The sequence below is a fragment of the Bombina bombina genome, chromosome 1 (genome assembly GCF_027579735.1).
Source record: "Bombina bombina isolate aBomBom1 chromosome 1, aBomBom1.pri, whole genome shotgun sequence".
NCBI classification, from domain to species: Eukaryota; Metazoa; Chordata; class Amphibia; order Anura; family Bombinatoridae; genus Bombina; species Bombina bombina.
Window position 1 is genome coordinate 698,737,182 of NC_069499.1, and position 121,897 is coordinate 698,859,078.

General features: G+C 38.0%; 1 long non-coding RNA gene across 1 annotated transcript; it reads right to left on the reverse strand.

Annotated features, from left to right (window-relative positions):
• Positions 1 to 68,035: 68,035 nt before the first annotated feature.
• On the reverse strand, positions 68,036 to 109,038 carry LOC128645887 (uncharacterized). The gene is made up of 3 exons (XR_008400151.1): positions 108,822 to 109,038; positions 85,275 to 85,392; positions 68,036 to 74,916 (listed from the first exon to the last, which is right to left on the reverse strand). It is a non-coding gene; the product is annotated as an uncharacterized LOC128645887 (long non-coding RNA).
• Positions 109,039 to 121,897: the final 12,859 nt, after the last annotated feature.

The window sequence follows — 121,897 nt, forward strand, 5'->3', positions numbered from 1 at the left end:
AGCTAGAGTAGAAACTCTTCTCTCCACCTTAGGAACTGTCTGCCAGAAGTCCCGTGTGGTGGTAACTATTAGAAAACATTCTTCTAAAAAATAGGAGGGGAAGAGAACGGCACACATGGTCTATCCCATTCCTTATTAAAAAAATTTTAGTAAACCTCTTTAGGTATTGGAAAAACATCAGTACACACCGGCACTGCATATTATTTATCCAGTCTACACAATTTCTCTGGCCCTGCGATTGTACACATTCATTCAGAGCAGCCAAAGCCTCCCTGAGCAACAAGTGGAGGTTCTCAAGTATAGATTTTAAATGTAGAAATATCAGAATCAGGTTAAATCATCTTCCCTGAGTCAAAAAAATAAATAAAAAAATCGCCCACAGACTAAGCATATTGTGAGGTAGTATCATACATGGTTCTTAAAGCGTCTGTATGCTCTGTATCTACCCCCAGAGCTAACTGCTTTCCTTTAATTTCAGGTAGTCTGACTAATACTGCTGCCAGAATATTATTCACCACCTTTGCCATGTCTTGTAAAATAAACGCTATGGGCGCCCTTGATGTACTTGGCGCCATTTGAGCGTGAGTCCCTGAAGCGGGAGTCGAAGGGTCTGACACGTGGGGAGAGTTAGTCGGCATAACTTTCCCCTCGACAGAATCCCCTGGTAAAAGAAACGCTATGGGTGCCCTTGATGTACTTGGCGCCATTTGAGCGTGAGTCCCTAAAGCGGGAGTCAAAAGGTCTGACACGTGGGGAGAGTTAGTCGGCATAACTACCCCCACGACAGAATCCTCTGGTGATAATGTTTTTAAAGACAAAAAATGATCTTTATTGTTTAACATGAAATCAGTACATCTGGTACACATTCTAATTTGGGGTTCCACCATGGCTTTAAAACATAATGAACACAGAGCTTCCTCTATGTTAGACATGTTAGAACAGACTAATAATGAGACTAGTAAGCTTGGAAAACACTTTAAATCAAGTTAACAAGCAAATATATAAAACGTTACTGTGCCTTTAAGAGAAACAAATTTTGTCAAAATTTGAAAAACAGTGAAAAAAAGGCAGTAAAACAAACGAAATTTTTACAGTACATGTAATAAGGTAACAGAGCATTGCACCCACTTGCAAATGGATGATTAACCCCTTAATGCAAAAAACAGATCAAAAAAACGACAAAGACGTTTTTAAAAACAGACACAACAAACTGCCACAGCCAACAGTGGGAAGCTTCAGTTAACTGTTTCTATGCAAAATTTAAGCCAGCCATGTGGAAAAAACTTAGGCCCCAATAAGTTTTATCACCAAACATATGTTAAAAAACGATTAAACATGCCAGCAAACGTTTTAAAACACATTTTTACAAGAGTATGTATCTCTATTAATAAGCCTGATACCAGTCGCTTTTACTGCATTTAAGGCTATACCAACATTACAGTGTTATCACCAATGTACGTTAAAAAACGATTAAACATGCCAGCAAACGTTTTAAAACACATTTTTATAAGAGTATGTATCTCTATTAATAAGCCTGATACCAGTCGCTATCGCTGCATTTAAGGCTTTACTTACATTACTTCGGTATCAGCAGTATTTTCTTAGTCAATTCCATTCCTAGAAAAATATTTTACTGCACATACCTTATCTGCAGGAAAACCTTTACGCCATTCCCCCTCTGAAGTACCTCACTCCTCAGAATGTGTGAGAACAGCAAATGGATCTTAGTTACGTCTGCTAAGATCATAGAAAAACGCAGGCAGATTCTTCTTCCAAATACTGCCTGAGATAAACAGCACACTCCGGTGCCATTTAAAAATAACAAACTTTTGATTGAAGAATAAACTAAGTAGAAAGCACCACAGACTCTCACGACCTCCTATCTATGTTGAGGCTTGCAAGAGAATGACTGAATATGGCAGTTAGGGGAGGAGCTATATAGCAGCTTTGCTGTGGGTGGATTCTTGCAGCTTCCTGTTGGGAAGGAGAATATATTCCATAAGTAATGGATGATCCGTGGACTGGATACACTTAACAAGAGAAAATTCATTTCCAGTTGGGCCCCTATAATTAAGTCATATCCTATCTTATTACAGAAACAGATTTTGGCCCCTTTTGTCTCCTCTAGTAGTTTTGCAGAGTTAGTGCTCCTAGAAGTATTCCCTCACACTTGGATCAGGAATTATAGAGAAACTGATTAGGTTTATAATTGGAGTATTTTTTTGCAGGGGTGTAGTTCTTGTCACCAGCAGACCGCGTATATGTGCTCCTCTTTTCTTTTTTTTCTCCCTCTTTCTTCGTTAGTTTATCTTGTTTTCTTTTCATTTTGTTCAATTTAAGGTCATATTCCAGAACCAGGATGGCTATAAAAAATATAAATAGCCCTACTTTTTGAGATTTATATAGTCACTTAATTTACTTGATGGACTGAGGATGTAAATATGTATGCTTTTTTGTGTTGATGGATATGATATACCTAATGTCATTAAGGTACATTTAATCTTTTTTCTTGTAAAGTTTAAAGCTGACTTGGTTTATGTATATTTACATCAGGTTTGGAGTGACGAAAAAAAAAAAATATTTCCGAGTCGGTCTGCTAGAATTTTTGTCAGGAGCTTAAAGTCACTGTTAAGTAGGGAAATAGGTTGATATGAGTTGGGTAGTTCGAGGTCTTTTTAAGGTTTTGGTATCACACAAATAGTTGCCTCTGTAAATATGTCCGCAGGCTTGGCAGTCAGGTGATAGGAAGAATATGTCAGCTAATGTCAGGGTTATGTCATTTTGTAATAATTTATAATACTCTATGGGCAGACCGCCTGGGCCTGCTGCTTTCCCTGGGCTCATGTGTTTTAGGGATATTAGTATTAACAATTGTTGATATAGAGATTTCTTAAGTTTTTATAAAGTGTGGGATTTGTTTGTTAGCCATAGTGTCAGGATTGATTTTCTAGCCAGCAATAGGATTGTGTTAATTAATTTAGTGAATTTGTGTGTCTGTTTGTTGCTTGTCAAAGTCACTGTCAAGAACCATGTTAAAGTTTATTCAGTCTTGCACATCCTGTTAAGCCAATACTCCAGCATTTTCCAAAATGTGTTTATTTTTGGGCAGCTCCACAATAAATGATTTAAAGAGGGGTTTTCAAATGAGCATCTCTTGCATTTATCTGCTATGGAGGGGTCCCACTTATCTGCTATGTGTGGGGAAATATACCCTCGGTGTATGAGTTTTTATTGGGATTCCCTAGGCGTTAATGACAATGTGGCATTTCTAACATTCTCAAAGCTGTTTGTAATATCTTCTTTGGTGAGAGTGCAACCTCTGTCCCCTTCCCATTGTCTCATAATGGTAGTTAGCACTGTATCAGCCTGTGCTCCTAATAGCAGTTCATAGATAAGTGAGATTGAACTTTTACCCTGTATAAATAGTGTAGTTAACCCTTCCCAGTGTGATTTCTCCCAGATGTGTGGAGTCTGTTTTACAACATCAGCAATATAGTGCTTAGCATGTAAATAAGCATGGTGATGTTGATTGGGGAGCTCATATTGTACCTGTAATTGTCTGTAGGGGAGAATTTGCTTTTGTTGTCTGTCCTATAGATCTCAGACCCTTAGCTGCGAATGTCTTAAATGCACTTGTGCTTAGGGCTGGTATAAATTCCAAATTACCACAGAGTGGTATATGTCTAACTCCTTCTCCCTTCTGCCCCCAACTTTGAGTTATTTTTTTCAAAGCTATTATTGGGTTCCTAAATAATAAATTGTCCCTTATGAAAAATTGTGTTTTTTTAAGATCTGTAAATGGTAGAAAACCTAGTGCTATTGGAGAAATCATTTCTTTCTCATTGTCTGGTGTTGTAAAGTGTCCTATCCCTGAAACCCAGTCAACTGATACTTTTGCTAATGCAACCCAATTGTACCATTTGGTATCCGGAAACCTCCCATTCTGCGGGGTTGGAACATTTTCCACATTCCAATCCTGCGTTTTTTGCCACACCAGACAAAGGTAGAGTATATTGTATGTTATTTCTGTATATCTGCTTTGGTAAGTAGTACTGGTATTGATTGTAGGACATACAATAGTTTCAGGAAGAGTATCATTTTAAGTAGACCACCCTGTCTGAGATGGAAACTGGGAGGTGCATCCAAGCTTTCAATGTATGTTCTGATGATTTGATAATATGGGATATGTTTAAGTCACATAATTTTGTGATGTTTCTTGGTATGTGTATTCCTAAGTAAGTAAATTATTCCTTCACTACTTTGAATTACCATCCCTCTTTAGTGGAATCTGCTTTTTTATCTAACTACATTATTTCAGATGTATATATGTTTATTTTAAGGCCTAAGAAACTGTCAAACTGTTGAACCAATGATATAACTTTAGGGATGTTTCTCCAGGGATCTTTTATAAACAATAGCATATCATACGCGTAAAGCGAGATTTTTGTGACACTATTCCCAATTTGTATTCCCTCTAGTCTTGCCTTATCAAGCATGCTACAGTCTCTATAGCCAGATCAAACAACAAGGGATAGAGCAGGGAATCCCTGTCGGTTCCTCTTTCTAAGATAACATTTTTGGCTAGAAGTCTATTTACCATCACCGACGCTCTGGGGTTGGTGTAGAGTTTGGTTATTAATGACAGAAATTAATTTTAGAATCCAAACAGTTGCATGGTTTGGGATAGATGTTGCCATTCTACCCTGTCAAATCCCTTTTTGGCATCAAGCGAGAACAGGCAAGTATCTGTTATATCTTTTCTCCAACATTGGTGTGTCCGGTCCACGGCGTCATCCTTACTTGTGGGAATATCTCTTCCCCAACAGGAAATGGCAAAGAGTCCCAGCAAAGCTGTCCATATAGTCCCTCCTAGGCTCCGCCCACCCCAGTCATTCTCTTTGCCGTTGCACAGGCAACATCTCCACGGAGATGGTTAAGAGTATGTGGTGTTTAGTTGTAGTTTTTAATTCTACTATCAAGAGTTTGTTATTTTAAAATAGTGCTGGTATGTACTATTTACTCTGAAACAGAAAAAGATGAAGAGTTCTGTTTGTGAGAGGAAGATGATTTTAGCAGACAGTAACTAAAATTGTTTGCTGTTTCCACATAGGACTGTTGAGATGAAGTAACTTCAGTTGGGGGAAACAGTTAGCAGACTTTCCTGCTTAAGGTATGACTAGCCATATTTCTAACAACACGGTGTAATGCTGGAAGGCTGTCATTTCCCCTCATGGGGATCGGTAAGCCATTTTCTTAGTCTCAAACAGAATAAAGGGCTTAATATGGGCTATAAAACTGGTAGACACTTTTATGGGCAAAATCGATTGCTTTATTTGGGCATTTTATACATGTTTATGCTTGTAATTCACACTTATAAGCTTGGGGAATGTTTTTTTTTAACGTCAGGCACTGTGTTAGACACCTTTCCAGTCAGGAAGGGCCTTCCCAGTTGTAGGCCGAGCCTCATTTTCGCGCCATTAATGCGCAGTTACTTTTGAGAGCAAGACATGCAGATGCATGTGTGAGGATCTGAAAGTAGTTGGAAAAGTTCCTAGAAGGCTTCATCTGGTATCGTATTCCCCCCTGGGTTTGGTAAAGTCACAGCAAAGGCTGTAGCTGGGACTGTAGAGGGGTTAAAACTGTAACTGGCTCCGGTTTCTTTATTTTAAGGGTTAAAGCTCTGAAAATTGGTGTGCAATACTTTGAATGCTTTAAGACACTGTGGTGAAAATTTGGTAAATTTCGAACAATTCCTTCATACATTTTCACATACATGTCTCACTTATACTCAAACCAAATAAAGAGACAGGCATTCTTACATTGTGTAGAAGACCTGTTAAAGATGGGAGTGATACACCCAGTTCCAACGGCGGAACAAGGAATGGGTTTTTACTCAAATCTGTTTGTAGTTCCCAAAAAAGAGGGAACTTTCAGACCAATTCTGGATTTAAAGATCCTAAACAAATTTCTCAGGGTACCATCGTTCAAAATGGAAACCATTTGAACGATTCTACCCACAATCCAGGAAGGTCAATTTATGACTACCGTGGATCTAAAGGATGCGTATCTACATATTCCTATCCACAAAGAACATCATCAGTTCCTAAGGTTCGCCTTTCTGGATAAACATTACCAGTTTGTGGCCCTCCCATTCGGGTTAGCCACTGCTCCAAGGATTTTCACAAAGGTACTCGGATCCCTTCTAGCGGTTCTAAGACCAAGGGGCATTGCAGTAGTACCGTACTTGGACGACATTCTAATACAAGCGTCGTCTCTTTCAAAGGCAAAGGCTCACACAGACATCGTTCTGGCCTTTCTCAGATCTCACGGATGGAAGGTGAACATAGAAAAAAGTTCCCTTTCTCCGTCGACAAGAGTTCCCTTCTTGGGAACAATAATAGATTCCTTAGAAATGAGGATTTTCCTGACAGAAGTCAGAAAGTCAAAACTTCTAAACGCTTGTCAAGTTCTTCATTCTATTCCTCGTCCTTCCGTAGCTCAGTGCATGGAAGTAGTAGGATTGATGGTTGCAGCAATGGACATAGTTCCTTTTGCGCAAATTCATCTAAGACCATTACAACTGTGCATGCTGAAACAGTGGAATGGGGACTATACAGACTTGTCTCCAGTGATTCAAGTAGATCAGAAGACCAGAGACTCACTCCGTTGGTGGCTAACCCTGGACCACCTGTCCCAGGGAATGAGCTTCCGCAGACCAGAGTGGGTCATCGTCATGACCGACGCCAGTCTAGTGGGCTGGGGCGCGGTCTGGAAATCCCTGAAAGCTCAGGGACTATGGTCTCGGGAAGAGTCTCTTCTCCTGATAAACATTCTGGAACTGAGAGCGATATTCAATGCTCTCAGGGCTTGGCCTCAACTAGCAATGGCCAGATTCATAAGATTGCAATCAGACAACATGACGACTGTTGCCTATATCAATCATCAGGGGGGAACAAGGAGTTCCCTGGCGATGAAAGAAGTGACCAAAATAATAAAATGGGCAGAGGATCACTCCTGCCACCTATCTGCGATCCACATCCCAGGTGTGGAAAACTGGGAGGCGGACTATGGGAACTCCACCCGGAGATCTTTGCCCAGTTGACTCAATTATGGGGCATTCCAGATATGGATCTGATGGCGTCTCATCAGAACTTCAAGGTTCCTTGCTACGGGTCCAGATCCAGGGATCCCAAGGCGACTCTAGTGGATGCACTAGTAGCGCCTTGGACCTTCAACCTAGCCTATGTGTTTCCACCGTTTCCTCTCATTCCCAGGCTGGTAGCCAGGATCAAGCAGGAGAGGGCCTCGGTGATCTTGATAGCTCCTGCGTGGCCACGCAGGACTTGGTATGCCGACCTGGTGAATATGTCATCGGTGCCACCATGGAAGCTACCTTTGAGACAGGATCTTCTTGTTCAGGGTCCATTCGAACATCCAAATCTGGTCTCTCTCCAGCTGACGGCTTGGAAATTGAACGCTTGATTCTATCAAAGCGTGGGTTTTCAGATTCTGTGATAGATACTCTAGTTCAAGCCAGAAAACCGGTAACTAGAAAAATTTACCATAAAATATGGAAAAGATATATCTGCTGGTGTGAATCCAAGGGATTCTTATGGAATAAGATCAAAATCCCTAAGATCCTTTCCTTTCTACAAGAGGGTTTGGATAAAGGATTATCAGCGAGTTCTCTAAAGGGACAGATTTCTGCTTTATCTGTCTTATTACACAAACGACTGGCAGCTGTGCCAGATGTTCAAGCATTTGTTCAGGCTCTGGTTAGGATCAAGCCTGTTTACAGACCTTTGACTCCTCCCTGGAGTTTAAATCTAGTTCTTTCAGTTCTTCAAGGGGTTCCGTTTGAACCTCTACATTCCATAGATATTAAGTTGTTATCTTGGAAAGTTTTGTTTTTGGTTGCTATTTCTTCTGCTAGAAGAGTTTCTGAGTTATCTGCTCTGCAGTGTTCTCCGCCCTATCTGGTGTTCCGTGCAGATAAGGTTGTTTTGCGTACTAAGCCTGGTTTTCTTCCAAAGGTTGTTTCTAACAAAAATATTAACCAGGAGATAGTTGTTCCTTCTTTGTGTCTGAATCCAGTTTCAAAGAAGGAACGTTTGTTACACAATTTAGACGTAGTCAGTGCTCTAAAATTCTATTTAGAAGCTACAAAAGAGTTCAGACAAACTTCTTCTCTGTTTGTCGTCTGTTCTGGTAAAAGGAGAGGTCAAAAAGCGACTTCTACCTCTCTTTATTTTTGGCTTAAAAGCATCATCCGATTGGCTTACGAGACTGCCGGACGGCGACCTCCAGAAAGAATCACAGCTCACTCCACTAGGGCTGTGGCTTCCACATGGGCCTTCAAGAACGAGGCTTCTGTTGATCAGATATGTAAGGCAGCGACTTGGTCTTCACTGCACACTTTTGACAAATTTTACAAATTTGTTACTTTTGCTTCTTCAGAGGCTATTTTTGGGAGAAAGGTTTTGCAAGCCGTGGTGCCTTCTGTTTAGGTAACCTGATTTGCTCCCTCCCTTCATCCGTGTCCTAAAGCTTTGGTATTGGTTCCCACAAGTAAGGATGACGCCGTGGACCGGACACACCAATGTTGGAGAAAACAGAATTTATGCTTGCCTGATAAATTACTTTCTCCAACGGTGTGTCCGGTCCACGGCCCGCCCTGGTTTTTTAATCAGGTTTGATTAATTATTTTCTCTAACTACAGTCACCACGGCACCCTATAGTTTCTCCTGTTTTTTTCCTCCTGTCCGTCGGTCGAATGACTGGGGTGGGCGGAGCCTAGGAGGGACTATATGGACAGTTTTGCTGGGACTCTTTGCCATTTCCTGTTGGGGAAGAGATATTCCCACAAGTAAGGATGACGCCGTGGACCGGACACACCGTTGGAGAAAGTAATTTATCAGGTAAGCATAAATTCTGTTTTTCCTCTTCCCTCTGGTTTTTATCATTACAGTGAGCAAGCACTACCATGGTTTTCATGATATTTACTACTGATGATTTGTTTTTTATGAATCCTGTCTGATCTTTATGTATGATGTGTGGCATATTTGGGAGTTGGTCTGCTAGAATTTTTGTCAGGAGCTTTAAGTCACTGTTAAGTAGGGAAATAGGTTGATATAAGTTGGGTAGTTCAGTGTCTTTGCTCAGAAAATAAAACGAAATGTCAGTTGCTGTCATTTAAATAAAGTTCAGTGTCTTTCTAAGGTTTAGGTATCACACAAATATCTGCCTCTGTAAATATGTCCACAGGCTAGGCAGTTGTTAGGAGATAGGAAGAATATAAGTCAGCTAATGTCAGGGTTATGTCATTTTGTAATAATTTATAATACTCTATAAGCAGACCATGTGGGCCTGCTGCTTCCCCTGGGCTCATTTGTTTTATGGATATTAGTACTTCCATCTGTGTTATTGGGGTATTTAGGCTGTTTGCTTGGTCTGTGGTCATCTTGGGTAGGTTTACTTTTCCCCAAAAACTCTGCTGTTGTGATTAATTTGGGGGTTGACTCTTGGATAGGGCATTATATTATTTCCTAAAACACCATCCACTTTTATTGTAGCTACATGTGATTTGGGCCTGTATGTTTAAGTGAGATTCGCTAGTAGTCTACCTTTTTTATTGCCATATCTATAGAACTTCCCCTGTGTGCTAGCTCTATATGCATTATCTACTGTGGCAAGGAATGTGTCCCTTTTTTTCTTCTTTGAGTAATATGCTTCCCTATGTTCTTTAGAGGGGTTGCCAAGTATTTACTGTATGTAGTTATGACTTGATCTGCTAGAGCCACTGAGTTTTGTTTCTTACGTCTGCAAAAATTAGCTATGAAAGAGGTGATTTCTCCCCTCATCACTGCCTTGGAAGCATGCCAATACAAGTCCGGGTTAGTTCTACTGGGCATGTTCAGGGCAGCATAGTCATTCCACTTTGCTTGGAGACATTTTTTAAATTCTGAATTGTGTGTTAAGAATAAGGGAAATCTCCAATTAGAAGGTTTAATCTTTTCAGTTTATAATTCTAAATTAAGCCAAATGAGCGCATGATCTTAAATCACTATCTGGGGATACCTGTGTCTGCTATCTGTGTTTGAAAACAAGGTGTTATTAGAAAGTCAATTCTGGATAACGTATTATGGGTCTTAGAGACACATGTGTACTCTCTATTGTCTGGGTTTCTATTTCTCCATATATCTGTTAAATTAAAAGTATTTTTAAAGGTATGGATTAAGTTAGAGTCTGGGTTAGATATTTTGTTTTTATGTTTGTATTTTATCATAGTAGTTGGATCCTGAAATCTGTATAGGGGAATGCTTTGAGATAGGTTGAAATCACCACCAATGATAAAAGGGTTCTCAGTCATCGTGAGTAGAGTGGATTGTAGTTTTTGTTTGTGTTTGGCCCATATGCATTGCAAATATTATAGAGTATTTTACAGATTGAGACCTGTGCTATTATGTACCTGCCGTTTTTGTCAATAATTGTTTTCTGGTTGGTTACTGGTAAGTTTTTCTTAAATAAAATTGCTACTCCCCTTTTCCACCCTGTATCTGGGCTATATATTATTTTTTAATTTAAGATGTTTTATCTCCGAGAGATGTGTATCTCCTGAAGAAGGGCTATATCTGCCTGCATACTGTTTAATCTAGAGAGGATGATATACCTCTTTGAAGGAGATGTGATACCTCCCAGTTTCCATGAAATTAATTTAATGCTGGTGTTCAGTGACATTTTAGATAAGACATGACATATAAACTATCTGGCATTATATTAACCAACATTGTACAGTGATGATACCTTTTGTGAAACTCAATAATTTTAAACATAAAAATAGTGCACTCACATACCCATATGTCACTGTTCATCAGTCTATTTGGTAATCCTTCGGATCTATATCACAGAAGACTTTTGGCAAAGATTGGATAAAGCTTCATATGGGTTTTGTCCATTATTTTGACTGTAAGAGAAGTCTGCAAACAAATTTAACATTAAATAACCATATAACAACAAACACATAAACAACTAATCTGCATAAATAGCCCTGTGGCTGTAACATTCTCATAGCTGCCATCACAGCCATTAAATCTTCCTGTTTTAGAATGCAACTTCGCCTATAATGATATAGGTTTATTATCAGTCTTATTGCCTTTCTCTAAGTTGCTCTTTGATAAGGAAGTGCTGAAGTTCTTTGGGGGAATCAAAATACTTAGGTCCTGCAGTGGTTTGTAATCTGAGTTTTGCTGGGTACATCAGATTGACTCTTCTTCCTTCCCCATTGAGTCTGGAGCAGTATGGAGCAAATTATTTCCTTCTGCAAGTCACCTCTACAGAAAATCCTGAAAGATAAGCAATTTTGTTGTCTTGGTACTTCAGCTCAGGGGTTTGGTGGTAGGTCTGTAGTATGGCCACCTTCGCTTGATAATATAAAAGTTTGAATATTACTTGCCGAGGGCCTCTGCGATCTGTTATTCCACTGTCAGGCCCTATGGACTCTTTCCACTACTATTTATTGCATTCTTGGTGGAATGTTAAGTAACTTTGGTAGCTTATAAAGAACTGATTCAGGAAGGCCCACAATTCTAAGGTTATTGTGGCGTGAACAATTTTTGAGATCTTACATCTTCTCTTTTAATGATTTTAATTGCCTCTCCATACTTGAGAAAGTAGTTTGCAATTAATTTTGTCTATCTTCCAGATCTGAGATTCTCTGTTCTGCTTGACCTTCGGCTGGAAAATTGTTTGACCTCTGATGCTAGAGAGTCCATCCCCGATTAAAGCTGGTCCATTTTAGGCAGAAATAATGCTGTTAACTGTTGTACTATAGGGTGTGTGGAGTCCGGTTGTATATCATTTATAGGTGAGGTTGAGTTTGGAGCAGCATGTACTTCTATTGTATACTTCGCTCTTCTCTCTGCTTGTTTTGACTTTGCTGCCATTGCGGTTCTGCAGCTCTTTGGTGAGCTTGTGAAGCAGATGTCCACTTTCATAAACCCTAGTGTAATGGCTGCAATGCTGTGGTCTTAAATGTGTGCAGTTTAGAATCAAGAGCTTTTGTTTTTAAGCTGTCTAATGTAGTTATTAAAGTTCATTTTGTGAATTATTCAGAGGAGTGTATGGGAGAAGCTGTTAATGCTCTGTCAGTTATGTTGGATTTCCTGTGCTTGTATAGGTATTGCAATGTTTTTACCGTGGGATTAGAAATGCTGAGAAGATTTCTTCTAACTTAAATTGCAAAGCCTAAATCCCCAAAGCTATTGTAGCAGACGTGAAAGATAAAAAAAGAAGGCGCCACCATGGTGCACAATCAGATGATTCAAACACGCCAAATGTACAAGTAAGACCGTACTTACAAGCTGTATGACACTTGAGAAGTGTCACAAATGCCTTCTGGACTGTTGGGAGTCGTCCAGCTAACTCACATTGATGGATGTCAGAGCAGGTCTGAAGCGTGGGAGAGGCGACAGGCTCACAGCATGCAGTGACTAGCCACAAGCTCAGCGCCAAGCCGGATCGTACACTGGTATTAATGGATACACCAGTAAAAGTAGATACCCTCTTGGATACAATGTATCAAAATGAATCCAAATGTTGAATAAAATTGTGGATAGTATGGTTGAAAAAGATGATGGTTCGTGGCAAAAGTCTAGTGAAAACAAACAGACTTTATTTAAAGTATAGCAGCACAACGTTTCTCGGTCTTTCCTGACCGTTTCCTCAGGTGCAATATACAAAATGATTAAAACCACGAACTTTTATTGCCGAGTTTTCGGCGTCTTCTAAAGTGAACAGCGCATGCGTGGAGGTGTGACCACTACAAGAGCTACCATTGGTTGTCATTGTCCAATGTTAGAGGGAATGCTTTACAAGCCTCTATGCGAAGTGCACAGCATAAGTAAAAAACTGCCACTCGTGTCATATATGCAAAATCGTGCAGGATAAATTTGCACAGGCACTTTTATAAGGGGTATATAAAATACGCATAGAAGAAATAAGTCTATGTCAATATAAGTAGTATAAATACAAGAATGTAAATAATATATGTATATGTTTTTATCAATGGGAGACTCTAAGTGGTGACACCAATCGCGCACACTAAAAATAAACATAAAGCAGGTAAAACTAAAATATCTATCAATCCGGATAACAAATAATATAATATTTGCAGGATAATACATCACAATACAGTAAATATTAGCCTCATATGAGAGACCTAAAGTTAAAGATTTCTATAGCATAGAACGTAAATAAATACGAAGGTGTACACAACAATAAATTATGAAACTAAATAAATAAAAGGTGCAGATAAAATCTACTAGTAAAACATATTTATAAATGGTATGTAAATAAATTATCTAGCTATACATGCATATAAGTACCTATGCGCGTCTCGTATCTAATGAGTATGGCTGAAACCACAACCCATAAGGCACCCCACATGAACTACGATATATCTATCCCTATCTATATAGATATAACAATAATATTTTTTTCAATTATTATTGTATCACATTACAACTTTTACACACTATAATCATATAACTGGGTTACCAGATTATTGTGCAACATATTTGCTCTAGATATTTTTATTTTTTAACACATTCACTATGCAAAACAGAGACCAAAGACTTAAACATAGGGAAACCCTGAGTAACCATGAGAACATACAAGATATGTCAGATGAAATCATAGATGATCTCTCCATGGTACAATTATTCCACAAATTAGAAGATGCCTTAAAAAATGAACACAGACATTGGTGGGATATAGATACACTTAAAAAGTATAAAGAGAGAGGTCAGATCCCTAGAGGTCTCAGAATTTTAAAATTATGTTCCTTCAAACAAGATGTAGAGTTGACTGAAAAATGGCAGGCTACTCTGACAGACTGTTCACTAAAACTCATAGATTTACTAATTGAGTTTAGAACAACTCTTTTGAACAAAACAGAGTCTGATATTGAGGAGATTCAGAATATTTTAATCAAACATGAATCTAATTCTGATTACACTAAATACATAAAAGAAGTACAAGAAAAATCAGATACATTCCAAAAGAAAATTATACACACCAAAATCAAAAAACTAGCTAGAGATGAGAAAGATTATCTGGAAGGCAAAGTATATGATTTTCAAAAGGGAACTCTAGAAAGTGAACACAATAGTGGTTCACTGGAAAATGATACACCCCAGGAGAAACCATGGGTAAAAGTTAATTACAAGAAACCCAGAGATAAAAAGAAAAATTTGAGTTTTAGGAACCCAAATAATACCTCATTTAATTCTAACCATAGAGAATATGGTCAACCCTCAACCTCTAACTGGGAAAGAGAGGATTTTAACAACAGTCCACATACATATAGATATAACCAGTATCAAAATAATAATCAACAACACTATAGGGAGGAAGAGATAGAATACAATAACCGTGGTTTTCATAACAGGTACCATGGGAATAATTCTAGAGTCCAACCAAATGAAACTAATTACAACAATAGCTATCAAAGAGATGAGAACAGACAGATTAATAAATCTCAGGTTTTTCAGTACGAACAAAAACAGATGTACACCCCGCCACACCTCAGACATGCACCAATCAGATTAAAACAATTAGAAAGGGCCCAAGAGGGAGAAAAAATGGCTACCACTACACCGAGAAAAAGATCTTACGCCAACGTGGCAGCAGAGGGAGAGGCAAGACTTCCAAAAAAGAGAAACTTAAACGCATGAGTAAAAATATATATAATTTATCCAATCATGTTCTTTCCAACGAAGAAATTTGTGTTTTAAATAGGGGCTTATCGTTCTGTCCATCAAACCAACACAATTTATTTGACTTGTTTGTTGATTTGAACAAGTTTGTTCGCAAACTTTCTTTGCAGCGTTATTTCTGTGAAAAGAAACTAAAAGATTCAGGCCATAGACCAATTTTAACTAATGACATGAGTGAACGTCCTTCCACGGACATTATATATTTTGATCCAGATACTCTTTATGCTGATCTTTTTGAAGATTGCATACATTCAAATCTAACGCCTAAATCTAATTTTAACCCACCTAATACAGGTTTAAATATTGAACTATTTCAAAAACTAGTATTGGAAGATTTTGGAAAACTACCAAGAGCTAGAACCAAAGATTCCAATTTGAATATTTATGAAGGCAAGGCCCTATCCAGACTAGCTTCTAATAATAACATAATAATCAGAGAAGCGGATAAGGGTGGAGGAATTATCATACAGAATCGTGTAGACTACATAAGAGAAGCCGATAGGATTCTGTATGATAAACAGTATTACAAAATCCTTACTTTCAATCCCACTAATAAATTTCTGGCCAGTCTGGTCAAAATGGTTGACCGTGGCTGGTTAGAAGGTATTTTAACTAAAAAAGAAAGGGATTTTTTAATCCCTACGAACCCGAGTCTGGCTTATTATTATCATCTCCCGAAAATCCACAAAAATTTGGTGGATCCTCCCGGGAGGCCTATCATTTCGGGTATTGGCAATCTCACATGTAGTCTATCCGAATATGTGGACCAATTCCTAAAAAAATCAGTAGTCACTCTAACTTCATATATTCAAGACACTCCGGATCTCATTTATAAGATATCTAAAATTAAGAAGGAAAATAGGAAACTTTTATGGCTTACTTGTGATGTCTCGGCTTTGTATTCAAATATAGCCCATGATTTAGGCATAAATGCCATTGAATACTACTTAAAACAAGACATGTATATGCCAGAGAAACAAAGGAAATTTCTTTTGGAATGTATCCTATTTGTCCTCAAGAATAATTATTTTGTCTATCAAGAAAAATTCTTTTTGCAGATCAAGGGAACGGCCATGGGGACCAGATTCGCCCCGAGTTTTGCCAACTTATTCATGGGCATGTTTGAGGACAGATACATCTATTCCTCAGACTCGGTGGCGAGTCTGGTCTTCTATGGCCGTTTCATTGATGACCTCCTTTTCATTTGGGAAGGCAGCACTATAGAAGCCCAAAATTTTGTTGACAAATTAAATGATAACGATATGGGGCTGCAGTTTTCATCCAAAATGGATGAAACAAGTATAGACTTTTTGGATTTGATATTAGAATGGGACAATCTGGGCAACATTACTACCAAAACTTTTTTCAAACCAGTGGATGCTAACAGCTATCTTAATTTTAAAAGCAACCACCACCTACCGTGGAAAAAGAATATACCATACAATCAGTTCTGTAGGTTGCGCAGAAACTGCACTGATTTGAAAACTTTTGACATACAGGCTAACCTTTTAAAAGAAAGGTTTTTGGAAAAGAATTTTCCGAGTAGTCTAATTGAGACCAGTTTCCTTGAGGCCAGAGGGAAATGTAGGGAAGATTTTTTCTTTAAATACACAAGGGACAACCATGTGACTGACAAAGAGGATAAGTCTAAAAATACTGGGGTTAGATTTGTAACACAATTTAACAACAACCACAAAAAGATCAAAGGCATTTTAGAAAAATATTGGTATATCCTAGAGAATGATCCTTTTCTTACCAACACTTTGAGTAAGCAACCAATATGTACTTATAGAAGAGCTCCCACCTTAAAAAATAAGCTGGCACCCAGCAAGGTAGTCATGAAAGTACATCAGCCTATTAACAAAACAAATGGCTATACCCTTAAAAACAGGGACTCTACACTACTAGTAAAACCAGGTTTCTATAAATGTAATCGTGCACACTGTGGCCTATGTGCTTTCACAAATCCAAATAGAATTGAATTTAGTTCATTTATCACAAAAGAAAAATTTAAAATTAATTCACATTTTACGTGTGATTCTCCCTTTGTTGTCTACCTCTTAGAATGTGTATGTGGGCTCCAATACGTGGGGAGGACCTCCAGGCCCCTAAAAAAGAGGTGGGGGGAACACAAAAGAAACATAGAAAACAATATAAAAAACCATAGTATTCCCAAACATGCCAGTCTCTGCCACTCTTCACCTACTGATTGTTTTTCTATATTTCCATTAGAACAGATCCTACCTAAGTGGGGTAGGAACAGGTTTTTACATTTGAGACAAAGGGAGACCTTTTGGATTTGGAAACTCAAAAGTCTGTCCCCTGGTGGTCTCAATGCCAATATCGATATGGCAGCTTTTAACTAGTTTTTTAATATACATTTTTTTTAACATATATTTTGCTGATGGTATTTTTATGATGACTTCTACCACATTGCCTTATGTGAAAATTAATATAGACACAACACTATTGGCGATGGATTGATATAACGTATTCCATGTTTGATACCTTATGGGTTGTGGTTTCAGCCATACTCATGAGATATGAGACGTTATGGGTGCATATATGTATGCATAGCTAGATATTATATTTGCATATTACATATGCAAATATAATATAGATATAACATGATTGTTATATCTATATAGATAGGGATAGATATATCGTAGTTCATGTGGGGTGCCTTATGGGTTGTGGTTTCAGCCATACTCATTAGATACGAGACGCGCATAGGTACTTATATGCATGTATAGCTAGATAATTTATTTACATACCATTTATAAATATGTTTTACTAGTAGATTTTATCTGCACCTTTTATTTATTTAGTTTCATAATTTATTGTTGTGTACACCTTCGTATTTATTTACGTTCTATGCTATAGAAATCTTTAACTTTAGGTCTCTCATATGAGGCTAATATTTACTGTATTGTGATGTATTATCCTGCAAATATTATATTATTTGTTATCCGGATTGATAGATATTTTAGTTTTACCTGCTTTATGTTTATTTTTAGTGTGCGCGATTGGTGTCACCACTTAGAGTCTCCCATTGATAAAAACATATACATATATTATTTACATTCTTGTATTTATACTACTTATATTGACATAGACTTATTTCTTCTATGCGTATTTTATATACCCCTTATAAAAGTGCCTGTGCAAATTTATCCTGCACGATTTTGCATATATGACACGAGTGGCAGTTTTTTACTTATGCTGTGCACTTCGCATAGAGGCTTGTAAAGCATTCCCTCTAACATTGGACAATGACAACCAATGGTAGCTCTTGTAGTGGTCACACCTCCACGCATGCGCTGTTCACTTTAGAAGACGCCGAAAACTCGGCAATAAAAGTTCGTGGTTTTAATCATTTTGTATATTGCACCTGAGGAAACGGTCAGGAAAGACCGAGAAACGTTGTGCTGCTATACTTTAAATAAAGTCTGTTTGTTTTCACTAGACTTTTGCCACGAACCATCATCTTTTTCAACCATACTATCCACAATTTTATTCAACATTTGGATTCATTTTGATACATTGTATCCAAGAGGGTATCTACTTTTACTGGTGTATCCATTAATACCAGTGTACGATCCGGCTTGGCGCTGAGCTTGTGGCTAGTCACTGCATGCTGTGAGCCTGTCGCCTCTCCCACGCTTCAGACCTGCTCTGACATCCATCAATGTGAGTTAGCTGGACGACTCCCAACAGTCCAGAAGGCATTTGTGACACTTCTCAAGTGTCATACAGCTTGTAAGTACGGTCTTACTTGTACATTTGGCGTGTTTGAATCATCTGATTGTGCACCATGGTGGCGCCTTCTTTTTTTATCTTTCACATCTACAGATCATAACATCTTGGGACACCAACAAGAATTTCGAAGAAGCAGCCTGCCATCTGTTCCAGACATTTGAATCTGGATTATGGACTAGACGAACTGTCCAATATCACATTTCCACCATCTACTAGATTGGTTTGATTGGGACTTTTTTTCACTCTGTATATATATTTTGTAATATTTACCCCTGTATACACGTATAGGGGTATTTCACTATAACATTGCACTATATGTTGATATTTTTACTTTTTATACACAGATATTTGGCGCACTGGTTTTTTTTCACATTTAATAATCTTATTGTAGCAGACAGTTACTCACAATTGGTGTCAGTGTTGCCATTTTTTAGCAGGGATCCATACTGATATGATGCTGCGTCACTGCCTGTATGTAGGCCTTTAGGCGATCATTGGACATGCTGGTTTATGAGGTCTTCAGTTACGGTCGTGTAATTCACTCCTTGATTGGTTAGCACCTCTGTTAGCTCAAGTGTGTTTTCTTCGGATGAGTCTTCAATCTTTACAGGGGCTGTTGTGATGTGTGCCTGCTACCCGTTTGAGTTAAAGGGACAGTCTACACCAACATTTTTATTGTTTTAAAAGATAGATAATCCCTTCATTACCCATTCCCCAGTTTTGCATAACCAACACAGTTATAATAATATACTTTTAACCTCTGTGATTATCTTGTATCTAAGCCTCTGCAAACTGCCCCTTCTTTCAGTTTTTTTGACAGACTTGCAGTCTAGCCAATCAGTGTCTGCTCCCAGATAACTTCTCGTGCATGAGCACAGTGTTATCTATATGAAATACGTGAACTAACACCCTCTAGTGGTGAAAAACTGTTAAAATGCAATCTGAAAGAGGTGGGCTTCAAGGTCTAAGAAATTAGCATATGAACCTCCTAGGTTAAGCTTTCAACTAAGAATACCAAGAGAACAAAGCAAAATTGGTGATAAAAGTAAATTGGAAAATTGTTTAAAATTACATGCCCTATCTGAATCATGAAAGTTTATTTTGGCCTAGACTGTCCCTTTAAGATGGCAGGCGCTCCTTCTCCGTGCCTCCGTTGCGCTGTACAATTTGTGATTTTGTGACGGTGAGGGATTCGTCCCTCAAACAGCTTGCTGCCAAGTTAGGCAGTTCCATACCAATGATTTGTGGTCAAGGAAAAACGCTGCAGGCTCATGCGACTGGTTTATGTCTCAATGCTCACGGAGCTTCTCTCTCTTGCGACCGGCCGCTACACCCGTCCACTGGAAGTCCATTTTAACAATTTTTAATTAATTTATTTACCCAATTTAAATTAGGGGAATAAAAGTTATATTTTATGAATCATTCATAAATCTGCCTTTCTAGTCTGGGCATAGAGTGCTAGAGTTGCATTCTTTCATTGAATATATTTTCTTTCATCCACAATCTTGTTGTAATTATTGTTAATGCAAAGCACCACCCTACACCAAATATAACCTAGACACACAATTTTGCAGTAATTTTGCTTATCGCATATTGCATCAAATAGATAAGTATTAGTGGGGATTGCCTTTAATAGTGCCATTGTTAGTAGTTTGTTCAAATGGTTTAAAACAATACTTGTAAAGTTGCAAAGTGGACATAAAGTGATAGAAAAACAGTGCACATTCTGCCCATCCAAACAACCTAAAAGATGCATTTAGATGGGTTAGCAGTAGTGTAGATGGAAAAAGATTGCAATAGTTAACTATCACCTAGATTACAAGTTTTGCGTTCATGTTTTAATGCTGAAAAAAAAACATCAATTTCAGCATTAAAACAGCACTGCAGCCATTACAAGTCTTGTCGGTATAGCTGTACCACAAGCCTTTTAGCCTGTACCACAATGTCAGTCCCACACACGTAAAAATGACGTTTTTTTCATGGGACTTCCATAGTGCTGCCATTACGAGTTTTGCAGTCAGGCTAAAAAGCTTGCATTCCAGTCTATACTGACAAGATTCATTTTGCAATCTAAAAGCAGTAGTTATGAGTTTTACGCTACAAAACTGTTACATAAAACTCATAACTAAACTGCAACAAAGTGCACTAAACACCCATAAACAACCTATTAACCCCTAAACCGAGGCCCTCCCGCATCACAAAGACTACATTAAACTTATTAACCCCTAATCTGCTGCTCCCGATATTGCTACCACTATACGAAAGTTATTAACCCCTAAACCACCACCCTCCCGCATCACAAACACTATTTAAATATTATTAACCCCTAATCTGCTGTCCGCCAATTTCATCCTCAGTTATAAACCTATTAACCCCTAAACCGCAAGCCCCCCACAAAGAAATATACTAAAGTAAACTATTAACCCCTAAACCAAAAGTCCCCCAGGTCAAAATAACCTAAATAAACTAGTAACCCCTAAACCTAACCCCAACGTAACCCAAACCTTAACCATAACTCTAAACCTAACCCTAACAACCCCTAACTTTAACATAATTAAAATAGAGCTAAACTAAAGTTACAATTATTAACTAAATAATACCAATTTAAAACTAAATGCATACTTACCTGTGAAATAAAACCCAAGCTAGCTACAATATAACTAATAGTTATATTGTAGCTAGCTTAGGTTTTATTTTACAGGTAAATTTGTATTTATTTTAACTAGGTAGACTATTTAGTAAATAATTATTTACTATTTACTAACTACCTAGTTAAAATAAATACAAACTTAACTGTGAAAAAAATAAACAAAATGATAGAAAACAATAAAAATTATACCTATTCTAATTCCTTTAAAAAAAAAAAAAAAAACACCCCAAAATAAAAAAAACCCTAATCTATAATAAATTACCAAGGGGGGCTTTTGTAGGGCAGTGCCCTAAAGTTAACATCTCTTTTGCTACAAAACACACATCCCCCTAACAGTATACAAACCCCTACCTCCCAAACCCACAAAAAAATAAATAAAGTAAAACCTAATCTACCCATTGTCCTGAAAAGGGCATTTGTATAGGCATTGCTGCCCAAGCCCTAATCTAAAAATAAAAACCCACCCCAAAATGAAAATAAAAAATAAAAAATACATTACACAAAATAACAAACAAATACAAATTATCAAAAATAGGGCCTTTTGTTTCTTAGTAATGTTTTTGTCAGGAAGTTTTAGAATTCATCTATGTTAAGTACCCCGTAGCTGCTGGCTACCACGACTATCTACTTAAAAACTTAAGTAACCCTATCCAACGGGTTCTCGCCCCCCCCCCCCCCCAGAATTGTAGTTTACATTGTAAACACGTGAACACAGATTCTAAATTTCTCCCTTATTTCCCTACATTTTTTGCTAGAATCCAGACCTGATTTCATACTTGATTAGTATTCCATTGGCTGGTCCCTAACTCCTTGCAGGGGTCTAGCTCTTGGATAACACATCTTCCTCTGTATTTCTGTTTCTTATCTCTTTGCCCCTTATTCTTCCTTCTTACCCTTTTCTCTTCCCACCCACCCCCCCCTTTTTTTTTTCTCTTTCTCTCTCCCCTTCTCCCCCTTCCCTTCCTGAACGGTGCAAAACAGAAACGAGCCTACTATGGCGCTAACCTTCCTCACTTTGAATGTGAAGGGTCTGAACTCCCCTAACAAACGTAGTCTGTTGAGGAACTTTATTAAATCTCGTAACCCGGATGTAGTTTATTTGCAAGAGACCCATTGGTCGACTGCCCATATGCCTACACTCAAGTTCTCAGATTACTCTGAAATATTCCATTCTACCTATAAAGATAAAACGAGAGGTGTTTCTATCCTGATTAACAAAAGGATTGCATTCCATTTGGTTCATGTGGAAAGAGACATAGAGGGGCGTTTCCTTATCTTGATAGGGAAACTTAATGAACAATTGGTCACTCTAGCCAATGTATACAGCCCTAACCAAAGACAGGTTTCCTTCTTGAAAAGGACTCTTCTCTTAGTTGATAAATTGAAGCAAGGCACCCTGGTCCTAGGGGGAGATTTCAACTTGGTTTGGGATCCTCTCCTCGACAAGAGGGTCCCTTCCAACAAACGGATTGACCCCTATACCATATCGGTGGCCCCAAAGTTTCAACATTTGATTGCACAACATTCTCTCTTTGATGTATGGAGGGCACACCATCCTGAAGTGAAATATTCCACTTACTTCTCAGCCTCCCATAGATCCTACTCCAGGCTTGATTATTTTTTTGTTGATTCATGGACGCTGAACTCTATCAATGAGGCGCGTATGCACTACTGTACCTGGTCGGATCATGACGCCGTCACATTCCAGGTGTTTGGCCCGAGAATGTCTATAGATAGACCTTACTGGAGGTTCCCTCGGTTCTTGTGGAAGGATACTTCCTTCCTACTGGGTCTCGAGGAGGAAATAGCTAAGTTCCTGCAAGACAATCGAGAGGGGCAAACGTCCCATCAGATTAGATTTGCGGCCTTGAAAGCCTACCTACGAGGTTTTTGTATTACTAAGGTGGCAGAATTACGTCGTACGAAGGGAGCTCCCTTGGGTAAGCTCCATTGTGATCTCCGGGTGGCCGAAACACTTAATAGACAAAACCCCACCCAGGCACTCTCTACTAAGGTACAGGGTCTGAGAAGTCAGATTAAGGAACTGGAATTACAGAGAATTCAAAAGGCTCTCTCAGTTTTCAAACAACTTCTATATCACAAAAGTAATAGGGCGGATACGCTTTTGGCTGGTAAATTGAGAAAGCAAACAGCTACAGCAAGAATACCTTACATCACACATGATGGAAAGAGAGTCTATGCCCCAGCGGACATTGGATCAGCTTTTGCTTTGTTCTATGACAAACTACATAACATTTCCAAAAGCGAGCTCCCTCGATCGGCCACGACTACGGAAATTGGCGACATCCTTAAAGAGCTCGGTCTCCCGACTCTCTCGGAGGAGGATGGTGAATCTCTCCTAACACCGTTCACTGACAGAGAAATTTCTTTACTCCTTAAGAACTTGAAAAACAACAAAGCCCCGGGGCCAGATGGTTTCCCTGGAGCCTTCTATAAGAAATTTTCGAGATTATTGACCCCGGTGCTAGGTCAACTCTTTAACGAGATTAAGTCTGAGGGCCAAATATTAAGAGAAAACCTTGAAGCGTCAATAGTCGCTATTCCTAAACCGAATAAAGATGTGACGCTATGCAGTAGTTATCGTCCGATCTCGTTAATAAACGTTGACACGAAACTCTATTCGAAACTCCTGGCAGACAGGCTAGTTAACCTATTACCTTCCCTAATACAGTCGGATCAGGTCGGCTTTACTAAAGGCCGCCAGGGGCCGGACAATACGAGGCGCCTAATTACAATCTTTTCAGATGCCCGAAGGAAAGGTACCCCACTGGTGGCCCTGTCCTTAGACGCCGAAAAGGCCTTGGATAGGGTATGGTGGGAGTACCTATGGGAAGTCTTCAAAGTGTTTAACTTTCCTCCCCAAATCGTTGTAGCCATCAAGGCCCTCTACACATCACCCCATGCTCGTATCAGGGGCCCAGGTTTCTGCTCACCGGTAATAAACATCTCTAATGGCACCAGACAGGGGTGTCCCCTGTCCCCTTTAATTTTCTCCTTAGTGATGGAGCCTTTTGCTCAAGCACTACGTCTATCAGAAGGTATTACTGGTGTTACATACCTGTCACGTGAAAAAAAGATTGCCCTCTTTGCGGATGACGTGACTCTTCTTTTGACTAACCCAGAGTCTTCGATCTCCAGGGTCTTTGACCTAATTGATAAATTTGGCCGATATAGCTATTACAAGTCTAATGTAGCTAAGACTGAGGCATACGCCATGAATATTCCCACAGAACGACTAAATGCACTGCGGGACAAATTTGACTTCCAGTGGTCTACAAATTACCTAACTCACTTAGGTGTAATGCTCAGTGACAACACAGACACCATGATCAAACTCAACTTTGATAAGTTGACGGCCTAAATTAAATCCTTGGCGATATCATGGGACCATCGTGAGATTTCATGGCTAGGCCGTGTCGCCACGCTTAAGATGTCACTCCTCTCGAAGGCCTTATACATATTTCGCTGCCTCCCCTTTAATGTGCCTCATCGGATTCTTCAACAGATCCATAGAGTCTTCCTCAGATATGTGTGGGGACGCGGGATTCCTCGAATAGCATATAAAATCCTCCAGAGACCCTTTTCCAAGGGAGGTGTTGCGTTTCCAAACATATATCTCTATTATGAAGCAACAAGACTTACACATATTACCGCATGGGGAGTAGAGACGGATAGACCAGGCTGGTATTACTTGGAACAACTAGCTCTGCCGGTAGATCTAGACCTTCGGGATGCCATCTGGGTTCCCAAGCACATGAACCTCTTGGCTAAGATCCATAATCCTATTGTCAGTCAATCTTTACGTATCTGGTACGAACTTCGCCACAGACAGGGTGTTTCACCCTACCCTTCTCCTATTCAGAGCTTGAGGGGTTTACTCTGGAACTCACCGGAGATTCATTTTGATTTCTGGAAAAGTAAAGACATCACGAAGGTTTCTGATCTGTATCACTCGGGTACCCTTACGACGGCTTCACAACTAGCGGAGCCCGGGGGGGACAACCCCCTATGGTTCCGCTTCGAGAGCTTCAGAGTGCTCGGTGTGGTCAAGGCTAGGGGATTCCCCACGACTGCTCTCAGAGGAAAGACAGGATGGGAGTCTAGGTGGTGTACGGGAGCGCTGAGATCCCGTCCCATCTCGTTTCACTATACCACACTTCTAAACGACTGTACACCAGGGGTGCCATGGCAGATACGCGCTTGGTGTCGTGAGCTCAACATCTCTATTCCTGAAGAAGACCTTGCCTATGCAATTACTCTCACTAAAAAGACGCTTCACTGCGTCACGGTCTTTGAGACATATATGAAAGGAGTGTTGAAGTGGTATAGAGTCCCAACTCGACTGGCGGCGATGTTCCCGTCCTCTACCAGAGAGTGCTGGAGACAGTGCAATGGCGAGGGCTCTGATATCCATGTCTGGTGGAGCTGTCCGAAGATCACCTCCCTATGGAATGAGGTTGAATTATTGCTCAGCTCCATGAATCTCGATATACACCTGACGCCTGGGATGGCCTTGCTCCATATTCTTCCGAGGTCTTTCTCCTTGAATACCAAGAACTTCCTAATTTACGTCCTGGCTGCGACTAAACTGTGCATAGCTCGGGCTTGGAAACAAACAGAGCCTCCAAATCTAAATGAGATCTGTGATGTGATAAATCATTTCGCTACGATGGAGAGATATGTCACCGGCGAAAATGGTACCTTGGACTCTTACTGGGAGACGTGGTCTGACTGGTTCGAACTCCGATGAGTGAGTCCCTTCAGCAGCGCGATCTACCCCTGAAATAGGAGGAGAGAGTTTATACTCTCCCCTCCTCTGCTCCATTCCCTTTCCTTCTTCCCCTCCTCCCCCCCCCTTTTTTTTTTTTTTCTCTCTATCTCTCTTTCTCTTCCTCTGCCTCCCTCTTTCTTCTTTGTATCTCTTCCTTTATTCCCTATCTGAGGGAGATGTGTATAATCCCTATTTATTCAGTTGTCTGACAAATTTGTACGTGGGCTAGGTTGGCTCACTTTCTATTCACCCCTCTTCTAGGGCCAAATAATGCCCGATACCTATCTTTTTTTTCTCTCTTTGTTTCAATATTGACTACTGTGAGACTGAACACTTATGACACAACTACTTTACTATTTCTGATTATTCCAATATATGCAATGTATACTTTTATAAACCAAACATACTGTTATACTGTGTTATCTGTTATGTTCTGATGTAATGCTACTCTAATATTACTGTACAGTGCATTTCTATTCAATAAAGAAAAAAAAATATATATAGGGCCTTTTGTATGGCATTGCCCTAAGTTAAACAGCTCTTTTACCTGATTTTTTTTTACAAAGACCAAAAAACTATCTAAAAACTTAATCTGAAAATGGCATGTGTTTGGGCATTGCCCTTAAAAGGGCATTTAGCTCTTTTGCTGCCCAAACCCTAATCTAACTTACATTATTTGAAGTCCCGCTTGAACGATCTTCATCCAGGCAGCGAAAAGTCTTCATCCAGATGGCCTATTCTATCTTCATCCAGGTGGCATCTTCTATTTTGATCCTGGTGGCGTGGAGCGGGTCCATCCTGAAGACATCCAGCACGGAGCATCCTCTTCATATGGTCACCACCGTACCCTGAATATTTAATGCAAGGGAGCCGTTTCAAAATGGTGTCCCTTGCATTCAAATTGGCTGAAAATTTTTAATCAGTCAATAGGAATTAGAGCTGCTAAAAGCCTATTGGCTGTTCAAATCCGCAAATAGGATTTAAGCAGCTCATTCTAGTAGATGAAGAATAGAAGAGGCCATCTGGATGAAGACTTCTCGCCATCTGGATGAAGATCGTTCAAGCGGGACTTCAAAAAATGTAATTGCATCATCGGGGGTTAGTGTTAGGTTTTTTTAAGGTTTTATTTGGGTGCCCTATAAAAGGCTTTTTTAAGTTTAAATTGTTACAGGTCAAGTAATAGGGGGATATTTATCAAATATTTAATATTTAGTGACTTGCATATTAGCCAATCAGTGCTGTGTCTGCCACAAGCAACGTGCATGAGAACATTGTTATATATAAGGCTCAAATGAGGTAATAGGGGGATATTTATCAAAGTGTCAACTTTGTTGCATTTGCTGGCGTCAATACGCTCGCCAGACATCGACAGACATTGCTGCCACAAACCTACATACTACACCCTTAGTTATGAAAAAAACTATCAAAAACACACACGTCCAGTTAGACATGATTAGCATCAGACTGAGCATCAGACTTTTGATAAATAAGAGTCATTGATGTTGCGAATATCCTTTTATATCTAATTCTTTACTCTGAATGTCTATCAAATGAAGAAATGTTAGTTTTCTTATTGCAACTTCATACCATTGTACATATATCTTATAATATACTCATTGATATACTGATATACAGACTGATATACTTCAGGAAAGTTTTCTTCTGTGAAAAGCACACTGGTCTAAAAGAGGCTGCTTCCGGGTGGTAAATCGCCATAGAACAAGCCACTGAGCTGTTGTTCGTTCCTGGTAGAGCGCTTCTCTCTTTGTATGCAAATTATTATGACCCTGGGGAAGTCTCCCTATGGGTGATGGGGGAAACCAGACGTGGACTCCTTGCCCAGTGTGCTTAGAGGAATGTGGCTGCACCTCACTGACGAGGCCCATAGGAGGCCGAAACGATCGTCTGGGGTTGTCATGTTCCTTGTTCAGAGGAGAATTGCCTGGTATTTCGGGGCTGGACTGACCTTACTTGGCGGGATCAGACTGATATACTTCAGGAAAGTTTTCTTCTGTGAAAAGCACACTGGTCTAAAAGAGGCTGCTTCCGGGTGGTAAATCGCCATAGAACAAGCCACTGAGCTGTTGTTCGTTCCTGGTAGAGCGCTTCTCTCTTTGTATGCAAATTATTATGACCCTGGGGAAGTCTCCCTATGGGTGATGGGGGAAACCAGACGTGGACTCCTTGCCCAGTGTGCTTAGAGGAATGTGGCTGCACCTCACTGACGAGGCCCATAGGAGGCCGAAACGATCGTCTGGGGTTGTCATGTTCCTTGTTCAGAGGAGATTTGCCTGGTATTTCGGGGCTGGACTGACCTTACTTGGCGGGATCAGACTGATATACTTCAGGAAAGTTTTCTTCTGTGAAAAGCACACTGGTCTAAAAGAGGCTGCTTCCGGGTGGTAAATCACCATAGAACAAGCCACTGAGCTGTTGTTCGTTCCTGGTAGAGCGCTTCTCTCTTTGTATGCAAATTATTATGACCCTGGGGAAGTCTCCCTATGGGTGATGGGGGAAACCAGACGTGGACTCCTTGCCCAGTGTGCTTAGAGGAATGTGGCTGCACCTCACTGACGAGGCCCATAGGAGGCCGAAACGATCGTCTGGGGTTGTCATGTTCCTTGTTCAGAGGAGATTTGCCTGGTATTTCGGGGCTGGACTGACCTTACTTGGCGGGATCAGACTGATATACTTCAGGAAAGTTTTCTTCTGTGAAAAGCACACTGGTCTAAAAGAGGCTGCTTCCGGGTGGTAAATCGCCATAGAACAAGCCACTGAGCTGTTGTTCGTTCCTGGTAGAGCGCTTCTCTCTTTGTATGCAAATTATTATGACCCTGGGGAAGTCTCCCTATGGGTGATGGGGGAAACCAGACGTGGACTCCTTGCCCAGTGTGCTTAGAGGAATGTGGCTGCACCTCACTGACGAGGCCCATAGGAGGCCGAAACGATCGTCTGGGGTTGTCATGTTACTTGTTCAGAGGAGATTTGCCTGGTATTTCGGGGCTGGACTGACCTTACTTGGCGGGATCAGACTGATATACTTCAGGAAAGTTTTCTTCTGTGAAAAGCACACTGGTCTAAAAGAGGCTGCTTCCGGGTGGTAAATCGCCATAGAACAAGCCACTGAGCTGTTGTTCGTTCCTGGTAGAGCGCTTCTCTCTTTGTATGCAAATTATTATGACCCTGGGGAAGTCTCCCTATGGGTGATGGGGGAAACCAGACGTGGACTCCTTGCCCAGTGTGCTTAGAGGAATGTGGCTGCACCTCACTGACGAGGCCCATAGGAGACCGAAACGATCGTCTGGGGTTGTCATGTTCCTTGTTCAGAGGAGATTTGCCTGGTATTTCGGGGCTGGACTGACCTTACTTGGCGGGATCAGACTGATATACTTCAGGAAAGTTTTCTTCTGTGAAAAGCACACTGGTCTAAAAGAGGCTGCTTCCGGGTGGTAAATCGCCATAGAACAAGCCACTGAGCTGTTGTTCGTTCCTGGTAGAGCGCTTCTCTCTTTGTATGCAAATTATTATGACCCTGGGGAAGTCTCCCTATGGGTGATGGGGGAAACCAGACGTGGACTCCTTGCCCAGTGTGCTTAGAGGAATGTGGCTGCACCTCACTGACGAGGCCCATAGGAGGCCGAAACGATCGTCTGGGGTTGTCATGTTCCTTGTTCAGAGGAGATTTGCCTGGTATTTCGGGGCTGGACTGACCTTACTTGGCGGGATCAGACTGATATACTTCAGGAAAGTTTTCTTCTGTGAAAAGCACACTGGTCTAAAAGAGGCTGCTTCCGGGTGGTAAATCGCCATAGAACAAGCCACTGAGCTGTTGTTCGTTCCTGGTAGAGCGCTTCTCTCTTTGTATGCAAAATATATATATATATATATATATATATATATATATTGTCACTGGCTCACACATGTATTCATTCAGAAACCTGTAGTGCATTGCTGCTCCTTCAACAAATGATACCAACAGAATTAATCAAATTTATGAGTGAAATGTAAAATTGTTTAATTATTTATGTTCTACTTAAATCCTTAAATAACATATTTTTGTTTCATGTTCTATTATAATAAATTTAAAACCCTTTTTATTACATTGTATCTAAGCAACTCGTGACAGCCCTCTGATTCCATGATATTTAATTTAATATTTATTGACTTGCATATTAGCCAATCAGTGCTGTGTCTGCCACAAGCAACGTGCGTGAGAACATTGTTATATATAAGGCTCACATGAAAAAGTACTCCCCTGTTGCTAAAAGCTAAATATTGAATGTGATAAGAGGTAACCTTGAAGTACTTAGATATTATCAGATGAGCCTACCTAGTTTGATCTTTCAAATAAGATTAAAAACAGAAGAATATATAATAATTTTAAATAGGAATGTTGCTTCAAATTACATGCCCTATCTGATTTATGAAGGTTTAACTGTGACTATGCTGTCACTTTAACATTACCAAACAAGAGAGATTAAAACCTTTTTTAAAAAAAAAAAAAAAAACATTTTTAATGTAAAAAACAAACATTTATTCCCAAAATATATTGACAATCATAGAAAGACTTTAAAATAAAAAACAGAGTCAAGTGTACACAAATCTTTTTTTTTTATTTGAAGATATTTATTTAAAGATTGGCTATGACAAACCTTTACATTAAACAATTGCAAGATATCCAAAATGAACCACCTTTGGTCAATAGCAAGACAGTTAAATAAAATATAATTTAGTCAATATTTAAATGACAATAATTGCAAAATATCCAAAATATATCATCTTTTGTAATAAAAACAATAGTGTAAAATAATATTGCAGAAATAAAAATACTGTATGTTACACTGTTATTCCTGACAACATTATTGGCCAAAAACTGCCTGAATATAGTCTGCTTGATCTTGCACTCCCCTTGCATCATTTTCCTCTAACAGAGCTAAAAGGTCGCCATACTCTAAGACATCCAAGCTTTTCCTCTAACAGAGCTAAAAGGTTGCCATACTCTAAGACATCCAAGCTCTCCGGATCTATATCAGGGATTTTAATAGCAATGTTGTGCAAAATACAGCATATAGAAAAATAAAAGAGACTTTGGAGGGGGCGTACTGAAGAACCCCGCCGGAGATGTCCAAGCATCGGAAACGGCTCTTCAATACGCCAAAGGTACGCTCAATCACTGTAAGAAATACAAGTGAGAGATTTATCAATCCTAAGGTGTCTCAATGTAACTACTCCTAAAAGTAATATAGAACCTTCTCAAGTCTATATGAAAAGGTAAAAGTACAAAGCAGTATAGGAGAGCGCTTATGATTACCTGAAGGGTATCTAGCTATTGAGATGTATGGAACAAATAAAATAGCATGTTTGTGTAGAAAAAAAGTATATTTACTAAATCAAGTTAAATCGTAATTACAAAGGTAAGTAACATTTAATAAGAACAAGCAAATGTAAAAGAAAAACCTTATACAAGTTTTAATAAATCTAAAATAAAAGTACTAATAAATAAGTACAAATAAAAATAAAAACAATAACCGTTTATTGAATAAGATACTCCAGTTGAGTGTTTACTCTAATATACAACTGGAAAAAGTAACTAAGTACTTGCAAGATAAAGCCTAAATGTAGGCGATTAGAGTCTTAACTGTCATGAGCATCTCTGAGGTGCAGATAAAGGCCATAACGGCTGAAATGCGTAGATCACTCCAGATTTGTGTCTTGCTGCTGCACACTGAACAAACTGACTCCTTGCATACATTGTTCTATTGGGGCACATTATTATATCACTATTAGCTCAATTTGAGCCAACTCCGACCTGCTGATCCCTCACTCCATAAAGGAAGAAGAACATCCTATTTGAACACCCAGACATTGGGTTAAGGAGCCATCCGTGTAAGCTACACTACGGACACCCACACTGTGGGTAATCTCCAAGACCGCCATTCATACCGGAGCTGTACCTTACAAAACCACTTTTTTTTTGTTTTGGGTTCGCCAGAGTGGAATCGCACATACGTCAACGCCCATTGGCACTTGCTGCTTTGGACGTCATTGGGTGAGTGGATTTCCACAACAATCAACTGTACTCTTTTTTTATTTGTACTTCTTTATTAGTACTTTTATACTAGCATGTAATTTTCAATTTATTAAAACTTGTATCAGGTTTTTCTTTTACATTTACTTGTTCTTATTAAATGTTACTTACCTTTGTAATTATGATTTAACTTGCTCTAGTAAATATACATTTTTCTACACAAACATGCTATTTTATTTTTTCTATACATCTCAATAGCTAGATACCCTTTCAGGTAATCATAAGCACTCTCCTATACTGCTTTGTACTTTTGCGCTCAATCACAGATCATGTGGTGATGTGGGCCTTGTTGTAGCGCACCTCTTCTACTCTGTTGGAGTTGTGGATGGGTGTGAACAGCAACAGAAGACAAGCATATGCAGAATCACCTGCATAAAATAAATAGAGCATTGATAATAGCAATCAGAATAAATAAAATTTATAATAAACATATGCGTAAATATATAAGAGATATTTACCTATGAGTAACAGATCGTATATGTAAGAATTCCGGAGGACGAAGGATTCATGGTTGGAACCCGGCAATCCCGAGTGGATGCTTATTATCCTCAACCGAGCGTCACATATTACCTGGATATTCAATGAGTGGTTATGCTTCCTGTCCCATGATGGTTCCTCTCTACCCCTGGGAGGCTGCACCAATATATGAGTGCAATCTATGGACCCCATTACTCTTGGCAACCCAGCAAGATTATAAAACTGGAGCTTGACAGCATGCCACTCCTCAGGTGTATTGGGGAAGTGGACATGATGGACTAGGTGTTGGTGCAAGGCATTAAGGACAACCTTCAGGGAGAAGGTTGCCTGGCTCATACCTATGCCTAGACCTGTCACAGCCTGGAATGATCCAGTTGCCAAAAAATAGAGGACCGATAGTAACTTTACCATCCCAGGGATTGCCCTAGTCCTTGCAGTCAGTGGTTCGAGAGAGTCCTTGATTTCGACATAGAGCCTCTCAATAGAAGCCCTATTTAGTTGAAATCGATCGCTCACCTCTCAATCACTGAGGGCATGGAGACCAACCCTATGCAGGAAGACCCTTGGCACCTGCTGGTATCTTCATTGATGCTCCGCAGCTATCATCACCCATCTTGCTCTGCCTCTCCGTAATAGCAGGACAAACTGTATCACATTAACAATCTCCATTGCCAAAGAATAATGAAATGAAGCGTGTTTATTGAAGCCCCATTTTATAATGCCAAGTTCTCTAGCTGTACATGATTGCAGTAATTAATTGAATAACTTATGCACCACACATTACATAACAGACAAATTAATTACAGCTTTTCTGTATTTTCGCGCTGATACACGAGCAAAAAAAAAATGTATGCGTCATTGTACGAGCACAAAGTTTTTCTTTAGAAGGTAATATGTATGGAATCACCATCCAGGTGAGTTCACCAGCTGTAAATACAGGTGTATGCTAGAGATTGTGCAATTAAATAAATTACTTATGCACAACACATGAGTATTTAGCTATAGATAAAATCATTACTATGGTTTTCTGTTTTTGGATGGCAGCGTTGTGGAGGCTTAAAAGGTCAGTGATTATGGTGTTTTCAGACTCCCATATGAAAGTACAAGGTGGTGTATTAACATTGTCAAACATGACTTAGAAAGGGAATGCAATTTTGAACATATTTAAATGTAATTTGTGTGCAACAGTTTTCAGTCTCTTGCTATCCTTTGTGGGAAGTAGAATATCAGCCAATAGGATCGACCTTGCATTCTATTGGCTGATTGAAACAGCCAATAGAATGCAAGCTCAATCCTATTGGTTGATTGGATCAGCCAATTGGATTGAACTTCAATTCTATTGGCTGATTGCATCAGCCAATAGGATTTTTCCTACCTTAATTCCGATTGGCTGATAGTATTCTTTCAGCCAATTGGAATTTAAGGGACGCCATCTTGGATGACGTCATTTAAAGGACCAGTCATTCAGTCGTCGGCCGTCGGATGAAGCGGATGCTCCGCGTCGGATGTCTTGAAGATGGACCCGCTACGGAAGGATTTAGATAGAAGATGCCGCCTGGATGAAGCCTTCTGCCGGTCTGGATGTCCTCTTCTGGTCGGCTAGGATGAAGATTTCGGACCCTCTGGAGGACTACTTGTGCCCGGTTGGGTGAAGACCGCTCAAGGTAGGGTGATCTTCAAGGGGGTAGTGTTAGGTTTTTTTAAGGGGGGATTGGGTGAGTTTTAGAGTAGGGTTGGGTGTGTGGGTGGTGGGTTTTAATGTTGGGGGGGTATTGTATTTTTTTTTACTGGTGAAAGAGCTGATTACTTTGGGGCAATGCCCGCAAAAGGTCCTTTTAAGGGCTATTTGTAATTTAGTATAGGGTAGGGAATTTTATTATTTTTTTTTTTTTATTTTATTAGGGGGATTAGATTAAGTGCAATTAGTTTAAAATTCTTGTAATTCTTTTTTTTTCTGTAATTTAGTGTTTTTTTTTCATAATTTAGTTTATTTAATTTAATTGTAATTAATTGTAGGTAGTTTAGGTAATTAGTTTAATTATAGTGTAGTGTTAGGTGTAATTGTAACTTAGGTTAGGGTTTATTTTACGGCATCCACAGCCTCGGAGGTGGCGGTTTAACCGATAGGTACGCTGTATCAGAGTAGACGCAGGCATAACTGTTGAATTTTTTATAACTTTGTAAGCGGTTCAAATCGTGTCAATTAGGAGGGCGAATTATAAGAATTCTGCTTGAATACCACAGTTTTCCACTCAAATAACACAAGCAGCGATCGACGTCAAATTGAGATTGCAGGAGCGTATATTACATCACAAATTTCAACATTTGACGACCTGAATGCTTTGTTAACTATGGCAGCTCAATCTTGCGTCAAATACTATGCGGGATTCAAGCGTATTGTCAGTTGACGCTTTGATAAATATACCCCATAGTATCAATATAGCGGATACAAAACTAATTTAAACAACTATGTGTCAAGTATAGGTTTGATGACAGTTGGTAAAAAATATATATAATTGTTAAGAAAAATCGTAAAATGATAATTTAGATTGCGGTATACATAATAAAGATAAAGAACATTATATCAGAAATGGGAATATTTTTTAGTCGAGTATCAAAATGGCTATCTTTTCTAAGCAGGATGGAACCATGGACATATGAAAAAAACAAATGATATATATGAGAAAAAAGTATTTTTGAAAAAAAAAAACTAATTACAAATAGAATAGAAAATGGGCATAATAATATTAGTGCAATAGGGTACATGGAACACAACGAGTGAATAAAAAAGAAAAAAGTTATGTTAGAAAGACATGTGTCTTAGTGGAGTGGGTGTGTGTAGGGTCATTTGATATTTTACATGAAAAAATGTATGTATATAGTGTTGCGTGAATGTGCTGCGGAAATTAATATACGGTGGGAGATAGCACTCTAAAGTAATAGCAAATGATTAGCTAAAAAAAGAATAATAACAATAGTAAAGGTTAGTATAGAATAACGTGGTATGTGATGGTGAATTAAAGAAAAATGTGTTTGTGTTAAAAAAGAGTAAGAGGTGTAAATTGAACTAGAAACAGTACAAAGTGAGAATGTGAGGTATTGAATAGAACAAAATAAAAGAGTTGTAAAAAAGACAAAGGAAAAAAAATAATAAAGCTATCATAAGACAATATAGTCTAAACTTAGATTGTTATGCAGATGGCATGCAAATCTGTCTTCTTAAAGCCAAACTTAAACATTTGTATAGAAACAGTAAATACATGTCTTACTGATCTTTAAAATGGATGGATGCCAGTTGGTGGTAACTTAACCCCAAAAGTACTTGTTATTGAAAGAGGTCACATAATGGAAGCTAAGCTGCAACAAGATCAACAAATATATCTAAAAGAAATAAAAAACAGAGGGGCGCCTCATGTGTGGTATAGTCTAATTGAAGACATAAGAAAAAGCAACAGAATAGCCAAATGAGTACTCACATACTCCACGAGCACACTCATGTGCTGGTAGGGGCAGGCTGTAGATTTAGATGGGTGTGACAGCTCACCCGTTCAAGGATACTTCCAATACTCTAGTTCTGCAACAGGTGTAAAACAAACAGAGAGCACTATATGTGCAGACCATTAAGGATGATACATAAAAATGTGCTTTATAGTATAAAGTGGGTACTCACATACTCCCAAAGCACGCCAATGTGCTGGTAGATACAGGCTGCAGATTCAGGCAGGTGTGGCAGCTCACCCAAACAAACGATCTTTTGGTATTGATGCAGTGAAAACAAAGGCAGGTTTAATGCTTCTCAGTAGCTGTGCACTTAGTAGTGATTGCAGGCAGATGGTAGGAAATAAGATCCACTCCAAAAGTAAAAATTTGCAAATATTTATTAAAAACAAAAATTTAAAAACAACACCAGGGTTGTAATACAAAGTGGATTACAGGGTCACCCAGTTGGCCCCAATGATTGCAACGCGTTTCTCGGTTGGCAAACCGTTTCATCAGGCATATCGTAATCATTCCTACCTCTGCCTTTTATACCCTACAAACAAACAATTGTGTCCATTCTAAGGGGTGTGTTCCTAATTGATTCTCACCTGTGTGAGCTATCAGGTGTCTCTGAGGCTAATTGGTTGCTCACTAGAAAAAATATACTTTGCAACTAAAAAATTGACTTTGCAAAATAAAAAATTGAAATTTTTTAATTTTTTATTTTGCAAAGTCAATTTTTTAGTTGCAAAGTATATTTTTTCTAGTGAACAACCAATTAGCCTCAGAGACACCTGATAGCTCACACAGGTGAGAATCAATTAGGAACACACCCCTTAGAATGGACACAATTGTTTGTTTGTAGGGTATAAAAGGCAGAGGTAGGAATGATTATGATATGCCTGATGAAACGGTTTGCCAACCGAGAAACGCGTTGCGATCATTGGGGCCAAATGGGTGACCCTGTAATCCACTTTGTATAACAACCCTGGTGTTGTTTTTAATTTTTTGTTTTTAATAAATATTTGCAAATTTTTACTTTTGGAGTGGATCTCATTTCCTACCGTCTGCCTGCAATCACTACTAAGTCCACAGCTACTGAGAAGCATTAAACCTGCCTTTGTTTTCACTGCATCAATACCAAAAGATTGTTTGTTTGGGTGAGCTGCCACACCTGCCTGAATCTGCAGCCTGTATCTACCAGCACATTGGTGTGCTTTGGGAGTATGTGAGTACCCACTTTATACTATAAAGCACATTTTTATGTATCATCCTTAATGGTCTGCACATATAGTGCTCTCTGTTTGTTTTACACCTGTTGCAGAACTAGAGTATTGGAAGTATCCTTGAACGGGTGAGCTGTCACACCCATCTAAATCTACAGCCTGCCCCTACCAGCACATGAGTGTGCTCGTGGAGTATGTGAGTACTCATTTGGCTATTCTGTTGCTTTTTCTTATGTCTTCAATCAGACTATACCACACATGAGGCGCCCCTCTGTTTTTTATTTCTCCTAGTTCTTGCCTGGATCATCCGGTTGAGAGGAGGTAGCCGCCGCTCAGCTATCAACTTATTTGTAAAAAGAGACATTTTCTTTCCTGTATACTCCAAAAGGGATTTATATAACCTTATATTGATATATTGTTCACCTCATAAGATAACATTAGTTTGTTTAAGTTTTAAATTGTCTTTAAGGGTTATCAATAACTACCATCTGAATTGTATACCATTCTGCGCCCCCTCCACTGTGATTTTATCACGTATTAAATATATCTAGAATATGGGGTTTCACAACTACAAACTTCAGAACTAAAAATCTTAGTTTTAGGCATTACAGTGAACTTTTCTTGAAACATCACATATTGGCTAAACTTCATTCTTTCATTTAAAGAATATAGCCTGGATCAAGCACCTGATTCTTGTTGATGATCTTCTCACAATCATTCATGCTTTGGTGACATTGGCATCTACTTATCAAGCCATCAACTTTCTTGCATTAAACGGCACCAATACGCTCTCCAAAGTTACCAAAAAAGCTGTCAAAAAGCCATGCACCAAGTACGGTGCGATGAGCAGCAGACTGTTGTTAACTAACAGTCATCGATCTCGCTGCTCTTCGGCTTTTTATGAGCTTTCTTGGTACCCTGTCACTAAACACCCACACTACAGGGAGTGCAGAATTATTAGGCAAGTTGTATTTTTGAGGATTCATTTTATTATTGAACAACAACCATGTTCTCAATGAACCCAAAAAACTTATTAATATCAAAGCTGAATAGTTTTGGAAGTAGTTTTTAGTTTGTTTTTAGTTATAGCTATTTTAGGGGGATATCTGTGTGTGCAGGTGACTATTACTGTGCATAATTATTAGGCAACTTAACAAAAAACAAATATATACCCATTTCAATTATTTATTTTTACCAGTGAAACCAATATAACATCTCAACATTCACAAATATACATTTCTGACATTCAAAAACAAAACAAAAACAAATCAGTGACCAATATAGCCACCATTCTTTGCAAGGACACTCAAAAGCCTGCCATCCATGGATTCTGTCAGTGTTTTGATCTGTTCACCATCAGCATTGCGTGCAGCAGCAACCACAGCCTCCCAGACACTGTTCAGAGAGGTGTACTGTTTTCCCTCCTTGTAAATCTCACATTTGATGATGGACCACAGGTTCTCAATGGGGTTCAGATCAGGTGAACAAGGAGGCCATGTCATTAGATTTTCTTCTTTTATACCCTTTCTTGCCAGCCACGCTGTGGAGTACTTGGACGCGTGTAATGGAGCATTGTCCTGCATGAAAATCATGTTTTTCTTGAAGGATGCAGACTTTTTCCTGTACCACTGCTTGAAGAAGGTGTCTTCCAGAAACTGGCAGTAGGACTGGGAGTTGAGCTTGACTCCATCCTCAACCCGAAAAGGCCCCACAAGCTCATCTTTGATGATACCAGCCCAAACCAGTACTCCACCTCCACCTTGCTGGCGTCTGAGTCGGACTGGAGCTCTCTGCCCTTTACCAATCCAGCCACGGGCCCATCCATCTGGCCCATCAAGACTCACTCTCATTTCATCAGTCCATAAAACCTTAGAAAAATCAGTCTTGAGATATTTCTTGGCCCAGTCTTGACGTTTCAGCTTGTGTGTCTTGTTCAGTGGTGGTCGTCTTTCAGCCTTTCTTACCTTGGCCATGTCTGTGATGTTGCAGCTCTGAAATATGGCCAAACTGGTGGCAAGTGGCATCTTGGCAGCTGCACGCTTGACTTTTCTCAGTTCATGGGCAGTTATTTTGCGCCTTGGTTTTTCCACACGCTTCTTGCGACCCTGTTGACTATTTTGAATGAAACGCTTGATTGTTCGATGATCACGCTTCAGAAGCTTTGCAATTTTAAGAGTGCTGTTTCCCTCTGCAAGATATCTCACTATTTTTTACTTTTCTGAGCCTATCAAGTCCTTCTTTTGACCCATTTTGCCAAAGGGAAAGGAAGTTGCCTAATAATTATGCACACCTTATATAGGGTGTTGATGTCATTAGACCACACCCCTTCTCATTACAGAGATGCACATCACCTAATATGCTTAATTGGTAGTAGGCTTTCGAGCCTTGGAGTAAGACAACATGCATAAAGAGGATGATGTGGTCAAAATACTCATTTGCCTAATAATTCTGCACTCCCTGTATACTGTACTGTTTTACCCCCTATACCGCCACTCCAAGACCCTGCCGCACCTAAATAAAGTTATTAACCACTAGACCGCCGATCCCAGAGCCCACCGTAACTCTAATAAATGTATTAACCCCTAAACCGTTGCTCTCGGAGCCCACCGCCACCTACATTATACATATTAACCCCTAATCTTCCGCCCCCCTATACCGCCGCCACCTACATAAAGTTATTAACCCCTATCCTGCTGCTCCCGGACCCCGCCACAACTATATAAAGTGTTTAACCCCTAAACCACCGCTCCCGAACCCAGCCACAACTAAATAAAGTGTTTAACCCCTAAACCGCCGCTCCCAGAGCCCACCGCCACCTTCATTATATTTATTAACCCCTAATCTGCCCCCTACACTGCCACCACCTACATTATATTTATTAACCCCTAATCTGCCCCCCCTACACCGCCGCAACTATAATAAATGTATTAACCCCTAAACCTAAGTCTAACACTAACCCTAACGCCTCCTAACTTAAATATAATTTAAATAAATCTAAATAAATTATTCATATTTAAAACTAAATACTTACCTATAAAATAAACCCCAAGATAGCTACAATATAATTAATAGTTACATTGTAGCTGTCTTAGGATTTATTTTTATTTTACAGGCAACTTTGTATTTATTTAAACTAGCTACAATAGTTATTAAATAGTTATTAACTATTTAATAACTACCTAGTTAAAATAAATACAAAAGTACCTGTAAAATAAAACCTAACCTAAGTTACAATTACACCTAACACTACACTATAATTAAATTAATTACCTACATTAAGTACAATTAACTACAATTAAATAAAATTAAATAAATATATCTAAAGTACAAAAAAACACTAAATTACAGAAAATAATAAAATAATTACAAGATTTTTAAACTAATTACACCTAATCTAATCCCCCTAACAAAATAAAAAAGCCCCCCAAAATAATAAAAAGCCCTACCCTACACTAAATTACAAATAGCCCTTAAAAGGGCTTTTTTCGGGGCATTGCCCCAAAGTAATCAGCTCTTTTCCTGAAAAAAAAGTACAATACCCCCCAACATTAAAACCCACCACCCACACACCCAACCCTACTATAAAACTCACCCAATCCCCCCTTAAAAAAACCCTAACACTAACGCTTTAAAGATCACCCTACCTTGAGACGTCTTCACCCAACTGGGCTGAAGTCTTCAATGAAGCCGGGCGAAGTGGTCCTCCAGATGGGCAGAAGTCTTCATCCAAGCCTGGCAGAAGAGGTCCTCCAGATGGGCAGAAGTTTTCATCCAGGTGGCATCTTCTATCTTCATCCATCTGGCGCGGAGCAGGTCCATCTTCAAGACATCCGACGAGGAGCATCCTCTTCTACCGACATCCGACAACTGAATGACAGTTCCTTTAAATGATGTCATCCAAGATGGCGTCCCTTGAATTCTGATTGGCTTATAGAATTCTATCAGCCAATCGGAAATAAGGTAGGAAAAATCCTATTGGCTGATGCAATCAGCCAATAAGATTGAGGTTCAATCCTATTGGCTGATCCAATCCGCCAATAGGATTGAGCTTGCATTCTATTGGCTGATTGGAACAGCGAATAGAATGCAAACCCAATTGTATTGGCTGATTGGATCAGCCAATAGGAATGAACTTCAATCATATTGGCTGATTGCATCAGCCAATAGGATTTTTCCTACCTTAATTCAGATTGGCTGATAGAATTCCAATCGGAATTCAAGGGACGCCATCTTGGATGACGTCATTTAAAGGAACCGTCATTCAGTCGTCGGATGTCATTAGAAGATGATGCTCTGGGTTCCGATGTCTTGATGATGGACCCGCTCCACATCAGATGGATGAAGCTAGAAGATGCCACCTGGATGAAAACCTCTGCCCGTCTGGAGGATAACTTCTGCCTGTCTGGAGGACCACTTCTGCCCATCTGGAGGACCACTTCTGCTGGCTTCATAGAGGACTTCGGCTCGATTGGGTGAAGACTCAAGGTAGGGTGATCTTCAAGGGGTTAGTGTTAGGTTTTATTAAGGGGGTACTGGGTGGGTTTTAGAGTAGGGTTGGGTGTATGGGTGGTGGGTTTTAATGTTAGGGGGGGATTGTACTTTTTTTACAGGTAAAAGAGCTGATTACTTTGGGGAAATGCCCTGCAAAAGGCCCTTTTAAGGGCTATTCATAATTTAGTATAGGGTAGGGCTTTTTATTATTTTGGGGGGCTTTTTTATTTTATTAGGGGGATTAGATTAGGTGTAATTAGTTAAAAATTATTTATTAATTATTATTAATTTTATTATTTTCTGTAATTTAGTGTTTGTTTGTTTTTTTGTACTTTAGATAATTGTTTTTAATAGTATTTAGTTTACTTTTTTATTTTACAGGTACTTTTGTATTTATTTTAAATAGGTAGTTATTAAATAGTTAATAACTATTTAATAACTATTGTAGCTAGTTAAAATAAATACAAAGTTGCCTGTAAAATAAAATAGTTACATTGTAGCTATCTTAGGATTTATTTTTATTTTACAGGCAACTTTGTATTTATTTTAACTAGCTATAATAGTTATTAAATAAAATGATCTAAAGTACAAAAAAAACAAACACTAAATTACAGAAAATAATAAAATAATTACAAGATTTTTAAACTAATTACACCTAATCTAGTCCCCCTAACAAAATAAAAAAGCCCCCCAAAATAATAAAAAGGCCTACCCTACACTAAATTAAAAATAGCCGTTAAAAGAGCTTTTTGCGGGGCATTGCCCCAAAGTAATCATCTCTTTTACCTGAAAAAAGTACAATACCCCCCCAACATTAAAACCCACCACCCACACACCCAACCCTACTCTAAAACCCATCCATTCCCCCCTTAAAAAAACCTAACACTAACCGCTTGAAGATCACCATACCTTGAAACATCTTCACCCAACCGGGCTGAAGTCCTCAACGAAGCCGGGGGAAGTGGTCCTCAAGACATTTCATGACCAGATACTAATTCATTTAAAAGAATTACTGGTGCCCTATGTCCCAGCTCACACTCTTTTATTAGAATGTGCCCTGAAGCCAAATTTACCAAGAATTTGCCAAAATGTAGTATTCTAGCTTTTAGCTAAGCTGCTTCATTTCTATGGAACACTCTTCTCAGTACAGTGAAAGAAACCACTTCCCTTTGATATTTTTTAAAGACTCAAGACTTACTTATTCATACAAGCCTTTCACAACTAAATTCTGTCTTATTTAAATGTACCAAGTGTAAAGTCCAACAGGAGAAAAGTACTATACAAGTTATTGTTGTTATTTTTATAATGACATTTAAAATGACATTTATAAGCATATTATTTTATAATGTGTTTTAAATTTTATCTTTGTAATTATCTGTTCTAAGCTCACTGTATGGAGACTGACAATGTCACATCATCCTGGGCAATTACACTACCAATGAGGATCATTAGTACCCACTCCCAATGACATCACCAAGTGTGTGTTATAATGTCAAAGCCAATGTTGGGATTCTATTGTTAGTGAGTCTGCAGGTTAGGGAGGGCTTTAAAAGCCCAAAACTCAGCTCCACACTACTTACAGGTATATGATACTTTAGGAAAAGGTGGTTAGTGTTTACAATTAAAGTATAAAATAGAATTGGTCATTATAAACATGGTAATGTTGCCCCCTCTACAATACATAGATAAGCCATTATATGAAAGCAATAATCTTCATCATGACAAAAGTCTTACAGAATTGGTTCTATTTTGAGAGTTCTAGCATTTTAGGTCCTTATTAGCCCCTCATTATAGAAATATATCATGAAAGCCTTCAAATAAAAACATTTGGCCCCACCATTAAAATAATTAATTTTATGTCAGCATGAGTGTCAAGTAATTACCACAATAATAAGATCCTCTGGCAACAATTGTCAGCCTCATATTCGTGTGTTGTTGATTTTAGAACTCATATATCCATGATTCAGTATTTTCAATGGGTTATTTAAAAAAAAAAAAATTAGCATGCTATTTGTATGATAAAAAAATAGAGGGCCATGTATAGGTTTGTGTATAAATTAAACTGTTACATATTTTAGCATACCCTCTCTAAGAAGCAACAATTAAAAGACCTGTCTTTAAAATCAATTAACTATACAAATTAAATTGATTATATGTTATTTCAAAAGTTAGTGGCATATGCAAGGATAGGAATTCCAGTTTAAATAACATTCAGGTAGATTACGAGTTTTGCGTTACATCTTTTAATGCTGAAAAATGGCAATTCCAGTGTAATGGCCATGAAAGCATATTATGAGTCGTGTTGGTATTGCTATACCACAAGCATTTTAGCCTATAACGCAACGTCCATTCCACGCTCACAAAAATGACGTTTTTGCATGGGATTTTCATAGCGCCGTATTACAGGTTGTGCGGTGAGGCTAAAATGCTTGCGTTACAGCCTATACTGACACAATCCATACCACCATCTGATAGCAGTAGTTATGGATTTTGCAAAACAAAAATGTTTCACAAAACTCAAAACTAAAATGTTACAAAGTACACTAACACCCATAAACTACATATTAAGCCCTAAACCGCCACCCTTCTGCATCACAAACACTATATTAAACTTATTAACCCCTAATCCGCCGCACCTCATCCACATCACCACTATTAAATAAATGTATTAACCCCTAATCTGCCAACCTCCGACATCACTGACACTATAATAAAGCTATTAACCACTAATCCGCCGCTCCCCTACATAGCTGCCACTAAATAAACCTATTAACCCCTAAACCGCCGGCCCCCCACATCGCAAAACACTCAATTTAACTATTAAACCCTAAACCCCCCCTAACTTTAAATTAAAATAGCAATATAACTATCTTTAAATAAATAAAACTTACCTGTGAAATAAAAATAAACGTATCATTTAACTATAAATTAACCTAACCTTACTATTCTAATAAAATAAAAAAAATACTACCAATTAAAAAAAATCTAAATTACCAATTTAAAGAACCTAACACTACGAGAAAAATAAAAAAGTATAAAATTACAAAAAATAATAAACACTAAATTACAAAAAATTAAAAACTCTAAGCTTACAAAAAATAATAAACAAAATTATCAAAAATAACATCATTTATGTAAGAACTTACCTGATAAATTAATTTCTTTCATATTGGCAAGAGTCCATGAGCTAGTGACGTATGGGATATACAATCCTACCAGGAGGGGAAAAGTTTCCCAAACCTCAAAATTCCTATAAATACAACCCTCACCACACCCTCAATTCAGTTTAACTAATAGCCAAGTAGTGGGGTGATAAAGGAGTAAAAAGCATCAACAAAGGAATTTGGAAATAATTGTGCTTTATACAAAAAATCATAACCACCATAAAAAAGGGTGGGTCTTATGGACTCTTGCCAATATAAAATAAATGAATTTATCAAGTACGTTCTTACATAAATTATGTTTTCATTCATGTAATTGTCAATGAGCTATTGACATATGGGATAGTAATTGCCAAGATATGGATCTCCACAGAAGAGTCACTAGAGAGTGAGGGATAAAATAATAACAGCCATGTTTCGCTGAAAAAATAATAATCCACAACCCAAAATAAAAGTTTATTCTCATAATGAAAAGAAAAAAATTAAACATAAGCAGAGGAATCAAACTGAAACAGCTGCCTGAAAAACTTTTCTACCAAAAACTGCTTCCGAAGAAGCAAGTACATAAAAATGGTAGAATTTAGTAAATGTATGCAAAGAAGACCAAGTGCTGCTTTGCAAATCTGATCAAATGAAGCTTCATTCTTAAAAGCCCATGAAGTGGGAACTGATCTAGTAGAATGAGCTGTAATTATTTGAGGCGGGGCCTAACCCGACTCCAAATAAGCCTGATGAATCAAAAGCTTTAACCAAGATGCCAAGGAAATGGCAGAAGCCTTCGGACCTTTCCTAGAATCAGAAAAGATAACAAGTAGACTAGAAGTCTTCCTGAAATCTTTAGTAGCTTCAACATATTTCAAAGCTCTTACCACATCTAAAGAATGTAAGGATCTCTCCAAAGAATTCTTAGGATTAGGACACAAAGAAGGGACAACAATTTCTCGATTAATGTTGTTAGAATTCTCAACCTTAGGTATAAATTTAAATGAAGTCCACAAAACTGCCTTATCCTGGTGGAAAGGAACAGTTAAAAAATCCAGCACTTCAATCCTTGATAGGGTGCATACTGCAATAGGATTACTGCAGAAATCCTCAAAGTAAAAAAGAACAGAGGTAGCAGACGTACCACAAAATCCTTATTCAGAGGTTATCTTTATTGCCACATACTGGGAGCCAGGAAAACAGAACAACTTTTCGGGCTATAAACCCTTAGTCATGTTCATGTTCATTAACATGACTTAGGGTTTATAGCCCAAAATATTGTTCTGTTTTCCTGGCTCCCAGTATGTGGCAATAAAGATAACCTCTGAATAAGGATTTTGTGGTGCGTCTGCTACTTCTGTTCTATTATCCTGGTGGAAAATCAGAAAAGGAGATTAAAAAGAAACAGAAAATAATTCAGAAACTCTTCTAGCAGAAGAGATGGCCAAGAAAGTAGTTTAATGTCCAAAGAATGCATAGGCTCAAACAGAGGAGCCTGTAAAGCCTTCAAAACCAAATTAAGACTTCAAGGAGGAGAGATTGATTTAACGACAGGCTTGATAAGGACCAAAGCCTGTACAAAACAGCGAATATCAGGAAGCTTAACAATCTTTTTGGTTAAATAAAACAGAAAGAGCAGAGATTTGTCCCTTCAAGGAACTTGTAGACAAAGCCTTATCCAAACCATACTGAAGAAATTGTAAAATTCTAGGAGTTCTAAAAGAATGCCAGGAGAATTTATGAGAACACCATGAAATATAAGTCTTCCAAACTCGATAATAAATCTTCCTAGAAAAGATTTTTGAGCCTGTAACATAGTATTAATCACTGGCATTCAATTTCCATACCTTCAAATTTAATGATTTGAGATCCTGATGGAAAAACGGACCTTGAGACAGACGGTCTGGCCTTAATGGAAGTGGCCAAGGTTGGCAACTGGACATCCAAACAAGATCCACATACCATAATCTCTGAGGCCATTCTGGAGCTACCAGCAACACAAACGATTGTTCCACAATGATTTTGGAGATCACTCTTGGAAGAAGAACTAGAGGCAGGAAAATATAAGCTGGTTGGTAACTTCAAGGAACTGTTAACGCATCCACTGCTTCCGCCTGAGGATCCCTGAACCTGGACAGGTACCTGGGTAGTTTCTTGTTTAGATGGGAAGCCATCAGATCTATTTCTAGAAGACCCCACATCTGAGCAATCTGAGAAAACAAACACATCTGGATGGTGCGACCACTCCCCCGGATATAAAGTCTGACGGCTGAGATAATCCGCTTCCTAATTGTCTATACCTGGGATACGAACCACAGAAATTAGACAGGAGCTGGATTCCACCGATACTTCTTTCGTAGCTTGGGGACTGTGAGTCCCACCCTGATGATTGACATATGCGACAGTTGTGATATTGTCTGTCTGAAAACAAATGAACGGTTCTCTCTTCAACAGAGGCCAAACCTGAAGGGGCATGAAATTAGCATGGAATTCTAAAATATTGATTGGTAACCTTGCCTCTTGAGATTTCAAAACCCCTTGTGCTGTCAGAGATCCACAGACTGTTGTGATCACAATCCAGGTTGGATGAACAAAAGAGGCCTCTTGAACTATACGATGGTGATCTAGCCACCAAGTCAGAGAGAGTTGAACATAAAGATTTAAGGATATTAATTGTGATATCTTTGTATAATCCCTGCACCATTGGTTCATCATACAAAGCTGGAGAGGTCTCAATTGAAAACGAGCAAAGAGGATTGCGTCCAATGCTGCAGTCATGAGACCTACAACTTCAGTACACATAGCTACTGAAGGGAATGATTGAGACTGAAGGTTCCAACAAACTAAAACCAATTTGCATTGTCTGTTGTCTGTTAGAGACAGAGGCCTAGATTTAGAGTTTTGTCAGTAACGACTCGCGTAGCTAACGCTGGCTTTTTTCTGGCCACACCTTTTAAATACCTCTGGTATTGAGAGTTCACAGAATGGCTGCGTTAGGCTCCAAAAAGGGAGCGTACAGGCATATTTAATGCCACTGCAACTCTCGATACCAGAGTTGCTTACGGATACGGCCAGCTCGTGCACGATTCCCCCGTAGAAAAAAATGGGGCTGTTTGAGCTGAAAAAAACCTAACACCTGCAAAAAAGCCGCGTTCAGCTCCTAAGGCAGCCCCATTGTTTCCTATGGGGAAACACTTCCTACGTCTGCACCTAACACTCTAACATGTACCCCGAGTCTAAACACCCCTAACCTTACACTTATGAACCCCTATTCTGCCGCCCCCGCTATCGCTGACCCCTGCATATTATTATTAACCCCTAATCTGCCGCTCCGTAAACCGCCGCTACTTACATTATCCCTATGTACCCCTAATCTGCTGCCCCTAACACCGCCGACCCCTATATTATATTTATTAACCCCTAATCTGCCCCCCACAACGTCGCCTCCACCTGCCTACACTTATTAACCCCTAATCTGCCGAGCGGACCGCACCGCTATTATAATAAAGTTATTAACCCCTAATCCGCCTCACTAAACCTATAATAAATAGTATTAACCCCTAATCTGCCCTCCCTAACATCGCCGACACCTAACTTCAAACATTAACCCCTAATCTGCCGACTGGAGCTCACCGCTATTCTAATAAATGTATTAACCCCTAAAGCTAAGTCTAACCCTAACACCCCCCTAAATTAAATATAATTTAAATCTAACGAAATTAATTAACTCTTATTGAATAAATTATTCCTATTTAAAGCTAAATACTTACCTGTAAAATAAATCCTAATATAGCTACAATATAAATTATATTTATATTATAGCTATTTTAGGATTTATATATTTTTTACAGGTAATTTTGAATTTATTTTAACCAGGTACAATAGCTATTAAATAGTTAAGAACTATTTAATAGCTAAAATAGTTAAAATAATTACAAAATTACCTGTAAAATAAATCCTAACCTAAGTTACAATTAAACCTAACACTACACTATCAATAAATTAATTAAATAAAATACCTACAATTACCTACAATTAAACCTAACACTACACTATCAATAAATGAATTAAATACAATATCTACAAATAAATACAATTAAATAAACTAACTAAAGTACAAAAAATAAAAAAGACCTAAGTTACAAAAAATAAAAAATATTTACAAACATTAGAAAAATATTACAACAATTTTAAACTAATTACACCTACTCTAAGCCCCCTAATAAAATAAAAAAGCCCCCCAAAATAAAAAAATGCCCTAACCTATTCTAAATTACAAAAGTTCAAAGCTCTTTTACCTTACCAGCCCTGAACAGGGCCCTTTGAGGGGCATGCCCCAAGAAATTCAGCTCTTTTGCCTGTAAAAAAAACACATATAATACCCCCCCCCCCAGAATCAAGTTCAATCCGATTGGCTGATCCGATCAGCCAATCAGATTGAGCTCGCATTCTATTGGCTGTTCCGATCAGCCAATACAATGTGAGCTCAATCTGATTGGCTGATCGGATCAGCCAATCGGATTGAACTTGATTCTGATTGGCTGATTCCATCAGCCAATCAGAAATTTCCTACCTTAATTCCGATTGGCTTATAGAATCCTATCAGCCAATCGGAATTCGAGGGACGCCATCTTGGATGACGTCCCTTAAAGGAACGTCATTCTTCAGTTGGACGTCGTCGGAAGAAGATGGGTCAGCGGTGGAGGTCTTCACGATGGAGCCGGTCCTCATCGGATGAAGATAGAAGATGCCGCCTGGAAGAAGATTGTTGCCGGTCCGGATCTACTCTTCTTCCCGGATAGGATGAAGACTTTGGACCCTCTTCTGGACTTTTTCAGCCATCGGATGATGGATGTCTAGCCCCCGCTTGGGCCTGGATGAAGATTTTGGAGCCCGGACGGATCGGTGATACCCGGTGAGGTGAAGATAAGGTAGGAAGATCTTCAGGGGCTTAGTGTTAGATTTATTTAAAGGGGGTTTGAGTTAGATTAGGGGTATGTGGGTGGTGGGTTGTAATGTTGGGGGGGTATTGTATGTGTTTTTTTACAGGCAAAAGAGCTGAATTTCTTGGGGCATGCCCCGCAAAGGGCCCCTTTTCAGGGCTGGTAAGGTAAAAGAGCTTTGAACTTTTGTAATTTAGAATAGGGTAGGGCATTTTTTTATTTTGGGGGGCTTTGTTATTTTATTAGGGGGCTTAGAGTAGGTGTAATTAGTTTAAAATTGTTGTAATATTTTTCTAATGTTTGTAAATATTTTTTTATTTTTTGTAACTTAGTTCTTTTTTATTTTTTGTACTTTAGTTGGTTTATTTAATTGTATTTATTTGTAGATATTGTATTTAATTAATTTATTGATAGTGTAGTGTTAGGTTTCATTGTAGGTAATTGTAGGTATTTTATTTAATTAATTTATTGATAGTGTAGTGTTAGGTTTAATTGTAACTTAGTTTAGGATTTATTTTACAGGTAATTTTGTAATTATTTTAACTATTTTATTAACTATTATTGCAGCAGCACAACATTTTTTAGAATCTAGAGGTAATCAATTTGATAAGCACACTGAATTTTATTACAAGACCAGAGACTCATATTTTGCATTCTCTTTCTTTACTATTAAAATGCAGTTATTCAAAGATAGATAAAATACAACAAACTGTCAAATTTAAAAAGTAGACAGTAAACAAATAAAGAAATCAGTGACCAATAAGGATAGAGAACTGATTAAACTAAAATCACATAACCAATCAGATTGAATATGAGTCCTATAAACTGTCCAAAATACAGCAATACATCCTCTTTCTTTTACTGCAACTGAAAGGATAAGTATTGCTTATAATATTTTTCGTATTATAAATGTTATTAACGTTTTTTCGTTATTTAATCTTATTAAAATTGTTTATTGTTGCCTTTGTCATTGTGTTTTCATATTTGGTTTTGTTTTCATTTGATTTTTTTTGTTTATTTATTTTCGTTGGTTTTTTCTTTTAAATTTAGCTTACTTTGTTTATGTCCCTTTCCGGTTTTGTTGTGCTTTGGTTTCGGCGATTTTTCTAACACCCTTCTATTGATTATATTCAGTTTTTTCCCCGCTGCGTTGTGCAGCACTGTTCCGACGTCCATCTTGACTGTGTCGGTCTCAGTGCGCATGCGCAGCTTTGCTCTCGGTATTGCGCAGTTGTTTTTTCCTTGCTTCCGCCCTCATTCCGACAATCAGCTGTTCTATGTCGGATGGCGGTTACATTGTTGCATATTAATTACGCTACTCAGAGTTTCTTCTAGCCGGTTCTTGTATCACTTTATTCTTATTGTTGGACTGTGTCTCCATCTTCTGGCCATTATTATTATTTATCATTATAATTATTTATATTATATTTTTCTGTAAAATTATTTCCTTCACTTATATTGTATATTCACATTCTTGGGGTCATTATATTTATATAAAAAAATTTAATTTTATTCTTAAATTATTTATGCCTGTTTATTTTAAATTTACTTTAAGTTAGATAATTTTATATATTTTAATTATGTCTCAATCTTCAGATTTGAACCCTCTTAGTTCAGAGGGTGTTCAAAAGATGATTGATACATCAATGAATTCAATGCTTGAAAAGATTTCTTTATTAATTAATAAATCAAATAAAAAGACTTTAAAAAGGAAAAGGCCTGTTTCAAGTGGCATTAAAACTAGTAAAAAATTACTACAGAAATCTCGCCAGATTGTCTCTGGTTCGGTTGTTCCTGGCAGGAAAGGAAGGAAAACACCTGCAATTCCCTCTACTCCCAAGAGGTTACTTATGGGAGAGGCTTTGGCCAATGATGAAGAATCTGAGATTTCTGATACCGAAGTTAACTCTGATTCCTCTATGAATTCTAATAAATCAGAAAATTATTTGTCTAACTCTTCAGATAATTCTTCGGCATCTCCGAAGATTAAAAAATTTAAAAAAGCTCTTAAAAAATCTAAACATTTAGATTCTTCTAAAGTAAAATTTTTTGATTGCTTAGGAAATCCTAGGTTTAATGCAGACGATCTGCACCACCCTAGATCTGCGGAGTGGTGCCCTTCGTCTGATATTGCAGAATTCATTGATTACCAGTTACGTCAACCTTTAAAAAGGGCAGAATGCCCCAGACCTATTCTGCCTAACAACGCTGGTATTACACCTGAAGTAGATCCAAAAATTTTAAAATTCATAGGGTCCCCAGGTTTTAAGTTAAAGAAAGGCATGGACCGTGCTTGGAAAATTTGTCAAGACAAAATGCTTGATACTATTGGTCCTTTAGCTAAGCTATTTGATTTATCGGAACAAGCTGTATATGATAACTCATTGCTTGATCCGGTTATTGTCAGAGAATGGCTTCAGAGGATGCTCAGTTTTCTGGGCAACGCCAACTCTGCCATGTATTCTGAACGTAGACGAAACATTCTTAGACGTATCGACCCCAAGGTGTGTGATTTTGCAATAAATGAAATCCATACAGATACTAATGGCCTTTTATTTGGAGACACATTTATTAAGGAACTTAATAGTTATGTAAATACCTTCTCTAATCTGAATAAAGTTCGTACATCTATGAAAAAGATTTTTCACCAAGAACGTTTTTCTGAACAGGCTGGGAAAGGTAGAGGCCGCTTTCCCGGCCGTGCCTCATATCCAAACAGGTCTCAATTTACCAACCAGCAATTTAATTTACAAAGACCATTTCAAAATCCAATTTCCTCAAATTTCTTCCCATCCAGAGGAAGATTTTGGAATCCTAGACTCCAACGTTCGAGGCAAAGATCTCGCCCATCTCAAGGTAAATTTTTATTTTCCTCCTTCTCAGAATTCTTTCCAAAACTTAGTAGGAGGCAGATTATCTCTTTTTGATCAAAATTGGAAGTTAATAACTTCAGATCAATGGGTCCTTCAGACGGTTTCAGGTCTTTTTATAGATTTTATTTCTCCCCCAGTTCAAAAATCTCTTCCAGTTCCAATAAAATTTTCTGTTTCAGACAACATTTTGGTTCAAAAAGAAATTCTAAATTTAATTGAAAAACAAGCAATAGAACCAGTTTCAGATCTTCAAAATTGTTTTTTCAGCAATCTTTTTCTAGTGAAAAAGAAAAATGGTCAATTTCGCCCTGTTATAAATTTAAGATCTCTAAATGCCTTCGTGGTTTATCGACATTTCAAAATGGAAGGTATTCATCTTCTCAGAGATTGTCTTTTAGACAACGATTTCTTAGTCAGATTAGATTTAACAGATGCTTATCTCACGGTTCCGGTAGCTCTAAGTCACAGGAAATTTCTCTCCTTCAATTGGGAGGGAAAAATCTGGAGATTTACTTGCATGCCTTTCGGTTTATCTTCAGCCCCTTGGATTTTCACCAAATTAATGAAACCTATAATTACTTGGCTTCGTCTTCGGGGTGTTCGGCTTATCATCTATTTAGACGATATTCTGATTATGAATCAAAATTCAGTTATTTTGAATTCTCACCTCAACCTTACTATCTATATTTTAGAAAATTTAGGTTTTCTAGTCAACAAAGAGAAATCTGTCCTTTCTCCAACCAAATCTCTAACCTTTTTGGGTTTTCTAATAGATACAATGAAATCTACTTTAAGCCTTCCCAGAGAAAAAATTGTGAATATCAAGAAAGAGATTTCAAAAACTCTTTCTTTGTCTGTAGTTCCCATCAGGACTATAGCCAGAATAGTTGGGTTACTTTCATCCTCTATTCAGGCTATTTTTCCTGCCCCTCTTCACTACAGGGAACTTCAACGTCTAAAAATTTTTCACCTTCAGAAAGGTTTATCTTATTCTCATCTCATTCCTCTTTCATCGGAAGCCAAAGAAGAACTTTCATGGTGGCTTTCTCATATAGAAGCCTGGAATGGGAGAGCCATTTTTGGGAAATCTCCGGATTTAATTATAGAATCCGATGCCAGTCTTACGGGTTGGGGAGCTCGTTGTGGTCCTTCGATCACAGGAGGAAAATGGTCTTCAGAAGAAAAACATTTTCACATCAATTGCTTAGAACTTTTGGCAGGCTCTTTTGCAGTCAAAAGTTTTGTAAAAGATTCTTTTCCTGTGTCCATTTTACTCAGAATGGACAATATTTCTGCAGTACGTTATTTGAATCGTTTAGGTGGTACAAAATCGAGAGATTTGTCCATTATTACGAAAGAATTCATTCATCTTTGCTTGGACAGAAATATTTCGGTAAAAGCAGAATATATTCCAGGTTCATCCAATGTCGCGGCGGATTGGGGTTCTCGATATCTGACAGATTCCAGCGATTGGAAACTTCATATTCAAGTTTTTCATGCGCTGCAATCTCTCAGAGGTCCCTTTTCGATGGATCTGTTCGCTTCGAGACTGAATCATCAGATTCGTCCTTATTTCAGTTGGCGTCCAGATCCGGAGGCTTTGGCGATAGATGCATTTCTTCATCCTTGGCCTCTTCAGACAGCTTATGCATTTCCTCCGTTTTCAATGATTCAGAGAGTCATTTCAATAGTCCGTCGAGATCTTCTTTCAATTCTTCTCATCACTCCTCTTTGGCCGTCTCAACCTTGGTACCCATCTCTTCTAGAATTGTCTGTCAACCATCCTCTTCTTCTTCCTGTTTTTCCTCTTCTGTTATCAGATCCAGAAGGCCATCCTCACGATCTTATCATCCAAGGATCGCTTCGTCTTATAGCTTGGTCAATTTCGGGCAATCTTCATCTTTCAAAGGTTTATCACAACAAGCTCAAGATCTCCTCGGGGACTCTTTGGCCCCCGGGACCAAAAAATGTTATTTTTCCGCATGGACCAGATGGTCTGGCTGGTGCGTGGAAAGAAGTTTGGATCCCCTTTCAGTGGATATAACTTTTATAGCTAATTTTCTCTCTTCTCTTTTCGAATTAGGATTAGCTTATAGAACCATTAATGTTTCTAGATCCGCAATTTCAGCTAAACATTCTTTTATTAATAATTTCCCTGTGGGTCAACATCCTTTAATTTGTAAATTAATGAAAGCAATTAAACTTAAAAGACCTCCAACTCCTAAATATTCTTCCTTTTGGGATGTGGATCTTATTTTTTCCCTTTTTAAATCCTGGCCTTCTAATGAATTTTTATCTTTAAAACAACTTACTGCTAAATTGGCTACCCTTTTGTGTTTGATTTCCTTTCGTAGAGTTTCTGATGTTAGAGCTTTAGATTTTGATTCTAAACGTTTTACTCCTGAAGGCGTTACTTTCTTTATCTCTAAAAGAACTAAATCTTTTTCTACTTCGATTTTCTATCCATATTTACCTTCAGAACCTCTTCTTTGTGTGGTTGTATGTCTCAAAGAGTATGAACGCAGAACTTCTTCTTTTCGTTCTTCTTCCTCTAATCAACTTTTGCTATCTTTTATTCCTCCTCATCATCCTGTCTCCTCTACTTCTATTGCCAGGTGGGTTAAATGGGTTATGAGTGAAGCAGGTATTGATGTTTCTTTTTCCGCTCACTCTGTTAGAGGATCAGCCGCTTCTAAAGCATTTTTGAAAGCTGCTACCCTTCAACAAATTTTGGATGCAGCTGACTGGTCTTCTGATTCTATTTTTAAACAATTTTATTTTAAACCCATTGAACATGCCTCGTTAAATTTATTTTGTTAGTTGCTTTAAACTAGCAAAATATGAGTCTCTGGTCTTGTAATAAAATTGGGATTATCCTAAGTTATGAAGGTATAATCTAGATTTTATTAAAGACACAGAGACGATTATTTTCCCTCCTCTGTTGTATATTGTGATATATATTATTCCCACCCTTATTGTGTTTTATTATATATTTTAACATGATTTGTATATTTATTTCAGTTATCAACCAATAATAAGGATCTTCTCCTAAGAGACTTTGTTCCTTCACATCTTCGGAAAAAGTCAGATCTTCTATCAAGTTTTCCAGATCTTCAACAGTTTTCCAGTTGTTTTTCCATCCTTCCGGACAAGTTGGAGTTTTCTTCATGGATGATTTTTCTCGTCAAGCTCCTTCTCTTCATGGTTTTCTGCTTCCTGTTCGTTTGGAGTTATTTCTTCATCTTGGATCTTCTGTTTCCTTCTTCAGTTTCAAAGAAAGAGGATGTATTGCTGTATTTTGGACAGTTTATAGGACTCATATTCAATCTGATTGGTTATGTGATTTTAGTTTAATCAGTTCTCTATCCTTATTGGTCACTGATTTCTTTATTTGTTTACTGTCTACTTTTTAAATTTGACAGTTTGTTGTATTTTATCTATCTTTGAATAACTGCATTTTAATAGTAAAGAAAGAGAATGCAAAATAATCGTCTCTGTGTCTTTAATAAAATCTAGATTATACCTTCATAACTTAGGATAATCCCAATTTCTAACTATACTTTTGAAGTTCATTTTGGAAAATAATGTGTTCAAATTTGATAACAAGTTTTATAAACAAATAAGGGGCACAGCGATGGGGGCAACATGCGCCCCATCATATGCCTGCCTACATCTAGGCTTATGGGAACTTTTTACTGTCTTCGAAGACTTTAATGAATTGATAGCCTCCTCGGTGTTAATATGGCGTCGATATGTGGATGACATATTCATACTTTGGAGAGGGTCAGTAGACCTTTTGACAACTAGATGGGATAGAAGTTGATGAAGAAACACTTCTAGTATCCCTAGATGTGGAGGCACTCTACTCTTCAATCCCCCACTCAGTAGGAATTGCAGCAGCACAACATTTTTTAGAATCTAGAGGTAATCAATTTGATAAGCACACTGAATTTCTAACTATACTTTTGAAGTTCATTTTGGAAAATAATGTGTTCAAATTTGATAATAAGTTTTATAAACAAATAAGGGGCACAGCGATGGGGGCAACATGCGCCCCATCATATGCCTGCCTACATCTAGGCTTATGGGAATTTTTTACTGTCTTCGAAGACTTTAATGAGCCTCCTCGGTGTTAATATGGCGTCGATATGTGGACGACATATTCATACTTTGGAGAGGGTCAGTAGACCTTTTGAAAGAATTAGTCTGTAATTTGAATAAGAACAAATCTAATATTTTTCTCACGTACAAGTATAGCACATCAGAATTACCATTTTTGGATATTGTAATTAAAAAAGAAAGTAGCAAACTTACTACAGAAATCTATAGAAAAAGCACTGCAACAAATACATTGTTGGTTGCTTCCAGTCACCACCCTCCGTCCCTGATTAGAGGAATTCCGACAGGACAATTCCTCAGGCTTCGAAGGAATTGTTCCAGTAGGAATAAGTACAAGACACATGCACAAGAAATGGCCAATCGATTTATAGCAAGGGGGTATTCAAAACGTAATGTGAAATATGCAATGAATAAAGCCTTAAAAGCAAATAGAGATTCTTTGCTTTTTGACAAAAGAGAGAAAAAAGTGGATAATAGGATCAGGTTTATTACAGAGTATAATGGACACTGGAATCAGGTTCGAAATATTCTAAAAAACAAGTGGCAGTTTTTACTTTCAGACGAGAATGTTAAAAGTATGGTGGGTGACTTTCCATCATTAGTTGCACGAAGGGCTCCCAATTTAAAAGATAGATTGGTGAAGAGCGATTTCTCACGTAATCCAAAAGCACAAAATTGGCTCGAAAAATGACAAAAGCTACAAGGTTTCTTTCAATGCGGCAATTGTGTCTTTTGTAAATTTATAGTAAAAACTAGTAAGTTTTCTACAGGTGAAAAAATATATGAAATAAGACAATTTATTAATTGTAAATCTGATAATGTAATATATTTACTACAGTATACTGTCCATGTCCCGTGTATTATACAGGGAAAACTAAGAGAATCCTGAAGGATAGGGTTACAGAACACCGCAATGATATTGCTAATGCAAAGGAAGGCATTATAAATAGTAATATAGCTCTGCATTTCAAACTCTGCCATAATTGTTCTACAGATGATTTAAAAGTTATAGGTATTGAAAGATGTTCTTTACATGGCAGGGGTGGAGATATTGATAATCTACTACTTAGGAAAGAAGTGGCATGGATATTTCGATTAAAAACGTTGTCACCAAATGGCTTGAACGAAAAATTTGATTTTGCTCCTTTTTTATAAAGGTAAAAAATTATATAACTTGTACAAGAATAATATGGTACTACTCTATCATAATGCAGGAATTTATATTGTCATTCTCCCTAAGCAAAAAATCTAAAAAATCTAAAAATAGAGATTAATAATAAAATTTTCCTACTCCCATTGTTTGCCTTGCGCTGGATTGGCTTTGCTGGAAGTAATTATTATTTTTATAATCAAGTGCGAACAATGTTTTTTGGTTCTCGCCATTATATATTTGCAAATATTGAAACGCTTAATATGTTACCATACTGTTGCTAATTTGCATGGGTAAGGTGAGAGTCAATAACTATACTGGTTACATTTGAGAAATAGAAAACACTGTTTGATTTTCACTGAACATATTTCACCAATACAAATAAAGGGCTGAGCTTAAATAAAGTGCTTATGGAGTGGCAAGGTATACGCCCTGATTAAGCCCCAATGACATTCGGTCACGTGGGGGGTGAAACGGCCGTTGGCGTGTGACGTCATTTGCACAGCTGAGAACCAGCTCCTAATTGATATTTAATACAGCACACAGCTCCTCTAACTACAGCAGCAAGCAGGCACCACACCCGGATTTTTCACCAAGCTTAAAAGGAAAAGGAGAAGGACTACAAGCGCTCAAAAGTGATTTGTAAAGTATTCATGGACTTATGAGTCTATAATGGAATGTACTGTCTAGAACATGCAAATAAGCATATACACTTGAGCTTTGAACAAAATCATAGCGGATGTGGAAAATACTATTAACATGGTTCTTATGTAATTTATACTGCTTGCACTACACATGTGACTGATACTATTGCTGTGATTACACATCTATCATTAGAGATACATAGATCCCCATTTAGTACTAAGGTAGCTGAAACCTTTCTTAATATTGGTGCTACCCTCTGGTCAGGGTGTTGTTTTCTCAATGAAAAGTGTGTAAAATGTAAAGCATGTACAATTTTGTTACATTGTTACAGTCTAGCACATAAGTATTTGACATAGATCCTATTATTAATCTCAAGGTAACAAGCCTCTCTAACTTGCTTGGGTTACCCTCTGAGATAGGTGTTGTCATTTCCATTTGTGCCCTAAATGCCCTAAAACGCATGGATCCCCATTATTATCCATGGTAGCAGATTCCTGTTGGTACACAGGGCTACCCACTAGTAGGGGTGTTGCCTAAGAACTCAATTACCTATGTTTAGGTATTTATCTGCATCATATTAACCTGACTGAGCTGGCCAGCTTTATCTATGCATTTAATGTACAAAACGTATTTTTAAATGTATGTGATTTTTTGATGTTTTTCTTTTTGTTTGCACAAATAAATTTATTTATTTACAACTATTTTGTGTGGTTTTGGTTTAGGGGACCCAGAAGTTGTTTGGTTGCGTAGAGGCCTGGAACACCTATTTCTAAATTAATTCTTACATACATGTGCATTGAATTAAATATTTAAATAAATAATTGTCTACTAAAACGGAGTGCTGAAATCCCTGTCTATTTTGGAGAGAACACTACTGTGACCTCTCCGATTTTTCTTCTTTGAGTCTTGTAAATGTAAATCCTAAAATAGCTATAATATAAATATAATTTATATTGTAGCTATATTAGGATTTATTTTACAGGTAAGTATTTAGTTTTAAATAGGAATAATTTATTTAATAAGAATTAATTAATTTCGTTAGATTTAAATTATATTTAATTTAGGGGGGTGTTAGTGTTAGGGTTAGACTTAGCTTTAGGGGTTAATACATTTATTAGAATAGCGGTGAGCTCCAGTTGGCAGATTAGGGGTTAATGTTTGAAGTTAGTTTTCTGCGGCTGGAGTTTTGTCGTTAGATTTCTAACGCTCACCTCAGCCACGACTCTAAATTCCCGGAGTTATAAAGATCCCATTGAAAAGATAGGATACGCAATTGACGTAAGGGGATCTGCGGTATGGAAAAGTTGCGGCTGAAAAGTGAGCGTTAGACCCTTTCATGGCTGACTCCAAATACCGGCGGTAGCCTAAAACCAGCGTTAGGAGCCTCTAACGCTGATTTTCACGGCTTCCGCCAAACTCTAAATCTAGGCCAGAGTCATGGACACTTAATCTATCTGGAAACCTAAAAAGGTGACCCTTGTCTGAGGAATCAAATAACATTTTGGTAAATTGATCCTCCAACCATGTCTTTGAAGAAACAACAATAGTTGATTTGTGTGAGATTCTGCAGAATGTAAAGACTGAGCTAGTACCAAGATATCATCCAAATAAGGAAACACTGCAATACCCCGTTCTCTGATTACAGAGAGTAGGGCACTGAGAACCTTTGAAAAGATTCTTGAAGCTGTCGCTAGGCCAAATGGAAGAGTGACAAATTGGTAATGCTTGTCTAGAAAAGAGACTCTCAGAAACTGATAGTGATCTGGATGAATCGGAATATGAAGATATGGGGGAAGGATTAGGTTTCTGTTCCATATTTTGTCAAAAGGAACGAAAATGGTTAGAAGCTTTATATTTACTCTTAGGTCTTTTATCCTGAGGCAAAAAACTCCCTTCCCCCCAGTGACAGTTGAAATAATCAAATCCAACTGAGAACCAAATAACTTATTGTCTTGGAAAGACAGAGATTGTAATCTAGACTTAGATACCATGTCAGCATTCCAATATTTGAGCCACAAAGCTCTTCTAGCTAAAATAGCTAAAGACATAGATTTAGCATAAATTTTGATGATATCAAAAATGGCATCACAGATAAAATGATTAGCATGTTGAAGCAAATGAACAATGCTAGACAAATCAGGATCCATTTCCTGTTGTGAAACATTTTTCCAACCAAAAAGTTGATGCAGCTGAAACATTAGCTATAGAAATGGCAGGTCTGAGAAGATAGCCAGAATATAAATAAGCTTTCCTTAGATAAGATTCAAGTTTCCTATCTAAAGGGTCTTTAAAAGAAGTACTATCTTCCATAGGAATAGTAGTACATTTAGCAAGAGTAGAAATAGCCCCATCAACTTTGGGGATCTTTTCCCAAAACTGCAATCTAACTGCTGGCAAAGGATACAATGTTTTAAACCTTGAAGAAGGAATAAAAGAAGTACCAGGCCTATTCCATTCCTTAGAAATCATATCAGAAATAGCATCATTAACTGGAAAAACCTCTGGAGTAACCACATGAGGTTTATAAACAGAATTTAAACGTTTACTAGTTTTAATATCAAGAGGACTAGTTTCCTCAATATCCAATGTAATCAATACCTCTTTTAACAAGGAACAAATATGCTCCATTTTAAATAAATGAGTAGATTTGTCAGTGTCAATATCTGAGGAAGGATCTTCTGAATCAAATAGATCCTCATCAGAGGAGGATAAGTCAGTATGTTGTTGGTCATTTGAAATTTCATCAACTTTATGAGAAGTTTTAAAAGGGATGGCAGACAAAGCCTTCTGAATCGCATCAGCAATAAAATATTTTATATTCACAGGTATATCATGTACATTAGATTTTGAATGAACAACAGGCATTGTACTATTACTGATGGACACATTATCTGCATGTAAAAGCTTATCATGACAACTATTACATACCAAAGCTGGAGATATAATCTCCACAAATTTACAACAGATGCCCTTAGCTTTGGTAGAACTGTTATCAGGCAGCAGGATTCCAACAGTGGTTTCTGAGACAGGATCAGATTGAGACATCTTGCAAATGTAAGAGAAAAACAACATATAAAGCAAAATTATCAATTTCCTTATATGGCAGTTTTAGGAATGGGAAAAAATGCAAATAGGCAAGAAGCATATAGCAATGGGGTTTTAAATAATGAAATTATTTGGCGCAAAGTATGACGCACAATGCAAACTGATAATTTTTGGGCGCTAACAACATCTTGAAATTACACACTCGCTTAATTGAAGATGCAACCTTGTATAAGGAACTCGGCGTCAACTAAGATGCTGGAAATGACGAATTTACGTCATTGGATGTACCTTTGCACAAAAAAATTCTCGCACCAAGAATGACGCAATAAACTTTGGCATTTTGCACCCTCGCAAGCCTAATTTTGCCCACAAAATTTAATGAAAAAGCAGTCAAAATTAAAAAAGACTATACCCCAGGTAAAAAAATATTTTCCAAAATATGTTTTTTCCCAAATATGAAACTGAGTCTGCAAAAGGAAATATACAAAAACCTGACTCATGGCAAATATAAATACAATACATATATTTAGAACTTTATATTAATGCATAAAGTGCCAAACCATAGCTGAGAGTGTCTTAAGTAATGAAAACAGATAGCCAAACCAGTACTAAAACAGTTATCAGTAGAGGTAATGGTATATGAGAGTATTTTGTAGATCTGAATAAGGGAGTTAGGAGATGAATCTCTACGACCGATAACAGAGAACCTATTAAATAGATCTCCTGTGAGGAAAACCATTGCATTCAATAGGTGATACTCCCTTCACATCCCTCTGACATTCACTGTACTCTGAGATGAATCAGGCTTCAAAATGCAGAGAAGCGCATATCAACGTAGAAATCTTAGCACATACTTACTTCACCACCTCCATAGGAGGCAAATTTTGTAAAACTGAATTGTGGGTGTGATGAGGGGTGTATTTATAAGCATTTTGAGGTTTGGGAAACTTTGCCCCTCCTGGTAGGATTGTATATCCCATACGTCACTAGCTCATGGACTCTTGCCAATTACATGAAAGAAAAAAACAATTGCATCTAATCTAATAGCCCTATAAATATAAAAATCCCCCCCAGCCTACAATAAACTACTAATAGCCCATAAAAGGGCCCTTTGTAGGGCATTGCCCAAAGTTAAACAGTTATTTTACCTGTAAAAAATACAAAGTCCCCCCAACAGTAAAATCCACCACCCAACCAACCCCCCAAAATAAAAAAACTTAACTCTAAAAAAAAAACTAAGCTACCCATTGCTCCTAAAGGGGCATTTGTATGGGTATTGCCCTTAAAAGGGATTTCAGCTCTTTTTCATAGCCCTTAAAATGGCATTTAGCTCTTTTTCAAATTGCCCAAACCCTAATCTAAAAAAAAACACCCAAAAGAATAAAAAAAAAAATACCTAACACTAACGCCAGAATATCTACTCATGATTCTTCAAATTGAAATCAGCCAATAGTATGAGATCTTCTGAAATCCTATTGGCTGATTTGAACAGTCAATAGGATTTCAGTAGCTCTCATTCTATTGGCTGATTTCAATTTGAAGAATCAAATCAGCCAATAGGAATGCAAGGTACGCCATTTTGAAACGGCTAGCTTGAATTGAAGCTTCAGTGTACAGCGGGGACTATATGAAGAGGACGCTCTGTGCTGGATGTCTTTGCTGCTATGCGACGCAGGGTTGAAGATAGGTGATGCCCCCATGATAGATAAAGATGTTGCTGCCTGGATGAAGACTTCTCGCCACCAGGATGGAGATGGATGTCTGGACTTCAGTAACCATGAGTAGATATTCTGGGGTTAATGGTATTTTTATTTTTTTGGGGGGTGTTTTTTTTTTTCAAATTGAAAAAGAGCTAAAAGCCATTTTAAGGGCAATGAAAAAGAGATGAATTCCCTTTTTAGGGCAATGCCCATACAAATGCCCCTTTTTATTTTGGGGGGTTGGTTGGTGGTGGGTTTTACTGTTGGGGGACTTTGTATTTTTTTACAGGTAAAAGAGCTGTATAACTTAGGGCAATGCCCTATAAAAGGCCCTTTTAAGGGCTATTGGTAGTTTATTGTAGGCTAGGGGTGTTTTTATTTTGGTGGGGCTTTTTTATTTTTATAGGGCTATTAGATTAGGTAAAGTCAATTGTGTGTGAGCAGCTATTTGCAGCCCTGTTGCGGGGTAGCTTGTGTATTCCTAGCTGGATGTGTTATGTCAATACAAGCAAGGTGTTACACCGTTCACTCACCCTGGCTTCTGAGGTCCGTCCGGGTACCTCTTCTTACGCCTCCTTTTTTGTGTGGGCCCTTGAGGAGATCCACCAACTATGATCCCTTATTCTGTCAATATATCCTCAGAGTTACAGAGCTTCTTTTAACTCATAATTTTTTTGAGTTTGAAGGGGTCCATTACCTCCAGAGATGTGGGACAGCCATGGGGGCAACGTTTGCGCCCTCATACGCCAACCCATTTATGGGTTGGTGGGAGCTGTCCCACATCTATGGAGGTGATGGCCCCTGGAAAACCAAGATAAAATATTACAGAAGATATATAGATGATCTTTTGATCATCTGGGAGGGAGAAGAATTTGAGTTGGTGGAGTTTCTCGAGGAATTAAATAGAAATATAGCAGGCATAAAACTCACCTATGATTTTGGAAAAACCCAAATACATTTTTTGGATGTAACATTAATGGGTGAACAGGGAAGGATACAAACTAAAGTGTATAGAAAACCAATCTCTGGGAATACTCTCCTGCACGCGAAGAGTAGTCACCCTAAGAGGGTATTCTTTTCTGTAATGAAAGGACAGTTTATACGCCTGAAAAGAAACTGTTCAACCCAGTCAGAATTTGAGCAGCAATCACTAGATCTAGAGAATCGTCTCTGTAGTAGGGGCTATGACAGAAAGGAGGTCTCCAGGGTCAGAGAAAACATTTCAAAAAGAGAGAGAAATGAATTTCTCACTCTCAAAAATTCACACAATAAAAACAGAAGTTTTGGGAAAACAACTTTTGTGACAAAGTACAGTGCACAATACCATCAAGTATGCAACATCATACGTAAACATTTTCGTATGCTAACAGCAGATGAGGGTCTCACTAATATAGTGTCCAAAGGGTGCAGATTTGCATACAAAAAGGGCATGACAATTGGCAACATAGTAGCCCCCACACAATTGAGAGCAACACACACATCTAACTCATCATGGCTAAGATTCAATGGAGTCTATAAATGCAACTATGGTCCATGCATAGCATGTGGTTGCTTACAATTGGGTGAAGGTTTTGCCAGTACAGTCACAGGAGAACATTTCAGACATTTTTCATGTTTGAATTGTAGATCCACCTATGTGGTCTACTTGTTAACCTGTGAAACTTGTGGAGTACAATACACAGGTCTCACTACTAGGGAAGCAAGGGAAAGGATCCGTGAGCACATCACTAATATCAAAGCTGGTAAACTCACGACCCCTCTAGTACAACATTTCAAAACTAAACACAATAAAAATACAAGTTCACTTAGTTGGACTATTATTGAGCAAGTGAAATGTAAAAAGAGAGGGGGGAACAGAGAGACTTTGCTAGCAAAGAGGGAGGTGTACTGGATAGAGTGTGTGATTGGGAGTGATAGGTGCGCTACTTATAGCTAAATGTATACTTAGAATATAATCGATATATATCAAAGAAAGAAAAGTGAGCAATATAAGAATGTGAATACTAGATAAAACTAAGTAGTGTTCTTTACTAAATAGTGTTCAATACTAAATTGCTATTTTTATAGCACTTGGTGAGATGATAAAGACAATATGAGTCACTGTGAGTGGAAAATATATTTTATAGATTTTTTAAAAAGCATATAAACAATATAATAGTTATACTAAAAACATCAATTTAAAGGGACGTCTCCCTTGTTATATAAAATTCTCAGATATAAAAACATGCATAGAATATTTGACACTTTGACACTTTAATAGTGTTTACATGTGCTGCCCCATACATAAATTTATGCAGGTGTCCGTCTCTATTGAACGTATAGACAAATAGTTGGTGTTTGTATATCCTGCTATATTCAGGTAGATAATAACAGCGGTGCAGTTCAGATTTGCATAACACTTTAGCCGATGTTACAAAAGTTACTTAATGACAGCGGTGCAGTTCAGATTTGCATAACACTTTAGCCGATGTTACAAAAGTTACTTAATGACAGCGGTGCAGTTCAGATTTGCATAACACTTTAGCCGATGTTACAAAAGTTACTTAATGACAGCGGTGCAGTTCAGATTTGCATAACACTTTAGCCGATGTTACAAAAGTTACTTAATGACAGCGGTGCAGTTCAGATTTGCATAACACTTTAGCCGATGATACGGCTAAATCTGAACTGCACCGCTGTTATTATCTACCTGAATATAGCAGGATATACAAACACCAACTATTTGTCTATACGTTCAATAGAGACGGACACCTGCATAAATTTATGTATGGGGCAGCATATGTAAACACTATTAAAGTGTCAAAGTGTCAAATATTCTATGCATGTTTTTATATCTGAGAATTTTATATAACAAGGGAGACGTCCCTTTAAATTGATGTTTTTAGTATAACTATTATATTGTTTATATGCTTTTTAAAAAATCTATAAAATATATTTTCCACTGACTCATATTGTCTTTATCATCTCACCAAGTGCTATAAAAATAGCAATTTAGTATTGAACACTATTTAGTAAAGAACACTACTTAGTTTTATCTAGTATTCACATTCTTATATTGCTCACTTTTCTTTCTTTGATATATATCGATTATATTCTAAGTATACCTTTAGTTATAAGTAGCGCACCTATCACTCCCAATCACACACTCTATCGTTTTTTGAAAGACGGAAGGATCTTTCGACCCTTTAGGTGTTTGGTTACTACCTTTTTTACCAGCGCACTACTAAACCCTCCACATCCACAGGTGTACTGGATACACAGGTTAAAAACAAGAATTCCCACAGGATTAAATTCAGAATTTGATTTGATCAATTTTTGGGAATAAAATAAAAGTATTGGTTCCTGTGGGTCCAGTACACCTCCCTCTTTAATCCCCTTTAACCTCCCCTTTAATCTCCCATTGTCACATTTCCGGCTTCTAATTTTATATAGAATTGTTAAAAATAAGTTACTTTATGACTAGTTCTCACATCTTTATTTAATCTTATCTGATTAATATATTTTTTGATGATTGTATTAAAAAACTATTAATTTTAGAAGTCCCTTTAACATAAAGTCATGGTAACAATTGTTCTATCAGTATATTGTAATACATTATAATATATAGTATTTTACGATTTTATCAGCTAATCCATGTAATCTTGCAAGGAGAGCACTGGAATTAAATTGTTAGTAAAGGTAGAAATGTAATATTGTTTAATTGAAGTTCATTGGTGGTGTTGTAGTATAAACTGACATGTTTGTTTAAATTAGAATGGTTACTGCTTGTGCCCAATTAGGCAGACACACTGGATTAAGTTTTAACCAATCACAATGAGCACAGAAGTACAAAAGTTGAACTGGGTAGAAACAACATAGCTAAGATTACGGCCAGAAGGGCCAAAACATGTTAGCAGTTTCTCATCTTTGTGTGTTTGTCTAGGCACAGTTTGTCACACTAATACTGCCTGCTTACATTTGGAAGTTTGTAAAAGCTGTCAATAAAGCAGTTTTAAGTGCACGAAACTGGTGCTGCTTCACCTTTTTATGTATCTATTAGATTAGGTGTAATTCTTTTTATTTTTGATAATTTTGTTTGATATTTTTTGTAAGCTTATTGTTTTTTTTATTTTTTTGTAATTTAGTGTTTATTACTTTTTGTAATTTTAGATTTTTTTTATTTTTCTCGTAGTGTTAGTTTTTTTTTTAATTTGTAGTTTAGATTTTTTAATTGGTAGTATTTTTTATTTTCTTAGAAAAAGCTATTTTAGGTTAATTTATAGTTTAATGATAGGTTTAATTTTATTTCACAGTTACGTTTTTATTTATTTAAATATTGTTATATTGTAATTTTACTTTAAAGTTAGGGGCGTGTTAGGCTTAGGGGTTAATAGTTTAATTTAGTGTTTTGCGATATGGGGGCTGGCTGTTTAGGGGTTAATAGGTTTATTTAGTTGCAGAGATGTGGGAGGCGAAGGTTTAGGAGTTAATAGATTTATTTAGTGGTGGCGATGTGGGAGGCCGGAGGTTAGGGGTTAATAACTTTATTATAGTGTCGGTGATGTGGTGTGTAGGGTCACTTCTTTTGTTCCTTAGCTCTGCTCTGGCTGATAAGGGTGCGGCACACGTTTTCTTCAGGGCCCTGGGGTGACCACTGAAATCACACACACATGCAACTGAGTGTTTTCACAAAAGTCCCACTTATTGAAGAACACACAAAGGTTTTATAGTGATGTATACATCATACATGAGGTCACAGGAAATATATAAAAAACGTAGTTAACTTCACATCTGCATAAGGGGCCCACAGGAAATAAGAATGTTGTTATAGCACATAACAGAATATGCTCATATCCATTTGTAGAGAGGAACTTATATTAGAACCATATGTTACAACTTATACAAAAAGAAACTTGTGGAATGCTGCTTTATAAACATTTGATACAAGATTTAAAGTTACCCTCAATATGCTTAATATGTGAGATTCAAATTACCCATATAACATAATATATATAATATATATACACACATATATATATACATATATATATATACACATATACATACATACACACATATATACCCATCATTCCCCTCTTTGATCACATCGTGATCACATAATCTGTAATGTTCCTACAATATAAACTATCTGGGTCTACCTCTAATTAAATTTTGCAGTTGAACTTTTTCTGCATCTTGTATCATACCTGATATTTTCTTTCCTAAAGTACAAGACATGTAACAGTTAAACAATGTTAATAATAGTAAACAAATAGGTGTAAAGGGTTCAGCATCTTCAGGTGAGTAATAACATGCTGTTATTAATACTATTGGGATATACACAAATATCAATATCCCCATTTGGAAAAGGAAGATCTTGCAGAAATGTCTTGGATCCATGATTGAGATCGTCATCCTGGTCTTTGTGAGGAGTGATCGATACCTTATCACCCACTTCTCCTTTGTGAGGGGTGACCGATAGCTTGTCACCCGCTTCTCCTCTCTTTGGACAGAGTTTCACTCGTGAAGCGTGTATCCAGATGTCCTTGTCGTCAGTCAGTACGGCAGTCCTGGTTACAGCGATCACAGTGACTGGCTTGCTGAACGGGAAACCTCCTTTCTTTGCTTTATTCAGCTGGCGAATGCAGACCAGATCTCCAGGCTTGAAAGGATGGGTTGGTTCCTGTGAGGGAAGAGGTAAACGGGAAGACACATCACCATAGATGCCATTCAATTTATCAATCAATTGTTTTACATATTGTTCCTTAATACAATCTAAATCACCATTTTTAATGATAAGTGGGCCTTTTACCCATGGAGTTGGGAATGGTCTACCCATTAGGACCTCAAATGGAGACAACCTGGTTGTCCTATTTGGGGGTCATTCTGATTTCTGCTAAAATCGCAGGTAAATAGTTTTGCCATTTAACCCATGTACCTGCTGTTGCCTTTAAAAGTTTTTCCTTGATATTGCGATTCATTCTTTCTACAATCCCTGAGCTTTGAGGATGGTAGGGAATGTGAAAGTTCCAATTAATCTGTAACCATTCTACTAACTCATGTGTGATTTTACTAATGAACGCTGGACCGTTATCAGAATTATTCTGAAGCGGACAACCAAATCTGGGAATTATTTCAGTGGCTAAAATTTTAGCGACTGTTTTTGCATCTTCCCTCTGGGTAACAAAAGCTTCTGGCCACTTAGAAAATTGGTCAACTATTAAAAGCAGATATAATTGTTTAGTGCCAGTGTTTTTGGAATATGTGTAAAATCAATTTGTAGATGTGTGAATGGGGCTGTAGGTGGGGGTAAGTGGTCATGCTGGGCTTTATTGGGGATGGTTGCATTGGTCTGTAAGCAATATACACATCTATTAATATATGCCTTGCAATGATCACCTATACCTCTAATGTAGAAAGATTGCTTCAACAAGTTAGTTGTTGGTTTTATACCTAGGTGTCCAACACCATGGGCTTGTGCTATAAAGAGTGGTGCACTGCTTTCCGGTATGCCCACCTTCCCCTCTTTAGAAAAACAAACCATTCTCATCTAAAGCTAACCCATTAGTAGTCCAGAAAGATATGTCACTAGGAGTGGCATGTCCCTGGAGTTCAAGAAGCATATGGTCTGTAGGACATGAAGGTGGGGCTAAAACAGCATACATACGGATGGTGGATTTGGGTGTATGAGAAACATAAGCAGCCTCTTTAGCAATTTTATCTGTAAGTGCATTACCCAAGGAAATAGGGTCAGACTTGTATGTATGTGCACGGCAATGTATGATCGCTATGTCCTTTGGGAGTTGTATGGCCTCTAAAAGTTCATTAATCAGGTCTGTATGAGAAATGGTCTTGCCATCTGCTGAAACAAAACCACGTTGTTTCCATATCATACCAAAATCGTGCACAACCCCAAAAGCATAGCGAGAGTCAGTGTAAATGTTAACAGATTTATTTTCAAACAATTTACATGCTTTTGTAAGTGCTATTAATTCTGCAGCTTGTGCAGAAGGATAAGGAATGGGGCCTGCATCTAGAACAATGTCTGGTAGTTGCACAACGACATAGCCTGTCTTATAAATACCATCACTAGGTCGGGAACAAGAACCATCAACAAACACATTATCAGCATGGTCAAAAGGTTTATCCATCAAGTCAGGTCTTGGTGTGGTAATGTGGTGTATTACCTCTATACAATCATGATCTGTTGGAAAGTCTGGTGATCCTGTAAGTAAGGCACTTACTTACTTGAGTTGGCCCTGAGGATACACTACTATATTTAATAGTCAGATTTGTATTATTCAGTAATATACATTCATAACCAGAAAGTCTTTGAGAAGTCATGTGTTGGGTAGTGACATTTTTTACAAGATGTAAAACTTGGTGACTAGTGTGTAGTACTATTGGATGGCCTAATGTGATTGTTTCAACCATCTCTACAGCCATGGCGCAAGCCGCCAATGCTCGGAGACAGGCCGGCATCCCTTGTACCGGTATTGGAACTACTTTGGAAAAGAAAGCTACGGGACGCATATTGCCTCCACCATGCTCTTGGGCACAGACAGCAGCCATGGTTTTACAATTGTCCCTCGCATACAAGTGAAATGGTTTACAATAATCAGGTAGTCCTAAAGCAGGAGCACTAATAATGCTAGTCTTCAGAGCTATGTAGGATTTAGTCATGTCTGTGGTCCATTGTATATGTTCAGGGCTATCCCCTTTTGTGGCTTGCCTTAGAATGGAATCATGATGGGAGCACTCAGGAATCCATTGTCTGCAATAATTAATCATACCTAGAAAGGTGAGCATGTCCTTTCTAGTAACTGGCTTTGGGATCTGTTGAATCGCTTGGATTCGTTTGGGACTAATGGACCGGTGGCCTTGGGAAAGCACAAAACCAAGGTAATCCACTTTTGTCACTCCTACTTGTAGCTTATGTTTTGCTATTTTATGACCTTCAGCAGCAAGGTGTTTTAACAGACTTATTGTATCTACTGTATTAGCCTCCTGGTTAGGACTCCACAACAGTAGGTCATTGACGTACTGAAGGAGGACGGAACCTTGGCTGGGAGTCCATGACCGCAAAGTACGTTGGAGCACCAGTGAGTAGACCGCAGGTGAGGCCACATAGCCTTGAGGGGGCGTGTCCAGGTAAGCTGACGCCCATCATAATAAAAAGCCATAAGTAGCTGTGTCTCAGGGTCCAATCGGACTGAAAAAAATGCGTTAGCTAAATCAATGACTGTAAATATACAGGCATCATGTGGAATGGCTGTGAGTAAGGTTGTAACATCTGGGACAATTGGGGCAATTGGGATTACTATTTCATTAATTGCCCTTAGGTCTTGTACTAACATATATTCATTGTCTTTCTTTGGGATCGGATTTATGGGGGTATTATAGGGAGAAACTACTGGACGGAGGATTCCTTGTTTAAGGAATTCCTCTATCATGGGTCTTATCCCTTCTTTCTTTTCTCTAGACAATGGATATTGTTTAATAAACACTGGAGTAGTATTAGGTTTTAATCTGGCTTTATATGGGGTACACTGAACTAAACCAACGTCAAGTTTTGAAGATGCCCATACAGAGGATGGGACATCTGTCAATATGTCATTAAAAAAACACAGGTTAGTGGACCCTAGACTCACGTCTAACCCACCCTGTCTAGTGACAGCTACTTTCAAACCAAGGGGACCCATAAGATCACGACCCAAAAGGTTAAGGGGACACCCAGTTATAATACGAAATGGGTGCAAAAGTTGCTGGCCAGTACAGGGTACCCTAACTTCAAGTGGCGGTGTGATGCGAGTCTGAGTCAGCACTCCATTAATCCCTAGAGAAGGTTCAGATTTTTCAGTAATGCCATCATACATATCTGAGCATAAGGCAGAGCATGTAGCTCCTGTGTCTACTAGAAATGGTAGGGGTTCTCCCTCTACTTCTAGGACTAAGTACGGTTGCTCATGATAACTTGTTGACACCACTGGAAAAATTGGAGTGCTACCTTCTAGGCACCCCTATGGCCATTGTATGTTGTGTTTGGGTGCCTCCATGGGTGCAGGGGCTATGTAAGGCTGTCTGTTATACTGTCGGGGATTGTAAGGGGGGCCAGAATTATTAGGGGGTTTTGGGCATTCATTTTTCCAATGTCCCTGTTCCCCACAGTTAAAACAATGTGTTCTGTTTGAAGTATAATTCCCTCTAGCTCTTCCTCTAGCTCTCCCTCTACCTCTCACATACATTCTATTACTCCCTGTATTATTCCTTTCCCTGGCCTGGAATGGATCACAATGTTGTAAACTCTGCTTTTGATAAAAAGCAGTGTTTTTTCCCTCTAATTTCCTGATGTCAAAACAACCTGCCCCTTCTTTTTCATGAATTCTTTTCAAGAATTCTGCTGGAGTCAACTCTGGCCAATCAGAGACAAGTTGTTTCACCAACAAAGAAAGCTGAGGTTGCATATTACTAATGCAAGTCTGGACCTTCAGAGAGCCCATTGCATCTCCTGATTCCATTCCAGCCTCTTCCTTCCAGCATTTATAAAAACGCTTAACAAATTCTACTACTGTTTCCTTTGTATTCTGTTTGCACGCTAGTGCAATTGACATACTTTGTTTATCCTTCCATATTCTATGCATTTCTATACTTAATTCTGTCCACATTTCATCAAGTCCTTCACGTGTGTTTAGGGCATAGTTAATTGTTGGATCTCGACTCAATTTACTAATACTCTTTACATTACCCCACTCCCAACCTGATTCAGGGTCATAGTCTAGAAGTGCATCAATAATAATTCTTATATCTGTCTGTGTCATGTTTTGTCCTTGTAACATTCTTTTTAAATACATAATACAAGCTGATGGATGTTGACGGGTTTGGGGCTCCCTTGGTAATTTCCCTTAATTCACCAGGGGACAAAGGTTTAATAATTAATTGGTCTCCCACAGTAAGAAATGGCATACTAGCTTCTGGTACAGCTGCCTCCTCCTCCTCTACTTCTTCATTCCCTCTTTTATATTGTGGGGTTATTGTAGGGGGGTAGGAAGGTGTTACTGGTTCAACCTTAATCGGGGGTTTGGGCATAATTGGGGGTTTAGTGACCTGGTATCAGGGAGTTACAGAAGGTCCTGGCAAGGTCCATTCCTGGGGTACCTGAGCAGAGGCAATAGCAATAGTCTCTAGATCTATGTCACTAGGGGATGGGATGCTAGGATATAGTCTGTTATATGATGGCAAAGGTAGGTGAGGGGCATTATATGGGGCAGGGGGGGTGAATATGCTTTCTGTTTTTGCTTCTCAATTTTACCCTTCTTTTTATTCCCATCTATATCAATATATCGCCAGTATGGAGCAACAGTCAGCCAATTTTCCCCACCCTTTTTCATATAATCCATATAACCATCTTGGATCACCATTATACCATGGAAATGCCTCTTCATCACCTAGACACAACCCTTTTACCATTTTCATATGAAATTTATCATTATCCCCCTCTCTGGGGAATGGATCAGAGCTTCTCATAGCTTCTGTCCAATCTGCTATATTTTCCCACATAATCTTTACATTTTTCTCCTTGCATAGGTGATGGAAATTGTTTAGACTGGGATTTGCCCATTCTCAACTCCTAACTTATCTTTTAAAACATTTACAACAAAATATAATACAATACAAAAAAAATAAATAAATAATAAAAAATAATAAAAATAAAAAATACAATACCTTTACCTTTAAGAGCAATTAATTATTTAATCTTTTTGCATAAAACACATTAACTAGAATGGTTGTACTCCGTTACCAGTTATTGTGCTTAATGCTTAAGTTTACAACAAGAGAAAGAAAAAAAAAATATCACTATGCTGATCCTTTCAGTAGTTTCTGGCATTAATTATCTCTAGGTCAAAGGTCACCCTTCACCAGAAAAAATGTAGCCTTTTACTAACATTTAAAAACAGCAATACATATTAACAACAGTTTACTTTCTTAATACTTTAAACAATAAGCAGTATTTTACTTCCTTAACACTTTAGACAAATAAACAGTATTTTGCCATACAGCATATTTAAAAACAAGAAGCAAGAAAATTCATATAAACAATGCAGTATTTATCTTATAACTTTAAAACAATGTTAGCCATACAGCAATATTTCAAAAGCAAGCAGTAAGAAAACGTGTGTTTTAACCCTTCAGCCAGACTTTATATAACCTGATTTCTACCAAAGAAATCTTTTATTCCCTTTTTATTTTTTAATCAAAGATTTGATTAGAATCTACCAAAGATTCATATATATATTTAACCTGATTTTTACCAAAAAAATCTATTATTCCTCTTTTAGAATCTACCAAAGATTCACATATATATATTCCCCAACTATTCCTATGTAAAATGAAACTTAAGGGGTCTCGTGGTAAGAGAAAAAAGGTCAGAATAAAAAGACTCTTTGTTCAACTCACCTTCCGAGAGTTCCCTGTTTCATTCCACTTCTGACGCCAGTTTTGTAGGGTCACTTCTTTTGTTCCTTAGCTCTGCTCTGGCTGATAAGGGTGCGGCACACGTTTTCTTCAGGGCCCTGGGGTGACCACTGAAATCACACACACATGCAACTGAGTGTTTTCACAAAAGTCCCACTTATTGAAGAACACACAAAGGTTTTATAGTGATGTATACATCATACATGAGGTCACAGGAAATATATAAAAAACGTAGTTAACTTCACATCTGCATAAGGGGCCCATAGGAAATAAGAATGTTGTTATAGCACATAACAGAATATGCTCATATAACCATTTGTAGAGAGGAACTTATATTAGAACCATATGTTACAACTTATACAAAAAGAAACTTGTGGAATGCTGCTTTATAAACATTTGATACAAGATTTAAAGTTACCCTCAATATGCTTAATATGTGAGATTCAAATTACCCATATAACATAATATATATAATATATATACACACATATATATATACATATATATATATATACACATATACATACATACACACATATATACCCATCATGGTGGAGTGGGAGAATAGAGGTTAATAACTTTATTATAGTGTTGATGATGTTGGGGATTAGCTGGTTAGGGGTTAATAACTTTATTACAGTGTTGATGATGTTGGGGATTAGCTGGTTAGGGGTTAATAACTTCATTACAGTGTTGGAGCTGACAGGAGTGGTGGATTAGAGGTTTATAACTTTATTTAGGTGTTGGTTATGTTGGGAGTGAATGATTAGGGGAATTTAGACTAGGGGTTTATGTTACAGTGTTAGGTTTAAATTTAATGTTTTTTTTTCCACATTTACATCAATGGGGTTGCGTTACAGCGATCTCCATTCTGCAACCGCAGGTGTTAGGTTTTTTTCCCAACACTCTCTCCCCATTGATGTCTATGGGGGAAAGCTTGTGCGGTATGGAGCTTAACACCACCATATTGCACACACAAGGAGGCTTTTCAGTAACTCCTAATGGCAGCACTATGGAGAGTGAAATAATGCAACTTTTTTGGCGTTAGTTTCAAACCCTGTTTAGCGCAAAAATCGTAATCTAGGTGTTAGTGCATAATGACAATCTTGGTTCTAAATAAGAACTTGAACATTTTCTATTACATTTACTAGAAAAAAATGAGAAAAATGATGGCACTACAAGTGTTGTTTACTATATCATATGTATTCTTTAATAGATTATGTAATACAATCTTCAATGATATGTTGTGAAGGAAGTGGTGCTGTACATCAAAAGAGACAATCGGCTAGATTACGAGTTATGGGTTAAGCTTAAAAAGCAGATTAGGGGTTCATAAGTATAATGTAGGTGGCGGCGGTGTCCGGAGCTGCAGATTAGGGGTTAATAATTATAATGTAGGTGGGGACGATGTCGGGGACGGCAGATTAGGGGTTAATAAGTGTAAGATTAGGGGTGTTTAGACTCGGGGCTCATGTTAGGGTGTTAGGTGTAGACATAAAATATATTTCCCCATAGGAATCAATGGGGCTGCGTTAAGGAGTTTTACGCTGCTTTTTTGAAGGTGTTAGACTTTTTTTCAGCCGGCTCTCCCATTGATACCTATGGGGAAATTGTGTACAAGCACGTTACACCAGCTCACCGCTAACATCAGCAGTGCTGGTTTTGGAGTGCGGTAAGGAGCAAAATTTTGCTCAACGCTCACTTCTTGTCTGGTTTGTGAAAACTCGTAATACCAGCGCTGTCTGTAAGTGAGCGGTGAGCATAAACTGCTCGTTAGCACCGCACAGCCTCTAAAGCAAAACTCGTAATCTAGGTGATGGTTTCAATAAATTCCAATGACGACATTGGGAAAATTTGTACATGAATAGCACTTTATAACACTAAATATGTATTATTAGGGTGGATGAAAGTAATTATCCCCTGAAAGAAGAGGTTACAACTTAGCTTTTAATAAGAAATAATAAAAATACATAGATAAAAACACAGAGTAATGGTAATATCAGTGCAACGTGGATAAGAGTATTACTATGTGCCCTGATAATAGGGATCCCCTAATATGTAAACATCAAGATTAGTAAATGCTGCAATATAACTGATAATATAAGGAAAGAATAGCAGCAGCTAAATATTTATAAGTGTCTGGGTTATGGTACACTATCTAAGATTAAAGGCACAAATGCAAGATGATTGTGAGAGTAAATACTCTACCCTGTTAGGAGTTCCTCAACATCTGGTGGCAACTCCCCATATTTAAAGAGTAAAATAAATTGTTCACTTGTAATGTAGTGACTGGATTTCTGTTTTACCAGTTATAGCTCCACAATGTTATTGCTGTCACTGTAATAGTATCAAGTATATATATATATATATATATATATATATACACATACATATACTGTATATATATCACTCCCCATGGTATTAAATGACCTTTGATAAAGCCTACGGGTGAAACATGTCAGGGGGAGTGGGGACGTTGAGTCTTTCTCTTTTTTAATTTAGCAATTGTGGAATATTAGGTGCACGTAAAATTATCTCTTTTACTTACCCCTTTATGTATGCGGTAATGGCTGACAAATTGTTTTGCCTATAATCTAAGTAAACACAGCTTAGGTTTGGATAAACCCTTGATGGGACTTAGATACTCGCGCTCTAGCAAGATAACAATTGGAAATAGTGTATACTACAGGGAGTGCAGAATTATTAGGCAAATGAGTATTTTGACCACATCATCCTCTTTATGCATGTTGTCTTACTCCAAGCTGTATAGGCTCGAAAGCCTACTACCAATTAAGCATATTAGGTGATGTGCATCTCTGCAATGAGAAGGGGTGTGGTCTAATGACATCAACACCCTATATCAGGTGTGCATAATTATTAGGCAACTTCCTTTCCTTTGGCAAAATGGGTCAAAAGAAGGACTTGACAGGCTCAGAAAAGTCAAAAATAGTGAGATATCTTGCAGAGGGATGCAGCACTCTTAAAATTGCAAAGCTTCTGAAGCGTGATCATCGAACAATCAAGCGTTTCATTCAAAATAGTCAACAGGGTCACAAGAAGCGTGTGGAAAAACCAAGGCGCAAAATAACTGCCCATGAAATGAGAAAAGTAAAGCGTGCAGCTACCAAGATGCCACTTGCCACCAGTTTGGCCATATTTCAGAGCTGCAACATCACTGGAGTGCCCAAAAGCACAAGGTGTGCAATACTCAGAGACATGGCCAGGGTAAGCAAGGCTGAAAGACGACCACCACTGAACAAGACACACAAGCTGAAACGTCAAGACTGGGCCAAGAAATATCTCAAGACTGATTTTTCTAAGGTTTTATGGACTGATGAAATGAGAGTGAGTCTTGATGGGCCAGATGGATGGGCCCGTGGCTGGATTGGTAAAGGGCAGAGAGCTCCAGTCCGACTCAGACGCCAGCAAGGTGGAGGTGGAGTACTGGTTTGGGCTGGTATCATCAAAGATGAGCTTGTGGGGCCTTTTCGGGTTGAGGATGGAGTCAAGCTCAACTCCCAGTCCTACTGCCAGTTTCTGGAAGACACCTTCTTCAAGCAGTGGTACAGGAAGAAGTCTGCATCCTTCAAGAAAAACATGATTTTCATGCAGGACAATGCTCCATCACACGCGTCCAAGTACTCCACAGCGTGGCTGGCAAGAAAGGGTATAAAAGAAGAAAATCTAATGACATAGCCTCCTTGTTCACCTGATCTGAACCCCATTGAGAACCTGTGGTCCATCATCAAATGTGAGATTTACAAGGAGGGAAAACAGTACACCTCTCTGAACAGTGTCTGGGAGGCTGTGGTTGCTGCTGCACGCAATGTTGATGGTGAACAGATCAAAACACTGACAGAATCCATGGATGGCAGGCTTTTGAGTGTCCTTGCAAAGAAAGGTGGCTATATTGGTCACTGATTTGTTTTTGTTTTGTTTTTGAATGCCAGAAATGTATATTTGTGAATGTTGAGATGTTATATTGGTTTCACTGGTAAAAATAAATAATTGAGATGGGTATATATTTGTGTTTTGTTAAGTTGCCTAATAATTATGCACAGTAATAGTCACCTGCACACACATAAATCCCCCTAAAATAGCTAAAACTAAAAACAAACTAAAAACTACTTCCAAAAATATTCAGCTTTGATATTAATGAGTTGTTTGGGTTCATTGAGAACATGGTTGTTGTTCAATAATAAAATTAATCCTCAAAAATACAACTTGCCTAATAATTCTGCACTCCCTGTATATGCGAAGTCCTAATTACGAACTTTAACTGTGTCACTTCTTATTTTAACTGGTGTGTGTATACATACATACCATGGGGAGTGATCCAATCCTATAACTTATAACTTATGATATCGTTGGCACTTATTATGATTACTTTGCTACACTTGTAGCTTATAATTAAATAAAAACTATCTTTGTACTATATGACTTCTCTCTAGCCCTTACAGACATAGCCAGCCACACCTCGATTCCCTATATGACTACTCCACGACGATACTATTACAGTGACAGCAATAACATTGTGGAGCTATAACTGGTAAAATAGAAATTCAGCCACTACATTACAAGTGAACAATTTATTTGACTCTTTAAATATGTGGAGTTGCCATCAGACGTTGTAATCTTGTATATAGATTTAAAGCACTGTGCTACAATGTTCATGTAGTAACTAGTTCTGAATGGAATAATAATAGCCTAACTTGTGGAACTCCTAACAGGGTAGAGTATTTACTCTCAGAATCATCTTGCATCTGTGCCTTTAAACTTAGATAGTGTACCATAACTCAGACACCTATAAATATTTAGCTGCTGCTATTCTTTCCTTACATTATCAGTTATATTGCAGCATTTACTAACCTTGATGTTTATATATTAGGGGATCCCTATTATCAGAGGAAATAGCAATACTCTTATTCACGTTGTACCAATATTACCACTCTGTTTTTATCTATGTATTTTTATTATTTCTTATTAAAAGCTAAGATTTAACCCCTTCTTTCAGGGAATGATTACTTTTCATTCACCCTAATAATACATAATTAGTGTTGTAGAGTGCTATTCATGTACATATTTTCCCAATGTCGTCATTGGAAATTTTAGAAACATTTTCTATTACATACTTGCTCTACCAGCTATAATAAAATTTAAGCACAACAAACCTCTGTGTATTTCAGAATCAATTGAAGAGAAATTTCAATAGAAACAGTTTAAAGGGACACTGAACCCAATTTTTTTCTTTCGTGATTCAGATAGAGCATGCAAGATAGAGCATACAATTTTAAGCCACTTTCTAATTAACTCCAATTATCAAATTGTCTTCATTCTCTTAGTATTTTTTTTTTGAAATGCAAGAATGTAAGTTTAGATGCCGGCCCATTTTTGGTGAATAACTTGGGTTATTCGTGCTGATTGGTGGATAAATTCATCCACCAATAAAAAAAAGTGCTGTCCAGAGACCTGAACCACAAAAGAAGCGTAGATGCCTTTTTCAAATAAAGATAGCAAGTGAACAAAGAAAAATTAATAATATGAGTAAATTAGAAAGTTGCTTAAAATTGCAAAAGAAAAAAAATTGGGTTCAGTGTCCCTTTAATTACAGCAATAATGCAAATTGCCTTAGGGAGAACAAAGAAATGGACAAATTTTGACTCCAACACAATGATTTGACAAAATGTATATAGAGTACCAACAAATGGTAACTTAATACTGTAATGAAGTAACTGAACTAGGATAAACCAAAATGTATTCCTTTATTTATGCCCCAGAAAGAAGAATGTGAGTGATGAAATCTAAGGAAGATGAATTAAGAGGAATAAAAATATAGTAAATTACAAGAAGATGCATGTTTTGATAGGCAGGCTTAGCTAGTGAAGGGTAAAAGAAACACTGAGATAAGGATAAATCCAAAATATAAAACTGTATTACTGACCAACTGCAGTTATTAAATTGATAATGTTGCCATACAGTGTTAAATGTTTGTACAGAAAGAAAGGAAATCAACATCCAAAGGAGGAAGAATTGGGACCAAGGACTCAAAACTTGATGCAAAGGTTTATTCAACAATGTTGCTCATTACAAGGTGAGTATCCAAGAAGACACCTGATGCGTTTCACGCATATTTTTGTTTTGGTAAAATATTTACTATAAGATTATGTATAGGTATAGATATATACAGATATATTTATAAATATCTATTTAAAAAATCTTAGAACATATTTCCCTCTGTGAAGAAGGAATATGAAATATTTACAGTTCACTCATAGTTAAACACTTTATTAAATAGGAATATTGCATAACTATCGGCTAGATTACGAGTTTTGCGTTATACTGAAAAAGCAGCTTTATCAGGTTATAACATTGCTTTTTCACTACCGCTGGTATTACGAGTCTTGCAGATTTAGGGGCACCGCACACTTTTTTGACCTTACCGCAATTTGCGTCTATTTTCAATTGGACTTCCATAGCGCAGGTATTACGAGCTTGTCCTGGGAGGCCAAAAAGTGAGCGGTGTACACCCTATGCCGTCAAGATTCATACAGCATTTCAAAGTCAGTAGTTATGAGTTTTACACTACAAAGCCATAGCATAAAACTCATAACTAAAGTGCTAAAAAGTACACTAACACCCATAAACTACCTATTAACCACTAAACCAAGGCCCTCACGCATCGCCACCACTATAATAAACATATTAACCCCTAAACCGCCGCACACCCGCCTCACAAACACTATTTAAATATTATTTACCCCTAATCTGCTGTCCCTAACATTGCTGCCACCGACCTATATTTATTAACCCCTAATCTGCCATCCCCAACGTCGCCGCCACTATATTAAATTTATCAACCCCTAAACCTAAGTCTAACCCTAAGCCTAACACCCCCAACTTAAATATAATTAAAATAAATCTAAATAAAACTTACTATTATTACCTAAATAATTCCTATTTAAAACTAAATACTTACCTTTAAAATAAACCCTAAACTAGCTACAATACAACTAATAGTTACATTGTAGCTAGCTTTGGGTTTATTTTTAATTTACAGGCAAGTTTGTGTTTATTTTAACTAGGTAGAATAGTTACTAAATTGTTATTAACTATTTACTAACTACCTAGCTAAAATAAATACAAATTTACCTGTAAAATAAAACCTAACCTAAGTTACACTAACACCTAACCTAACCCTACAATTAAATAAATTCCCTAAATTAAATACAATTAACTAAATTCAATAAAATTAGCTAAACTACAAAAAAAAAACCCACTAAATTACAGAAAATAAAAAACAAATTACAAGATCTTTAAATTAATTAGACCTAATCTAATAGCCCTATCAAAATAAAAAAAGCCCACCCAAAATAAAAAAAACCTAGCCTAAACTACCAATAGCCCTTAAAAGGGCCTAAAAAAACCTAAGCTCCCCATTGCCCTGAAAAGGGCATTTAGATGGGCATTGCCCTTAAAAGGGCATTTAGCTCTATTGCTGCTGAAAGCCCTAACCTAAAAATAAAACCCACACAATACACCCAGAAGGATGAAGATAGAAGATGCCGTCTGGGTGGAGACTTCTGCCCATCTGAAGGACCACTTCTGCCCGTCTGGAGGACCACTTCTGCCGGCTTCATTGAGGACATCTTGCCACTTGGATGAAGACTTCTCCTGGTAAGTGGATCTTCGGGGGTTAGTGTTAGGATTTATTAAGGGTGTATTGGGTGGGTTTTATTTTTAGGTTAGGGCTTTGGGCCACAATAGAGCTAAATGCCCTTTTAAGGGTAATGCCCATCCAATTGCCCTTTTCAGGGCAATAGGGAGCTTAGGTTTTTTTAGTTAGGGTTTTATTTGGGGGTTGATAGAGCTTGATAATTTGGCCCCATAGTATGTGCTGTCTGTTTATGTCGGTGTCTGTATGTCTTTGAATTTATGTTTAGCAGGCCATATTCTCTGCAGAATGCTGACCTGTGCAAGATAATGAATTTGCTACAGATTCAACATTACCAGCATCATCCCAAAGTGCAAGGTGACCTGTTTTGCTTCCAATGTTACTTTGCCCTCATGCCTCCTGCTTCTTCTTCCAGTGTTACTTGATTCACATTTACTTGGTATACATCTTAATGTTAAAATAAAATAACACTCAGATGCCTTGTGACCATAATTTTACTTTAAATCACATTATCATTGTTTCTTACTACAGAGTGAGTGCTCACACAAACCTTATCAAGATCTTGAAATTAGATGTTTACATTACAGTATTACACATCCTGAGAACCAGGGAGTCACATTTCCTAAATTTTTACTAAGGCTCTTTGGATTATTCAACATCATCTACACCCTTTAAATATTAAGAGGCCTATTTATCATATGTCTGTCGGACCTGATCCGACAGTGTGGATCAGGTCCGACAGACATTGCTGAATGCAGAGAGCAATATGCTCTCCATTTTCAGCATTGCACCAGCAGCTCTTGTCAGCTGCTGGTGCAACACCGCCCCCTGCAGACTCACGGCCAATCGGCAGTCAGCAGGAGGTGTCAATCAACCCGATCGTACTCAATCGGGTTGAATTCCGGCGATGTCTGTCTGCCTGCTCAGAGCAGGCGGTCAGAGTTATGGAGCAGCAGTCTTTAGACTGCTGCTTCATAACTGGTGTTTCTGGCAAGCCTGCGGGCTCGCCAGAAACATGGGCCATCAAGCTCCATTCAGAACTTAATAGATAGGCCCCTAAGTATCAGTTAAATCCTTTATTATAAATAAAAACTTCACTCCTGTGATGTAACAATGGGTTACCATCATCAGGACCAAAGGCAACAATTCAGCCCATCATTGGTTTTAATTTGCTTGATTAACCAGAGTGTACTGTATAGATTATATACATATAAATATAGTGTGTGTGTGTGTGTGTATAAAACAATATTAATTGTAAGGGGGTAGAAGTCTTGGTGAGTCCCCACACTTTTTTTTGTAGGACTTCACCCCTGACATTGCCCTCTTAGGCTATTGAACCATACAGATCAGTATTTAGGACTACTACTCCCACAAATCTCTGTTGTCAATAAGAATGCTTTTTTTTTGTCCAACTGACATTAAACCTGACATTAAACTGATATTAATCATTTGGTAAACTTAAACTACCATAATATATAAAATATAATATTTGTTCAAAATTGATTATACCTTCAAGGAATAAGATTACAGCCCTAATAATAAATTAGTACTGTTTTAAGGTACAATAAAAATAAAACATAGCATGTCAAACAAGCTTTTTAAAACAGCAAAAAAGTAATGTTAGCAACAGTAAGAAAGTGAACCATGTTATGACTGATTACTGAAATGTCCTAACACCTAATTATTGTCTTCCGGCATATAGCATACTGTATGGCAATCTCTTACCTTGTCATACTTTGTTATTGGTTTTGTAATCAAGATGACATATTATTTATAATGTAGAAATGAATATTTTATCAACATCTCTTACTAGTAAAAGTCATGAAAGGTTATCTCTTGGTTACAGTGAAACATGTCTATAATCCCAGGTGAGCAATTTTGTAATAAATTCAGAGCAGCTACTACAAACTTTTCATAGAATTTATTAAGCAATAATTTGTATTATAACTAGCTCGACCTTTACAACTGCATATATGATAGGCTTCAACATACATACTATAAGAAAAAGATGCTAATATTCAACTTTTAAGATATTTATTGTTGTTTTACTTTGATTTCACAGATTTAATCAATGACTAACATTTTAATGTCTTTATATTTTATTGAATTTAGTATCAAGATATATAATGATGCCAAAAAAATTGATAATAGTTCATTGAAATCTTGAAGCTTTCAGTATAGAGACTATCATATTATATTATTGACATTGTTGAAATAAAATAACTATTCTGTTCCTTTAATTTTGTTATATTTTGCCTCTTTAAAGCGATATTATAACAGTAATTTTAAAACAAAGTAAACTTAAAAAGCAACAGATTGTGTTAAAAAAACAACAAATAACGTATTTGTTTTCGTGTTAAATAACACACACACACACATATATATATATATATATATATATATATATATATATATATATATATATATTGAAAAGGGCATGCACTCACTGGATTTGTGCAAGTATGGTGCTTTATTGGCACATCTAAACAAATCCAGTGAGTGCATGCCTTTTTCAGGCAGCTTTTTTTTAAGTGGGAGTGCGCTCTATTGTGAACTATATATATATATATATATATATATATATATACATATATATATATATATATATATATATATATATATACATATATATATATATATATATATATATATATATATATATATATATATATATATATATATTCTAATCAGGCACTCTCCGGTGTTTAAAACATTTATTTATTTCAAGTGACGTTTCGGGGTGGTCCCCCTTCCTCAGACTTAGTACATATAGACAACCATAAATGTGTAACTTACCCCTAAAGTACCCCTCACCAAGTGACATACTCGTCCCTCGATGACTGCCCTCTGTGTCTATGGTTTGCAACTGCGCATGCGCACCGGATTCCTACGGAGTCATCAAACGGACAAAAATCTAAAAGAAGCAAACAGAGCAATGGAAACGTCATTACAACTATACGGAGTAGGCTAGAGTGTATAGCAAATCAACAAGCACCTGCATATATACAATATCTTCTATTCACTAAGGTATATACTATTCTCAGTGGGTTATTATCATCATAATAAGGCACTTATTCCTATACCTAACTTTTATACAGTGGAATACTCAGTTAAACATTTTACTTCATCTAGCCTTACCAAGCTAAAACTAGGCATATTAATTGATGTGGTTAGATAACCCATACACATATAATGGTTAGTGTGTAGTGATGTCCCGAACTGTTCGCCCGCGAACGGTTCACAGCGAACATAGCTTGTTCGCGTTTGCGTTTGTGGGCGAACACATGGCGATGTTCGATCCGCCCCTATGTGTCATCATTGAGGAAACTTTGACCCTTTATGTCACAGCCGCCTGACACATTAGAGCCAATCAACATCAGACACTCCCTCATAGACCCTCCCAGCTACTCGGAATCCGCCATTTTAGACTCATAACGACCTTGCTTTCTTAATGAGAGGACGTGTTGTGTTTTTGCTCCTGACATTAATAGTAAAAACATAGCTAGATTAGTGTATTTACAGTCCAGAAGGACTCCACTCATCTCTGCTGCAAGCACAGCACCCCAAAAAGCCCTTCTTAGGGCTATGTTTCGTGCCGTTTTTTTTTTGTTTTTTTTTTTGTTTTTTTTTATTAGCATTTGCCTGGCTTTCAGGCTGTGTGTTTAAGGCCCACAGCATATGCTGTGATTACTGCCACCACTGATATCTCCCTAACAACATTAGTTTAAATTTAACTAACCAAAAAATTTAATTATTTTGCTAGTGTAATTTTTTTTCATTTTCTATCAGGCCAGTGTCACACAGCATATACTGGTTCATTGCTCTGTGCCAGCCAGCAGCCACCATTGTTAATATATGTTTATAACATTCTTTTAAATTTAAAAAAAAAATAAAAAAAAAATATTTTTGCTAGTGTAATCTAATTAAATTTACTATCAGGCTCACTCAGCATTAATATACCTCATTTTTTTCAGTCTTTTGGTTAATTGGTCTGTGCCAGGCATCAACCCAGCACTCATATCTATTCTTCTTCACCTTAATTTTAATATAAAAAAAAAAAGTTTAAATTTGTTTGATAGTGTAATCTAATATAATTTTGTGTTTTGCTGACATACAGAGCCTACTGTGTTTACTTGCTGCCCTCCCTAGTCTATGAGCCACGACTCATATGTGTTTAACCTTTTTTTAATTCCCCCCCCAAAAAATAATTTAAATCATTCTTCTAGTGTAATCTAATAGTATTTTCTATCAGGCGTGTGTGTATCTGACTTACAGAGCCTACTGTTTTTAATAGCTGCCCTTCCAAGGCTATCAGCCATGACTCATACGTATGTGCTTAACCTTTTTCTTTAAATTGCCAAGAAAAAGTCTTTAAATCATTATGCTAGTGTAATCTAATTTTATTTTCTATCAGGCCTGTGTCTAACTGTCTATCTGACTTACACAGCATACTGTTGTTAATTGCTGCCCTACGTAGCAGCCAGCCAGTGCGACCACTCTTGCAGGCCCATTTATCAAGCTCCGTATGGAGCTTGAAGGGCCGTGTTTCTGGCGAGTCACTCAGCATTAATATACCTCATTTTTTTCAGTCTTTTGGTTAATTGGTCTGTGCCAGGCATCAACCCAGCACTCATATCTATTCTTCTTCACCTTAATTTTAATATAAAAAAAAAAGTTTAAATTTGTTTGATAGTGTAATCTAATATAATTTTGTGTTTTGCTGACATACAGAGCCTACTGTGTTTACTTGCTGCCCTCCCTAGTCTATGAGCCACGACTCATATGTGTTTAACCTTTTTTTAATTCCCCCCCAAAAAAATAATTTAAATCATTCTTCTAGTGTAATCTAATAGTATTTTCTATCAGGCGTGTGTGTATCTGACTTACAGAGCCTACTGTTTTTAATAGCTGCCCTTCCAAGGCTATCAGCCATGACTCATACGTATGTGCTTAACCTTTTTCTTTAAATTGCCAAGAAAAAGTCTTTAAATCATTATGCTAGTGTAATCTAATTTTATTTTCTATCAGGCCTGTGTCTAACTGTCTATCTGACTTACACAGCATACTGTTGTTAATTGCTGCCCTACGTAGCAGCCAGCCAGTGCGACCACTCTTGCAGGCCCATTTATCAAGCTCCGTATGGAGCTTGAAGGGCCGTGTTTCTGGCGAGTCTTCAGACTCGCCAGAAACACAAGTTATGAAGCAGCGGTCTAAAGACCGCTGCTCCATAACCCTGTCCGCCTGCTCTGAGCAGGCGGACAGAAATCGTTGGAAATCAACCCGATCGAAAACGATCGGGTTGATTGACACCTCCCTGCTGGCGGCCGATTGGCCGCGAGTCAGCAGGGGGCGGCGTTGCACCAGCAGCTCTTGTGAGCTGCTGGTGCAATGTTAAATGCGGAGATCGTATTGCTCTCCGCATTTAGCTAGGTCTTGCGGACCTGATCGGCAGTGTCGGATCAGGTCCGCAAGCCCTTTGATAAATGGGCCCCATAGAGTCATATGTGCATTGCTCTTTTTAACATAATGTTAATATTAAAATCTAAAATTTTAAAATATTTTGCGAGTGTAATCTAACTTAATTTTCTATCAGGTCTGTGTTTTTGTCACTTACACAGCATACTGTGTTAAATTGCTGCCCTACCTACCATCCACGACTGATATCTGCCAGCCTGTGTGCCAGGCCCAACTAGCCAATTAGTGGCACCAATCATAATTCTTGTAACAGTATATAAAAAAATAAAAATCATAATTTTTTGGATTGCAAATATTCAGTCTCCTAGTGCCATTGAATTGCATCTACCTCCTGCCTGCCACTGCTAGCCTTTTGTGCCAGGCCGTCTAGCCAACTATTTACACCAATCATAATTGTTGTCACAGACAGTATAGTTACTAATTAAAATTAAAAAATTTTGATTGTTGATCTTAATCCTCAGTTTGCTCGTGCCCTAGAATTGCACTTTTCTACTGCCTTCCAAGCCTGTGTGCCAGGCCTACTTGAAAAATATTTACACCAATCATATTTGTTGTCACAGTATTCTTAATAATTAAAAATTAAAATTTTTGGTAATAGTTGTTGTGAATCCTCAGTTGCCTGTGCCATTGAATTGCACTTTCCTCCTGCCTTGCAGCCTGCTGTGTGCTAGGCCCACCTAGCCAATTATTGCCAGCAATCATATTTCTTTTAACAGTATTGCAAAAATTGTCAATCATCACTGTTTTGACTGTCAGTAATCAGTCTCCTAGTGTCCTTGAATTGCATTTACCTCTTGCCTGCCAGCCTTTTGTGCCAGGCCATCTTGCCAACTATTTACACCAATCATAATTGTTGTCACAGTACAGTTACTAATTAAAATTAAAAAAATCTTGATTGTTGATGATCTTAATCCTCAGTTTGCTTGTGCCCTAGAATTGCACTTTTCTACTGCCTTCCAAGCCTGTGTGCCAGGCCTACTTGAAAAATATTTACACCAATCATATTTGTTGTCACAGTATTCTTAATAATTAAAAATTAAAATTTTTGGTAATAGTTGTTGTAAATCCTCAGTTTGATCGTGCCATTGAATTGCACTTTCCTCCTGCCTTGCAGCATGTGTGCCAGGCCCACCTAGCCAATTATTGCCAGCAATCATATTTCTTTAAACAGTATTGCAAAAATTGTCAATCATCACTGTTTTGACTGTCAGTATTCAGTCTCCTAGTGTCCTTGAATTGCATTTACCTCCTGCCTGCCAGCCTTTTGTGCCAGGCCGTCTAGCCAACTATTTACACCAATCATAATTGTTGTCACAGACAGTATAGTTACTAATTAAAATTAAAAAAAATTTGATTGTTGATCTTAATCCTCAGTTTGCTCGTGCCCTAGAATTGCACTTTTCTACTGCCTTCCAAGCCTGTGTGCCAGTCCTACTTGAAAAATATTTACACCAATCATATTTGTTGTCACAGTATTCTTAATAATTAAAAATTAAAAATTTTGGTAATAGTTGTTGTGAATCCTCAGTTGCCTGTGCCATTGAATTGCACTTTCCTCCTGCCTTGCAGCCTGCTGTGTGCTAGGCCCACCTAGCCAATTATTGCCAGCAATCATATTTCTTTTAACAGTATTGCAAAATTGTCAATCATCACTGTTTTGACTGTCAGTAATCAGTCTCCTAGTGTCCTTGAATTGCATTTACCTCCTGCCTGCCAGCCTTTTGTGCCAGGCCATCTTGCCAACTATTTACACCAATCATAATTGTTGTCACAGTACAGTTACTAATTAAAATTAAAAAAAATTTGATTGTTGATCTTAATCCTCAGTTTGCTCGTGACCTAGAATTGCACTTTTCTACTGCCTTCCAAGCCTGTGTGCCAGGCCTACTTGAAAAATATTTACCAATCATATTTGTTGTCACAGTATTCTTAATAATTAAAAATTCAAAATTTTGGTAATAGTTGTTGTGAATCCTCAGTTGCCTGTGCCATTGAATTGCACTTTCCTCCTGCCTTGCAGCCTGCTGTGTGCTAGGCCCACCTAGCCAATTATTGCCAGCAATCATATTTCTTTTAACAGTATTGCAAAATTGTCAATCATCACTGTTTTGACTGTCAGTAATCAGTCTCCTAGTGTCCTTGAATTGCATTTACCTCCTGCCTGCCAGCCTTTTGTGCCAGGCCGTCTTGCCAACTATTTACACCAATCATAATTGTTGTCACAGTATAGTTACTAATTAAAATTAAAAAAAAATGATTGTTGATCTTAATCCTCAGTTTGCTCGTGCCATTGAATTGCACTTTTCTACTGCCTGCCAGCCTGTATGCCAGGCCCAACTATCCAATTAGTGCCAGCAATCATATTTATTTTAACAGTATTGCAAAATTTGTCAATCATCACTGTTTTGACTGTCAATCTGCAGTCTACTAGTGCCCTCCTTGAATTGCATTTTCCTCCTGCCTGCCTGCCTGTGTGCCAGTCCCAACTAGACAAGTAGTGCCACCAATCATATTTATTGTAACAGGATTGGAATTTTTGTTAATCATAACTGTTTTGACTGTGATTCTTCAGTCTCCTAGTGCCATTGAATTGCAGTTTCCTTTCTCCCAGCGTGTGTGCCAGACAGGCCTATTTGCCAACTAGTGCCAAACAATCATATTTGTTGTCACAGTACTTGTAATATTTAAAAAAATTAACAATTTGTGATTTTTAAAACATCTGTCTTTTTTGTTGTTGTCAGTCTCACAGCGTATACTGTGCCCACTTTCACAGTGCCACCACTCAATTGGTGTAATAGTATTGTTAGTGTCCATTTTAAAAAAAATGACAGGCAGAGGCAGGCCACCATGCAGGTTCCGTGGTCATGGTCATGGTGCTGTGATTCCTTTAGACCCTACAAATATGCACATTGTTCAGACACCGGGTGCCAGGGGGGACAAGAAAACTTCTGAGGAGGACCTAGTTGAATGGCTAACACAGGACACCCAATCTTCTTCAGCTTCCGCTGCTAGTCCTCCTAACCTTGATGCACCATCTAAGTCCAGCTGTGCTTTGGGCAGGTCTCAAGTGACCAGTGCCACTCCCCCGCCTGTCGCCACCACCAACACTAGCACCACAGACACTTCACTTGATCTGTCGCAGGAGTTATTGACACATCATTTGGAAGAAATGAGTGATGCGCAACCATCATTGACAGAGGATGTAGATAATAGTGATCAGTCTCAGTCAGGCAGCATTACCGACATGGAGGTACGGTGTGATGATGATGATGATGTTGTACCCGCTGCTGCTTCCTGTCTTGATGTTTCAGATACAAGTGAAGCGGTTGATGATGATGTGTCGGTGGATGTCACATGGGTGCCTGCTAGAAGAAAAGAAGAAGAGGGGGAAAGTTCAGATGGGGAGACAGAAAGGAGGAGGAGGAGACGATTTGGAAGCATGGGGAGGTCGTCTCAAGGAGCTAGTGGCACAGTCAGACAGCATGCATCGTCACCAGGGGTTAGCCAGAGCACCACCAGAATGCCATCATATCAGAGCTCAGCAGTGTGGCATTTTTTTTGTGTGTCTGCCTCTGACAACAGCGATGCCATTTGCAACCTCTGCCAAAAGAAACTGAGTCGTGGGAAGTCCAACAGCCACCTAGGTACAACTGCTTTGCGAAGGCACATGGTCTCCCATCACAAAGGACGATGGGAAGAACACATGAGTAAAAGCAGCACACAAAGTGAAAGCCGCCCTCCTCCTCCTGCTCCAGCATCTTCAGCCATGTCAACCAGTGCTGTCCTCCTTGCCCCCTCTCAACCATCCTCCACTCAGTCTCTCTTACGTAGCAGTTTCTGGTCATCTGCCCACAGTCAGGTGTCTGTCAAGGACATGTTTGAGCATAAGAAGCAAATTTCTCAAAGTTACCCCCTTGCCCGGCGTCTGACAGCTGGCTTGTCTGAACTCTTAGCCCGCCAGCTTTTACCATACAAGCTGGTGGAGTCTGATGCTTTCAAAAAAATTGTATCTATTGGGACAACGCAGTGGAAGGTACCTGGCAGAAATTTCTTTTCACAAAAGGCAATCCCAAACCTGTACGCTGTTGTGAGAAAGGAAGTTATGGCATGTCTGGCACACAGCGTTGGGGCAAGGGTCCATATGACCATGGATAGCTGGTCTGCAAAGCATGGTCAGGGCAGGTATATCACCTACACTGCGCATTGGGTAAACCTGCTGACTTCTGACAAGCATGGAATGTGTGGCTCTTTAGAAGAGTTGGTGACACCACCATGACTTGCAGGAAGGCCTGCTGCTACCTCCTATACTCCTCCTACTCCATCCTCTTCCATAACCCCTTCCTCGGCTGAGTCCTCTTCAACTTCTGCGTCTTGCTCCACATCTATGGCACCCCCCCCAGCTCCCCAGGTACTATGCTACATCCCGGGTACGGCAGTGTCACGCCGTCTTGCGGTTGACTTGCCTGAAAGCGGAGAGTCACACCGCACCAGCACTCCTGACCACCCTGAACGCACAGGTGGCTGACTCTGCACCAACTGGAGATTGGCAAGGTTGTTTCTGACAATGGAAGTAATTTGGTGGCGGCATTGAAATTGGGCAAGTTGACACATGTGCCGTGCATGGCACATGTGTGTAATCTAATTGTACAACGATTTGTCCATAAGTACCCAGGCTTAAAGTACATCCTGAAGCAGGCCAGGAAGGTGTGTGGCCATTTCAGGCGTTCCTACACGGCCATGGCGCACTTGTTTGATATCCAGCATCGAAACAACCTGCCAGTGAGGCACTTGATTTGCGACAGCCCGACATGGTGGAATTCAACACTCCTAATGTTTGACCGCCTGCTCCAACAAGAAAAAGCTGTTAATGAGTATTTGTATGACCGGGGTGCTAGGCCAGCCTCTGAGGAGCTGGGGATATTTTTTCCAAATTACTGGATGCTCATGCGCAATGCCTGTAGGCTCATGTGTCCTTTTGAGGAGGTGACAAACTTTGTCAGTCGCACCGAAGGCACCATCAGTGACATCATACCATTTGTTTTCTTCCTGGAGCGTGCCCTGCAAAGAGTGCTGGATCAGGCAGTAGATGAGCGTGAAGAGGAAGCGGGAGAGTTGTGGTGTCCATCACCCCGACAAACAGCCGAATCAGCATCGCTTGCTGGACCTGCGGCAACGCAGGAAGAGGATTGTGAGGAAGAGGAGTCAGAGGAGGAATGTGGCTTTGAGGAGGAGGAAGACCGAGCACAACAGTCATCCCAGGGTTCTTGTTGTTGTCACCTCTCTGGTACCCGTGGTGTTGTACGTGGCTGGGGGGAAGAAGATACCATCAGTGAGATCAGTGAGGAGGAGGAACGGGACATGATTAGCTCGGTATCCAACCTTGTTCAAATGGGTTCTTTCATGCTGTCGTGCCTGTTGAGGGACCCTCGTATAAAAAAGCTGAAGGAGAACGACCTGTACTGGGTGTCCAAATCCTCGACCCCCGGTATAAGCATAAAGTGACTGAAATGTTACCAAATTCCCGCAAGTCGGAAAGGATGGAGCATTTTCATAATAAATTAAAAACTATGCTTTACACAGCGTATAAGGGTGATGTCAAAGCACCACAGGAATGTAACAGGGGAAGAGATTAAATTAATCCTCCTCCTCCCACGACCACGGCGGCAAGGACCGGACGCTTTCCTGACATCTTGTTGATGGAGGCCATGCATACCTTTTTAACTCCCATGCACCATCAGAGCCTTTCGGCATCCAGCCTTAGAGAAAGACTCAACCGACAGGTAGCAGACTACCTAGCTTTAACTGCGGATCTCGACACTCTCAGGAGCGATGGACCCCTTGACTACTGGGTGTGCAGGCTGGACTTGTGGCCTGATCTATCCCAATTTGCAATGGAACTTCTGGCCTGCCCCGCTTCAAGTGTCCTGTCCGAAAGGACTTTCAGTGCAGCAGGAGGTTTTGTCACTGAGAAGAAAAGTTTCCTAGGTCAAAAAAGCCTTGACTATCTCACTTTTATAAAAATGAATGAGTGTTGGATCCCGAAGGGCGATACATTTGAATAAAAAAGGCCTGATGATGAGATGAGCTGGCTTGGGCTACAACTGGTACACAGGCTGGCCTTTTTTTTTGTTATAAAGCCGGAGGACTTGCTTGACTTATCCGCCAACAACTAGTGTTCAAGCCACAAGCTTTTAGGGCACTTTATAAATGTTTTACAAACATCAATTTTTCTGGCCGCTGCTACAGCAGTTGCTACAACAATACCCAATTTTTTCAGTCATTTGTACATTCCTAATTTTTCTGGCCTCTGCTGCAGCTCTGTGGGTACAAAACTCAAATAAAAAATATAAGGCACATAACACTAGTGATTAAACTGTTACGAATTGTACAACTTAGCAAACCACTCATATCTAGTGGACCATTAAATTGAATGCAAAATGCCACAAATTTGAAGGAGGAGGACCGACCAAGCATCTTTATCCATCTCTTGGTTGCTCTAAATATCCATCTATGCCATACCTGTACTCTATTGTGCAAAAGGGTGGCATATGTGGTGTTTCATGCTGTTGTGCCTGTTGCGGGTCATGGCCCATGGTATAAAAAGGCTGAAGAAGAACGACCTGTAATGGGTGCCCCATCAAATTTTTAGAAAAATGTTCCTGGTTCCTCTCAATTATCTCTGGGTTTCTAAAATGGATACCATACCTGTACTCGCTTGTGCAAAAGGATGGCATATGTGGTGGTGTTTCCTGCAGTTGTTTCTGTTGAGGGTTCTGGACCCTCTTATAAAAAAGCTGAAGGAGAACGACCTGGAATGGGAGTCCAAGCATGGTTTTTGGGGCTATTTCACTTTTCCAAACAATTATCTGTGGGTTTCTAAAATCAATGCCGTACCAGTACTCTATTGTTCAAAAGGATGCCATATTTTCTTTTTCCTGCTGGTATTTTGTTTGAGGGTCCTGGACCCTCTTATAAAAAGGCCTAAGGAGAAAGAGGTGTACTGGGTGTCCACTCAATTTTTTTTTCTATTTCACATTTGACCAAAATTATCTCTGGGTTTGAAAAATCAATGCTGTACCTGTACTCTATTGTTCAAAAGGATGCCATACGTCTTCTTTCCTGCTGGTGTTTTTTTTGAGGGTCCTGTACCCTCTTATAAAAAGGCCGAAGGAGAAAGAAGTGTATTGGGTGTCCATCAAATCATTTGTTTGATTTGAATTCCAGGTTGCAACAAATTATCTCCGGGTTTCTAAAATCAATGCCTTTCCTGTAATCTAATTTTCAAAAGGATGCCATATGTCCTCTTTCCTGCTGCTGGTTTTGTTGAGGGTCCTGGAGCCTCTGCTAAAAAAAGGCCTAAGGATAAATAAGTGTACTGGGTGTGTAATCAATGTTTTTTTCGATTTCACGGTTGCAACAAATTATCCCCAGGTTTCTAAAATCAATGCCATTCCTGTAATCTATTATTCAAAAGGATGACATATGTCCTCTTTCATGCTGTTGTTTCAGTTGAGGCTCCGGGACCCTCTTATTAAAAAGGCCTGAGGATAAATAAGTGTACTGGGTGTCTATTCAATGTTTTTTTCTATTTCCCGGGTCATATAAATGATCTCTGGGATTCTAAAATCAATGCCATTCCTGTAATCTATTATTCAAAAGGATGACATATGTCCTCTTTCATGCTGTTGTTTCGGTTGAGGCTCTGAGACCCTCTTATTAAAAAGGCCTGAGGATAAATAAGTGTACTGGGTGTCTAATCAATGTTTTTTTCTATTTCCAGGTTGAAACTAATGATCTCTGGGTTTCTAAAATCAATGCCTTTCTGTAATCTATTATTCAAAAGCATGACATATGTCCTCTTTCATGCTGTTGTTTCAGTTGAGGCTCCGGGACCCTCTTATTAAAAAGGCCTGAGGATAAATAAGTGTACTGGGTGTCTAATCAATGTTTTTTTCTATTTCCCGGGTCATATAAATGATCTCTGGGATTCTAAAATCAATGCCTTTCCTGTAATCTATTATTCAAAAGGATGACATATGTCCTCTTTCATGCTGTTGTTTTGATTGAGGCTCCGGGACCCTCTTATTAAAAAGGCCTAAGAATAAATAAGTGTACTGGGTGTCTAATCAATGTTTTTTTCTATTTCCCAGGTCATATAAATGATCTCTGGGATTCTAAAATCAATGCCTTTCCTGTAATCTATTATTCAAAAGGATGACATATGTCCTCTTTCATGCTGCTGTTTCAGTTGAGGCTCCGGGACCCTCTTATTAAAAAGGCCTGAGGATAAATAAGTGTACTGGGTGTCTAATCAATGTTTTATTCTATTTCCCGGGTCATATAAATGATCTCTGGGATTCTAAAATCAATGCTTTTCCTGTAATCTATTATTCAAGAGGATGACATATGTCCTCTTTCATGCTGTTCTTTCGGTTGAGGCTCCGGGACCCTCTTATTAAAAAGGCCTAAGAATAAATAAGTGTACTGGGTGTCTAATCAATGTTTTTTTCTATTTCCCGGGTCATATAAATGATCTCTGGGATTCTAAAATCAATGCCTTTCCTGTAATATATTATTCAAAAGCATGACATATGTCCTCTTTTATGCTGTTGTTTTGGTTGAGGCTCCGGGACCCTCTTATTAAAAAGGCCTGAGGATAAATAAGTGTACTGGGTGTCTAATCAATGTTTTTTTCTATTTCCCGGTTGAAACTAATGATCTCTGGGTTTCTAAAATCAATGCCTTTCCTGTAATCTATTATTCAAAAGGATGACATATGTCCTCTTTCATGCTGTTGTTTCGGTTGAGGCTCCGGGACCCTCTTATTAAAAAGGCCTGAGGATAAATAAGTGTACTGGGTGTCTAATCAATGTTTTTTTCTATTTCCCGGGTCAAATAAATGATCTCTGGGATTCTAAAATCAATGCCTTTCCTGTAATCTATTATTCAAAACGATGACATATGTCCTCTTTCATGCTGTTGTTTCGGTTGAGGCTCCGGGACCCTCTTATTAAAAAGGCCTAAGAATAAATAAGTGTACTGGGTGTCTAATCAATGTTTTTTTCTATTTCCCGGGTCATATAAATGATCTCTGGGATTCTAAAATCAATGCCTTTCCTGTAATCTATTATTCAAAAGGATGACATATGTCCTCTTTCATGCTGTTGTTTCGGTTGAGGCTTCGGGACCCTCTTATTAAAAAGGCCTGAGGATAAATAAGTGTACTGGGTGTCTAATCAATGTTTTTTTCTATTTCCCGGTTGCAACTAATGATCTCTGGGATTCTAAAATCAATGCCTTTCCTGTAATCTATTATTCAAAAGGATGACATATGTCCTGTGTCATAATGTTTTTTCTGTTGAGGCTCCGGGAGCCTCTTATAAAATGGCCTAAGGATAAAGAAGTGTACTGGGTGTCCAATCAATGTTTTTTTCTATTTCCTGGGTCATATAAATGATCTCTAGCATTCTAAAATCAATGCCTTAACTTTAATCAATTGTTCACAAGGATGCCATATGTCCTCTTTTATGCTATTGTTTCACTTGAGGCTCCGGGAGCCTCTTATAAAAAGGCCTAAGGATAAAGAAGTGTGCTGGGTGTCCAATCAATGTTTTTTTTTTATTTCACAGTTGCAAAAAAATTATCTATGGCTTTGTAAAATCTATGCCTTACCTGTCATCTATTGTTCAAAAGGATGCCATATGTCCTCTTTCCTGCTGTTGTTTTTTTTGGGGGTCCGGAACACTATTCTAAAAAGGCCGAAGGAGAACGACCTGTACTGTACTTGGTGTCCAATCATGTTTTTGTTTTCAATTTCACGGTTCATAATAAATATCGCCGTGTTACTAAAATCAATGCCATACCTGTACTCTGTTGTTCAAAAGGATGGCATATGTGGTGTTTCATTCTGTTGTGGTTGTTGAGGGTCGTGGCTGTGGGAAAGCGTATAAAACCGCTGAAGGAGAACAACCTGTACAGCCTTGCTCCTCTTTTTAGGCAGGCCAGCACTTTGCATACATGCCCACAGACTCTGTAATGCATGCCTCTTTTAGGGAGAGGTGCAGCCATAATGCAGGGTCAGAACCTCTGCCTGCAACTGTTATACTCGATTTTGCGAAAGGAAGTAAGCTTACCATGGTTCCCTGCACGTATTGTTGTTATATTTTGGTGAGGGTAATCATGATGGCCATGTAGACCACCACCACCACTGACAGTCCTGGAAGTAACAGGGATGAGATGAAAGAGCTAAGAATAGTAGAACTTGAAACAATAGAGTTAGCCATGGGTGTTAGTGCAAGACCGCTTGGCTTTTTTTTGGTTTTGGGTGCGGCTATTCATGCAGGCCATATAGAGCTGCCACCATTCGGTGTTGTATCAGGTATTAAACTAATAAGAACAGTACTACCAAAATACAGCAAATGAAGGGCCTTATGAAGACTGAGCCAAGGTTGGATTGTAGTATTTGGTTAGGCTAATCATGATGGCCATGTAGACCACCACCGAGAGTCCTGGAAGTAACAGGGATGATGAGATGAAAGTGCTAAGAATAGTACTAGTTGAAACAACAGAGTTAGCCATGGGTGTTAATCCAAGACCGCTTGGATTTATTTTTGTATTGGGTGCGGCTAATCATGCAGGCCATATAGAGCTGCCACCATTCTGTGTTGTATCAGCTATAAAAATAATAAGAACTGTAATACAGCCAATGAAGGGCCTATGAAGACTGAGCCAAGGTTGGATTGTAGTATTTTGTTCGGCTAATCATGATGGCCATGTAGACCACCCGTAACAGGGATGAAAGTGCTAAGAATAGTACTAATTGAAACAACCGAGTTAGCCATGGGTGTTAGTCTAAGACCACTCGGTTTTTTGGGGGGTTTGGGTGCAGCTAATCATGAAGGCCAGATAGACTTGCCACCATTTGGTGTTGTAACAGGTATTAAACTGCAAAGAACAGTACTACTTAACACAACCTACTTACCATGGGTCCCAGAGCATATGTTTGGTTATTATATTTTGTAAGGGTAATCATGCAGGCCATATAGACCTCCACCGATAGGGTGAGTATGAGTAACAGCTATTAAAATGCGAAGGACATTACTAATTAACACAACATAGTTACCATGGGTCGCAGACCAAGAGCAGATGTCTTATTATTATATTTTGTATGGGTAATCATCCAGGCCATATAGACCTCACCAAATAGGGGGAGTTACAGAGATTAAAGTGCTAAGAATGGTAGTACTTAAAACACAACCTAGTTAAAATGGGTACCAGACCGCATGTCTTATTATTATATTTTTTCAGGGTAATCAGGCAGGCCATATAGAACACCCCCGATAGGGGGGGGGGGTGAACAGGGATTAAAGTGCTAAGAAAAGTACTAATTAACACAAGCTAGTTATCATGGGTCCAACACCTTGTGTCTTGATGTTATACTTTGTCAGGGTAATAATGCAGGCCATATAGACCTCCCTTGATAGGGGGAGTAACAGGGATTACAGTTATAAGAATAGTACTACTTAAACACAACCTAATTACCATGGGTCCAAGACCAGTTGTTTTATTATTATACTTTGTCAGGCTAATCACGCAGGCCATATAGAGCTCCAACAAAAGGGGGGTAAGAGGGATTCAAGTGATAAGAAAAGTTTTACTTACAACAACACAATTACCATGGGTCCCAGACCACGTGTCTTGTTGTTATACTTTTTCAGGGTAATCATAATCACCATATAGACATCCACCAATAGGGGGAGTTACAGGGCTGAAAGTGCGAAGAACAGTACTACTTAACACAACGTAGTTGGGTCCAAGAACGCATGTTTAATTATTAGACTTTATTAGTGTAATTATATATCTTACAAATCTATCTATTTCTCTTCTATCGATTCTATCTAACTATCAATCTATGTATATCTATCTATCTATCCTATCTATCAATCTATCTTCATCACTATTAGTGTTTACAAACCGTCACACACTTGGGAGATAAATATAAGTTATAAGGGATAAACAGTCAGACCGTATACATGTCATTGCTCATACTTATTATAAGGGTTAAACAGTCCGACAGCATGAGCGTGTCACAGCTAACACTAAACCCAATTACATAGCACATAAAAAGAAAAATCAGTAAACCATAGTGCAAAAATACTAGTAAATTAACCCCTCATGCTATATATCTCCTAGTTCACAAACTACCGCACATTGAGAATACTATTAGTTGTTGCTTAAAACACATCATATCATAGCTACTGATGTGCCTTCCCTATTGTCTATGTCAGACTGCAGAAGCTCACTGGTACATTTTTGGGGAAAATATCTATACTAAAAATACTATATAACAAGGCATCCTTACTTCTATCATAACTAGATGAATACAAATCGACAGACTACTATTTAAACACAGCTATGACAGCATATTGGTATACAGATCTATGCATCACAAAAAACATTGTAGATCTAAATATGTGTTCAGTCCTTTGGGTACTAGGGTCTCTAAATTATAGATCCATTTTGACTCTCGTTGTAACAGGCTCTTTGCTCTGTTACCTACCCTGTCCAACAGAGGGACATGATCAATGATCATGTATCTCAAGTCAGAGACAGAATGTTTAGCTGATAAGAAGTGTTTAGCCACAGGTTGGTTAGCCATACCTGAGTCAATGGCATTTCTTATAGCACATCTATGATTTGCCATTCTTTTTCTCAGGTCGTCATTTGTCTTACCGACACATTACCTTCAACAGCTACAATGTAGCAAATACACATCAAATTTTGTTGTGCATGTTACCCTGTATTTTATCTTAAATTTCTTTTTTTTCAAAGAGTGAACAAAAATTTGTCTTGTGACAAACCATTGCAGGTGGTGCATCCACTGCATCTATGACAGCCCAATTTAGGACTGCCCACCCACGTTGTAGGTGTATAGCTGGGCTTAAAGTCTGGCCTCATCAAAAGGTCTCTTAGAGAGGTGCCACTATTGTATCCAATCCGGGGCTGCACATAACCCCAAAGAGGTAAAGAGTTGTCACTGGTGACAATGTCCCAATTATTCTTCAAGATACGTGGCAGTGCCCATTTGTCAGGTGTAAATTTTGTAACAATTGTTAACCTCTTCTCCTCCTGTGATGGTGTCTGTTTCTTTGTCAGTGCATAATTTTGCATCAGTCACTGTAGTTCCTTACTGATATCCATCAAGCATGCCTCATAGTATCCTCTTTTCTTTAATGTATCTTGCATAAGCAATAGTTGTTCATTTCTCTTCTCAGGTGTAGAGTTATTCCTAATCACCCTGGTTAACTGAAACTTTGTGGTAGTGCATTCTTTAGTGATGGTGGGTGACAGCTATGTGCCCTGAGGACTGAGTTTTTATCAGTTTCTTTTTCAAACAGCGTTGTTGAGATCTTACCTCCATCTTTATAAATTATGAGGTCAAGGAAATCAATCGACTTGACACAACAGTTTATTTTAAACTTCAGGTTAGTTCTCTGTTCGTTTAGGTTTATAAACCATTCATCAAGTTCTTGTTAGGTACCTGCCCAGATAATGAGCAAATCATCAATATAGCATTTAAATAACTTGATACAGGTGTTCTTAAATATTGCAGACTCAAATTGCTCAAATTCAGCCATGTAAATGTTGGCATAAGATGGAGCCACTTTGGACCCCATCGCTGTTCCAGATGTATGTAAATAGTATTTATGCTCAAATTTGAAATAATTCTGTGTTAGGCAGTATTCCAGAAGTTGTAGAAGCACATCCATGGGTGGTCTCACATACAGATATCGATTAAGATGGTTGCATACTGCTCTCAATCCCTCATCATGCGATATTACCGTATAGAGACTGGTGATATCGACAGAGAAGTATGTCACTTGGTGAGGGGTATTTTAAGAGGGTTAGTTACACATTTGTGGTTGTCTTTATGTACTAAGTCTGAGGAAGGGGGACCACCCTGAAACGTCACTTCAAATAAATATATGTTTTAGAGACCAGAGAGTGCTTGTAGGGGGTGCCTGAGGCGATCTGGTTGTAGACACCTAATTAGAATTGATAAATATAAATCTAAATTTATAGGTTGGTCAAGTTATAGGTCCAGTGTTAATAAGTGACTTAAGTGTATTAACAAATGTATATATAATAATTCATAATAAATACATGAAAATAAAAAAAATTGATAAAAAATATTTGATAAAAAATATATTTATATTAATAAAAAGAACAAAAATGAAAATTAGCGAAACACTCAGATGTGATGTGCAGTATTAATTTGTGTTTGTGAAACCTCAAAAAATTCCTCCTTATACTAATGAAATTGGACAAAGCAAACCAAAAAAAAGGGGAAAAAAGGAAGTAAAAAAGACAATCACTAAAAATGTCTAAAATTGAAAACTTAAAAGTGTTGACTAATTCTATGTCTGTCTAGGAGGTAGGAACTTCTATGAACCAGTTACCCAATCTGATCCGAAAACAGGCTAAAAATATATACTGGCCAATTTGTCCAAATACGATGAAAGAATCTGCGATGCAAATAAGAGTCCTTAGCGATGCAGATTATAATACAATATTATTTAATATAACTAATACATTCAATATAATAAATTATAGTTAATTATAGTTATGGCAAAAAACAATTATAAATAATGACACAGGCGTCAATCGCTAAAAAGTCCTTAATAATAATTAATAACAAACTACTCAATTAGATCTATATACCATTCAATATAACACTAATACAAAGCATAAATTAGCACTTGATAATATCTCTATTATATCAGTTCCTGACCAAAACAACAGTCTAATATGACACTGACACTTTTAAACCAGACAACAAATGTAGGAATAGTTCTGATTCTGTCGCCAAAATGAGTTCAATTTAAGGACGATAGTTTGTTACCAATGGGAAAAATGACAGTTTTGTAGCAAGTCTCAATAATATAAGCGTGGCCATTGTTAGGCAATTGTATTCACTTCACCTTATAGTGTATCCTTGGACATTATGTGCTGATTTTTTGTCCTCTCTTGCTGTGGCGTCCTTAGCCATTACTTTGTTTCCAAGCTGGATTTTTGATCACATGGGTGCCAGTGACCAATCGGTAATAACCAAATGTTCGTAGGTGCGCGCACTTTTTGAATTAGAAACTCTGACAGTTTGTTTTATCGTTCCTATCGTTCATACACCAAAGTTCCTCCGTATATGTTATATATTACGGCAGGTGTTATGGTTATAACTGTCCAGGGAGCTGATTCAAACTTTCTCTGAATAGAGTAATATTCTTTTGAGTAGAACTATAGGGTAGTATCCATGCGTATCGGCTCTTGCAAGCCTTTATCAAGATATCCCATAGTTCTTTGGGTGCTCTTATATACCATGTCCGTTTAACTCTTTCCATTCTGGTTTAATCTGTGTCTTTTCAATTGGCTCATAATAAACATATTTTATTTGACTGTTTTAAGTTATTTATAGTGCTTATTTTGAGAACAGGATTTTTTTTTTATATTAAAACATCTATATATAGATTATCTTGTTTCCCATTTCGTTATATTTGCCGGCGGAATCATTCATATTGTTAAAAATCACCTAAATAACTAATGTATAACAAATATTTACATCATAAATGTATGGAAAATAAAAACAAAATATTTTTCCAATACTACACATCTTTAAGAATTCAATAAAGATATTTGTAGAATGTATTGGCCGTTAATTACACAAATTTCAGTCTGAACTAAAAAAAAATAAAAAAAAAAATTGGGCTGGCTAATTACAGGTTATAATAAACATTTTATGTAAAATATAATATGATCAGTGTTATGTATAATTGATCAATGGAGATGTGAAGTGCAAAAAAGATATCTAATAGATATCCAATTAATCATGCATTGACTAAGTTTGTATATACCTTATTGAGATATAATCAAGAACTATAATAGGTATGTTTTCCAAAGTGTATACCTTTTATATATATTTGATTATCTTTCAAAGAAAGGATGGGGGGAGTATAATTCAGACTATCTATCTGAAGAATCCATTTGCTTGTTCGGTTAGTAGCATCCGCCTACTGGTGTGACACAGATTGTGGACTTACTCATTTTTGTATTTATTATGCATTGTTTTTAAATATGCCACAAGCACCTACAATGCAAAAAGAGGATACAATAAGGGATAATGATGTCTAAGGGGCTAATATGTTCCAATTAAGTGAGGATGATGCCTCCAGAATAAGATTCAACTCTGTGGTGATTAAGAAAAAAAGAGAACAACCGGCTTTTGTGTTGTTACATTTATTAAAATTGAAAAAGAGGATTGTGGATTTCAAGCTACTTGTTGGGTACCTGTCAGAGTACCACCATAAAAGATTTATACCAAGAGGTTTCTGGATTCAAAATATTCCAACCATTGGAAAAAATAACATCACATTCTGCAATAAATGGTGTGGAATATTAAATACATGTTCCCTGGATATTATGCTCTTGGTGATTGAAGAAACAACTTCCATATTGAAACAAAGTGAGATTGAGATTGCACAGTTTGAGGATGCACACCGCACCATGCTGCAAACCAATCAGGATGATTACTGGCTAATAAAATTGAAAAACCAGGTAGATGAATATGAAAAGGAACTCATTACCTTTAAAGAAAGCAAGTGGGATGTTGTGATCTCAGATTACCATGAGAAAATGATCTATAAGTAGTGATGTCGGGAATTGTTTGCCAGAGAACAGTTCCCAGTGATCTTAGCTTGTTCGTGTTCGCCGCAGTGGGCGAACATATGCAATGTTCGATCCGCCCCCTATTCGTCATCATTGAGGAAACTTTGATCCTGTATCTCACAGTCTACAGACACATTTGAGCCAATTAGCAGCAGACACTCCCTCAAAGACCCTCCCAGCTCCTTGGCAGCAGCCATTTTAGATTCATTACGATCCTGCATTCTTAGTGAGAGGAGGTTTAGTGCTGCTGCTGCTGATATTATAGGGAAATAGATAGCTAGGCTAGTGTATTTAGTGCCCACTACAGTCCTGAAGGACTCATCTAATCTCTGCTGTAAGGACAGCACCCCAAAAAGCCCTTTTTAGGGCTAGAACTTCAGCCCCAAAAGCCCTTTTTAGGGCTAGAACTTCAGTCGTTTTTATTTTTTTTATTTTTTTTTTATTTATTTGCATTTGCCTGCCTGTCAGCCTGTGTGTGAGGCTCACATCATATACTGTGATTAGTGCCACCACTGATATCTGCTTAACATTAGTGTAATTTTTTTAAAAAAAAACTTTTACATAATTTTGCTAGTGTTATCTAATTTCATTTTCTATCAGGCCTGTGTGTCAGGCCCACATCATATACTGTGATTAATTCTTCTGTGCAAACACTGATATCTGGTTAACATTAGTGTAAATTTAAAAAAAAAAAAAAAACTTTTACATCATTTTGCTAGTGTAATCTAATTTCATTTTCCATCAGGCCTGTGTGTCAGGCCCACATCATATACTGTGATTAATAGCTCTGTTTTCCACCACTTATATCTGGTGTAACATTAGTGTAATTTTTTTTTAAATAAAACTTCTACATCAGTCTTCTAGTGTTATTTAATTTTAGTTGCCAGGCCATCCTGCCACTAGTGCCAGCCTGTGTGTCAGGCTGCCAGCATATACTGTGCCTACTTCCATCCTCAGTGCCACCACTCCTATCTGGTGTAACATTAGTTTAAATTTAAAAAAAAAAAAATAACTTTTACATCAGTCTTCTAGTGTTATTTAATTTTAGTTGCCAGGCCAGCCTGCCACTAGTTCCAGACTGTGTGTCAGGCTGCCAGCATATACTGTGCCTACTTCCATCCTGAGTGCCACCACTCCTATCTGTTGTAACATTAGTGTAACTTTTTTAAAAAAAAAACTTTTACATCAGTCTGCTAGTGTTATTTAATTGCAGTTGCCTGTCTGCCAGTGTGTGTGCCAGGCCCACTTTCCAACTAGTGCCACTAATCATATTTGTTATAACAGTAGTGTAAATATTTAAAATAAAAACTTTTTTGACTGTGAATCATCAGTCTGCTAGTGCAATTGAATTGCAGCTGCCTGACAGCGTGTGTGCCAGGCCCACTTGCCAACTAGTGCAACAAATCATATTTGTTATAACAGTATTGTAAATATTTTAAAAAAAACTTTTTTGACTGTGAAACATCAGTCTGCTAGTGTAATCTAATTGAAGTTGCCTGCCTGCCAGCATGTGTGCCAGGCCCACTTGCCAACTAGTGCCACCAATCATATTTGTTATAACAGTAGTGTAAATATTTTAAAAAAAAACTTTTTTGACCTGATAGGGGGAGTAACAGGTATTAAAGTGCTAAGAATAGTACTACTTAACACAACCTAGTTACCATGGGCCCCAGACCGCATGTTTTATTATTATACTTTGTCAGGGTAATTATATATCTATCAAATCTATCTATTTATCTTCTATCGATTCTATCTAACTATCAATCTATGTATATCTATCTATCAAATCTATCTATCTCGTGGCAGGACTGATTTTAGACAGCCACTTGTGTTTAGGCCAAATTTGAAGTAGGAGGACAGACCAATCATCTTCTTCCATCTCCCTGTTCCAAAAATGCAGGCCATATAGTCCTCCCCCGATAGGGGGAGTAACAGGTAGTAAACTGCTAAGAATAGTACTACTTAACACACCACGGGTCCCAGACTGCATGTCTTATTGTTATACTCTGTCAGGGAATTTATATATCTATCAAATCTATCTATTTATCTATCGAATCTATCTAACTATCAATCGTATCTATCAAATATATATTGCATCTATTGATCTATGTAATTCGTATCTATCAAATGTATATTGCATCTTTTGATCTATGTAATTCGTATCTATCAAATGTATATTGCATCTATTGATCTATGTAATTCGTATCTATCAAATGTATATTGCATCTATTGATCTATGTAATCTATGTATCTATCTATCAAATCTATCTATCTCGTGTTTGTGCAAATGTACTGTTTGCGGTTGTTTGCGATGCGTTACACAGGGAGTTTGGTCTGTCACTGTGAAGCGGGCATAACCCTTACACTACCTGATCGATACAACATCATACCTGATGTTTTAAAGCACGTTATTCAAAAAAGAATTAGGAATGTTAGGTGATTAAGGCCCTTTATGGGTTAAAACCAGACTCTGCATCAACTATGTAATTTTCTGCGGGAGTTTTGCCATGGATCCCCCTCCGGCATGCCACAGTCCAGGTGTTAGTCCCCTTGAAACAACTTTCCATCACTATTGTGGCCAGAAAGAGTCCTTGTGGGTTTTAAAGGTTGCCTGCCTATTGAAGTCAATGGCGATTCGCCGGTTTGCAAACAGTAGCGGAAGTTCGAGTCTGCCGTTTGCGAACCGAAATTTTAAGGTTCGCGACATCACTATCTATAAGTGGACACTTGATCCTGAAGATAGAAAGGCCATAAGACCACAGAGACAGCGTGTATTCCAATAAAGGGCTTCAAATACAGTTGATAGCTCTGACAACAGTTCAGAAAGTGAGCAACAGTCAAGAACAGAAGGACCCCTATGATCCAGGAACAGGGCATGACCATGAGGTCAAAAAACGATGGAGGAAACATACCCGCCAGGGGGGAGAGATCGTAGGAGGCCACCACAACCGTGGAGGAGATGCTACTAACTAAGGATAACATTGTAAAAATTGTAAAAGGAGGAGAGAAAGTTACTAAATAAAAGGTTTCCTGGCAACATTTATAGTTATTTCATCATGGTATTAACCAATAAACCATTGGGTGATATTAATCTCCCATCCTTTCCTCTGTTAAAAGGTACTGTTTGCCCTTTTAATTCTGAGATGCCAGATATAAATTATAAATTATATATGGACTTCACACATAACTAAAAGTATGTTAGAATAGATCCAGCTTAATATCTAAAACATAATTTTGAACATTTTAAAACACATATCTATAGTCTTGTAATATGTTAACTAGTAAAAATTGTCTTGTGACAACCTGTCCTGGGTATCTATGCACCTATGTATGACAATATTACAATTAATCATTCTTACTTCCATAAAATGTTCAATTAAATATGTAGCATATAGTATGCATATGCTGAATGATATCAAGTGTAAATTTTGACACAGATACACATTCATTTGAGAGTTTAAATATTAGTTCATAAGAAACGTATCTATATATATATATATATATATATATATATATATATATATATATATATATATATTATGGCTTAATTCCTATCTGTGAATCATTAGCGTGAATGATTCATGTTTCACATCCATGAGTATAAATTCTCAGACTAGCCTTGATAATAGGATATATCTTTATTTGTATTTTCAATCTCTTTAGTTATAGCAATTCAATATATATCAATTTTGTGTATGATATCTGACACGATGACACAGACAAGGTATCCAATACACACTGATATTGCTCTCCCTTCTCTCCCCTTTACCCTCATTTTATAATGACACACGACAGTCAAAATGTTATGTCTGAGATAATATATGTCTGTTAAAAATACGTTATGAACATGCTATTAATATGATCATTGTATGCTGCATATACCTAACGAATAAGACCTAGCATAATAACGATATTATGACATGCCCCCTCCCCTTTCTCTCCTGTCAGGGCAAGTGTCCTTCTGTCATGTTTTTATCGTATTAATAATCAGATAAACTGCATTTACATATGTTTTGCTGTCTCTTTAAAATCTCCTATCAACCACCCTATAAAAGTCAGTAGCAAGCACTCATTCGTTGCTTGGTATTGTGTCACCAGTCCTAAGCTCCTCCTAAAAGTTGCAATCCTTCAAGCAACATTTCGTCTCACCGCATATGCTGCGAAGCTCGCTGTGTCAGCCTGCACTCTTCTAAGGAACAACTGCTGTATTAGGAAATCGCGCCTCTGTGACGTCACACACCAACAGAACCCGGCCGCCTCACAGCTGATCACTGTCCGCTCCACTCTGTGTTACCTCCGTAGAGGATTTCCATAACGGATACTTGGCTCAGGTACCTTTTCCACCTTAACTGTTCCGTAACTCCTACCTTAGCTAGAATGTAATAGCATATCATTTTTCTTTTACATTAGTTACTTCATGCTCTGTGTTAACACAGTAACTCTGGAATCTTGCTCAGCCAGTTGTTCTGCTGCATTCCTCACCCCTATCCGTGCTGCGGCAGCAATAGTACAAACTAGAGCACTGATTCTTATTACTAACTGCTATGTGTGCATGTTGGGCATTTACTATTCACTGTGATGTGATCTAATGCAAACCCCCACTAAACACTCTGCCACATATTAACCATTTTCTTGCTATCAGTAGCTGAGGTCCAAAACAAACACTATTTCCCTTACAGGCCCTGCCTGAACCGTCACACCTTCTTTTCTCTGGTTGGTTATTCTGGGAATAGGAATGTATCAACCAGACAATCTGATTGGTGCCAACACCCCATCATTGTGACACATTATCTTCTGTAATCCATTTGAAGAGCGTCCTCCCGATAGTGATGCTCAGCGCTCCTCAATTATTATTGGCTGTCGACTGTTTAAAGGAGTTGAACCAGAAAACTATCAGTGCCTTTGATAAAGCAGTTGCGAAATGCGCATCAGGCGTTCGCACTACTCCCTGCCTTGTGTTCTAAAATAGTTTAATTGTCCCCTAACCATTGTAATTTGTACCCGGTTATGATACCTTATATACCTAATCTTGATAACTTAGTCTTTTACTGAAGCAGAAATTAGATCACTCTGCCTGCTATTGCTATATGCATTAGGTAGCTATTAAATATGGGATTAATAGGTAAACTAACTCAGCCTTAGTGGCTGAGACACTAATAGACTTCTTATTCTGGCTATCCTTATACTAACTAATCATTACATAGCTTCTAGTGTATGAATATAATTATGATATAGCAGCATTTTGCTGTGATCAGTGAATAGCTCATTTTCGTAGTGGGTTACAGGATCCGGCAAAGCTAGCTGGGGAACTGTTAATAACTTGGTAACTATTATTGTTGCCACTAAAGAGCTATAATATTAACATATGAATCATGTTTAATAATCTTCAGTACTTATAGCTACATAAAGGTTATACCTTAGACAATAGGTCTCAGCTACTGAGACTTACGGATATATAACTCAACTATCAGTTGCATCTACTACTACTATTTTCTAATTGATATCTAATAAAGGCTAATCCCCTTTTTTACCTCATGCACCAGTCTAAAATCAGGCTAAGTCTAACACTTAAAGGGACAATCTACACCAGAATTTTTATTGTTTAAAAAGATAGATAATCCCTGTATTGTACATTCCCCAGTTTTGCATAACAAACTAGCTCCTAGATTTAGAGTTTGGCGTTAGCCGTCAAAACCAGCGTTAGGGGCTCCTAACGCTGGTTTTGGGCTACCGCTGGTATTTAGAGTCAGTCAGGAAAGGGTCTAACGCTCACTTTGCAGCCGTGACTTTTCCATACCGCAGATCCCCCTACGTCATTTGCGTATCCTATCTTTTCAATGGGATCTTTCTAATGCCGGTATTTAGAGTCTTAACTGAAGTGTGCGTTCGAAATCTAACGACAAAACTCCAGCCGCAGCAAAAAGCCAGGAGTTAAGAGCTCTAAGGGCTAACGCCGGTTCATAAAGCTCTTAACTACTGTGCTCTAAAGTACACTAACACCCATAAACTACCTATGTACCCCTAAACCGAGGCCTCCCCACACCGCCGCCACTCTAATAAAATTTTTTAACCCCTAATCTGCCGACTGCACACCGCCGCAACCTACGTTATCCCTATGTACCCCTAATCTGCTGCCCCTAACAACGCCGGCCCCTATATTATATTTATTAACCCCTAATCTGCCCCCCCAATGTCGCCGCTACCTACCTACAATTATTAACCCCTAATCTGCCGACCGGACCTCACCGCTACTATAATAATGTTATTAACTCCTAATCTGCCTCACTCCCGCCTCAATAACCCTATAAAAATAGTATTAACCCCTAATCTGCCCTCCCTAACATCACCGACACCTAACTTCAAGTATTAACCCCTAATCTGCCGACCAGACCTCACCGCTACTCTATTAAATTTATTAACCCATAAAACTAAGTCTAACCCTAACCCTAACACCCCCCTAAATTAAATATAATTTAAATCTAACGAAATAAAATAAATCTTATTAAATAAATTATTCCTATTTAAAGCTAAATACTTACCTGTAAAATAAACCCTAATATAGCTACAATATAAATTATAATTATATTGTAGCTATTTTAGGATTTATATTTATTTTAAAGGCAACTTTGTATTTATTTTAACCAGGTACAATAGCTATTAAATAGTTAATAACTATTTAATAGCTACCTAGTTAAAATAATTACCAAATTACCTGTAAAATAAATCCTAACCTAAGTTACAATTAAACCTAACACTACACTATCAATAAATTAATTAAATAAATTACCTACAATTATCTACAATTAAACCTAACACTACACTATCTTTAAATTAATTAAATAAATTACCTACAAATACATACAAATAAATACAATTAAATAAACTAACTAAAGTACAAAAAATAAAAAAAGCTAAGTTACAAAAAATAAAAAAATAATTTACAAACATAATAAAAATATGACAACAATTTTAAACTAATTACACCTACTCTAATCCCCCTAATAAAATAACAAAGCCCCCCAAAATAAAAAAAATGCCCTACCCTATTCTAAAATTAAAATTGAAAAGCTCTTTTACCTTACCAGCCCTTAAAAGGGCCTTTTGCGGGGCATGCCCCAAAGAAATCAGCTCTTTTGCCTGTAAAAAAAAACACATTACCCCCCCCAACATTAAAACCCACCACCCACATACCCCTAATCTAACCCAAACCCCCCTTAAATAAACCTAACACTAAGCCCCTGAAGATCTTCCTACCTTCTCTTCACCACGCCGGGTATCACCAATCAGTCCTCCAGAGGGTCCCGAAGTCTTCATCCTATCCGGCAAGAAGAAGTCCAGAAGAGGCTCCAAAGTCTTCATCCTATCCGGGCAGAAGAGGAGATCCGGACCGGCAAACATCTCCATCCAAGCTGCATCATCTATCTTCATCCATCCGATGACGAGCGGCTCCATCTTTAAGACCTCCGGCGCGGATCCATCCTCTTCTTCCAACGTCCTAACACAGAATGAAGGCTCCTTTAAGATGGCATCCCTCGAATTCCGATTGGCTGATAGGATTCTATCAGCCAATCGGAATTAAGGTAGGACAAATCTGATTGGCTGATGGAATCAGCCAATAAGATTCAAGTTCAATCCGATTGGCTGATCCAATCAGCCAATCAGATTGAGCTTGCATTCTATTGGCTGATCGGAACAGCCAATAGAATGCGAGCTCAATTTGATTGGCTGATTGTGTTAGGACGTCGGAAGAAGAGGATGAATCCGCGCCGGAGGTCTTGAAGATGGAGCCGCTCGTAGTCGGATGGATGAAGATGTTTGCCGGTCCGGATCTCCTCTTCTGCACAGTTAGGATGAAGACTTTGGAGCCTCTTCTGGACTTCTTCTTGCCGGATAGGATGAAGACTTTGGGACCCTCTGGAGGACCGATTGGTGATACCCGGCGTGGTGAAGACAAGGTAGGAAGATCTTCAGGGGCTTAGTGTTAGGTTTATTTAAGGGGGGTTTGGGTTAGATTAGGGGTATGTGGGTGGTGGGTTGTAATGTTGGGGGGTGATATTGTGTTTTTTTTTACAGGCAAAAGAGCTGATTTCTTTGGGACATGCCCCGCAAAAGGCCCTTTTAAGGGCTGGTAAGGTAAAAGAGCTTTTCAATTTTAATTTTAGAATAGGGTAGGGCATTTTTTTATTTTGGGGGCTTTGTTATTTTATTATGGGGCTTAGAGTAGGTGTAATTAGTTTAAAATTGTTGTAATATTTTTATTATGTTTGTAAATTATTTTTTTATTTTTTGTAACTTAGCTTTTTTTATTTTTTGTACTTTAGTTAGTTTATTTAATTGTATTTATTTGTAGGTATTTTATGTAATTCATTTATTGATAGTGTAGTGTTAGGTTTAATTGTAGATAATTGTAGGTATTTTAGTTAATTAATTTATTGATAGTGTAGTGTTATTTTTAATTGTAACTTAGGTTAGGATTTATTTTACAGGTAATTTTGTAATTATTTTAACTAGGTAGCTATTAAATAGTTATTAACTATTTAATAGCTATTGTACCTGATTAAAATAAATACAAAGTTGCCTGTAAAATAAATATTAATCCTAAAATAGCTACAATATAATTATTATTTATATTGTATTTATATTGTAGCTATATTAGGGTTTATTTTACAGGTAAGTATTTAGCTTTAAATAGGAATAATTTATTTAATAAGAGTTAATTTATTTTGCTAGATTTAAATTATATTTAACTTAGGGGGGTGTTAGGGTTCGGGTTAGAGTTAGCTTTAGGGGTTAATACATTTATTATAGTAGCGGTGAGGTCCGGTCGGCAGATTAGGGGTTAATTATTGTAGGTAGCTGGCGGCGACGTTGTGGGGTGCAGATTAGGGGTTAATAAATATAATATAGGGGTCGGCGGTGTTAGGGGCAGCAGATTAGGGGTACATAGGTATAATGTAGGTTGCGGCGGTGTACCGAGCGGCAAATTAGGGGTTAAAAAATATATGCTGTTGTCAGCGATAGCGGGAGCGGCAGATTAGGGGTTAATAAGTGTAAGGTTAGGGGTGTTTAGACTAGGGGTGCATGTTAGGGTGTTAGGTGCAGATATAGGAAGTGTTTTCCCATAGGAAACAATGGGGCTGCGTTAGGAGCTGAACGCTGCTTTTTTGCAGGTGTTAGGTTTTTTTTCAGCTCAAACTGCCCCATTGTTTCCTATTGGGGAATCGTGCGCAACCACGTTTTTGAAGCTGGCCGCGTCCGTAAGCACCGCTGGTATTGAGAGTTGCAGTGGCGGTAAATTATGCTCTACGCTCCTTTTTTGGAGCCTAACGCAGCCATTCTGTGAACTCTAAATACCAGCGGTATTTAAAAGGTGCGGGGAAAAATAACCCAGCCTTAGCTACTCGGGTCGTTACCAACAAAACTCTAAATCTAGCCGATAGTTATAATAATACACGTTTTACCTCTGTGATTAACTTGTATCTAAGCCTTTGCAGACTGCCCCCTTATCTCAGTGCTTTTGACAGACATGCAGTTTAGTCAATCAGTGTAGACTCCTAAATAACTACACAGGAGTGAGCACAATATTAACTATATGACACACATTAACTGTGAAAAACTTTCAAAATGCTCTGAGTTAAGAAGCGGTTTTCAAAAATACCACCAATGGAACAAAAGCAAATTTAATGATAAAAGTCAACTGGAAAGATGTTTAAAATTGCATGCCCTATCTGAATCATTAAAGTTTAAGTTTGACTAGACTGTCTCTTTAAGGTTGTATTTCCTGTAGTAATTATCAAATTATTTATGGTTAACCATTTCAGCCATTTTGGCTGATCACCTAATTGTGTTTTCCTACACTACCTATTTAAGAACTACCTTCCTTTAATTGAATGATAAGTATCCTCATAATTGATTCAGTTTTGGGACTCTATGGTATATGGTGTTACACACAGGGAGCCGTCATTCTTACATGTTTTTTTAAGTTGTTTTTAATTGTTTGTATATTTACCCCATATTTTTATAAAATCATTAGTAAATGTTATGTTTTAATTTAATAATCTGGTGATCTCCTCTTCTTCAATAATTAAGATTGAACATCTCCTATAGCGTCAGTGTGCTGTATAGTGTTTCTCTCTTCCTCTCTTTATTTCTTACTAAATAAAGGGTTGTCTTTTGTTCCCACTAATACTACAGATGAATTTGATCTCCAGGTAGATCTTTACAGGTTACAGAGAATGCTAAGGGTCAAAGAGCACTATGGCAGTGATAATGCCCAGATTGAAAGATCTTGTGGAAAAATCAGCTTTGATCCTGAAAGTACCAATTCAAGCATTAACACCTTCTCTAGAATGGTATCTCAACAAGCACAAGAATCTATCAGACAGCATAAATTGGAAGTGAAGAAAAATATGACGGGTCCAGAGTGGAAAGCACTTAATTTATTAAGAAATAACCCAGACATCATGATAAGGGAGGCTGACAAAGGTGGAGCATTGGTTCTTATGAATTATAAGGACTATAGGTCTGAAATCTTGGAACAGTTAAATGAGTCCACATATACAAAATTGAGTACAGATCTGGGAATGCTGTTTAAGCAGAAGGTGAACGAGTATCTGGAGATTGTGGAAACACAAGGTTTTATAAACAAACTGCTAAGGGCTTACCTAACAGTGGCACACCCAGTAACACCCATAATATATACTCTCCCAAAGATACACAAGGATCCTGTGAACCACCTGTGCGACCTATCATCTCTACCAGGGGTTCGATATTGCAAACCCTTGCAACATACTTGGACAGTATGTTATAGCCAATGGTTAGAAAATATCCCTTAATTCCTTTTAGACTCTATTGATGTAATCAAACTGTACAAAGATGAGTTGTGTATGATGTCTGATGATGATATACTGGTGACACTTGAAGTCACCAGTCTCTATATGGTAATACAGCATGATGAGGGATTGAGAGCAGTACGCAACCACCTTAATCGATAGCAGTATGTGGGACCACCCACAAATGTGCTTCTACAACTTCTGAAATACTGCCTGGCACAGAATTATTTCAAATTTGAGCGTAAATACTATTTTTAAACATCTGGAGCGGCGATGGGTTCCAACGTGGCTCCATCTTATGCCACCATTTACATGGCTGAATTTGAGCAATTTGAGTATGAATTATTTAAGAACACCTGTATCAAGTTGTTTAAACGCTATATTGATGATTTGCTCATTATCTGGGCAGGTACCTAACAAGAACTTGATGAATGGTTTATAACTCCTAAACAAACAGAGAACTAACCTCAAGTTTAATATAAACTGTTAGGTCAAGTTGATTGATTTCCTCAGAATTTATAAAGATGGAGGTAAGATCTCAATAATGCTGTTTGAAAAAGAAACTGATAGAAACTCAGTCCTCAGGGCAGATAGCTGTTAAACAGGGGGATTAGGAATAACTGTACACCTGAGAAGAGAAATTAACAACAATTGCTTATGCAAGATACATTTAAGAAAAGGGGATGCTATGAGGCATGCTTGAGGGATATCAGTAAGGAACTACAGTCACTGATGCAAAATGATGCACTGATGAAGAAACAGACACCCTCACAGGAGGAGAAGAGGTTAACATTTGTTACAAAATTTACACCTGACAATGGGCACTGCCAAGTATCTTGAAGAATAATTGGGACATTGTCACCAGTGACAACTCTTTATCTCTGAGGGATTATGTGCAGCCCCAGATTGGATACAAGAGAGGCACCTCTCTAAGAGACCATTTGATGAGACCAGACTTTAAGCCCAGCTATACACCTACAACGTGAATGGGCAATCCTAAATTGGGCTGTTACAGATGCAGTGGATGCACCACTGGCAATGGTTTGTAGCAAGGACAATTTTTTGTTCACCCTTGGAAAAACAAGAAATTTAAGATAAAATAATGTGTTGTGTATTTGCTACATTGTAGCTGGGGTAGGTACTATATCGGTAAGACAAATGATGACCGGAGGACAAGAATGGCAAATCAAAGATGTGCTATAAAAACTGCCATTGACTCAGGCATGCCCACCAACCTGTGGCTAAACACTTCTTATCAGCGAAACACTCTGTCTCTGACTTGAGATACATGATCATTGATCATGTCCCCCAGTTGTACATGACAGGTAACAGAGCGAAGATCCTGTTACAATGAGAGTAGAAATGGATCCACAATATAGAGACCTTAGTACCCAAAGGACTGAACACATATTTAGATCTAAGATGTTTTTTGTGATACATAGATCTATATACCAATATGCTGTCATTTTTGTGTTTAAATTGGAGTCTGTCGATTTTGATTCATCTATTTATGATAGAAGTAAGGATGCCTTGTTATATAGTATTTTTAGTATAGATATTTTCCCCAAAAATTTACCAGTGAACTTCTGCATATACAATAGGTAAGGCACATCAGTAGCTATGATATGATGTGTTTTTAGCAACAGCCAATAGTATTCTCAATGTGGAATAGTTTGTGCACTAGGAGATACTGTATATAGCATGAGGGGTTAATTTACTAGTATTTTTGCGCTAGTGTTTACTGATTTTTCATTTTATGTGCTATGTAAGTGGGTTTAGTATTAGCTGTGACAGGTTAATGCATCGGACTGTTTAACCCTAATAATAAGTATATGCAATGACGTGTATACGGTCTGACTGTTTATCCCTTATAATTTATATATTAATCTCCCAAGTGTGTGACGGTTTGCGCACACAAACCATTATATATATATGGGTTATCTAACCACATCTATTAATATGCCTAGTACCAGCTTGGTAAGGCTAGATGAAGTAAGATGTTTAACTGAGTATTCTGTTGTATAAAAGTTAGTAAAAGTTATGAATAAGTGCCTTATTATGAAGATAATAACCCACTGAGAATAGTATATACCTACTGAATAGAAGATATTGTATATATTCAGGTGCTTGTTGATTTGCTATGCACTCTAGCATACTCCGTTTAGTTGTAATGCTATTTCCATTGCTCCATTTTCTTCTTTTAGATTTTTGTCAGTTTGATGACTCCGTAAGAATCCGGCGTGCATGCGCAGTTGCAAGCCGTAGGCGCAGAGGGCAGTCATCGACGGACGAGTATGTCACTTGGTGAGGGGTACTTTAGGGGTTAAGTTACACATTTGTGGTTGTCTGTATGTAATAAGTCTGAGGAAGGGAGACCACCCCTAGACATCACTTCTAAAAAAATATATGTTTTAAAGACCGGAAAGTGCCTGATTAGAATCTTCATGTGCATTATTTGTTTAAGTGCACCCCCGGCAGCTGATTCAGGGAAGTTTGCATCCCCTTCATCAGAACAATAATAATTGTGAAAAAAAACAGCATATAAAGCATAAACATAAGTGATATACACACCCTCTCCTGTAACTCTGGCGTCAAACACTCAGTGTGTGGAACACAATCCTGCATTCCAGCAGATTGTGAGACTGGAAGTGACAATTCACAACTTCCGGTCTGGGATTTTTTAGGTGAAATGGAACAAATAACTTTAAAACATCTAACTCCAAAGCTAATATGTTATAAATCACCTCAACAACAAGTGTGATAATGCATAAATATAGCACATATACGGCTAGATTACGAGTCTTGCGTTAGCCTTAAAAAGCAGAGTTGAGAGGTCCCAACGCTACTTTTTAACGCCCGCTGGTATTACGAGTCTGGCAGGTACAGTTGTAACGCTCATTTTTTTCCGCGGCTCGAGCATACCGCAAATCGCCTTACGTCAATTGCATATCCTATATTTTCCATGGGATTTTCCTAACGCCGGTATTACGAGTCTTGGAGAAAGTGAACGGTACACCCTTTCCTGTCAAGACTCCTACCGCATTTAAAAGTCAGTAGTTAAGAGTTTTATGGGCTAACGCCGTAACATAAAACTCTTAACTAAAGTGCTAAAAAGTACACTAACACCCATAAACTACCTATTAACCCCTAAACCGAGGCCCCCCCGCACATCGCAAACACTTACATTTTTAACCCCTAATCTGCCGACCGGACATCGCCGCCACTTTAATAAATATATTAACCCCTAAACCTCCACACTCCCGCATCGCAAACACTAGTTACATTTTATTAACCCCTAATCTGCCATCCCTAACATCGCCGCCACCTACCCACATTTATTAACCCCTAATCTGCCGCCCCCAATGTCGCCGCCACTATATTAAATGTATTAACCCCTAAACCTAAGTCTAACCCTAACCCCCCTAACTTAAATATAATTTAAAATAATCAGAAAAAAATTATTACAATTAAATAAATTATTCCTATTTAAAACTAAATACTTACCTATAAAATAAACCCTAAGCTAGCTACAATATAACTAATAGTTACATTGTAGCTATCTCAGGGTTTATTTTTATTTTACAGGCAACTTTGTATTTATTTTAACTAGGTACAATAGTTATTAAATAGTTATTAACTATTTAATAACTTCCTAGTTAAAATAAGTACAAATTTACCTGTAAAATAAACCCTAACCTAAGTTACAATTACACCTAACACTACACTATAATTAAATGAATTACCTAAACTAACTACAATTAATTACAATAAAATTAAATAAACTAAAGTACGAAACCCCCCCCACTAAATTACAGAAAATAATAAAATAATGACAAGAATTTTAAACTAATTACACCTAATCTAATCCCCCTAATAAAATAAAAAAGCCCCCCAAAATAATAAAAAGCCCTACCCTATACTAAATTACAAATAGCCCTTAAAAGGGCTTTTTGCGGGGCATTGCCTCAAAGTAATCAGCTCTTTTACCTGTAAAAAAAAAGACAATACCCCCCCAACATTAAAACCCACCACCCACACACCCAACCCTTCTCTAAAACCCACCCAATACCCCCTTAATAAAACCTAACACTAACCCCTTGAAGATCACCCTACCTTGAGACGTCTTCACCCAACCGGGCAGAAGTGGTCCTCTTCATCCGATCCAGGCAAAAGAGGACCTCCAGATGGGCAGAAGTCTTCATCCAGATGGCATCTTCTATCTTCATCCATCCGGAGCGGAGCAGGTAATAATGACTAAGAACCAATTGCTGATTTGAAACGTTGTTTGTATTATGGACCCTGCATGAGACAATAAAGGTCTTTTAAACTAATTTTTGGAGGCTGGAAATCTTTTGAATTGTGGAGTATGATGTTGGGACTTGGCTTACCCCTTTTCCGTGCCCCTGAAGTTTGGTGAGTGGTGCTGGCTTCCTTTGAAGATTTTCTGATTAATTTTCCTTGCACATACATACAATAATTGCCTGTATTCACATACTAATGGGTATTCATAATGTAAAATATCCCATTAGTATGTGAACATCCATGGTGTTGGATGTTAAATATCCTCATATGGTACATTTATTTTACGGAATATCCTCTTCTGGCTCATCCATCTTCTGGCTCCTCCATCTTCCAGTACCTTAAGTTGATTTACACTTGTGTATGAATTGAGTGACTGTGGGTGAATGTACCTTAGGCCAGTCTCATGTGTCATGGTATTAGTCACAGTGTTAGCTCAGTGAAAAAGACAATCGGTACCATACCAACTGTATACCACTTCACCTCACATGGTTTTTAGTACCTCCCCTGCACCCCAGGTATGTATCATTAAGTGTATCGCCCCTCATATCCATTAATACCTGTTCTAATACATAATGTCCAAAATCTGTGTAGTCACTGCGTGCTGCATTAAAAACAAATCCAGTACAAACATCTTAGTGAACAATATATGGAATACTAGAAAAAACATGATTTAAATTTATATACACATAACCTAGTAATTCTACACTATAAAATGCTGTCCATATTGTGCGCTGAATTTATTATAAGTTATGGGTATGAACTAGTATCTACCATACAATAATGAGAAATAAAGATTTTGTATTTTAAGACCCAGTGAGTGCTACAATTATTGCGGAATACATTGATCATTATTGTATGCACCCTGGGCAAGATGGTATAATGGCTGCCTTGTATGCAGCATGGAAGTTGGAGCGCTTCATCCCAATTGAATCTGGATATATATATATATATATATATATATATATAACTAAACATATACAGTATATATATAAGAAATTGACCTCAACTGATCCCTACACTCGGTGAGGGTGGGGGACAATATTACTTGTCCACCCCACATCACCTACAGGCTAAAGGTAGCATATGTGTGGTATGCATATATATATACTTAGGTGTGAAGCGCTCGACTCACCCACCTAGCCAATCTAATATAACTGCCTCCTTCCCTAGCAGTAATTGTGGTACAAATTTAAATATATAGAATTTAGATGGCGCTAACAGCTGTGGGCAAATTAAGTATAAATGATTATGCCCTTAACCTGTGTGATCCCTATGGGTCTCTATAAAAAAAATTGAATTTAAACCTTAATTAGAGTCGCAACCCTTATTAAATGAAACAAAAATGGCTCAGCAAGAGTATTTGGAAATATCAATAACAATTTTAATAGCAATTAATACAGAAACATTTTTAAATAAACTACTCAAAATTAATAACAATTAATGCAGAAACCTTTTAATTAAAATGTTTCTGCATTCATTGTTATTAATTTTGAGTAGTTTATTTAAAAAGGTTTCTGTATTAATTGTTATTAAAATTGTTATTGATATTTCCAAATACTCTTGCTGAGCCATTTTTGGTACGCATATATATAAACCTAGTGTTGATCTAGATTACAAGTTTTGCGGTATGGTGCGGTATGGCTATACCTTTGAAAAATGTACCTTTGCGCGCAGAATATTCAGGTCTCCTGTATTACAAGTTGCTGCGGTATAGCAATACCTCAGGCGTTTTAACCTTTACACAACTCTCCATTCCACACTCAAAAAAATAGCTTTTGAGTGCAGGATTTTCATAGTGTCTGTATTACAGGTTGTGCGGTCCGGCTAAAATGCTTGCGTTATGGCTTATACCACCATGATTCATTCCGTGATCTGAATGTTTCACAAAACTCATAACTAAAAAGTTGCAAAGTACACTAACACCCATAAACTACATATTAACCCCTAAAACACCATGCACCTGCATCACAAATACTATGTTAAGCCTACTAACCCCTAATTTGCCGCTCACCCACATCGCTAACACTAAATAAACCTATTAACCCCTAAACCGCCAACCCCCCCACATCGCCAACATCATATAAACCTATT